Source organism: Macaca nemestrina, chromosome 13 (genome assembly GCF_043159975.1).
Source record: "Macaca nemestrina isolate mMacNem1 chromosome 13, mMacNem.hap1, whole genome shotgun sequence".
NCBI classification, from domain to species: domain Eukaryota; kingdom Metazoa; phylum Chordata; class Mammalia; order Primates; family Cercopithecidae; genus Macaca; species Macaca nemestrina.
In genome coordinates, this window is record NC_092137.1 from 31227655 (window position 1) to 31371833 (window position 144179).

The 144179-nt window shown below is 45.9% G+C and overlaps 2 protein-coding genes across 2 annotated transcripts; one reads left to right on the forward strand and one right to left on the reverse strand.

Annotated features, from left to right (window-relative positions):
* Positions 1-7362: 7362 nt before the first annotated feature.
* On the reverse strand, positions 7363-66257 carry LOC105479697 (calpain 14). The gene is made up of 23 exons (XM_071076464.1): positions 66073-66257; positions 37708-37984; positions 35557-35626; positions 34634-34752; positions 34362-34498; positions 32987-33161; positions 31998-32063; positions 29789-29874; positions 27064-27138; positions 25786-25949; positions 24501-24664; positions 23982-23990; positions 21858-22063; positions 20895-20931; positions 20335-20391; positions 18986-19043; positions 15230-15294; positions 12816-12884; positions 12060-12135; positions 11307-11423; positions 10868-10923; positions 8665-8999; positions 7363-7731 (listed from the first exon to the last, which is right to left on the reverse strand). The coding sequence occupies exons 2-22, from the start codon at positions 37930-37932 to the stop codon at positions 8973-8975; spliced, it is 2058 nt and encodes a 685-aa protein (XP_070932565.1). The 5' UTR covers positions 37933-37984; positions 66073-66257; the 3' UTR covers positions 7363-7731; positions 8665-8972.
* A 175-nt stretch (positions 66258-66432) lies between these two features.
* On the forward strand, positions 66433-99730 carry LOC105479698 (EH domain containing 3). The gene is made up of 6 exons (XM_011737833.2): positions 66433-67117; positions 77443-77619; positions 82516-82613; positions 93986-94398; positions 95048-95212; positions 97507-99730. The coding sequence occupies exons 1-6, from the start codon at positions 66891-66893 to the stop codon at positions 98032-98034; spliced, it is 1608 nt and encodes a 535-aa protein (XP_011736135.1). The 5' UTR covers positions 66433-66890; the 3' UTR covers positions 98035-99730.
* Positions 99731-144179: the final 44449 nt, after the last annotated feature.

Below are 144179 nucleotides of genomic sequence, written 5' to 3' on the forward strand. Positions count from 1 at the left end.
ATAGCTTGGCTGACTTCGACACTACAAGCTGCCCCTCTTCCCTTCACATTCTCTACCTGGGCTTCATCTGGGTCTCTGACGGCATAAGGTGTTGCAGCCATGAGGATGGATATTGATGGCAGACTTGATTGGAAAGACACCTCCCAGGGCCTTCTGGGATTCTGAGAAACCAGAGAAAGCCCAGGCAGAGTAGGTCATGAGGGCCTGTCACTGCACCTAGAGTAGGTCACTTATTAATACATTCTCTGAACTTCTTCCTATTTCTACTTGTGCCAACATTTCTTCTGCTAAACTACCAGCTCGACTTCTCCAAAATGCCCTATGTCCTATTACAACCACTTGTCTTACAACCACCTATCACTCTCCTGATGAGTTCTAGTGTAACGCTCTGTCCCTTTCCCACGCTGCTCCTCCTCCCTAGAGCATCCTCCTTTCCCTGGATACAGCTAAGCCTTCAGGTCCAGCACCACATCCTCTGGGAACTCTTCCAGGACTCTGAGGTTGATCTGAGCACCCCAGGTGTATTCCTCACACCATGAACTGGGCGCCCAGACTGCCATCTCCTTAAAGACAGGAAATGAACTTTCATCTCTATGCTAGGATCTAGCTCAGTGCCTCTGTGACTATATTTTTTAAAGGAAAAAGTACATAAATAAAAATAAAATAAAATAAAAAATAAAGGACTACTTGTCTTATCTGTGCTTGAAGTTGTTCAATGGATGGCTTCTGTTAATGGAGGTTGGCTAAATGGCATTAATACTAATGAAGAAACCAAGGCACAAAATGTTTAGGTGTCCTGCTTAAGTCACACAGCCAATAAGTGATTGAGGCTGGACTCTAACAGGTGGTTTCTCATGGATGACATTTGGAGGAGCTACAGGAGGGTGATGTTCTTGGAATATAGATTAGGCTGGCCAGGAGGGCATGAGAGTCTGTCAGGTGGTTGCTAAAATTACTTCACTGTCTGTCCTTTTAGGACTAGGGAGGGAAAGCCAGGGTCACTGGGAAACTGTCCTTGGCATGTGGTCGTAGGCATTGCTCAGTGTTCTCTTTGGAGGGTGGTCCATTGTGATGAGGGCTGGTGGGAAGGGGGACTAATGGACCTTATCAGAGGAACCAGCAGGGACCCCCTCCCCCTACACCCTCACACACCTGTAGACACAACACTCACATCTCAGAAGCCAAGGCAGACAATTGGAAGCAAACAGCTCTACTGCCCTGAGCTCCAGCTCCCAGGTTCTGGCCCCAAGTGTCATGAGGGGAAATGACCTTGCTGTAATGGTATCCTCCAAATCTACTACCAATGAGCTGTTCTGGTCACCAAACAGATGGGCTCAGAGACCAAAGGAGCTGAGATCACATGGGTGATAGGTCAATTTAAAACCATAGCAAGAAGCAAGGGGAGAGGGACAGGGTAAGACAACACACTTAGAACATTGTACTAGAGGACAGAAGGAAAACATATGTCACCTGAGTCATGCCGTGCTCACATGTCCTGAACTCCACCAGCACTTTCTGCTCATGGTGTAATTATAAGAGCCAGAGCTGAAGTCTGAGCAAGGGGCCCAAAAGACGGACAGTGCCTGGGGCCCAATCCCATCAGAGAGACATGGGACAAGTACGACTGGCCACAGATGTAACTTATCAATTCATCTGCTGAAAGCCATGGGTGTTTATCTGTATTTCTAGGGGTTCATGGCGTTGCCAATGGGTGGCTCACTGAATACTGAGTGCCTCATAGGTCTCGCATGTGGTTGATGTATCCTGAACACTTGGTGCTTCGCGTGCCTCATGTATATTTAGTGTATGTCATGAATATTCAGTGCCCACTCAGCTCCTTCATCTCTTCCTATCTGTGCATAAACACATGCGCGTCACATCCTTTATCTATGCCTAACATGGCTCACAAGCCATTTGCTTCTACTCTTAGTTTCAACTATCCCCTTGATTTTCTTTTTATTTACCAGAGCAGAATCCAACATTCTAAGCCCAGCCAATGCACATTACACCAGGTCTGTCTACTAGAATAATAACCCCCAATTCTGAACTCCACATTGCAATCTGCAAAGGTCTTTCACACTCACAATCTTGTTTCATCTTTGCCACTGTCCCATGAGGTAGGAGTTAACATCCCAATTCAGAAGATGAGCACACTAAAACTCAGAGGTTAAATAACTTTCCTCAGGCCACAAGCACACATCCATTTGGTGGCAGAGAGGACATGAGCCCCAGTCCTCTGGCCCCTGGTCAAGCATGTTTCCAGTTTTACCAGCCCACCCCTGGGTCATTTTCACTCCCTTAAGGACCCCCAACTCTTGTAGCAGAACTTGCAGAATTCTTTTGCTTCTGGCTCCTGAGCCTGGTAGAGTCTGATCTGAAGAAGCTTCACTTCTGGTATCCTGGGTATCAGACACACACACACACACACACACACACACACGCACGCATGCACACACACACATATCACAGATAAAGGAGCTGCAGCAATGAGCAGGCCTGAGCAGCAATCTCACAGGGCCTATTCCAGTCAATGCCTGCAGACCTCACTCCCATTATTCCACAAAGGGAGTCCCCAGGAGGCTTCCCTGCAGCCCAGTCCCTCCAGAAGCTTATCTGCTTAGGCAGAAGGGCAGCAGTTTGAGCAGAAGAGCATCTGCACCCTGAAAACCCCATAGTCCTCTCAGCATTAAACCCCAGGCCAAGGGCACTCTAACAATCTCTGAGTCCTCCCTGGTCAAGGAAGCCAAGGACCAGAGAAAGAATGTTCTGTATGAGTCAACCAGCAAAGCTGCACCCAGGGAACCCAAAGCCACTTGAAACAGCAGTACGTGTTTGTGCATGAGGCAGCCTTCTGCAGGGACTGACACGGGCCCACTTCTCCAAGGGTGTGCAATACTAAGGGTGAAGGAGTGTAGGGGACTGACCTGGGGTCCCGCAGCCTGGGTCACCAGGGCTGCTTGTGCGTGTGCTGCTGTAGCTGGCTGCACAGCCTCTGCAGAGCTGCCTCTTGCTGTTGCTGCCGATGACCCAAGGGGTCTCGATAGCCGGATGAGAGGAATATCACACTTGGTGAGGCTCCTCCTCAAGTGAGACTTGATGTGAGGCTAGCGGAAGTCAAACTAAAGACAAGGATCACTTTAATTATTTCATTTGGCCAAAAGATCCCTTCTGGGAAATGATTCCTTTGTGCAAAAGGCCTCAAATAGATGTTTCCAAGCAGAACTGAAGCTTGGATTTCAGGCACCAGAGGATGGTAGCCTCCGGTTTTCTCTGGTTCAGAAACCACTTGGCTTCTCCCCTGTTGAAGAAAGGTCCTCCCAGACCATTGCAGCGTGGAGGTGGGGCTCTCCTGTGGAGTTCACATGGCTGTGAAGGGTAACACTGAACCACACACTGAGGCCCGGCCTGATGCCAATCAGCTTATGTGTGTGATGGTACGAGATCCTCACGGGGGCCTCTGGACCATAGAGTCAAACACTGGTGACTCGCCAAAGGTAACTGACACAGCTGGACTTAAGTGGGCACCTTTGTAAAGGCCAGCCTGTGCTCTTGGCAAACTTGCTATCTCTGGCCAGATGCAGATTTAGAAGTTATAAGTCCAACCCCCTCTAATACCACACATTCATTTTTAAAATAGATGAATTCAGAAGTTAGGGAACTTGTTGAAGCCTCCAGGGACAGCTTTTAAGAACCACAAACACCCAGACCCCTCGTCAAGGTGAGGCCTGCCCTTTCCATCACCCCACCCTACCTGTCTTGAGCTACGCAGTTTCTGGCATAATTTTCTTCTGCAAGCAGGAGAAACTATGGAAGCCCAGACTTAAGGTGAAGATGAAGACAGGAGTCAGCATGGGGCTTAATAACCAGGGGCGTGGGTCTGGCCCAGGACCACCCACCTCCCACCACTCACTCTGTGTTTTGCGACCTGAAAGCAAAAGGTTCAGGAACTTGACCCAGTGGTTGATCTTCCCAGGAGAAGGAATTCTGAATGGGTAAGAGAAAGTGATGCCCTAGTATTTTGAATTTGAGGATACGAAGAACATGTTCAGACAGCATCTGTGATGGTTTGAACTACCATTTGGCATCAGAATGACTCTAAACTTCAGGCCACCAGAGACGGACCCTTTAGTGAGAAGTCACATGTCTCTTTAGGCAAACCTTATATATTGATATTTTCAGTTAGCAATTTGAGTAGAGACTGACTTTTTAAATGACAGGATTCACCTGAATTACTTTAAAGTCATTCATTCACTAAATTGGTAAATATTAAACATGAGTTATGTACTAAACCAGGCGCTGTGATGCCAGGATGTATGGGCTGGGTGCCGCTATATCCCTCAAGGAGATGCACTTAAGCTGAGTGCTTACATAAATGAAATAAATTTCAGAAACAAATGCAATGTATAAAATAGAGTACGGTACATACCTTAAACACTGGTCAGAATAAAGAGGCAAGGAGAGACAAGTGAATCCATGTGAGGCTGAAGCTGGCCTTTTGGGCTGAGTCAGGCTGGCAAGGTACTCCATTAGCCAGGGTTTCCCAGACTAGCTTGTGCTGAAACTCATCTGTGGTACTGCATCTGGAAGATGCCCTGGTGTGGGGATCGTGCACCACCTAGCGTTGGCATAAGCCACTGCACGTACCACAAAAGTGGGAAGGAAGGTGCCCTCCCCACAAAGAAATTTGTGGAGCTCACCGTTTTTAAGTGCACTGCCAAATGCCATAAATGCTCACATATGTTATCTCATCTAGCCTGCATTACAGCCTATGAGGTCGATATTGTCATCACCATGTGACTGATGAAGCTGCAGAGATTCAAAAAGGTTTAGCTATTTGATCAAGTTCCCCCGAACTAAGGGCCAATGCAGGGAATTGAACCTCCCTCCCCCGTACTCTGTTAACCTCCTAGCCTTTCTGGTGTAGAGGAAAAGATTGGACATCTCATGACCAGGCTTAGAATTCTTGGATGATGGTTCAACTTCTCAAGATGGGACCCGGACACCATGGCAGATCCTGCAGGGATCAGCCCTTGCCTGCCTGAGCAGCCTTGGTTCTCTTACAACAGAGATAAACTCCGGCTTCTCTGAACCTCTTGCTGTGTTCCGAGCACTCCACTTCATCCCTTGCTTTAGTGTCTTTTTTTTTTCCATGTGGAGTGCCCTCCATCTGAAACATCACTGTCCCTTTATTTTCCTATCTAGCGCCTCTTTCCCTTAAGATGGTTAAAGGGAAACCTGCCAGGACGCCTCCCCTGGCCCTCTCAGGTTGTGTTAGATGCCTCTCCTCTGTGTTTCCACAGCATTGTGTGCATTCCCAGGTCGCACTGCACCACAGACCACGCGTCAGTCATCTCCCACCCCCCAGGAGACTGTGAGCTCTGTGTCCCCAGCGCCTAGCAGATGCCTGACCCATTGCAGGAACTTGAGAAATGTCTTCAGGCAAATGAATGTTTGAATGGCTGGATGGAGGGGCAGAAGGATGAGACGAAAGCTTGCTGCCCAACTGGCCTCAGCATTCCAGGGTCTCATCAAGGGCCACGTGCTGGCCAGCCAAGTTCATCAGCAGAGCCAATCAGGATAGAACCCCAGCGGGACAGGATTCACCTAAATTACTTACAAGTCTAGTGGAGAAAGGTTGCGTTCTAGACTGCATTCTTACCCTGCCTTCTCACTGTTAGTGTCAGTTCACTTCTAGATCACAACCTAATTCCCAGCAGTTTCTGGAACAACTGCTGGTCAGTACTCAGTCTCTCAGGGTTGCTTGGTCAATGGTCCTGAAAACCCCTAGCTGGCAACCTGGAGCTCTGTTGAATCAACGGGCTGCTTCTGAGGTGACAGGGAAGCAGAGGACAGAGATGGCCACTTTCTCAGACGTCCCTGCCTCTGAGTCCCTGCATTGGAGACTGGAGTGGCCCTCCTGGTGCCCCACTTCAAGAAAGTGGTTTGATACATTCAGAAAGAGGATGTGGAAGAAGAAGAGGAAAAGAGAAATAGAGTATAAAACCGTGGGTGTTTCACTATGTCTTCTAAAAACCAAAATAAACATAAGTAATAGTAGCTGTAGAAATTATTCGTTCTATCTAAGGGGAAAAATTGGAGCTTCATTCATTGGATTGAAGCTCCAACAACCTGCTGGCATTATCTGATCTTCACAATGACCCAGGGATGAAGGCATTTGGGGCTCCATTTTACAAATGGATAAACTGAGGTCCAATGTCACACAGCTAGACTGTGTCTTCCCACCTCTCCTCTCTTTCATTTCTGTTGGATTTTGTAGACTCTCTGTCCTCAGGACACTGGAGAAAAGATGGTAACCCAGGACCTGAGACCAGTAACCCCAAAGGGCCATCTTTGCAGAGATCCCGAGAGCTCCTCCACGATACCCACTTTTACCTACTCATCACTCACAACACTCATTTCCTCCTTTCCTTCATTATAAATCTAAATACGTATACTTCATTGGGGAAACATCAGGTTGAAAATCCTGGAAGCCAAAATCATTTCTCTAACTCAATACAGCAACAGCAGGAAAGCAGTGCTATTTACAGTCAGTCATGGACTGCCTTGCTTCAGGCCCCATCTGCAATCTAAAAGGTTCTCTTTGGATAACTGAAGTTTTATACAAAACATGAAAGAAGAAACAAAACCAGGGATAAATAAATGGTAGTTATTTTCATCCCCTCTTGTCCAGGTAGAGTCCTGTTTTCCTGAGATCGTGACAGCCTGGAACAGGCCTCACTTTGATATGCCCTCCCTGCGTGGGCTGGACTTGATAACCCAACCTCTGGATTCCTTGACCTCACCCTCCTTGGCACTGGCAGGTGATTCCTCGCTCCTCCCTGGCTGCACTTTCCACTTGTTCTTATTCATGGCAGACTTTCTGCTTTCGATATTCCAGAACTGCTGATGCTCACCTCCCAGCCCTTCAGCTGACTTCACCCTGGTGCTTGCCCAGTTTCTCCTGCCCCAGATCTCTATTTCCTCCCCCTTTCCCTGGAGCGACAGAAGATGGGGAAGTGTGGTGGGAGTCGGGAGGTGGATCTGCCCCGTGGTCTTCAGTACTCAGTACTCAACTTTGGGGGTATAGGAGAGAATCTGCAGGAAGGGGCTCAGCAAAGACAGGTCATCTTTGAGTTGCCACAGTGCAGATAGGGACTCAGGAGAGTGAGGCTAACACCTGAGTGATGTAGGACCATTCAAATCACCCACTGAGAAGCCAGCAGAGAGGCTCTCAGGCTTAAACAATATGGAGATAGATCTATCTGCACTAACACAAGCAGCACACTGTAGTCTAAATGTTGTGAGCAAGTTCACGGTGTCACCCTCCCATCACCCAAAAATATCTCCAAAACTGTCTTCATGGGCCAAGACAAAATTGTTTTATTAAAACAGCTATTTACAATGGCAGATTTTAAAGACAAAGATACAAATAAGTAGATGGATATAAAAATCTGTAAAAGGTTACAAATACATGATCATCTTTTATAAAATCAACAATATTTCATGTATCTAGCACTTTATGGAAACCCGTTTTACCTTCTATCATTTGGAATAAATGACGAGTTTTTTCCCTAAATAAAATACTTTCCTACCTCTTAAACTGTGCTTTCAAAGTGCTCCCTTCTTCCAGTACAGTACCCATGCGACAGATGCTCAAATCTCCTTTAGTCCTTCTGCCAACGGACACACTTTTATCACTTCATTCAGCTTCCTTCCTGAGTCTGCTGTGGACTTGGAAATCAAACAGCCACGTTGGTTACAATTGTTTGTAAGTTAAGATTAAATAGAATACAGGTTGAGTATCTCTTAACTAAAATGCTTGGGACCAGAATTGTTTCAGATTTCAGGATATGCATTATAGATTTGTCAGCTGAACATCTCAAACCCAAAAATTCAAAATCCAAAATGCCCCAATTTCCTTTGAGTTTCATGTCTACTCTCAGAAATTTTAGATTTTGGAGTATTTCAGATTTGGGGTTTTCAGATCTGGGATGCTCAACCTGTGGTAATAAATGGCTCTGAGGTGCTAACTTATGAATAAATTGCATTGACTTTGGAAAAAGGCCATTGTTCTGGTTTTGCACCTGTATTCTGGGTTCGGAGGGATGAAACAAACAAAGTGTATCGTGGTAGTTCAAAAAATCAGATATACCAACCACCCGCTGATTGACTCTATAATTTAGCATGGGTTTGTTTTTGTTCTTTGAAGTAGATAGTCAGAGAATTTCTGGACGGATTTGAAATGGATCTGATAGTCTATAGGTCAAGTGAACAGACTGACAGCTGTCACAAGCAGGAAGCCCTTTGAGAACTCAGGTGTTCTAAACCTACTGGGTTCCCCCAAATCCAATCATATGGAGGTATTGTCGGCAGAAGACTACCCCATGATCTCAGATGCCAGAGCCAGCCCACCCCATCTGGACTCTGGCAATTCTCTTATTGTCTGTGTTTCTGAAAACCCACTATATCCCTAACTCCATCCCCAAACAGCTGAAACTTAGCCTATGTCTCTACTAATTTGCAAATGCTGGGACTAAATGTCTAAGGATATATCATTCCCTCTCCAGACCTTAAAACCTAGATGATTACCCCACATGTGAGAACATATGGCATGTCTAAAGTCACTTGAGTTTGCAGCCACAGAGGCAGTGTTGTATAGCATACCAGCTCTGGAGTCAGAATGCTTAGGCCATGTCAGGTAATATCTCTGCTTGTGACAATGTTGTGGCCTCAGGGAAGGATGGCTAGCTTTGACAAATCTGATGCAATCTTTACTTCCTCCCTTCCCTTTCTGCATGCTGGCCATGCAGGGGGAGGGCTGCAGAGGAGAAATATTCCCAGCTAAGGAGGTGACGACTGGTGAGGCAGTCCTGAAGATCAGTAAGTAGGGTGGGCACGGGTTGGTCTCAGCCAAAGGCTGCTCTTGGGCCACAAGCAGAGTCTTCAGTGAGGGCAGGCGAGACTCAGCCTTCTCAGGAATACAGTGCCATCATCATCCACTGGACATGTTGGGAAAGCAAATGATGGTCAGTTCAGACCCATTTCTCATCTGGGCCTCCCCACCCCACACTCCTGGGGAGCCGTGGAGACAGAACATTAATGGATGGTTTAGCTAGAGGGACCATACCATCCATTAGGAAGTATAAATCAACCTGAAATATAATCAACCTTGACTTCTCACTGTGCCTATGAATGATGACAGCCAAATACAGGCTGATTCTGTATTCAATTCTCAATGAATTTTTTTCCCATGAATTCAATTTGGCATGCTCGTGCCAGCTCTGGACAGGTGTGCAAACTGGCAGGGTAGCAGAAATCCATTAAAGCATATTCTACGTGTTTACATTTATGGGCCCCTTGGTCTGACAGCTTTATGTGGGTGTGATGAACAACCCCTCTAACTCATATAGAGGGGATCTCTGGGGAAACCACTCCCCAGGCCAATCCCTCAGAATGATAAAGCTGAGAATAGTGAAGTTACCAATGGTGTCAGAGAAAGCCTCAGCGTGAAATCCAACGAGGTGGCTACCATCCCCTACAGACCTTGGGTGGTCCTGATCCTCACTGAGCCAAAGATGGTCAGAACTGGAGGCAATCTCAGAGACCACCTAGTTCCACTCATTTCACCTGTGGGCAGCTGAGGCCCAGAGATTTAATGTGATTTGCCTAAGGTCCCGCAGCTAGTTACAAGAAGTGTTGTGGCTTCAACCCATTCTCAGACCCCAGTGCAGTTCTCTTCCTGTGATAGCTCTTTGTCCACTGGACCCTGCTCAGTTTTGGACTGTCCTATTTCGGGTGCCACACTTGTGTTGTCCTATTCTCCCAGACCGGAGCCTGCCACTATGGAAGGATTGCCTGGGATCAGGAGTTATGCCCCAGCACTCAAGTGTGGGGCTAAGCAGTTCAGGGATAGGCTCTGAAAATTCTGGCCGTTGGCCCTCCAGTAGAATCCCACTTCACACCGAATCTTGGAGGGATTGAGGGGTGACACAGGCTGCAGGTCCCTACAGCTTGGAAAGCAATTCCATAAAATGGACATTTGAGATCAAGAAAGACATTCCAGCTTTGACTGAATCATTTCTAAGCGGCCATATCAGAGGAAGGGTTGCAGAATAAAAGAGCAGAGGATTGAACTCCAGACTCCAATGTCCTTACAATGAACATTACCTAGCGCTACACCTGGCACCTAGCAGCTGCTCAATAAATCAGTGCATTTTGAATGATCAGGAAAGATAATCAGTTTCATACATGAATTTGTCTTCTCCTAGGCATATCACCTCATTCATTCAACACATCCTGCTGTGTCTGCAAAGTGATATGAAAGAGGAGGAAATGGCTTGGCCATGTGACTTGCTTTGGACAACAGAATGACTTGCAGGTGTGCCAGACTGGAGCCTTGGTTTCAGAGGCCTAGTGTGTTTAAGCTCTCTTTCTTGTGTTTCTCTCATTTCCCTGGAAAGAACAAACCTAGGCAGAGTTTCCTCAATTCAGGTACCCAGCAAAACCCTCAGCTAACCCACAGATACATGAGCAAGCCAGCTGAGATCCACTGACTCCCAGCCATGTGACTCAGAAGCTAAATAAGTGCTTATCATATATATGTTGCTTACGTTTTGTAAATTTGTCACATGGCATTATTGCAATCAGAGTTATCGGATACACCTTTCATATGTGCCTGGCACAAAGTGGGTGCTCAGAAAATATTTGATGGATGAATGAATGAATGAATGAATGAGTGCAATGAATGTAGTGCTCAATTTCAAATTCAGCAGAATAAAGGTCCCCAGAGCCCTTCTCCTTCACATGGTCCTGCAAGGGCCACCTCTACCTAAGATGACATGAGCCACCTCCTTGGGGCAAGTCTTACCTCTGGCTTCTGGAGGTATATCCCTTTGCCATCTTGGGTTAAGTTTTGAAAGACATCTGTGAAAATGCAGCAGAAAGGAACACAGTTAATGTGTGTATTGGAAACATTATGAATTCGTTCCTCCCACATATCTCACCTTAACCACATCCATTCTGAAAACATGAGGGAACCCAATGTCAGCCTACATGTGATCACACGCAGCCACACCTATGACAAGTGAGCCACTTCAAGCCTATGTCTCTGGAACAAGGCAGGGAACGAATGAGTTTGGGTATCTGCAGCCAGGGATCACAGGCACTTGGCTGGAGGTCCCCATAGCTTCCCTGGTCTGCCGTTTCTGGGATGGCAGCTGTCCTCCCTTGTGCTTAAACTAGGGACAGGTGGGAAGTCATGGGGCAGCAGAGGAAGACCTGGCCTCCCCAACTTCCTGCCAGCTCACCCTCCATGTTCTCTACACGCAGCATCAAGTGGACGAAGCTGACAAAGCCCATCTGGAGGCGGGGGCAGCCATAGCGGATGAGCATCAGCTGACAGACGTCATCACTGAGCACGATTCCTGCATTAAGCACAAGCTCCTGCTGTGGGTGCTGGGGGCTTACACCCAGCTCCCCTCCTGCCCAAGGCCCCTTCAATTGTCCTGAATTTTAGGGACCTGAATCCGGATAGCATGGAAATGCTGTGATAGGGACCTGAATCCGGATAGCATGGAAATCTTTTATAGGGTTCATTTTGAATTGTTTAATTGTTTAACCAATTTATTTTATTTAATCCCTACTCCTCACCCCTGCCTGTTAAGGCAATCAGCATGAGGCTCTTTTCATCAAGTATGTTACTGGCCTTCAAGGAAGAAGGCAGTCTGCTAAGTGCTCAGAAGTACCTGCTTTGGGGCCCGGTAGTCCTGGATTTAAACCCCAGGCAACTGAGCTTCAATTTTCTCCTCTGCGAAGTGAGGATTATAACAAGGTGGTGTTGAAGATTAAATGAGAAGTTGAATGTGCCAACCCTCCATCAATGTTGGCTAGGATCACAGTGACAATCATAAAAAATGTTGGTGTTGATTGCAGATCTACATCTTTGAGAGTCACACTGCGTATCAGAGTTACTTCAGCACGCCACGCATCTCCTCTCCTCTGCCTGGTGAGTGTGCACCCTGCCCGTGTGTGCCCACAGCTCCAGCTCTTCCTGTGCCTACCTGCCTCCTTCATGGCAGCACGCAGCTGTTTCCAGTTCAGGTATCCTGACCCATTGTCTTGCTTGTGGAAAACCTTCTGTAAAGAACCAAATAAGAGGTTCAGGAAGCCAGGCATTTCCAAGCACCATCTGAGAGCCCCTGTGTGTCCCCTGTCAGCAGTGCAGAGGGGCTGTTGGAGATATCTGAGGCTCCACATGCAGGGCCTGCTGCCAGGGTAAGAATATGGCAGAGTCCATGCTGGGATCCTACCACCTTATGTTTCCTACAGAGCAAGGGTTCTGAAAAACAGAAAAGTCTTTTTCTCATGGGGTATAGACAGTCTTGGTGTGGGTAAACGTGCTTAATGTAAGCACATTATCCACACTTTAAAGTGATTCCAGCTTTCTGACTTAGGAGACAAGTGGGAGGGTTGTGAGCAATGATTGGAAGAGCAAGAAGGAGCAAATTTATGAAAGACTTTAAATTCCAAGTGTGCCAAGGAGTTTGGACTTTCTCTGAAGTCCATGGGGAGTCTTAAAAAGCTTTTTGTAAGGAAGCAGCATGATTAGATATGTGTTTTGAAACTTCAGGAGACTACTGCAACCGGCTGTCTGAGCTTGGAAGAGAACAATGGAGGAAATGCTCACTGAAGGGAGAATAGAGGTTTGGTGAGTTGGATATAAAGGGCTGCATGGGAGAGAAGTATCTTCTACAGCTTTGTAGAACTGCCATTCCTACACCATCTTCCAAAGAGGTGTGGTTAAGATTTGTTCTTACCTGATAGAGCTTCAGCTGCTTCCACAGATCCCTGAATTCCTGGATGCTCATAGTACCCGATGCATTAAGCTGATTAATAGGTTAAGGTAAAAGCTGCCAGGGAGAGTTCCATCCATGCTTTGGAGGCAGTGATCAGCCCTCCACAAAGTGATGTGCAATTTGTGGATGGCCTCATTCAATGTCTGATCGTGTCTGATTTCGCTAGTTGGCCTCACCTCGCTGGCCAGTCCAGCCCAGGGCTCCCTCACTCTTGCTAGGAAAAGACAGAATGAGCCCAGAGCACAGCAGCACTGGGAGAAGTGATGATGATGGAGGTGATGATGGTGATGACCACAGCTAGCATTAAGTGAGGCAGAATTTTTTTTAATGCTATGAAATGTTATCTTTTGTTAGTAGAGTACCAGTAGTATTAATAGATAGTGATATAATTTTAATACACATGAAGTCTTTTATACCTAAACATAAACAAATTAAATATGACATATCCCACTGCCTCTTCTTTTCACTCCTACCTTTTTCTTCTTAGCATCCTTTATTGAGTTCTTTTTTTACATATATACTTTAAGTTCTAGGGTACATGTGCACAATGTGCAGGTTTGTTACATAGGTATACATGTGCCACGTTGGTTTGCTGCACCCATTAACTCGTTATTTACATTAGGTATTTCTCCTGTCACTATCCCTCCCCCTGCCTCCCACCCCCCAACAGGCCCCTGCGTGTGATGTTCCCTGCCCTGTGTCCAAGTATTCTCATTGTTCAGTTCCCACCTATGAGTGAGAACATGCGGTGTTTGGTTTTCTGTCCTTGCGATAGTTTGCTCAGAATGATGGTTTCCAGCTGCATCTATGTCCCTGCAAAGGACATGAACTCATCCTTTTATATGGCTGCATAGTATTCCATGGTGTATATATGTTACCATTTCTTAATCCAGTCTATCGTTGATGGACATTCGGGTTGGTTCCAAGTGTTTGCTATTGTGAATAGTGCCACAATAAACATACATGTGCATGTGTCTTTATAGCAGTATGATTTATAATCCTTTCGGTATATATCCAGTAATGGGATGGCTGGGCCAAATGGTATTTCTAGTTCTAGATCCTTGAGGAATCGCCACACTGTCTTCCACAATGGTTGAACTAGTTTATACTGCCACCAACAGTGTAAAGCATTCCTATTTATCCATATCCTCTCCAGCATCTGTTGTTTCCTGATATTTCAGTGACTGCCATTCTAACTGGTGTGAGATGGTATCTCACTGTGGTTTTGATTAGCATTTCTCTGATGACCAGTGATGGTGAGCATTTTTTCATGTGTCTGTTGGCTGCATAAATGTCTTCTTTTGAGAAGTGTCTGTTCGTATTGAGGCAGGATATTTTGACATGGCCAATTTGACGTGATTTAAATTTAAAAAATAGTAACCTTTTTTCATTATTGTTTTAAAAACCAGCTTATGGAAGGAGTCAGGCACAGCGTGGCTAAGGATGCCTTTTACATTTTTTTAAGTTTAATGGTTGGCTTTGTAGACCATGCCCAGATACCCCTAGCATCAGAGACATTGGGTCAAAGTACTACCACACCCCATCTCTGTTTGAGCCCTCACTATGAATCCATCACTGAGTTACACACTTCACCTGTAGCAGGTGAGGTCGGCATTAACTCCCCCATCTTCTAGTTGATGAAATGAGCACTTGGAGAGGGTCTGATCTTGTTCAAGTTCATACAGCTGGTGACAGAGCTGGGACCTGCCCCATGCCTGTACACTTAATCCTGCACTGTCTCTCAGTTTCTGCAGACTGTTTTTGTTTTTACAACCCCCCTTAGGCTATCTATTCAATATGCCTCTCCATAGTATGGATGATCAAACATTGATTACAATTATCCACTTAGAAAAGGAGTGCATTTACTAGAAAAATTGCAGGGCTGAGAAACAGGACAGCTGAGTTTGTGGCATGTTGTTTAACTTCCCTTAGTCCTGGTTTCCTGATCTGTGCATGGGGGCAGCCACCACCTAGTTATTAAATGGAAAACATAGGGCCCCAAGTCTTTTGCAAAGGCTCTTGTAAACCTGGAGAGCTGTTACTAACCACCACCTTCTAGCTGCCTCATCCTCATTCCCAGGAAATGACATTATTGTGATAGATGGCTAATATTGGTCACCTATTAGATGATAACTCTGACCCCAGCATTTTACCTGTATTATCTCATTTGCATTCCCACATTAATCCTACCAAGTAAGTTTCAACACTCTCTCCATGCTTCAGATGAGCATCTGGATGCATAATGAAGTTCAGTGACTTGTCCAGGATCCCACAATGAGCAAGGGTTGGGGTTGGGATTCAAATCCACTCTGTCTAGCTCCAGAGTGAAGCTCTCAACCGACAGTAAGCATCCACCCACAGACCTGAAAGGATACGTCCAGTAAGGCCAGGATACCCTGGCAGGCTTCCAGGCTGAAGAAGGGCTGTCTGCTCCCCAGATCTGTGAAGGAGCAGAAAGAGTTCACATGGGGGCTGGCCCCAGGTCTGCACACCCCTTTTCTGAGCAGGAGGAGGCAGTGCTGCGTGGGCCAGCTGTGGGGTCTGATGACCACAATGTACATGGGCTTGGAAGAGTGAGAACGGAAGGCAGTAGAGAGACAGGGGGTGATGGTCATTCCTACACCCATGGAGAAAGTCAAATGCTGTAGGGAACGCCTGGTATGGCTTGGGTTTGCTTACACAGAGGGCCAAGTGAGCATGCCCTTTGTACCTAGGGAGGGCCAGGATCACAGAGTCGAACTCCCAAATCTCAAAGAGATCCAAGAGGTCAACCTTTTCAAGCTCCCACCTGAATTGGGGGATTCTTTCCTCAGGTTTCCTTCTTTCCTTCTTTCCTTCTTTCCTTCCTTCCTTCCTTTCTTCCTTCCTTCCTTCCTTCCTTCCTTCCTTCCTTCCTTCCTGCCTTCCTGCCTTCCTGCCTTCCTGCCTTCCTGCCTTCCTGCCTTCCTGCCTTCCTGCCTTCCTTCCTTCCTTCTTTCGAGAGGGTCTGATCTTGTTCAAGTTCATACAGCTGGTGACAGAGCTGGGACCTGCCCCATGCCTGTACACCTAATCCTGCACTGTCTCTCAGTTTCTGCAGACAGTTTTTGTTTTTACAACCCCCCTTAGGCTATCTATTCAATATGCCTCTCCATAGTATGGATGATCAAACATTGATTACAATTATCCACTTAGAAAGGGAGTGCATTTGCTAGAAAAATTGCAGGGCTGAGAAACAGGACAGCTGAGTTTGTGGCATGTTGTTTAACTTCCCTTAGCCCTGGTTTCCTGATCTGTGCATGGGGGCAGCCACCACCTAGTTATTAAATGGAAAACATAGGGTCCCAAGGCTTTTGCAAAGGCTCTTGTAAACCTTTCTTTCTTTTCTTTTCCTTTCTTCTTTCTCCTTCCTTCCTTCCTTCCTTCCTTCCTTCCTTCCTTCCCTCCCTCCCTCCTTCTTTCTTTTTCCTTTCTCTTTCTTTCTCTTTCTTTCTTTCTTTCTTTCTTTCTTTCTTTCTTTCTTTCTTTCTTTCTTTCTTTCTCTTTCTTTCTCTCTTTCTTTCTCTCTCTTTCTCCTTCTCCTTCTCCTTCTTCTTCTTCTTCTTTCCTTCTCTCTCTCTCTGTCTCTTTCTTTTTTTTTTTTGTTTGGAGCCTCATTCTGTCGCCTAGGTTGGAGTGGCACAATCTTGGCTCACTGCAACCTCCGCCTCCCAGGTTCAAACAATTCTCCTGCCTCAGCCTCCTGAGTAGCTGGGATTACGGGAGCGCGTCACCATATTCGGCTAATTTTTTATATTTTTGGTAGAGACAGGGTTTTACCATGTTGGCCAGGCTGGTCTCAAACTCCTGACCTCAAGTAATCCGCCCATCTCAGCCTCCCAAAGTGCTGGGATAACAGGAGTGAGCCACAGCGCCCAGCCCTCCCCAGGTTTCTTGATGGATGGTCTGTCAGTTACGGGTGCTCACTTTTTCACATGGGTGAAGAGCTTCAGTTAGGAGAAACTTCCTTCATTAAGTCTAAAGGAACCTCCTATAATAGTGGCTCACTGGTCCTAGTTTCACCTCCAGAAAAGCATAAAAGGTATTTGTCTCTTCTTTGACTTCTGCTTTTGCTTCTAAACATCTGAATATTTCCCAAACTACTCCTCAGATGCAATGGTTTCCAAACCCTCGACACCCTTTTCTGAGCCCTATATTTTGCCAGTATCTCTTTGAAATATGGTACCAAGATTTGAACACAGTCTTCCAGATGCAATTTGATTGAACAGAATACAGTACACCTATCACTTCCAGTTTTCAGTCAGCATTTCCCAAATTATGTTTCAAAGGAGATTTTCTGCAGAGAAAGTTTTGTGGTCAAAGAAATGTGGGATACTTTGCATCTATTGATGCTTTTCTTCATTCGCCATGCACTTTACCGTATGTGAGGTACATATTGTACAATTGACCACAGAAGCTAACCCCTTTTATTTCATGGAACACTTACTAAACCTCTTGGTTTCTAACGTTTCCAGGAACACAATTTTAAAAACACTCATCTAAATGCTCCCATTAAATGCAGCCTGAATTTGTATGAGCTTATTTAGCAGCAACTTGAAACAATTAGTTCATGTTAGCTAGAGGTCAACTAAATTAACCAAATATCTTTCACATAAACTGCCACAAAAGTGAGGTCTCTTCTGTTAACTACTTGCGCTACCATTTTAAAATGGTCTACATCAAAATGGCAGTGGTTTATTATCTTCCTGACTGCATTTCATCTTTTTGGTTTGGGCACAGCTTGTTGAAAACATTCTGAATTTCAATTCTGCTATCTATTATATTAATGATTTCTCCCAGCTTTGTGCCATCTGCAGCTCCAATAAGCCTATATTCCATGTCTTCTTCCAAGACATTAATAAAAATTGGGGAAATGAACAGGACCAAGGGCAGATGGAATTTAAGAACTCTCATCCAAACATCTAAGCATATAGACTCTTGCCTGTAACTGGATAGAATTATCCCTCTAGTTTTATATTTGTATAACTCTTGAGAATGGTGATAAGATTTGTTGTAAATACATCTACTATTATTGTTTTCCAATTCACGTTTTATCATTTATCATGGGAGACTCACCAAATATCTTGCCAAAATCTACAGTATTTCTCTGATCTATCCATCTAGAACCCTCTCATATGACTAAATGAAAGCAATTTGTTCATAAATGCTTTGGAAAACCATTTTGTATATATGCAATCAAGGCCTTTAAAAACTTTTAAATGTGCACAAGCCATTTCTTCTAGGTAATTTCCCTAGAATGAACCTAGAATTTATTTTCAGCCGGGAGGGGGAGTCTTACGTTCTACAATTCCTAGAGTCTTCCCTCTGCCTGTTTTACTGATAACTGAATTTGGCTTTGAGAAGCCTTCTGCAAATTCTTTCAAACCCTGAATCACACAATAGCCAGGACTGTAATTTGTCTGGATTTGAAATCTTGGCTTCATAGAAAGAAGAAGCAATCATCTAACTTTGGTAGCAAATACTCTAGTTGTTTTACATTTTTTACTTTGAAGTTCATTCGTCTCCCTGGAGAAATCAGCCTATTTCTTCTGTGTTCTTCTCACTCCAAATATATGTACAAAATATTTTATATGGACTTTAAGCCTTTCTAATAATTTATCCCAGGCTTCATGTGAAAGCCTCCGCGCTACCCATTTGCAGTTCTTCTAGGTGGTGTGTGCTCTCCTTCCAGAGTTTTATAGCTTGATCAATTTAACATGAGTTCATCAGACAGTTCCCTGGGTAGGCTAGTTAATACTTAATATTTATATCCCAGGTTGAGGAAATGGGTGCAGTTCTTCCACATAGAACTGATATGCCAAGAAAGAGGTACTCAGTTATTCCTTTCTGACTAGCAAAATGGCAGGAATCTTCATTTTCACTGCCATATATCTCTATACCCAAAGTAAGCAAAATAATAATGATTTTCAAAGCTGCATAAATTTCCTTACTGCTTTTTCAGATCACATAATCCACCCTTGTGTAAAATATAGCCACAGTTAAGACCAGTGCTCAGTAATTCATACATCCTACCAAGGGAAAGAGAAACAAAGCCACAGTTTAGAAAAGTTGCATCCCCTCTGAGTCCTACAGAATGGCTCTAAAACACTTACGTGACCAGGTCATCTGGTTCAGGATGCTCTGCAATTGAACTGCATTAATTTCTGGATACTGAATAGAAAGCAGATTGGCAAGAAAAAATAACTGTTACTGAAGGCTCATTAGATGGCAGAAGGGTCATATGACTGGCCATGAAATTAAACTGGGATTTCCTAAGAACTTCACAATGCTTTTTAACTGGGTGCCAACCCCAGAGAACCCTGGCAGAGCATGACTTTTCGGTAGGTTTATAGAGAATAGTGATTCTCAAAGGTGCTATCCAGATGCTTCTGAAGTTTAGTCAACAATTTGGTTTGAATTTCATTCTCAATAAAACGTCATCAGTCAAAACTCCAGATTTTAACCTTAGAGTTTATTAAAAGAAACTCTTTATATGAACATTTGATTTTAAAATATATCAATGAAATATAAGTATCAAACATCTGAATTTTAAAAACTGAAGCATATTCATAATATGCAATTTTTAGTTATTTTATATATATTGGGATTCTCTATGTGACTTCGTTTGATAAAAGGATTGCAGCATCAAATGTCTGGAAACCACTGGTATGGAGGAAAACTTTAATAAACAATACATATAAGATTCTGATTTATCCTCTCCAGCTACATTAAACAAAATTCCAGATGGGCAAGGCAGGTAAATTGTGACTTTAAATCAGGAATGTCACTAACATAAGGGGCTCATGTTCTCTGTTTTAGTGACATTGCTCAAATATCAGACCCCAGATTTCCAGTATGTTTCTCACCCTATTCCTAAGTGTCCTGCAGGTTAGAACAGCGTGGCCTCCAGAGCCCTGCACTCATACTATCAGCCCTTGCTAGACTCACATCTGGGTCAGCCCAAGGGAAGAAGCCGCAGAGACCAAGTGTGTGTCCCAGGCCCTCCCCCTTCTTATCAGTCCCACCTCCTCTCCTGGTGACCACTCAAGGGCCCCTTCTCCATGGGCTCCCCTCCAATGGCCCTCCCCAAGGCCCCCAGGGCTTGTCATTGTCATGCTCTGCACCCTCCTCCCCCATCCTACTCCCAACTCTGACACTCTACTCTGCTATATCCCATGTTTTCAGGGATGAAAGATTACAGTTGCTTTCCCTACAACTAATCAATGCAGCTTCCAAGAACAGAGAATCATTTTGCAGGAGATTTCTAGACAATGGCTCTACTCATTTGTCTAAAAACTTGAGGACTTTAATAGAAAGTGGCAGTTTGGGGAATAGGTAGCCTTAAATCACAGTTTCTATGCAGCCTCAAGCAGATGCAAACCTATACTTCATAAAATTATATGCTCCACTTTGTCCCCTGCTCTTCCCAAACCCCTGCCCCCACCATACCTGTTCAACTAACCTTTTCAAAGAATTTGGTGAAGAATTCATCCTGCCCTTCATTTTGGTCTTCTATCTCCTATAGGAAGAGACACATAGAAAGACATAATTATTCACCTGTATAAATGGACTTTCGTGCACACCCTAATGTCTCATGGCTTCCAGGCTTCTGAAAACCATGAGCTTGACTTTGCATTGTCTTTAATTTTACACCATAGCATTTACAAACAGCTCTTGCTTCTCCAATTTTCCCTGACTTTGGGGAAATCACAAACAGTGAAATGGACAAAAGAAATACCAGATAAAGAGAAGCAGAAGAAAGTAGAGATGTAACTCATACAGCCGGGGCTCTGGACCCTCAGTGACAAGGACCTGATCAGAAGGGTAGTTCTCTACTCTTTGTTGGTGCAAAAACAGCAAAGCCCAGGTACTGTTAGGATATAACGGGTAATGTTTGCCATAGAACAGGGTCTGTAAGGATCTGCATATCTCCTCCCCTGACTCCTTAACTTGAAGGGAGAAACTCAACATCTTATCTTGGAAAGCAGTCCCAGCCACATGGAATTCCACCAGACTACTCACCTTCGAGAAGACGACACCAGAATTGCTGCCAATTTCACTGAGAACAAAAAAACAAAAAACCCAGAATTTCCTCTTGGGAATTTCTTGGCCAATCTTCCCCCTCTCCTGGGAGCTTGTCTTCCATGTTCCTTCACTGAGGCACCACAAGGGCCCACCCAGCTCTCACACCTCACCTCCTGCTTCCCCTTGAAGTGTACATTCCAGCCATGTGCACAGCACACTGCTTGTAATTCCCTGCACCCTCATCTAACTAGTCTTAACAGATGAGCATGAGACTTAGTGGTCTGACATGGCATGGGGGTCTGCCTGAGATCAAGTCAAACTACCTGCAGCCAAAACATAAAAAACAAACAAACAAACAAACAAAACCAAAAAACCACAAAACTGGCAGGTAAAACAATCGTAGGCAAAATAATATGTTTGGTTGGGATATGTGCACATTAATTCAACTGGATACAGTAGCAGAATGGAAGCCTGCTAGTTCATGATAGCCTCCCCTCATTTGAGCAACCCCTTATGCATCTTTTAATAGTCACCCCCTCCCTGAAGCCACTCCTGCTTCCCCCAGGACCATGGGAGTTGGTTCAAATTCTCCTCCTTGAGTATCTTGTAACAATAACACCCTGTGCATACAAAATGCTTACACTGGGTGCACTGGAAGATCAATAACTGCTCATATATCTGTGTTCTTTCCAGACCTTGAACTTCAGCGGGGCAGGAGCCATGTGTGTTTTATCTTTTTCCCTCTAACGTCTAGCATGGCATTAATTTGTGAGTGGAAAGAGGGTGGGAAGGAATGGGAGGGATGTTCTCCATACAGAAAGTCACCTGGTCTCCTGCTCTCCCCATCTCTCTTCTGTCTCAGCAGCAGAGACCCTGGTCTCTGCCATTTCCAACCTTGCCCCCCTTGCTTGTTCTCACCCAAGTGGTTCCCACCCTCTAGGAGAGACCTTGCGTCCTTACTAAAAGATGTGCTTCCTGGAGAAGACCCTGAGGATGAACTCTGACTTTTGGTTGGCCTCCGATGTGCAGGGCACGATGAGGTATGTCCCTGGTTCCAGACATAGCTCCTGACTCACTTCTTTCTCCTTGAGAAACCTATCAGGCTGGCTCAGAGGAGTGTTTCTCTGGAAGAACTCGGGGGGCAGTCTCCTCTGGTCGTCATGGTACTGTGGGTAGAGGACAGAAGAACAGCAGGGGAGGTGATGACCCAGGGCTGTGGCCAGGCCTGAGGCCCTCAAAGCTCTGAGCCAGGACTAAAGTGGCCCCTGCTCTGCCAAATCCAATGTGCCCCAGTGGAGGATGAAACAAGTGGGGAAGGAAGGAAAAACCAGAATATGTGTGTGGAGGGCTGCACCTCTGTTGGAACCTATCAGGGGTTACATAAACACATGTCAATTGATTTGACTTACCTTAAAAACAACACCAGCACTAAATGATGTGAGGAATGTCCCTGTGCCTGCCATTTCCATTTTACAGTTGAGGGCTCTGAGGCTTAGAGAGGTGAGATTATCTGCCCAGCGTCATCAGCTGGTTACAGTCCCAGCCTCATGGGAATTCAGGACAGCTGAGTTCCAACGCTCCTGTTCTTTACCCTTCCTGATGCTGCCTCCATGTATGTGATGTAGCATATGGTCAGATACAGATGGACCACCACCACCTCCCCACCTACAGCACACAGCTACACATAGATAAGCTGGCACTCTGCATCATCTCAGGGAAAACATCCTTGTAAAGGACAAAGAGAACTGGGCAAGAGCTCGGAAGACCCGAATCAGGGCTCTTGTTCCGACATTTCTTGGGTATCTGCTTTGTTTTATCTGATTCATATTCTCTCTCTCTCTCTCTCTCTCTCTCTCTGCCTCCTTTGTTTCTCCATCTCTCCCTATTTTTCTCTCGTGCTTCCTCTCCCCTTTGTTCTCACTCAGGGCTACAGAGGGAGAGGAGACCCACACCAGAATCCTCTCTCCAGTTTATATACAACTGCTAACAAAGACATCACCTACCCACATAAACAGATATATAGCAAATTCCTCAATGTTTGGGAAATAAAATACATATCCTGATGATGTAGGCATTCTTTTATGAGACAAGAGAACTAGGGAATCATCTAATTGCCCTCTTTGCCATGGGCTACTAGGAATCTCAGAGCTACATTGTACAATGATCCACAGTAGCTGTCCTGGGTTTAGTTTTCCTGGTAGAAGCAACTGCCTACCTAGCTCCCAGCTCTTTGTTATTTTTTAATGGCTTTTAAATTTTGTAACTGATTTGCAGGTTTCCTCTGTTCACACCTTTTTACTGTAGGTTGACCCAAATTCTATTTAGAAGTAGGCATGACATAAATAACTTTGTCTTTTGAAATTAATAGGCAAATTTAAGAGTACTCAGTGTTCCTGCGAGAAAAACAACAAAAAAAGACCCGGTGTAAAATGGTTTCTCTACAATAATCCTTTTACTCGATTCAATCCAACCTGAGAAAATTAAGCATTTTGCTCCTGTTTTCTCTGGGAAATAAAATAATAGCTGCCTCCCTCAGAAGCTGGGATTCCTTGGGCCTTCCTCCCTGACCCCTCCTGGCTGCCACAGCAGCTGAAGCACGGAGGTGTTCTTGTCCTTCTACTCACGCTCCTGCCACACGTCCCCAAGCCTTTGTCCCTTCTCCCTAGGGAGGTGGGCTGCATGGTCTTTGATGTCCTGTATGTTTTAAATCCATTTTATTTTGGGTTTCATAACCCAGTCAAGATTGTAATTTATCATCTTTCCTATGCTGTGGTGGCCTTCAATATTAGCCGTAGGTATTTGTGTAGGAATTCAATAAATTCTAAAATGTATTGGTTCTATGCTAGGCTCTGAGATTTTCCACAGATGCATGAGGATCTCTTGGGGGTCTTCAGATGAAAAAGATTAACAGATACACTTTACTTTCATATACACACAGGCCGTTGGCAGACATTCTCATTATCAGGCATTATCATAGCTTCTTACACAGTATAAGCCTGCTCCAGTCTAACTAAATCCCGTGGAGGCTTGGCCACATGTGATATCACCCCAAACTAGGGCCACCCGGTCAAGTGCAGAACTCACCTTGTTCACCTAAAAAACAAAAACAAAAATAAAAAGAGAGAGATCTCATTAGGCAGGGAATCTGGCTCCTTCATAAGCCGAAACCTGAATAGCAGCTGACATACAAGGCTCTACCCAGAAGCCCTGTCCCCTCCCACAAGACCTGCTCTTCTATCAGTGACATTTGAATCCATCACTGGAATTTCTGGAAAAGAGGGAGGGAAAGAATGCTTGGCTTTTGGGGAGAGAAAAAGGAAGCCAATATTGATTATACTATGTGCCAGGCACAATAGCAAGCACTACCACATAATCCTCTTTTATTCTCCCCTTTCCCTAAATGCCACTGTAGAAACTGATGGCCTAGTGCAAGAAGGTGACTTGTTCTAAATCACATGTTCCTAAAGGACAGAGCCTGGATTTGAAAACCCAGGTCTGTGAACAGAGACAGATGGTGAAGAAGACAAGAAACAGGAAGACATGGTAACTGTTGGTGACCCCCATGCTTGGTCCCGTGCCCCTGTGGTTCAGAGGTCCACCTACCCTATAAAGGTAGAAGCCAATGGCGAGGTGAGGCTTCCGCTTGCGGCACCTGTGCCTGGGCTTCTGGAGGAGGGACACCAGTACGCTGCAGGGCCTCAGGGATCTCCTGCCCTCCTCGGGCCGCCAAACAGACAGCAGGAACTGCGGGTTCTTCCAAAATGTGCCTGGGGCAGAACACAGCAAGGTGAGAATGGGCCCCGGATTCCCAAGCATCCTGCTCACCGAACCACTAAGAGGTGAACAGTCCGAGGGTGCCTCTGCCAAGATTGACACCCTGAGGCCCATTGGGACAGAGTCAGGGTCCCCTCAACCTTGACTCTATGTTCTCCCACCTTGCTCTTCCACCTGGAGGTCTTTTCCACCCTGAGGCCCATCGGGACAGGGTCGGGGTCCCTTCAGCGTTGGCTCTATGCCCCCCCACCTTGCTCTTCCATCTGGAGGTCTTCTCCAGATACACTGACTGGAGTTGTTCCCACCACTGTAGCCTCGTTGTCTTGCTCAGTGCCTGGCCCAGGTGTTATACCCCACAAGCATGTGCTACCTGAGTAAGCAATTGTATTCACTCCCTGGGGAGGTGACCATGATCCTAGGGGCTTTTGCATTTTAATCGAGGCAAAACCTTAGCTTAAGGTCAGCTTCAGATTTGGGGGGAAATACTGTGTCAAAAGGGGGACTCCAGAGCTAAGGCCACCCTGGCCTACTGAAGTCACACCCCACAGGACTTGCCTTCAAAAGGGATGGCTCACTATCTCCAAAGTGGAGGAAGGGACAGGGTCACCAAACCTGCCCCGTCTTGCAAGTCCACACAGGTTTGTCTCCCATATCTAGGGAGCCTGGGAAGCCCTGGGTTTGTGTTTCTCCCAGGCTCCAGGTGAGAAGGACCCGATACAATTTCTATTTCAATCCTGCCCAGCTAGGGGGTGGTTCCTTCAGTGTTTTCAGTGGCCTTGTCCAAAACTAAAGAAAGATTCTCCCCTGCCCCTGCTTTTACCACGCCTGTGTGCCTGTGATCCCCGGTGCTGAGGGACAGGGCAACCCTTCAGGAAGATGTAGCCCCACAGGCTGGCAGCTTGACTGAGAGGACTCTGCCTTGGTGCACATTGGGATCAAAGGTGCCCTGTCTTCCCTGTGGTCACAGCCCAGCGCCCCAGCACACACCGAGGCAAACAAAGCCTCCTCCCCACTCAGCCAGTGCAGAATTCACGCTGCACCCACCTATGCAGTCACCCTCACACCCCCGCCCACAACCTCACTCTGAGAGCCCTGCTCCTGTGCGCATGCTCACCCTGCAGCAATTGTCTCCGGCCACCAGCTGTGCTCCCCTTCTCCCATCTCCCCTCCCGCATGGTGTACGTCCACTTCTGGGCCGCCTCCTGGCTCAATAGGCCTGGGGTCAGTTTACAGATAACCAGGAGCACGAAATGTGTTTTAAAGTCCTGCAGCGTCATCCTGTGGAGAGGAAGAAGGAAAAGCACAAAGGATGGACCAGATAACGCCTAGTCATCAGGACCCATGGGGAGGGTGAGACGAAGCAGTGGGCATCCCAGCCATCTCATGGACAAAGACACCAGCTCTTGTGCAGAGCTGAGCCGGCCATGGACACATAAACAGGGGCTGGCTGGATCCCTGTGAGGGTCCATCGTGGGGAGTTGGAGCTACTGAGAAGCCCCACCCTCTGGCTGGAAGCAGCTGGCCACATAGCTGACTGGGGGAGATGTTCCTGTTTCTGGAATCATGGTGATAGCAGCTGAATTAAGGCAAAGCTAACTAGTCATTTGTTTTATCTATAAATGTTCAGTAAGAATTACATATCAGTTCTCAATCATTAATTAATGAAGATCTTTGTCCCTACTTGCTAACCTGTGGCCTGTAACACTCTGTTTAAGCTGTCTGATGCTCAGTTTACTTAACCATAAAGTGGAAAAAACAGGAATTTGCAGGGCTTGAATTCAGTGAAAGACCTTCCAAAGGGAGAGGGCTGCGGCAGGCTGTACTGGATGGTTAATGGGGAGAGTCCTTGGAACGAGGGTTGACATTCATAGTAACAGTGGTGAGCAAAAGCAAAGGAGAACTGATGGGGCCCATTTCAGACACCTAGAAGCAGCATCAGCTCAGGATGTCTTGGCGGCCTTTCAAAAAATGAGATGAGCAGCTCCAGAGTGGGTGGCAGTGTTACTCTGCTCCGGAGGGCACTGGTCGGGGGCCCATCCTACGGCAAGACTTTGCAGTCTCTTCCTACCTCACGGCCTTTTCAGGACAAAAAGGCAAAACCTGTTTTGAATATACTGAGCAAGAGAGCAGAGAGGAAGCCAGAGAGGAGGAAACAGGCTGGCTGAGCCCTCACTGAGCTCCACCCCAGTGGCCTCTACTCTCATCACAGAGACAGTGACCATTTATTTATAGTCGCTGTTTGTCCTGCTAGACCGTGAGCTCCTAAAGGGATGGTGCCTTACTGATCTCTGTACATGAGGTTCCTGACACCCATGAGGCATCCAGTAAATGTCTGCTGGATGGGTTTTCAAATGTAGGCCAGGACATTTGTCCAAGTCCCCAAGTCCAATACCAGAATTCTCCATCATTGTCTTTCCTCAGAAGCAGAATCTTCTCCTTGGGGCTCAGCAGCTCCCATTTACTTGAACTGAAAATGGAAAAGGGAACGAAAAGCTTGTGGGGGGCATGCTAGAAATTCTTTAGTAAAAGCTCTATAGTATCATTATTTCTTATTATTTTCATACTACTTCAGACAACTAAATTTCCCATTCCATATCATACAGTAGCATGAGCATTACTTGATAGCTTACTATGAGCCAAGTGCTGGGCTAGGTTATTGACATACATTATTTCATTCAAGGCTAACAACGACTTTGTTGTTCTCATTTTAGAGATTAGGAAATTGAAGTTAAGAGAGACTAGGTCATTTGCTTGAAGTTATAAATCTATTAAATGTCAGAGGTAACATTTGAAATTGTTTTCAGATATTGGACAGCAGGCAACGGGGATCCATGATCCTGGGAGGCTGGAAACAAATGAGGCAAGCCCTAACATCACCTAGGCTTTCTTTCTGAAGGTAATTTCCTGGCCAGTGCTACAGGGAGAGGAACTCAAAAAAGAACATATCGGTAGGGCTGAGTGGAGGAGACAGAATCTGGAGTTCAGGGAGATCAAGATAGCCAGAATTTGCTAGACAAAGTATCTGAAAGGAGGGGGCTACACGAAAAAAGGAGTTCCAGGAAACTTCATAGGGGTTCCCTTGCGTCTTTGGCTGAGCTTTAATCTGTGCTTTCTTAAAGTGAAACTCCCGAAGACTGGACCATAAGCAGGACACAGTGCTGGGAATCTCAGGCATTCCCACCAGACAGAGTTAAAAGACTTTATTTATTTACTTGTTTTTGAGACAGACTCTCACTCTGCCACGTAGGCTGGAGTGCAGTGGTGCGATTTCAGCTCACTGCAACCTCCACCTCCCGGGTTCAAGCAATTCTCCTGCCTCAGCCTCCCAAACAGCTGGGATTACAGGCACATGCCACCACACCTGGCTAATTTTTGTATTATTAGTAGAGACGTGGTTTCACCATGTCGGCCAGGCTGGTCTTGAACTCCTAACCTCAAATGATCTGCCTTCCTTGGCCTCCCAAAGTGCTGGGATTACAGGCGTGAGCCACCGTGTCCAGCCAAAAGACTTCATTGAATACATGGAATCTTTACTAGAGATCCCAGAGGGTCTACAATTTAGTAGTGGAATCAAATTATCCCTGACATAAAGGTTTGTCTTGACCTTCCCTAAAAGTGCTTAAAAACTTCAAAGTATCAAAACAATCCCTAAGCAATGTAACCACCTGCTTTAAAAAGAAAAGTCCAATACTCTTTAAAGAAATACGATAAAATTCAGTACTCTGAAGCTAAAATTTACAAGGTCCAGCATGCAATAAAAAGTTATTAGCCTATGAAGAAGCAGGAAATATGATCCGTGACCAGGAATAAAAAAATAGTCCATAGAAACCGCCATAGAAATGAGAGAGATGATGGAATTAGCAGACAAGGACATTAAAACAGCTATTACAAAAGTGCCCCATATTCTCAAGGATGTCAAGAGAAACATGGACATAAAAAAGGGAGAAATGGAAGATAATCTCAAGTGGAATTTCTAGAATTGAAAATATAATATTTAAAATGAAAAATATACTGGATAGGATTAACAGCAGATTAAACACTACAAAATAAAAGGTCATCATTTTGATATTCACTATACCTCTAGATCCAAGAAATTAAGAAGCTTGCCTGAACTAAGATCACACAGCTAGGCAATAACAACACTGTAATTTTACCCATCATCTATCTCTAATTTCAGTGCTTGTTCCTCTGTGAAAGAAACCGCCACCAGCAACAATATGATGCTAGATTTCTGAAACACTTGAAAATGTATGTATTTCTTAGATGACATTTTCCCACATAGATCCAGTTCCTCTAACAACTCTGTTTACTAATGTGTAACAAATAAAATGCAGCATATTTTATCAAGAGGAATATTCGACCTATGTTTCTAAGCCTTCATTTTTTCAATGTAAAAATGATTAAGTGATAATGTGTATATGGACATGTTTGTAGACTCTAAAGACCTGTAAAGGATTAAGTATTATAAATCTTCATAATGACAGAACAAAGGACTTTAGGACTTGACCTCCCTTTCTGCCTGTGCCCTACAGCCAGTGTCTAGCCTGCAAAACCCGCATCTCTTTAGGGCTGCCATTAGGCAGAAACAACCTAAATGTAGGTATCTAATCAGAATGCCCAGAGGCTACTATATGTAATCAGAGTGTAGAGTCCAATCCAAATCTGTCTACCTTTAACTCAGCAAACCCAGGAGTGTACTGAACCATGCCAGGGAAAGACACTGAACCCAGGCACCAAAGACCTTGGTTGAGTCATGCTGTATGACCTTAGGCAATTCAATTAATCCAAGTTTCTCTATTAGTAAAACGGGTATAAAACTATCTACTTTGTAATAGCGTTGTTTGGGGCATTAAATGAGATAATAAAAATTCAAAGGTTTACCACAGTGCTGGCAAGCCCTCAAATAAACATTAGCTTTAATTATTATAATGAAAGAGAAAGCAGTCTATATACCATAAAGCATCTTATAAATGTGAGGGATTGAGCCTCCCAGTCTGAAGGCTTCCTGATCCTGCCTAAGACCAAAGGAAGCACACATTTGAATCTGCGTGCGAATGGCAGCCTCCTTTGCCTACACCTACCCGTTCTCACCCCTCCAAGATGTCCCCAAAGTTCACCTGTCACTCCAGTCTCCTTTCCATTCCACCCGTCCCCACGGGTTCCGTAGCTTGACAAGATATTCAGGTCTGTGTTTGCAGGTCACCTGCATAAAACAAGAGGCAGTTTAGGTGGCCAGGCTGAGTGCAAGCATTTCAGAGAGCTGAGTGAGACTCGGGCCTGGAGCTGAGCACTTGCAGTGGAAAATCACAGACCCAGAGAGAGCTGGTAGAGGAGAAAGTGGCTCTGCTTCTTGTACTTACAAGCTGTGAGACCTAGGGCAAGTCACCTAACCTCTCTGTGTCTCTGTTTCCCGATCTGTGAAATAAGGTCAATAGTCATACCTACGATAGTGGGTTGAATGGTGATCTCCCCTCCCCAAAGAGGATACGTACACTCAGAACCTGTGAACGTGACCCTATTTGGAAAAAGGATCTTTGCAAATGTAATTAAATTAAGGACCTGGAGATGAGATAATTATGGATAAGGATGGGCCCTAAATCCAAAGACAAGTGTCAGAAGAGAAGGGGAGAGGACACAGAGAAGGCCACGTGAAGATGGAGGCAGAGACTGGAGTTATGCAGACCAAGTCAAGGAACACCTGGAGCCACTGGAAGGTGGAGGAGGCAAGAAGGGATTCGACTCTTCCCCAGAGCCTTCAGAGGGAGCATGCCCCTGCTCACACCTTGATTTCAGACTTCAGGCCTTTGGAACTGAGAAAATTAATTTCTGTTGTTTTCAAGTTCCCCTCCGCCAACATTTTATGGTAATTTGTTGTGGCAACCTTAGGAAACCAGTAGACCTTGTGAAAGGAAAATAAATCTTGGGACCCCAAAATCACTAATCTAAAGGGAAAAGTCAAGTTGGGAACTGCTTAGGGCAAACCTGCCTCTCATTCTACTCAAAGCCACCCCTCTGCTCACTGAGATAAATGCATAACTGGTTGCCTCCTTTGGAAAGACTAACAGAAACTTGAAAGAATGCAACCATTTGTCTCTTATCTACCTATGACCTGGGAGCCCCCTCCCTGCTTCCAGTTGTCCCACCTTTCCAGATGGAACCAATGTTCATCTCACATACGTTGATTGATGTCTCATGTTATAAAACCAAGCTGTTCTCTGACCACCTTGGGCACATGTCGTCAGGACCTCCTGAGGCTGTATTAAAGGCGTGCATCCTCAACCTTGGCACAATAAACTTTCTAAATTAACTGAGACCTGTCTCAGATACTTGGGGTTCACAACCTACTCAGAGTATTGCTATGAGGGTGAAATGAGTCCACATTTGTAAGGCAGTTAAACAGCATTTAGCACACAGTAAGTGTTGTATAAATTTTGTTAATAAATGTGGAAATAAATTAAAAGCTCTGGGCACACAGACCAACATAGTCGTTGGAGATCTAGAAGGAAGAATTTAAGTGTGAATTGAGTCCAAGAAATTTGAAACAGAGTTAAAGGAAATTGGAGGACTTGGGAGGAGTCGGGCCCTCTAGAGATTATCAGAGGTTCTTTAACTTAAACCTGCTGACTTCTTATCTCCATGCTTTGCTTACACTGCTCCCTCCACCAGAATGCCCTTCTTGCCCCATACAAATCTACCTATTTCAAGGACCAACTCAACGTCACCTCCCCTGTAAGAGACTCTTCTGACTTCTCCCCAACCCAACTCGATGGAGGTCTTTTCTCTTATCCATGAATTCCTAAAGTCTTTCATCTATACTTTCTTCTCTCAGTTTCAACTTTGCTTCCTCCTCATTTTCAGATATGGTTTGTGACCATACCTGACTGTAAGCCCTTTGTAGGCAGGTCCTGCCTGGTGCATCTTCCTCTCAATGTCTAGTAAAGCTCAAAAGATGGATAGCAGCGGAGACGGTCATAAAGAAGCACGTGAGAGAGGAGTAGAAATTTGGGAGGGAAGAACCAGATGAAATGGTTGTTCTTGGCATCCCAGAGTGAAGCAAAGTTCAAGGAAGGGTTGTGAGGTACAGCAGGGTGGGAGGATGGTTGGCTGAGGGCTGCCCCAGGGGATGAGATTGGGATGATGCACTGGCGTTGGCAAAGGCTGGACCCACCACTTCACCCCAGGAAATAGGTGCAGAGGCACAGGGACCCACCAAAGACTTTACTCACTCTCCAGATGGCGCAGAAACTAAATCCACCAAGATAAGCTAGGGCCCAGAGAGGGAAGGGCAAGGCTGAGAGGGAAACCAAGTGGCCGACCTCAACCCACCTTCCTGATTCCTGTGACAGTATAGGCATGGCCTTCCACCAGCCCATTCTCCAGAATCTTCTCCTTCTGCAGAGACAAGAGAGGTTCTGATCAGTCTTCTGTTATGTACAGCTTATTATTTGAGTAACGTATGAAAAACTCTTTGTTTGGCTGGAGCAGGGGTTTATGGAGAGAAGTGTGGGAGATAATCATGGTATGGTACATTGCAGTTTTCAAAGCTCTTTGGTATCCATAGTCTCATTCCACCCTCTCAATAAGTGAGCCATTCTGCAGTGATCATGTCATACCCTCCATTTTACAGAGGACAAACTCTATTTAGAGTTGTTGAGTAAATGTGTGAGGTGACACATTTGGCCATTAGTGAAGGCAGGGCTGAACTGAGGGCTTCCTACTCCTGTTCCATGGTTTTGGTTGTTATCAAATAGGACATGGAAAGTGCCTTGCATGTAGCTAGCACTTAATAATTGTTAGCTTCCTTCTCTGCACATCATCTTCTTTTTCCTAGTGTCTCGCCTGTCCTGAGGCCCCAACACTGCTGCTCCGGTTTTTTTGTTTTTCTTTTTTAAAACAGAATCTCTCTCTTGTTGCCCAGGCTGGAGTGCAAGGGTGCGATCTTGGTTTACTGCAAACTCCGCCTCCCGGGTTTTAGTGATTCTCCTGCCTCAGCCTCCCAAATAGCTGGGATTACAGGTGACCACCACCATGCCCGGCTAATTTTTGTATTTTCAGTAGAGATGGGGTTTCACCATATTGGCCAGGCTGATCTCGAACTCCTGACCCCAGGTGATCTGCCCGCCTCGGCCTCCCAGAGTGCTGGGATTACAGGCATGAGCCACTGCACCTGGCCTTGCTGCTCTGGCTTGAACACCAGGACCTCAGCAGTAGGAGCTGGGTGGAGGTCCTGAGCCCACACCCAGGTGAGGGCAGTGGTGGTTGATGGAGGGCGTGGGTGCAGGAGAAGAGGACTGCCAGTGGCAGCCCAGTCTCACCCCTGAGTGGGTCTGGCAGCCAATGAGGGTTCTGTTGTAGGTGGCTTTGGTGAGGATGTCCCAGAGGTTGCCATGGGCTTCTGCCAGGTTGATGGTCATTGTCACCCCTCCAGTGAAGTCTACAAGGGCTTCAGACACCTGTCCTGATTGCAAGTCTTCATAGGAACCAGAAAGCCTAGCCAGAGAAGAAATAAACATGAAAAGAAAAAGTATCATGAGTATTTATCATTTTTTGTGGCCTCAGCATCCATTTTTAAATAGGAGTTTAGTTTTCTCGTACCGAAAGCAGAGCTCAGGCAACCCTGACATAGTTTCCAATACCATACCTATCCTGAGTGGCTTCAGCAGATGGTCATAGATAAAACTTAGAGGCATCTCTCCTGCCTAGAAGACTGGGAACCCCTCTTTCCCACCACTTCCTTTAAATGGACCACTCAGATGTTTGCCTGAGAACTTAGTGACCACCTGTCAATCACAGCGAGATCTCCTGGAACTAGTGCCTGCTTGCTTTGAACCTATCAATTAAAGCTGCTCACGGGAAACCTGTTTGGACAACACCCCGGACTCAAGAAAAGGCATGGGTCCACCATGGGTCCATTTTCTCTCTTTCTGCCTGGCCTCCCTGACTTCCACGTGCATGCATGCATATATGTGTGTGTGCATGTGTGTGTTTGTGTGTGCATGTGTGTGTGTTTATGTGTGTGTATGTGTGTGCACATGTGTACATGCGTGTCTGTGTTTGTGTGTGTGTGCATTTGTGTGTGCATGTGTGTGTGTATGTGCCCTCCATGCATGCCAAGTACCCTCTAGGGTCTGTAGGTATGAAAAACTCTTAAACTTTCATGTCGCAGTTGTGTGGTTGAAGCTGTGCCCACAATCCGACCACTGATGATCAGGCTGCCCCACAGGGACCCAAGCAGGTGGATCCCCTGCTGCTGCTCCTTCATCCAGGCCTCTTAGCTGCTGGGGACAGCAGTGATCTCTAGGTTGAGAGAGTTTCATTCAAAACAAAAGGAAGGGGCATTTAAACTGTAGATTAGATGGTCCGAATGAGAAGTGAAACCTTTGCTTAGGTATTCTTTGGGTGTATCTTGCTACTCCTACCTTCCATCCCAGGAGCAAAGGAGAGAATAGACACTCAGAGCTCCTATCCCCCTTAATTCCATCCATTAGGGAAAGGCAAAACTCTTGAACGCAGGTTTAGAAGAGGCGACCCCTACCTAAAAGACTCTGAATATGTTGTCACTTCTATGTCGACTGAGACACGCCTCAGGACCTCATTTCATAAACTTTACCTGACTCCACTCCCCTCCTTCAACATTGAGAGAGAGAAAAAGAAGCGATAGGAAGGGGGATATTTCTGCTGGTTTCTTACTTGGCATAGGCCTTTTCCAGAAGTGCTCCCCAGAACAAGTTCTTGTAGGTGGAGGAGACAAAGAGCAGCTGGCCAGCCTCATTCACGGGCAGGCGGTCATCGATCACCACAGGAACCCACTTCCCGTAGTGCCAGAACTGGAGGGAGAGAGTGGTCCCGGGTGAATGAGGACTGCTGCAGGCGGTGATCAGCCCAGAAGGTGAAGACATGGTCCTCCAGGAACCCTCTTTCCTATGACTCCCTCCAGGCCGAGGGCCCGGGAAGACACTCACCCAGAACCGGAAGATGCCAGCATACTTCTCAGTGAAACTCTGATTCAGGGGAACAACCCTGCTCAGGATGTCCTGGTGCAAGGTCAGAGCTTGCAAAGCAGCCAAGAACCAGCAGTCTCCTAAGTCAGACAGCACACAGCATCTGCATGAATCTACTGGGGACTTCATGCCTGCAGGAAATGCCCGGTCCCTATGGCTACCCTCTCTGGGCTTGTAGCCTAGTTTCAGAGAAGGGAATTATATACTGGGAAGGCAGATGATGAGTGAGCAGAGCGGGAGGCTGGGAGCACTGGCTGAAATCCAACTTGACACCAAAACCAGAGCCATGTTCCTGGACCAGCTTTTAGATTCCTGAATGCCCTATCCTCAGGAATTTGGACCTGAACTCCATCCGCTTTTTCCAAATCTTGCCTCTGAAACTGATTTACGTTCTTCTGGGAAAGCCTCAACCCTTCAGGACCCTATGTCCCTGTCTGTGAAACGGATATCGCTGGACTTGGTTGGGCCTTCCCTGATGACCAATTTACTATTTTAAAAAGGTAGAGTTGAGGATAGATCTGCTTTGATCCTATTCTGGGGAGGCTAATGACTGCTGTCTTAAGAAGGTCCCACTGTGGGAGCTAAAATAGAGTGAGCATATTTTCCAAACTTAGAATTTAGACCTGTAAACTGGTAATGAAGATTATGTGAGGACTTAGGCAGGGTATGCATTCCCATGCATCCTCAGAGGACCAGCTTTTATAAACTTCACAGCAAAGAACAGAGCACATCCAGGTAGCCTTCAGGGTTTGCCAGTGAATAGCCACTTTGGGCCTCTCTCCAGTGGGGATCTCTGGATTCTCTTCTTCATCATCCACTCTGTCTTGGCCAGGCCTGGCCAGCAGGCAGCCTAGCGTCTGTCTCCCAGGGCTGTGCAAACTTACCTACCATGCCCTGGCACAGATCCAGCCTTTTGGTCTTGGCAAAATAAAACTGGGGATTGCTGTGCAGTTCCTGCCGGAGACAAACAGAATTGTCATTCTGACCTCGAACAAAAAAGCTCCTGGAGCTACAGTGACCATGTTTTCCCATACCCCCAAACTGGACTTATGGGGACAAAGATACAGAATATATGTGTAATCAGTGCTGTCCCAGAAGATCTGGGATACAGAATTCTGTCCTTTTTATTTCTCATTCCTTCTTACAGCTTGTGTAAGTCAGAGCCCTGGACTCTGTAGATATTGAGAAATAGCACTTATACCAAAAATGCCTTTTCTTAGAGTTTCTATTAAAAATGGAAACACTTTTATAGGAGGCATTTTCGGTTTTCCTAGAGATCTTTTCTTTCTCTTTACTCTCCCCTACTCCTCCTTCCTATTCCTGACCCCTAATAAGATGGTCTCTTTGGCTTTTCCTGCTGAGATGCAGCCTGGGCTGGGGTGCTAGGGGGGTGGTCTCTGCTCCGTGGCAAGATTTATATCCTTCAGTCTTTGCGTGGACACAGTTTCCCCAAGAGTCAGTTGTAGAACAGAGTCTCTATGTCAGCAGTTCCCAGGATTTTGAGAGAAGTGGGATCTGGCTGCCATGTAGTTTAGGAGGCTCACTGCAGATTTTACACACAGTAGGGGCTTCATAAGTCTGGGGCTGCAGTTATCGATGGTGATGGGTGAGTAGGGAAGAGAAAAGGAAAGTCTGTGGCACAGGCTTAACTTTACCCTATTCGCTAGCCATGTTCCTGAAATCTTGTATGTAAATGAAGTTTCAGGGAGATGGATTACATTTGAACACATTAAGAAGTTGCTTTTTAAAGGAATTGATGCATTTTATAGAGTGAAGAATATTTTTCTAAAGTGATTAATAGCTTCTTAATTTACATGTTTCATGAGCCTGTTTTTGGGGGAGGAGATTGGAGAGATGTTAAAATTTATCTCTCTGGCAGATGGTATTGGCTGTGACTCAGGAAGCCTTGCCATCTCAGATGAAGCTAAACAATACCTTGATATATTTCTGGCTATAGCTATTCTGCATATTTCTGGGCAGGACTGAGGGAGGGCTACATCTTAGACCACTCTCAAAATCACCCCTGGTTTTCTCCATCTGGAAAGTGAGAAGGTGGGAATGTACCCAGTTCCCTTCTCATGGAGATCAATGACAGTAAGACCTGGTGTGATATTGTGAAATATATATTTGGTCTTCATTTGCTCAGTTTTCTGACATTCAGCTCCTAAAACCTTGGGAACCTCTAGAGTGGTAAGAGTGTCCTTTGTATGCTAATGATTGACTGGTGACTGGTGGTCCCTAGGTAGCTTCAGGATAGGGTCTGGTCATTGGAAAGACCAAGGCAGGTTTAGAAGGTTGGGACTTTCAGCCCCACCCCCTGACCTCTGGGGAGGGGAGGGAAACTGAAGGCTAAGTTGATCACCAAAGGCCAATGATGTAATCAATCATACCTAGGTAATAAAGCCTCCATAAAAACCCAAAAGGACAGGGTGTAGGGAGCTCTGGATATCTGAACACATGGAGGTCCCTGGAGGGTGGCACACCCAGGGAGGGCATGAGAGCTCCACACCCCTTCCCCATGCCTTGCCCTATGCATCTCTTCCACCTAGCTGTCATCTGCATCCTTGTAATACCCTTTATAATAAATAACTAAATGTAAGCGAAGCATTTCCCTGAGTCCTGTGACCCTCTCTAGCAAATTAATCAAACCCAAGGAAGGGATCATGGGAACCACAGTCCTGATTTATGGCCGGTCATGAGAAGTACAGGTCACAACCTGGGACTTATGATTAGCATCTGAAGTGGAGACAGTCTTATGGGATGAACACTCAACCTGCGATATCTGACACTGTCTCTAGGTAGACAGTGTCGGAATTAAATTTCATTACAGAATACCCAGATGGTGGCCACCAGAGAATTGTTTGGCATATGGGGAAAACCTCCCACACATCTGGTGTTAGAAGAGTGTGTTGTGTTGAGTGGAGAGGAGAGAGTAGGAAAAAGCCTGTTTTTTTTTCTCCCATATAACTTAGGTGTAGTATCTGAAAGCCTAAACCCTGGGGCAGGAGGGTCTGGGCTGACACATTTTGGCTCACCGGGGGCCTCTTCCACTGCAGGCGGGGTGGCAGCTTCTCCAGCAGAGAGCCGCTGCCGATGGAGCTCAGGGTGGCCGGGAAGCTGGTGTCTTCAAAGAGGCAGCCATTCCTCAGGCACTCTGCCAGCAGGGCCTCAAAGTCCTGTTGGGGGAGCTGTGGAGAGGCCCTCCTAGAGTACCTTGGCCCCAGCTTCCATCCGCATCGGAAAGGTGGCCACAGAGACATGGCAGGCAGTGGGTACAGTCCTGTGAGTCTTCCTGAGGAGTCTCTGCTGCTCCTGAAATGGACAGAGGACAGTCAGTTTCCTCATTTCCTGCTTGTGCTTTGCCATTGCCACAGAGAGGAGGGGAAGGATGGAGAGAATGGGAGCGGAGAAGTCAGCTGGTGAGAAAGAGACAGAAGCAGGTGGTTCAATTTTGTCCCAGACAGTGGGGGTCCTTGAGCACTTGCTCAAGCGCTTGAGGACCTGGTGGGGGATCAGGGATCTTGTGGCAAAAGCCTACGGAAGGGAAAGTTCTCTCAAGCCTCAGGGCTGAGTCCTGGGCCCCTGACTGCCCCAATGTCACAGGGGTCCCTTCTGCTTAGTGGGGAGACAGGAGAAGAGAAGCAGGAAGCCGGAGCTCAGCCCCCTGGGCTGGAGGGTCCCGTGCCTGCCAAGGTAGTGGGGAGTAGTGGCTGTCTGCTCAGGGCCTCCACCAGGCCTGCCAACTCCTGCCTCCCAGCTACAGACACACAGCCTTCCTCCTGCTTCAATGTCCTCCTTATTCTTCCCCGCAAAACCTCCTCCTACATTATCTTTTTTTTTTTTTTTTTTTTTTAATTTTTAGTTTTTTGAGACAGAGTCTCATTCCGTTGCCCAGGCTGGAGTGCAGTGGCATGATCTCAGCTCAATGCACCCTCTGCCTCCCAGGTTCAAGCGATTCTCCTGCCTCAGCCTCCCGAGTAGCCGGGATTAGCAAGGCCGCAGGAGATGCTGGGGGCCAGCAGCCTCCGCGCGGGGGCCTCCCAAGGACGTCTCTCCCATCCCAGGAGCCCCTGGGTGCACTCCGGGTTGGGGGTAAAGCCCCAGGCTCCAGCACAGGGTGCGTTGGTCTCTCATGGAAGGCCCCCATGGGCAGTTGCGGGCCCTGGCAGGGCTGCAGGTTGGCATGGGCAGGCCAGCAGAGCACCAGATACAGACACCCGCCACCACACCCAGCTCATTTTTGTATTTTTAGTAGAGATGGGGTTTCGCCATGTTGGCCAGGCTCGTCTCGAACTCCTGACCTCAAGTGATTGGCCCGCCTTGGCCTCCAAAACTGTTGGGATTACAGGCATGAGCCACTATGCCCAGCCTACATTCTCTTTAAAAAGAAATCCTTCCTTGAAGACTTTCTTGCTAATGTAAAAGGGGGAAAGAAATCACAGACACATATTGTGACAAATACCAACAGTTGCCGGTACATGCCCATTCTCCCCTTTTCCTTGTTAACAGAATTTCCTGTTTTGATAACCTGGCTACAAAACTTGATTTCCTGGAGCTTCTTACAGGACAGGTTGGCTACACAATATAGTTTTTCATTTTACAGTTGCAAAACCATGAATCTTATCCAGCCCCACCCTCCACCCCCACCCCTCCATTTTTCAGGTGTTACAACTGAAACCTGTCCATTCATTCATCAAAAATTTTACTGGGAACTTACCATTTGTCAGGCTTGAGCTAGGCACTGCTCACCAAAGACAGTCCCTGCCCTCATGGCTCTTACAGACTAGAGGCTGCGAGGGCGGGAAGGGTTAAACGATCTTTCCGGTGCTATACAAGGAGATTTTATAAGGGCTGTATCCAGAACCCAGAGCCCTGACTTCCATAACAATATTCAGCTCTCAGTGCTACAAACTGCCTATTACACCCAGCACAGTGTTTGGGACAGAATGTACATGCACTAAAAGTAACTCGCAAACATGCTTATACTGAGTGTGAGTACTCTCTCATGGCTGTAGGAGTGACCTGGGGTCCTCTCCATTTGTCAAGGTCCTGCCCATCCCCCAAAGTCTAACTTGAGTCCTTTCCCCAGGAAGCCCTCCTTGAGTGCCTGGCATTCGCTGAGACCCCCTCTGTCTATTGACCCACTGTCTACCCCATTGGGCACCCTACTGTCTTGGTGCTTCTCAAATTATCACTAGTGAAGGGCCTATGTTCTTTTATTTCCAATTTGTCATAGAAATTTAATGAAAATGAATAAATAGAAACATACAATTTCAAAAGATATATAAAATCAAGCCCCCCTTTAAAATTTTTTCAGGTCAGGTGCAAGGGCTCACATCTATAATCCTAGCACTTTGGGAAGCCAAGGTGGCAAATCACTTGAGCCCAGAAGTTCGATACCAGCTGGGGCAACATGGCAAAGCTTCGTCCATGTAAAAATACAAAAATTAGCTGGGCATGGTGGTGCATGACTGTGGTCCTAGCTACTTGGGAGGCTGAGACAGGAGGATCACTTGAGCCAGGAAGTAGAGGTTGCAGTGAACAGAGATGGAGGCACTGCACTCCAGCCTGGGCAACAGAGCAAGACTCTGTTTCAAAAAAAAGAAAAAATTAGAGCCAACAAAAATTAAATTAAATGTAAATTATTTGATCAATTGCTATAAAAGTTTCTAAACACTTGCTGTCAGTTTTGTAGGTGGCTCACCAAGCACTGCTGGTGACCGGTTGGTGGAGTGGCCCCACTGTGGTTCTGCTCTGAGTGATGCATGCATAGAAGCCTCTTCTGCCTAATACTGGCTTTTGAATCCCCTGCAGGATTAGCACTGCTGGAATGTTGTTTGTCTCACACCCTTACCTCTGAGACCTGAGGGCAGTCCATTCCTGGCTCTTCTTATTTGTCACGGGTGCCTGTGTACTTCCTGGGGGAAGACCCAGCCCCCTTCTAACCCAGGCCACAGAGACTCAAAAGCTGTTACTCAGGTCTTGTGTTTTACCCTGGAGTTTCTTTTTTTTCCTAATGTGGATGAGTAGGCAAAGCTTCCCCCAGGCTTACCCCATTTTCTTCCCAAAAAGTTTCTTCTACCACCGTACATTTATAAACAAACTTGAGGCCTCACAAAGGCAAGGACTCCCTTTTTATCCCTTCAAGCCTTTACAACAATCCTTTACTGCCTGTCCTGTGAAAAATGATAGAGGGTCCCCCGGCTTCAGAACCTCACTCAGGCTCATGCCCTCCTTACCCAGTGCTGGGTCATACTTGGATTAAATACTACATCTCATGACAAGCACAGTACATCATGGGCTCAGGAGACAAAGGTTCTTCTCACCCTCCAAAGTTTAGAAAGAGGCCACACATGTGCACGCACACACATACACACACACACATCTTATTTTTAAATAAATATTTCTAAGTCACCTTAAGGAGAATATAGGCCCAGATGAAACCAGTTGGCAGTTCTTGCATGTTTCCTATATATTACAAACCATGGATGAAATGGGCTCATTTTCAGATTGGCACAGCTCTCTGCAAAGGGCCAGATGGGTCCAGGTCACATTTGGAAATTCATTTTGACTACTGTAAGTGAGCAGCGTTGGAGCAGGTCCACAAAATAAGACTATGCAAATAGATAGGTGAAGGCCAATGGGGCTCAAGCTATTTAAGAATGTGCAGCCTAAAAGCATCCTCCTTGGGCCTCAGAGTTCTTTCCTTGGCTCCCCATAAGCTGCTAGGCTGTTCTGCAGTGTTTTGCATGTCAGGATTATTATTTTTTTTTTAATTAGAGACAGGGTCTCACTCTGTCACCCAAACTGGAGTGCAAGGACATGATCATAGCTTACTACAGCCTTGAATTCCTGGGCTTAAAGGATCCTTCTGCCTCAGCCTCTTATGTAGTTAGGACTACAGGTTCAGGTTCATGCCACCATGCCCAGCTAACCTTTTTTTTTTTTTTTTTTTTTTTTTTGTAGAGATGAGGTCTTGCTATGTTGCCCAGGCTAGTCTCTAACTCCTGGTCTCAAGTGATCCTTCCACCTCAGCCTCCCAAAGTGCTGGCATTACAGGCATGAGCCACCGTGCCTGTCCAAAATTTATTTATACTCAGGAAGTAAATAGAGAGTCAGGCTTCGATCTCCACTTCTTCCATGCTGGCTATTCTCCCCTTATCTATAGATGCTGGGTGCTAGGGAGGGCATTATGATGGTGAGAGGTATCAAATAACCTGGTGCTCAGATCACCTAAGTGTCTTGATCCAGAGGAGGAGGCCTTTGAACGCTAACTGGCTCATGAACATCAGGAGCATCACCAGACAAGACACCTGGGGATACGCCAGCCAGCAGTGCAAACTCCAAACGCCAATCCCTGTGTGCAGGCAGGGTTTCCTCATCTCTCCTGATAACCCTCTGCCTATTTAACATGTTAGTGTTTATTAAAAGGTGCATGGGAACATTTTAAATGTGGGAGAAGGAACAGACTCTAGATACACCTTGTGTCAAAATTTACTCCTTCAGGTGGGTCTCAGTGGTATTTCAGTAGCCAGTGTGAGCAAGATGACAGGCGCCAGCTGTGTACATCTCTTCCCAAGTCTATATTCCATCATGCCATGTTAGTACCTTGTAATTGGCCATCGTGAGAGTGTCCATACCATGGAACTGGTAAATGCTACAAATCAGAGCTTCTTGGCCTTTAAAAAAAAAATTGAGAGCTAGTTGTTGAATATTACCAGCACAGCACTGGTCAACCTTAAGACAGCAGATTGCCTAGTCCTATGGGATTGTCCACTTGGAAGTTTCCCTGTTGTCCAGGAATATAGAGAGTCCATAGGCACAGGTGAGAATCTGTGAAGGCTTTACAAAGGGTGGTGTTACAACTTATTTGGAAAGAGAGGTTGATATCAGTGAAAACATTGACTCTGACAAACTGGAGAGAAATTAATACTATATCCCTGCTATTAAATGTTCAGTCAGACTGCAGGTTTTTATATGTTTGTTCTAATCACTTTAAAGTCAGAAGAATTAGTTTTCACTTAGCTATGAGTTGACTTATTTTCATTTTAAAATCCAAATAACATATATTGATTGTGGAAAAATCAAGGGAAAGAAAGGAAATATAAATTACCCACATTCCCACTACTCAATGATAGCCATAGTTAAAATTTTAATGTATACTTTTAGAGAAAATTTTCTATGCTTAATTATTTTCTAATGAAAGTAATATAATATTATACATTGTGTTTTACACTTTTACTTGACAATATCTAATGAATACTTGTCTTTGCCAATAAGTTGAATATACAAGAACACATTTAATTATTGCAAAGTATGCCAAATCATACGTCAACCAAAATTTATTTTTAAAATCTATTGTTTCTGGAATTTCATGTAATTTCTTCTTTTTAACTAAACAGTGATGGTATTACTAGAGTTTATGTCTTTGAGCACATCCTAATTATTTTCCTAGGATAAATTAGGGCTAGAATGAAATTTATTTAACCTAAGAAAAGATATTTACTAAAAAAATCTAGAGGAACACCATACTTTCTGAGGAAAGATAAAAGATATTTCCTTAAAATAAACAGAAGATAAGAATGCTGATTACTACCATTCTTAATCACTTTTCATTGTAATTCCTAGTTAAGCCAATAAAACGAAAGAAAGAAAGAAAGAAAGAAAGAAAGAAAGAAAGAAAGAAAGAAAGAAAGAAAGAAAGAAAGAAAGAAAGAAAGAAAGAAAAGAAAGAAAGAAGGAAAGAAAGAAAGAAAGAAAGAAGGAAAGAAAGAAAGAAAGAAAGAAAGAAAAGAAAGAAAGAAAGAAAGAAAGAGGGAGGGAGGGAGGGAGGAATGGAGGAAGGAAGGAAGGAGCACAAAAATCAGAAAGCAAAAAAAAATGACTTATTCACAGAAGAGATTATTTTACGTGTAGAATATCTAAGAAATTTTTTTTTAAACTATAGGAAATAAAAGAATTCAAGAAGGTCAATGAATAAAAGTTAAATACACTATACAGAAACTCAGTGGTGTTCTTTTTATAACAGCAACAACTAACTAGAAAATGTATTAGGAAACAAAGATCTATTCTTCATAGCAACTCAGGTTACCAGTATGAGTAACCTGGTGCCATTAATCAAACACAGAAGTCAATTAGAGGTTCTGTGAGCAAAATGATTTTAGATACAATCATCATAGGCACATACGCAATCACCAATGAAGTTGTGTATAGATCATGGCCCCAATATTATTAAACACATGCACGTACGCGCGCGCGCGCACACACACACGATGGGAAGAAAATACATATAAATAAGAATATGAACTATCTCTGGATAATGTGACTAAGACTTTTATTTTACTTTGTTAAACTTTTCTATATTTTCTGGACTCCTCGATTAGTATGTATTACTTTTATCATGGAAAAAAAATATGTTTCATAAAAATACAACATAAAAAAAAGCAAGTCAGTGGTTACCTGGGACTGGGAGAAGGAATTGCCTGGGAAGGAGTGCAAAATAACTTTTGGGGTAATGGAAATGTTCTATATCGACTGTGGTGGTTGCATCTGTATATTTTTTCATCAAAACTCAATGAACTGTGCACAACACACTTAAAAACATGTCCAGACACAGTGGCTCACGTCTGTAATCCCAGCACCTTGGAAGCCCAAGGTGGGCAGATCACTTGAGGTCAAGAGTTCAAGACCAGCTTGGCCAACATGGCAAAACCCCATCTCCACTAAAACTACAAGAATTAGCTGGGCGCTGTGGCAGGCGCCTGTAATCCCAGCTACTCAGGAGGCTGAAGCAGGAGAATTGCTTGAACCCAGGAGGTGGAGGTTGCAGTGAGCTGAGATCCCGCCACTGCACTCCAGCCTGGGTGACAGAGTAAGACTCTGTCTCCAAAAAAAAAAAAAAAGGTACATGTTTATTATATATAGTTGTTTCAAATTAAAATTTTAAGTTTATATAGAAAAACCAGGGAATCAGCCTGACTCCTGTCCCACTGGCATCATCATGCTGAACTATTGCCTTGATTTGGAATAATAATATCTGCCCAAATCCTGGCTTTCCTTGGTGGTGGCTACCTTTTCAACCACCTCTGAAGCAGTTGAGGATTGTGGGCTCCATTTTAAAGTGGGAAAAACTGAGACTCTAAGACATAGAAAGGAGCTTCCCAGTAATTTCACCAGAATACAAAAATAGGAACTAATTCCCAGGGGTCCATACAGTGTCTTGAGTCCTTGCCCTGATGTTCAGTTCACATGTTTGCTGAACACCTACTATGTGCTAGACAGTATGTCTCAGGCTGGGAACATAACACCTGGCCTTTGATCAACCTATAGGGGTAGAGTCAGGTCTCTGGAAAGGAAGCTAAAGAAATAAGTACCATGCCCTCACTCACATGAACCTGTAGAATCCTCCTGGGGGATGATGGATTTCCAGAGAACTCTGGCATCTTGCCACAACGCACTAAGTTGTCTCAGGCAAAATTGGAGTCGAAACCTAGGCTCTTTGTACAAGACTCTGTCTACATGATAAAAAGCACCAGATTGAAAAACAATCAATTCCTTGTTCTCGACAGTCGGAACAAAAGAACAAGACTAACTATAGGCTTTGCTAGATTTATCGTGAGCAGGGATTGTACTTCTTTTGTGTAATAGGCGGTGTGCAGTGGCCATGGAGTGCTAGGTTTGGAATTAGAAAACCCAGAAGGCAAGTGGGTTTGCTGCCTCTTCCCGGATGCCCGTGTGCTGACTCCTTTACCCTCTCTGAGCTGGCTTCCTCACCCTCAACACAGAATGACGTGTACTGTGCCTATTCTCAGAACTCAAAAGACATAACCGTGTGAAAAGACTTGACGGAAGTCTAAAGTAGGAGTTGGCAAACTACAGCCTGGATAAATAAAGTTTTACTGAAACTACAGCCATGCTTATCTGTCTGGTATTGTCTGTGGCTGCTTTTGCATTACAACAGTGGAGTTGAGTCATTGACACAGAGTTCTTAGGGGCCACAAGCCTACAATATTTACTATGCCATCCTTTACAGGCAAAGTTTGCTGAGCACTGCTCTAAAGCACTATTGAACCAGGTAGATTGCTGCTGCAGGGCTAAGGACAGGGGTAAGCTCCAAGTAGGAACTCACAGATTAAAATGTGGTTGGTTGAATCCATCATTAAGAATTTATCTTAATGCAACAGTTTTATCTCTAATTGATTCGTTGACTTTTTAATAGACCCTTAACATTTACACTTGCATTCATGTCTCAAAACACTTGCAAATGTGGCCTGCAGTTTCTCTCTGCTAAAGTTTCGTGTCTAATCCCTTATTTAGATGTGATAACATCAGGCATTCCTGGGCAGTTTTCAGGTGGTTCTGTGGTTACTGATTATGAACAGGAAAACCAGCATCTCTATGTATACATCATGACCTGTTCATAAAAGATGAAATGATTTTGTAACATTAATGGTTTGAAAGACTTTAAAATTTTTTTTTTTTTTTTTTTTACTGTTTAGACATCTGTCTGCATTTAGATCAAGTTTCTAACAGAAAACGTCAAGCATGATTCTTCATTTATTAGAGCAGACATTTGCCTTTCAGGAAACAATGATGAATGTGGCCCAACTATGAGTTCTTGAAGGCAAGAATGGTATAGGCTTTTTTTTTTTTTTTTAATCTCTAGTCACATAATGCCATGAATAAACAGATGCTTGATAAATGCTGGCCAATTGACTCACCGATGGAAGGGATGGATGTTTCTTCACTTGGAAAATGTAAGGAACAATAAAGCATGCCCTCCCCTCCCCTCTTATGAAGCTGAACTGAGATAAAGGAAGTTAAAGACTTCCTGTGAACTGTCAATCACTTTGCTGCTCCTCTGGAGTCTGATCACATTGCTGGGGCCTGATTTAGGTAGAGGGAGCCTCTTGAACATCCTTCCCTTCCGAAATGTTCATCCAGGCTTGCCTGAGGGCTCCTTTCCTGGGTGGTATGTGGGATCCACATCAAAGCAACCCGGGGAAGTAAAACCAAGGTCAGACCTAAAAGAAAAAGGAGTCTCCAAAGGGAACATGCACCTTGGGAGAAGGTGGGGGAGAAGAGGCAGGAAGTCCCTTAACTGGCAATCCCAGGGTAGGCATCCCCTGGGCTGACTGCATGCCTCTATGGAGGTCTAAGAACTTGACTGGTGCAGCTCCCTACTCACCCACAGCCACCCCACTTCCATTTGACTTTATGAGACACGGCATAGCCACAAATCTTTGCAGAGAAGAAGACTCCCTGGAGCACGAGTTGCCATGACCTGGACACAGTTTTCCCTGAGCACAGGAAGTGGATACTTGGCCTGTGTGGAAGTTGCACCCTGGCATCGCTCACTGCAGCTGAATCAAATATGAGGCTAGAAGGAACTTAGTGGTCATCCCATTCAGTGCCCCCATGTACAGAAAGGACCTCGGAGCAGTTCCAGGGAGGCATGGCCTGCTCGGCCTGACTGTGGGGGGAGCCCTGGGGCATCTCTCCTCTCCAGCACAGGCACATCCTCTTTGTACAGTCTCCTCCTAAACTATGACTTCAGTGGGGTCACTCTGTTCCCCTCGAGCTGCCCTGCTCTAACACTTTCCACCCCAAGAGGTAGTGGGACCCTAGCCTGAGAGCCATCCCCTACTCTTTTTCTATCCATTCCCACACTTTCAAAGAGCCAACCCTTCCGATTTTCAAAACAAAATATCAAATGATTCTGAACATTTGACAACACATTTGGACAGGAAAGAGTTTTAAAGCAGATGTAAATTCATTCCTTTTATTTTTTTGCAGGGGCATTTGCATCTTCAGAGAGTCACGGAATTTGAGCTAGATGAGCGGTCAGACTGAGGTAGCTCTTCTCCTCCTCTGATCCTGCATTTGCCATATGACTGGCCATTTCACATCATACCCTCAAAACCACACAGCTCATGGCGTCAAGTCCAAATGGCCAGGCTCTTGGTGTGTTAGTTCCTTTCTGTCTACACAAACCCCCACCACAAACCCTCTGCTCTGTTCAAACTTACAAAGGAGATGTCGCTTCCTCCTGACCCCTTCTGCCTCAGATCTCCCTCATCCTTCAAAGCTCAGGGCAAATGTCCCCTCCTCTCCAGAGCCTTCTCTGGAAACCTCTTGTCTTCTTCTTGTGGGGCTTTCCTGCCCTTCACTCACACTCATGAACTGGGGAGAGGATGCTGGTTAACAGCCCCCTCTTCTAGCAAGCCCACTCCCTGCCTGGAAGACTCGGCCAGTCATTTCAGGCTCTGATTAACGCTACTCCAGAAAATCAAGGTATGCAGTTAAAAACCCAGGAAAACTTTTGGAAAAAGTAAGCCAATTAGAAATATCTTAAAAAACAAAAAAAGAAAAGAAACTATTTGACAGTAAATACTATAGCTAAACACCTACAAATTATATGATACAATTCCATTCCTGGTTATTACCCAACAGAAATGCTTAAATTTATGCACCAAAAGACATGTGCAAGAATACTCACAAGAGAAATATGCAAAATATCCCCAAATGAAAACTACCCAAATGTCCATGAACATGGAGAAATATTAATAATATCCATATAAATGGATATCACATCCATTTATACAATGAAATACTTCACAGCTCTGAACAAACAAGAATTACATACTGCAATATGAATGAGATTCACAAACAATACTGAGTAGAAAAAATTCAGACACAAAAACTCTTTGATTCCATTTACATAACTTTCTAAAGTGATGAAACCAATGTATATGTTATAAATTAGCTTAGTGGCTACCCTTGAGGTCGAGCGATCTATCACCAAACCAATTATACCACTGATAGTTACATCAATTCCATTCCTTTTCTACTGCCTGTTTTGATGGTCAGGAGAGAGATTTACAAGGGAGTTTGAAAAGTGGGAGAATCAATTCATTTCAACAAGGCTTTATTGCACTGCATGCTTCCCCATGGGCCAGGCATTGTCCTAGATGGTAGGGGTACAGGATGGATTAGACAGAATTTCTGCCCCCGAGGAAGTCACAGTCCAACAACCAGGCTCACACTCTAGAAAGGGCCTTCACTCTTCAGGATGAGGTGCCTACTCTGTGAAATGGCCAGTACCTAACTCATCCAAGAATTCTCCCCCTAGAAAATCAAAGGTACCCCTCACTCTATCAGGCTTGAAAGATGTACCCAGGCTGAAAAACCTAGGTACCACCCACCAAAACATTATCATATTGTGCCTCCACAGAAGAGGGTTATAAGCGGAACTGAGAGCTGACTGCCTCACTCCGGAGTCCTCCAGAGCCTTGATGAGTGATTTCCAGTGCCCATAGGCCAGCAGACCACCTAGACAAGGGCAATTTTGAGATTTCTAGTCTAGGCAAGGGCCGTGCCAAGCACCACACTGACAGCTATCATTTGAGGCACAATTCCACTCTTACAGTGTGGTCACGGTCCCAGTGTGTTCTTCACATCTAATTTCATAGAGGAAGTCAGCCCAGCCCCACTGCTTATTAGAACCAGAGAGCAGTCGGCCTCCTTGACTCTGAGGATCCCATAAGGCCTCAGTGAGGAACTGGCTGCCTCCAGATTCCTTCTCACCAGGAGGCTCAGGAGACCACTGGGATGGCCTGTGTTCTGGGAAATGACAGCACCTAGCCGCATCAATAACTCTACTAAATGACTTTGAGAGAAACCAGAGCTGGAGGGACCTCAGAAATTACCCAGGCCCAAACATACTCCCATCTTTTTTTTTTTTTTTTTTAATGAGGAGATTGGGGCCAAAGGGCTGAAGTCTATTCCTCAAGGTCACACTAATAAGTGATGGCAAAACTGAGGACAAAATTGAAATCTCCAGACTCCAGGGCTTTTTCTGTATATACTCACCTACAAAGCTCAAACCAGGAGAAGCAAATACCTTCCTCTCACCTTCTAAACCCAGACCCTGTAGAGTCTCATAGGGCCTTTGGGCTAACTTGGACCCACCCTTGGAACTAAAGAAACTTACCTGCTCAGGAGATTTTGCTTCTTTAAGCACCTGGGTAGGCTCTAATCCTGGTGCAGTCAGAAGCCAATAGCCTGAGACCACCTCTTATATATGGGTCCTTTCTACACATGGTGTTTGGCCAAGAATTTGCAACCCCACCTCCCAGGACCTTGGCTCCTCCCCAGTGTGTGTTCTCTGGAAGGGAGTGGAGTACCCAGGGCTTTGTGACTGGATTACACAAATCCAATTATTTCTTTAGAACACCATACAGAGAGAACCTGTTCCAGTAATGCCTTGATGAGGGAGTTAGTCATCTTCTCACTTTCAACCCTGGGGAGGGTATTTTCAGGTGAGACATAGAAAAGCATTTCACTGCAGGAGCACATGACCCCACTTGCTCACCTCCCCACCACTCCCAGGACACCAAAGAACCAAGACAGAGATTCCTCTACATCCCTATGTTTAAACTAACATTGACAGAAGCCTAGAAAGTATTTTCAGGAGGTGGCTGTGGGTTTTCTTTTATGATTGTCAGAGTCTCAGGGATGTCTCCTGCTAAGGAGGAAATCTGTGATTCATTTGTGCTATTGAGATAGCTCCCTCTTCCTTCCCAACCTACTTTCCACATCCCCCATTTTGGCCATCTGGGACTCAGAACATTGGCCTCCCATTGGTTGTCTCCTCACAGTTCACCCTGGGTCCCATTGCTCCAAATCTGGTTGTTCTTCCCTTAAAGTTTTTCCTGGCCCTCCTGTGGTTGCTCTAGACTTCTTCACTCCCCTCCCCCCACCACTCCCAAATCCTTCTCCTAGGCTTCCGCCACCACTTGCACAGATTTCATCATAGCAGCTTAGTCGGTTCCAGCTTGCCGGCCTCCACGCTTGCACACCTAGGATCCCCATACCTAGTACCCAGGAGGTGCTCAATATGTGTCAGTGAAATCAGAGTCCCTTCCCTGTGGAAATCCTCTGTCCTCTTCCTCCCCACCTGCTTCTTGGCATTTGCCTTGACTCTAATCTCTGCAACTCAATCATTTTGTGTGATTATCACTCTACCTATTTTATTAGTACTGATAAATTAACTAATATTGATAATAATAGCCAACATGTTTTGAGCACTTATGACATGCCAAGCACAATGCTAAGCACATTGCATGCAGAATCTCATGGAATCTTCACAACTTTGTGAGGCAGTGCTATTATTATCCACATTCTACAAAAAGAAGACGGAGGCACAGCACGGCAACTCGCCCAAGATAACCATAGCCGGTAAACAGCAGAGATGGGGCTAAAGTCCCAGGGAGTCAGGTTGCACTAACTTTTTCTCATCTTTGTCAAGGAATTGTCTCCCCGCCACTGTCAAATCAAATCCAAAGCTTTCTTCCTGAGTGCAACACTTTTTGGAGCCTTCCCCCGCCTCATGCACCAAATAGCCACCCTTCCTCGCACAGGTCTGAAGGTGTTATGCGGATAGTAGAAGCAGTGGATTTAGGAAGACCATTATTATTATTGATCTGTCTCCCAGATATATAACCTTTTCATTTTCATCTCCTCATCGTGGCCCTTAGTTATCTTCCCCCTTCTATTCATCATCTTTTCAGGGACTCCAGGTGAGGGGCTTCAGTTCATCCCTTGGGACAGCACCCTGCACCTGGCACAGGGCTAGGCTCACTGTATGTCTGAGTTGTTGCTATGGTCACCACTGGGCTTATTATAAATTGTGTTGTGGATTCACAGAGCCATCCAGACGCAGAGGGTAAGGCCCAAGGGCCATTTCCTCCCGTGACAACTCTTGAAAGTTATTGTCCTGGGTGACAGGAAACAGATGGCCAGGGAGGCTCACTAGCCTTGCACAGCAGCACTGTGGCCTTTTGACATCTCAGAAGTCATACATCCCTTCCCCAGGCTTCCGATTGTCACCCAGGACAGACTAGTATGCCTGAGAAAAAGGCAGTGAACTCGAGTGCATCTGGTGATGAGCCTTCTGTCTCTGCAAGGCACATGCAGTCCTGACCCACAGTGGGCTGTGGACCAGAAGTGGGTTGGCAAGTTTGTGATTTATGACCAGAAATTTACTTTCCTGTGGAAACAAGATTTTAGGAGTTGTGAATTTCCCAGAAAGGCTTTGGTGGGCTTCACAGGCTCAGGAGCAGTAGAACCGGAGCACTTGCTGGAGTTCTAAGTCCTGGAGGCAAAGCAGAGGGAAACGTGTTCCTTGGCTGGTGTCGCAGTGGAGTACTGGAAAACGAGGGTTAGCTTGAGAGTCAGAAACACAGATGCAGGTTCACTAACTTTGTGAAGCTGGGCAAGCCATTTCCTCTTCCTGGGACTCAATCACATGAAACACAATTGTGCTCGTCCTCTCTCTACTTTCTGTTACAACATGTATGATTCTGTTTGGGACCAGCCTTGAGCAAACATTCAAAGGAGGTCAAATGCGTCTGTGGCACCTTCTAATGCCCTACTTTCCATTTCTTCTAGAAGAGTCCAAGCGCCCTAAATAATCTGCCTCTCCCACAAACCTAATTGCTCTCTAAAGTTTCTCCTTCCTTTCCCTCTAATCAAAATTCTCATTCCTTCAGGGCATGGGAAAGCAATAGAATTGAATTCCTGATGTCTCACTACTGTGAGAATAGCTTACACGTCCTTAACCTCACCATAATATTTGCATTTTTTAAAATAGAAAACTCCTTTTCCAAATGAATCCCTGACTGTTGGAATTTGGGGCACTGAAATAAGAAGTAAAAAAATCCAGTTGAGGAATAAAATAGAGTACCTGAGACAGTAAATAGTGACTGCTCCAAGGTGACCTTTCATGGGCACACAGGTTATTTATGGGGCTTCATTAGACTCACATTAAGGAACAAGTAAAACTGTTTTGTATCCAACACAACTGTAAACAAGAAAAACTACTGAAACGCCTATGGCTAAGCTCTAACCATTGATTCTCTGTTTTGCCAACATAAGAGTAAAGCGAGAAAGTCATGGGGTATCATTACCCTGGCCAGGGTTACTTCTGGCAGCCCCACAGACAAGGGATGTCAGGCTGTGGTGGCTGCAGCAGCACCAAAGCTTCATAAAACTAACTGACGGCCGGGTGCGGTGGCTCACGCCTGTAATCCCAACACTTTGGGAGGCTGAGGCAGGTGGATCACGAGGTCAGGAGTTCGAGACCAGGCTGACCAACATGGTGAAATCCCTACTCTACCAAAACTACAAAAATTAGCTGGGCATGGTGGCATGCATCTGTAATCCCAGCTACTCAGGCTGCTGAGGCAGGAGAATCACTGGAACCAGGGAGGCAGAGGTTGCAGTGAGCCAAGATCATGCCACTAACCGACAAGTCATGCTATTCCTTGATGTTTTTTTCCACCTGATTTTTGTTCATTTGATTGTACATTTTCAAAACCAGGATCCAACAAGGAAAAGAGAAGGGCTTTGATTTGTGAGTGGGAGAAAGGGCAATAACAAGTTCAGAAGAATGAAAGGAAAAATTGATGATTCCGTATATAACTTTCAAGCATTAGAAATCTATCCAAGAACCAAGATAATAAAAAGAGGCTTTGTGGGGTATCTCATAAATGAAAAGTCATGGCCAAGGTTTCAAAGTAAATTCCAAGACCTAAGTTATTAAATCCTTCACATTCACAATCTTTTTAGAATGTCATAGAAAATATTCTTTAAGAAATTCATTGTGAAGTTTGAAAATAAACACAAACAAGCTATTTTCTCAACAGCAGGGTGTTTTCCTAAGTTCTCAGAGAACTAATTAAAATTTCAATAACATTTATTCATAACAAATAATTTGAGTGAACTCTGATTGACAAGGACTGCTCTGTCTGGGGAGGGCTTGGGGACAGCGCTGTGAGCCATGCCCATCAGGGAGGCAAGGCAGGTACAGTGCACGTTTTTTATTTTCTGCCTCTATTTCAATTGTGTACTTGGCATTGTTTAATGGGTCCAAATCAATACACTACTAAGGAACATATTTCTAGCCATTCTCTTCTTGACCCTTTCTTTGTTCCTGATACCATTTTCTCCAAGTGTCTCACAGTTTTACCTTTGTTTATCTGCCTTTTTGGGGTTTGGTTTTTTCGGTTTATTTTTGGCTTTGTTTTCCTTTTGACCTGTAAACTACCTATCTTTCTTGGCAGAAAAGTATTTCTATTTGCCATTATGATGCTCATGAGAGGGAAATCTGATTGCCAGGGAGAACAGCGTGGTTTCTGCATTTCCTCCCGAGAGATGGTTGCAAGGTTTCTGTTTCATGTCATTGGGGTATAGTTGGAAAGAAGCCCTGATGGTAAATAAACCATGACTAATTTCAAGGATACAAAAGTGAATAAGACATTGCAACTGATGCCCAGAAGATGCAAGAAAAGAGGTACAAAGGGCCTTGAAGTCAGCAGCACCCCAGCCAGAGTGAGGACTCTAGCACAGTTGCCAACGTAGCAGCCCCAATTCCTAGGAGTTTTTCACACATAACCCTCTGAAGCAATGTATCTAGCATGGAGGCATCAGGTCTGTCAGTCAAAGGAATTTCTTACCTTAACAACTATGTCAAATAGCCATCCTAAGGCTTGCATTATCTTAAAATAGAGGGATTCTCTATATACAGAAAATAACACACTTTTATGGAGTTGAGTGGGCAAAACTTTTCAATAGAACATGGAAGAGACTTATGTTGAAATGCATTTTCCTCCTATGGTTCCATGGAAAGGTTTATCTGTGCCTTTCCACGCATAAAAGACCAAACTTCCCCTCAACTGAAAAGCATGATATCTGGTAAGTCTTTGAGTCTGGGCTTTTTTGAAAGAGGAAGCAGCTCTGAAAACATCAGTCGCCTAGGTGGCCTTCATACCTGCGCCTCCCGAACACATAGCACCCTCCACTTTGACCTGGCCTCTCTGGAATTATGTGGAGTTTGCATCCTAGAAAGACCTTATGTTTGGAGCCAGATCAACCTGCGGTTTGACCCCGACGCTACTCCTTACTAGTCGGATAGCCTCAAGATAGCAACTCACCTCTAAGAGCCTCAGTGTTGTCATCCACAAAATGGGAATGATAGATACTTTACATGATTAGTGGAAAAATTCAATTGTTTGTATTGTAATGAATATAAAACATTTAATCCAGGGGCTAGACTAAATGGGTACTTAATATGCACTCAGTACACTTTTTGAAAATCATGATTGTGATTATTCATTAATGATTGGATTTGGTGCTTACTGAGAGGTTTCTGAGAACCTTTTAACCCCTTGGACTAAGTGTGATTGGTCTATAGGATATCCAGGTGAAAGTGTCAGAAATAGATCTGGAGTTCAAAGTGTTACGGAGTGAATGTCTGCATCCTCCCAAAATTCATAGGTGGAAATCCTAACCTCCAATGTGATCATATTAGTAGGTGGATGTTTGTGGAGGTACTTAGGTCATGAGGGTGGAGCAATGAATGGGAGCTATGAATGGGAGTTATGAATGGGAGTTATGAATGGGAGTTATGAATGGGATTAGGGCTCTTATAAAAGGGACCCCAGAGAGCTCTCCTGCCAACTTTCCACCATGTGAGGACACAACAAGAAGTTGACAACATGCAACCTGGAAGAACCTGGTTCACCAGAACCCAGCTATGCTGGTGCCCTGATCTCGGGCTTCCAACCTCCAGAGCAGTGAGAAATAAATGTCTATTGTTTGTAAGCCACCCAATCTACAGCATTTTGTTATAACAGCCTAAACTGACTAAGACAAAAGGAGAAGTGTAAACGGGAGACAGGAATGTTTAAGGTTATCAGCATGCAGATGCAGAGAGAAGCGGAAATCTTGCAAGTGGGTGATATTACGGTAGTAAATTGATTACCTTTGGCTCACCCTCTGTCCAGAGTTTTCACCAGCCCATGTGACCTGCCCTTTAAATATAACTTTAAAATTTTTAGCTCCTTAAATTATTCACACAACACAGTTTAGTGTGACCAGTTCCCTCACTGTTAAATATGTCCCATCAGACCACATCTGGAGCACGTAAGTCAGTTCAACATCCAACCCTTCAGAAAGACAATGACACCTCCTCTACTCTGCCTCATTCCAAGTACTAAGCTTCTGTTTCTTTTCCTTTCTTTTTTTTTTTTAATGGAGTCTTGCTCTGTTGCCCAGGTTGGAGTGCAGTGGGGCAATCTCGGCTTACTGCAACCTCTGCCTCCCGGGTTGAAGTGATTCTCCTGCTTCAGCCTCCCAGGTAGCTGGGACTACAGGCACCCACCACCACACGTAGCTGATTTTTTGTATTTTTAGTAGAGATGAGGTTTCACTATGTTGGCCAGGCTGGTCTCAAACTCCTGACCTCGTGATCCACCTGCCTTGGCCACCCAAAGAACTGAGATTACAGGCATGAGCCACCATGCCTGGCCACTTCTGTTTCTTTCTCTGGGAGAATAATGACATTTTGAGCTGTCATTGTGCAAATGAAATGAAGTCATCTATTTAAGAACACTGAGCGTAACACCTGACATATAACAGGCTCTCCATCAATGTTGATAGTCTTTTTTTTCCTATATTTGTTTTCATACAGCCTGAATCTCATCATCATTTTTCACAACTACATCTCAGTATTGATCCACATTGAGTGTGTCATCAGTTAAATATCTTGTCTGTTTAACATGCGAATTTTGTCCCATCCTGTAAAGGAAAAGCCTTTTGAGAAGAGCCTGGGGCACTGCTTTAGTATCCTTGTGGCTATCAGTAGAGAACTCCTCAAACTGACTGCTTGCTCCTGAGACTCTTCTATGGTCTTCCATTGATGGCACCACCATCTACCCAGGCTCCCAGGAAAGAACACTCAGTACACAACACACATACACATTCACGTATGAAGGCTTCCATATACACACAAATACATATGCCTGTTAAAGCTGAGAGGATACTACATACCAGATGCTTTGCTTTAGTAGAATGTTTTTTTATCCAGCCAAAAGGAAAAAATAAGTGTTGAAAGAGATCATCATACCCAAGCCAAGGGGTGGGGAAGTTGAGGTGAGGAGAGAAGAAAGAATCCAGACAGGTACCAGGATGTCATTGAAATCATGAACAAAACAAGAAAGCTGACATCTTTGTTATTTTCAACATTGTTCTGAAAATTCTAGCCAAAATACGAAATATACATTACAAACCAACATAGTATTAATAAAAAAGAAAAGCACTAGTTGATAATCTTTATATAAGTTGAAAAACAAAGAATAAACTAAAATCAAATTAATAAGTAGTAAATAAAATAACTATATACATTGTTTAAATTAATGGGATTCCTATATATAACAATAAGCCGTTAGAAGTTACCATAATAGAAATATCTCATTTGCAATAATAATAAACTACAAAATATCTGAGAACAATCAAGGAAGGTTTTTGACTATTTGAGGAGAACTATAAAAAGTTTATAGAGATATAAAAGATTGGTGAATAAATAGACAGTCATATCATATTCCTGGAGGGAAAGATTAAGTATTAAAAGGATGTCATTCCTAAAATTAATTCCCAGTTTTAATGAGATTCTGATTAAGAGATTCCAATGATTCTGTTTTGTAAGACAGAGAAGAGACAAGGACAAGGTAATTGGCAAAACATTAAAATTAACTTGGATTAGACACAGACAAAAGATTAATCATATCCTTACTGTAAAACTTAAAAACTCTTTCAAAACAATAAGAAAAACACTAAATGCTTTTAGAAAAATGAGGGAAAAAATAGACAATCAGAAAAATATACATGGTTAATAAACAATTTCAAAAGTTTTTCATAGTAAAATACATACTGATTTTTAAAAGTCTATCATTTCTCATTTCCCAAATTGATGGATATTTTAAAATAATAAGGTTTAGATTATTAAATGAGAGATAACTACATTTTAATAAAATGAAAATATTTTAAAATAGTAACACACAGGGCTGGAGAGACAGAAAAAATGTAGGAACTCTGATATCATTGTGGTAAGTGTATAAATTGATGTGCCTCTTTTGGAAAGCAATTTGGTGATAAGTATCAAAAGCATTAGTAATATTTTCAGTAGTTTCATTTATTAAATATGTACACAGAAAATAAAACCATGGATGAATGTTTACATACAAAAATGTTCATCTTTCAATGATGATCACAGAAACAGGATAGATAACTCTGAAATAGAGCTTTTATTATTGTTGACAATAATTTTGCAAATGACTTATCTGTCCATCATTGAATATAGTTAATTAGATTACAGAATTTCCATATAGCTGAATATTAGCATTCATTTCAATTTAATTACTGGAATATTTTTCAGGATATGTAAAAATACTGGTGGTATGGTGTTGACTGGGGGAAAATATCAGACAGCAAGTTAAATATATGTGCACAAAAGAAAAGACTGAAGTAAAATTACCCCCAAATTTTTGTAATTACTTTTCAATTTCAATTGGAAAAAACAAAAGACAGAAAGAGGGAGAGGAGGAGGAAGACAATGACGAAAACAAGAAGAAAGTGAGAATATCTAAGAAATTTTAAAAATATACTAGTAAGGGAGGGTGACTATTCATACCAGATATTAAAATTTAACAAAAGTTGCTGTAATTTAAATGACATAATTCTAATTTAGGCAAATAACTCATGGAAACAAAATAGATAACTCTAAAATAAGGATTATGTTACCCAATAATTTATAATAATTTATCTTTAAGAAGACGTGACAAATCAAAAGAGAACAGAAGATCATTGAACCGAAAGAACTAGTAAAGAATGTGGAAATAATTCCTGATGGATTATCACCCCAAACTTTAATACCCCACTTTGTCTGCCTGTGTATTTTTAAATAACCCACACTCATAGCTTCTGCCTTTATCAGGTTCTCTGTGCTCACAGACATTTTTGTAGTCATAGACTTATCTGTTATAACATATAAGGTTACAATAATTGGCCAACTACAGGTAATTCACATTTCTAATCCTTCTGTTTGCTTGTCAAAAGCACATCAGGAATGAGTCAACGTCAGTGCCTGCACCAGCCCTGTGCAGGGTTAAAAGAGAGCTTTTCTGCTCAAGGCACTTCCTCTATCTCCCCTGGCAAACAGACAGACACATAAACAACACTTACAGCCCAGGAAAGATGCTCAGGAACTGGTCTTGGTCCTGGGGTCCTTCGGCACTGGATTTTTCTGCTTTGGGTGTTTCTCTTACTCAAGCAAGGCTGTTGTGTGGGATGGTGCAATCAAGATCCTGCTGGCAGGGACACACTGATATATTTGGGTTTGGAACTAAAAACTTGTTTCTGTTTTTGCTTTGATCAAGCAGCTCAGAGCCCAATGTGATGGCTGCTCACCTCTGGAGGCCTCTTGCTCACCTCTCTCTGATATTTCTGTACCACCCACCTGCCCATTCCCCTCATATCAGCTGCCTCAAGGGTTCATTTATTTTTTAGAATTCAAGAGATTTCGGTCAGCTGCCTCCCACTTTTTGTGGACTGACGGGCAAGTGAGTAGGATGATTGATAGCTCAATCAAGGATGCCTGTGTGGGCAGTTTCCTGCCTCTCTGCACCTGGGTTTCCCTCTGGGAAACATCCCTATCCTCCTCTTCAGGATTGCCGTGAGGACCAGATGCCCACGCTCTGGAAACACATGTGCTACAAAAGCAGACACTGACCATAATTGGGAGATTTTCTAATTATAGCTCACATCTTGCAGGTAGCAAATGTCTTGCCTTTGGAAGTTGAGGTTCTTAGAAACTGAGCTGTGGAGGTTCATCAAGCAGGCAGCTTATTAAAACCAGACACACACCACTGCCTCTCATGGTGTGGGCTTTCCTCTGTGTAATGTTGGATTTCTCAGGTTAGCTCTGTTCCTGCTGCACCTAGGGATGAAACTGACTTTCTGCCGAGGAGAGCTGCTATGTATGAGAGAGCCGCATCCCAGCAATTGGTACCGATGGTAATGAAGGGGGAGTGTTATTCCTGGACAAACCATTAACTAGACTCAGCCAGACCCTCTTTCTTCACCTCTTTTTTGGCTTATAAACTTCCTGAGCACAGTTCCCTCACCTGTGTATTTTTATTCCAGACTTTCCTTTCCTTGTGCACGTTCAGTACTCGTTCATCCAAGGGGAAAGGGAACTATTTATTGAGCACTTACTATAGACTTATAAAAAACGTATCAAGTCCTTGACCTACATTGTTTCATTTTATCCCCACAACAACATTGTGAAGTGTCACTGACACTTTTCTGCCTTTGGTGTTTCTCTTACCCTGGTTTCACCAATGAGGACCTTATCATAAACAGAGGTTTGGACTCGGCCTGATCTCAGCAGTAGGAATTGGCTGAGCTGATGCACTTTCGCCTCCAACTGAAGTAAACGGAACGAGTACAACACAGCACCAGGCTGAAGACGTGCCCTGTCTAGTTGAGAGGCAAACAATTTAAACACGTAATTACAGTAAAATATGATGAATGCAGTAACAGAGGTTTACGTGGGGTAGCTTGGAAGTGGAGAGAGGGGCGCAGCCTTCTTATGGGAAAGTTGCTGACTCAGCTCTTCAGAGGCTGGACCATCGCCCTGAGCCCTAAGGGATGAGTGGGTGCCTACCAGGCAGAGGGTGGGGAAGGGAAGACTGAGGCTGAGGACAGGGTGTGCAAAGGAGCCCACGTGATGAGGAGTGGGAAGCACCTGTGAAGGCATGGATGCCTGCGTGGTTGCAGGCAGGTCACTTGGATGCAATCAAAGTTGGGCCAGGTTGAAAGAGGCCATAGATTCCTAGGACTGTGGACACTTGGCCCCACTTCCTGATTCTACTAACTCCCCTAGCCAGGGCTCAAACTTGTATTCCAGGTTGCTGCTACAGTTTCCATCTTCTCCCTTTACTTCTGGCCAGACTCTGGGGTTGTGGATGAGAAAGGGAAGTATCTGTATCCATACCACCCTGAGTGCACCCGATCTCATCTAATCTTGGAAGCTAAGGAGGGTTTGGCCTGGGTTAGTACCTGAGTGGGAGAAATGGAAGAGATGGAAAAGTCTTCTGTTTCATAGTGTCATCCCCAAGAACCCATAGCAAATGCCACAGACATCACTACTAACAATTATATTCCTTTGAGTTAATGAGCCATCCTCAGTTAAGACACAAATGAACTGAAAGAAGTTGCTCACTAACTTATTAGGTGCTAGCTTATTAAATAGATTATTAAATATTACAGCTATTAAATACTAAGCTTATTAAATAGTTTATTCAACAGCTTGTTAAATAGGATGTAAGGCAGTGCCATGTAGTAGATACAAGTAATAATGATTATAATATTAAGAGCTAATATATACTGAACACTCTCAATGGACCAGGCCCTGCGCTAAGCACTTTACACGCATTGTCCCTTTAATCCTGAAAAAAAAGTTATTGCCATCTTTATTTCAGAGACCAGGGTGCTGAGGCTTGAGAGTGAAGCCACTTTCCCCAAGCTCACACAGCAAAGACATGGGGACACCGGGACTCCATCCACTGCAGGTTGTCTGACTGGGAACCCCCATGCACCTGGCAGGTGACAGAAATAGGAGGCATGTGCTGGGTTTGGAAGAGACACCTGGTGGGAGAGAGCCCTGTGGAGCCAGATGGGGCTGAAAACAAATGTTGAATGGGAGAAAAGTCGAGTTCCAGAGACACTACATGTAGCAGGATATGCTTTTTATAAAAAGTCCAAAAACACTAAACCTCAACAATATGTTCTTTCGGTTTGCATTTGTGTGTAACAGTAATTAAGAAGCAAGGTAACAATACACAGTAGATTCAGGATAGCAGGCTCCTCTAGAAAGAAGGAGAAGGGGCAGGAGACAGGATGGGGAGGAGCACATAAGTAGATGTAAATTACTGCTAATTTTTCTAGTCCTCGGTTTGAATGATGGGTTCATCAAGGGTCCATTACATAAATATGTGTTAAGTTTTTAAAAAATATAATAAAAGAGCCAGGTATAGTTTGTCTTGAACCACAATTATGAAAAAAAATCCAACTTTGTGCATCCAAGGATCAGATTTTTTTTAAATAAAGGATAAAAGGAATAAGAAATGAATAGCCAAGTACTCACTATCAAATTTGAGAGATAATCGCCTGGCCAACATGGTGAAACCCCATCTCTACTAAAAATACAAAAATTAGCCAGGCGTGGTGGCTCATGCCTGTAGTCCCAGCTACTTTGGAGGCTGAGGCAGGCGGAGAAACTCTCGAATCCAGGAGGTAGAGGTTGCAGTAGGCCGAGATGGCACCACTGCACTCCAGCCTGGGCGACAGAGGAAAACCCTGTCTCAAAAAAAAAAAAAAAAAAAGAAAAGAAAAGAAAAAGAAAGAAAACAGTGTATATATAGTTGAAGCTCCTTGTGTTTTGTGTACCCATCCCCAATGCCATTTCCCTTTTTAGTCCCCAGAGAACACCTCATTCCTGACTAGTGTTTTATGTTCCTTTGCTTCTCTTTTAAAAATTTTCAATGCACACATATGCATCCATGAACAACAGATAGTGGTTTTTGCATGACTGAAAACATTAATGAAATTGTATGATTCTATGCATAATAGCCTACTTCTGGCTTTATTCACTCAACACTATATTTTGGCATCGGTAGCACCACTTTCCTCATTTTTCTCATCTGTAGAGTATGTATTTTTTGTAACTTTTATTTCAGGTTCAGGTTCAGGTTTGTTATATAGGTAAACCTGTGTCATGGCGGTCTGCTGTACAGATTATTTCATCACCCAGGTGTTAAGTCTGGTACCCAATAGGTCTTGCTTTTTGTTCCTCTCCCTCCTCCCATCCTCCACCCTCAACTAGACCCCAGTGTGCTATATATTTCACATGAATGTGGTACAATTCATCCATTTACTCGGTGAAGGACATTTAGTTGTTTATATATTTTTTTGCTGCTACAAATAATGCTACCATCAACATTCTTAGACTTATCTCCCTATGCACATGTGCAAAGTTTCTCTAGATCATGCCTTGAAATAGAATGGCAGGTCATGCACATCTTCAGCTTCACGAAGCAATGCCACATTGTTTCCCAAAGTGTTTGTGCCAGCCTGCACACCCACCAGCATTTTATGAGAGCTCCCATGGCTCTACATCCTCACCAACCTTGGTATCATCCAACTATTTCATTCTTGCCATTTTGGTGGGTATGGAGTGTTAGTGTGGTTTGGCATTTCTCTAATTACTAATGAGATGCAACATCTTTTCTTGTGTTTATAGGACATTCATGTAGCCTCTTGTAAAAGACATTTTTGTGGCTCTTGCCAAGTTTTTGTCTATTGGAATGTTTGTCTTTTTTTATCAATGTACAGGCATTAATTCTATATTCTGGATATGCTTTTGTGGGTTTTTGTGTATGGGAAATATCTTTTCACTCACTTTTTTATTTTTAGTTGAACGACAGTTTAAAATTTTGCTAGTGCTAAACTTAGTTTTTTTCATTTTCAGTTTGTACTTCTGATATCTTGTTTAAAGAATTCTTCCTGACTTTGTGGTGATATATATGCAATCTCTAAAGCAACTTCTGTAGATATCAGGTTTCCAAATTTCCTGGCTATTTACTGTGTCGTTATTCTATTGGTCTCTGTGCCAAAACCATCTTAACCACTGCAACTTTATAATAATGTCCACTAGGGCAAGTTCTCTTCACTTAGTTGTTGACATTGCTATGTTACTGTTGTCTTCTTCTCTTCCCTGTTCTCCTTTTTCTTCCCTCCTTCCCCTTCCACCTCTCCCTCTCCTCCTCCTCCTCCTCCTCCTTCTCCCTGTTCCTCTTATCTTCTTTCTTCTCCTGGAATATCTAAGCTATATTTTACTATTGCTCTATATGCTATACATTTTAGAATCACCTTGTCAATTTCCATGGAAAACCTTATTTAGATTTTGATTTCAATCATATCTCTCAACTATTGAATTTATCAATTATGTTGTAAAAATTCACATGTTTGTGACACGGAATCTTTCCACGATGGAACATGACATGTCTCTCCCATTTATTTAGAACTTCTTTAACATCTTTCTATAAAGTTTTATCATTTTTCACATAAATATCTTGCACATCTTTTGTTAGATTTATCCCTAGGTTTTCGTTCTTTTGAAAATGGTATCTTTTTTGAATATTATCTTTTATGACTTTTTATTGCTAGTCTACAGAAATGCTCCATTAGTTCCTTTTTTAAACAGATAGATTTCAACTACTCAAGACTCAGACGGGAGTAGATGTGTCAACAGGCACTCAGCAAATTAGATATTCAGAACAGACATTCAGCAGACAATGGCATGGTTGTACTGATTACAAAATTCTTGAAATATTTCCATAATGGGGCCCCTTGATTTCTTTCCTGTCACGCTGGCCATCCTGTCCTCTCCCCGGGGACAGGCCCAGACCTCTCCAAGGTCCAGACACCACTGTATTAACACCAGGTATGGCACAGGGCTCAAGTCTTGTTCCACTGGGAAGGCCAGTGTCTGTTCTGGGTGTTTGATTCTCATACCTTGTGAGTTGTTAAATATCTTTAATATTATTTCTTAGGTTTGTATGCTGGTAGTAACTAAATACCAAGGGTGAAATATTAATCTGAGTGAATTCTCAACAAGAGGTGATCAGTTTTGGGTTTCAAGGACAGAGTCGGGAGATCTGAGATGTAACTAAGGAGATTCTATTCAGCACTGGCCTCTGATCAATCCGCCCTCCTCTGAAATCCCTGCAGCTTCACCATACTCTTCTTGAAGCTCCTGCAGGCACTTCAAATGCAACATGTTTTAGTTTAAATACATTATATCTGTCTGCTAAATCAGCTCTCTCTGTGCCTCCCCTAATTAGTGGAAGAGCTTCTCCGACGATCTTATCCCCTATGGTAGAAAATTCAAAATCATCCTAGACTGTGCCTCACCCTGATGTCCTCTTTTTTATCACGTACCAAGATCTGACAATTCTATTCCATGAAAAAATCTTTTGAGTCTGACCTCTTCTACAATCCCATTGCTGCTGTCAAGTTTTGGAATCGTTTCCTAAATGGTCTCTTGGCCTCTGTATTAGTCTGTTTTCACACAGCTATGAAGAAATACCCAAGACTGGGTAATTTATAAAGGAAAAAGGTTTAATTAACTCACAGCTCTGCATGGCTAGGGAGGCCTCAGGAAACTTACAATCATGGTGAAAGGGGAAGCAAACACGTCCTTCACAAGGTGGCAGGAGAAAGAAGTGTGAGGAGCGAAGCGGGAAGAGCCCCTATAAAACCATCAGCTCTCACGAGAACTCACTCAGTATCATGAGAACAGCATGAAGGAAACTGTTCCCATGATCCAATCTCCTCCCACCAGCTCTGTCCCTAGACACGTGGGGATTACGGGGATTACAATTAGAGATGAGATTTATGTGGGGACACAGAGCAAAACCATATCAATCTCCAACCTCTTGCTCCTCCAGTCCCTGCCCCCGACACTGCTCTTGGCATTCCAGTCCCTGCCTGGTCCATAACCTCCTCCTTCTTCATCTGTGAAAGGGAGGGTAGTGGGAGCCATCAGCCTGGGCAGGGAAGAGTGTTTTCTCACTATACTGTTTAGAATGGTGCCAATACAAAGCACGTCAACTTTCAGCCAGTTTATTATTGGGTTTAAATTCTCTACACACAATGCACTGCTTTTGCCTACACCTGAACGGTGTTCCCACTCACTCTCCTTGGTGTGATGCTGGAGATAATATGATCTGCCATGAAGGTTAAATAAAGCAATGTTCACTGAGAACTCAGCCCAGGCCCCTGTACATGCTGAGCATTTTGTTAATGTAACAATGATTAGTAATAGCATTGTTATTGGTTCCTCATCTCTGGCAAAGCCTTCCATGCTTGGCCTCCCTCACTCTCTTCCACCTTCCTAAACCCTACACTCCAGCTATGCCAAACAGTTTACTCTGCCTTAGACACACCAAGTTCTCCCATGTTCCTCAAGCCTTTGCAAATGCTCCTTATGCTGCTAGAATAATGAATGTCAATTCATCATTTAGGATCCAGCTTACAGTCATGCTTTCCGTGAAGCCTTCCTCAAATTAGCCACACAAAAGGAGTGAATCCTCCCTGTATTCCCATGGCCCTCTGCTCATGCCTCCTCTTTAAAGCCTGCCTTCACTGGAGTTCCTGGAAGGAAGAGTCTGTTCAGCACTCATCTCTGTATCCACAGTCACCAAAATTGTATCTGCCCCATAATAAATGCCCAATACTTGCAGGGATTTTGCTTGTTGGCTTGTTTTGTTTTGCTGGAATGAACGAATAAATAAAAGGGAACGATTATGACTTCACCCTAAGCCTAGCTAAAAGTTTGGGTAGTGACAGTTTTGGTCATTTTGTGGAACCTGATAGCGGATCCTTCTTTCTATGCCAAAAAAAAAAAAAAAAAAAAAAAATCCCAAATAGTAGAGTACCTGTTTTCCTAGGGGATTGACCTCAGCAACCGAAGGAGAGGCGATTCAATGCAGGGAGGGTGATGAACAGGTCAACTCTGTCCTCGCAGCCGTCCCTGAGAGGGCGCTGTTCCCAAATCGAAGCCCCAGAGGCGGAGACTGAGACATCGGCGCTCTCCCCCGGGACTGGGTCAGCATCCCTCTACCCGCGCGGCCGCAGGTCTGGAGCAGAGCGCCTGCCCACAAACATGGCGGCGCCCTGCGCGGCTTCCCGTCGCCGGGACCGTGGGGCCGGCCCTGCCTTGCCAGTACTCGGGGACTTCCTCCGCGCTCCGGCTTCCTGCCCAGCTGGCATTTAAACCAGCGCCTGGGGCTGCAGGATGCTGCTGCGGATGCGGAGCTGTCCGCGGGCTGGGCAGTGTCGCCGCCTCCCCTGAGCCGCCTCGGTCCGGCAGGAGCGGAGCCGAAGCATCCCTTGCTGCACGCAGGGCAGAGCAGGCAAGGGCTGGGGGCCGATCGGGGACCCCGGCATCTGGCAGTTTCCTTGCAGGTTCGACTTTAATTTCCAAGATTGCACCCCTCCTCCTCTAGCCCAGATCATTAATCCTCCCTCCGGCCTGGGCTGCTGGATGCAGCGGCGGCCGGACTTGGTCCCAGGAGCAGGGAGAGTGCGCTCCCGGCCCTCCTAGCCGCGTGCCCGGGCCATGGTGCGGCTGAGCTCCGCGCTTGGGTGAGGCGGCGGCGCGGCTCGGAGCCCGGTAGACCGGTCCTACGGGACATCTTTCCCTGAGGAGGAGTCTTCCCCTGGGGCTGCGTGCCGGGGACGAGCGGCGGCCGCGATGTTCAGCTGGCTGGGTACGGACGACCGCCGGAGGAAGGACCCCGAGGTTTTCCAGACGGTGAATGAGGGGCTCAAGAAACTCTACAAGAGCAAGCTGCTGCCCTTGGAAGAGCATTACCGCTTCCACGAGTTCCACTCGCCCGCCCTGGAGGATGCCGACTTCGACAACAAGCCCATGGTTCTGCTGGTGGGCCAGTACTCCACTGGGAAGACCACCTTCATCAGGTGAGCCGGCCCAGGGTCCCGGCAGCCCACCCCGGAGCCCAGCACCTAGTCCCTCCGGTCACTCCTGGTGCTCCACTCCTGACAGGGGACCAATGGGAAGCCTTCAGTTGAGGGCTCTGAAGATATATGTGTGTGTGCAGGCGTCAAAATCTTACCCCATAATTTTTGCTGGTCCCCCTTCCCATGCTACCCAATACCTGTACACTCTACTTGGCCCTTGGCTCTAGTGGTCAACCTGAAGTATTCAAGTGTAAAGCCATTCCTGGTCTCCCCATCTTATGGATGATGAAATCGAGCCCCAGGAGGCACAATGGAAGAGCTCCTGGTCTCTGGAGCACCTCATGCTGGTGGGGATGTCTTGCATCTTCACTTTTTAGAAACACATCATTTCGGGCAAAACCTCTTCCCTTGCTTTTCAAGGGGCTTGGCACTCACTTGGGGGCCTCACAGTTGCAGCTGAGTTCTGATGGGTGCAGGCCTGGGGACGGAGGTGGCCTGGGGATGCTACTTGTCCTCCTTTTATCATTTCCTTCTCTAAAGCAGAGCTCCTGTGTATATATGTATCTTGGAGACTCGACAGAGTCCAGAAGCAGAATGTTTTTTTTTTTTCTTTTCTCTTATTTGATCTTAATGGCTCGATAATAATATTAAAGACTCTTAGAAGTGGAAGGGATATTGGCATTGTCTCATCCAGTTCCTGACTTTGCAGGTGAGATAACTGAGGCACAGAGAAGTTAAATGAATTGTGCAGAGCCATCTAAAGAGTGGGCAGCAGACCTGGGATCTAAGTCCTAGATGCATGTGAGGAGATGGTTGGCTAAACGCCTGTAACTCTGAGAGTGAGTCATCCATTCCCTTCAATTACAGAATCCATGGGCTGGAGAGAAGCTCAAGAAGTCAATTTGTTCACCCTGCATTCAGAGAGGTCCACCAGAGGCCCTTCCTATCTTTAGATAACAGGCTTCTCTCCAGTCGTCAATCCTCCCAACTTCAAGGCCGGCCATTTTTCTTGGCCTCTTTTACAGCCATTCCAAACTGTTGAGAATGCTGTGGCCCTCTGTCTTAAGAGTCAGGCTCCCACAGACTGAGAATGGAGTTTGGTGGACCCCCAAAGTCAAGTGTGCTCATCTCCTGCAGAGGGTTTGGAAAGCAGGGGTACCCGTGTTCCTATTCCTTGGCTGTCTGAGCATCCACAGCATGTGAAATGCTGTGCTTTGTTTGGTGAGGAGAGCAGAAAAGTTAACAGTCTAGTTACTAATTTTCTAGGTACTAATTTTCTCTAACATCGACCTTGTAACGCAAGCCTTCTGGAAGTAGCACCATGCTAATAGGTGATGTCTAAACACAACACCACATTGAGTTTGTCCTTGTGGAGTACACAGCCTAGGGCTCAGCAGCTTTAAGAGGCCAAGTGATTTCTGAAGGAGTTTGGGAGATGGGCCTGTTGGCTCTTGTATGTTTTGTATTGATAGAACTGCAAGAGGCCTTTGAGATTAATCTAATCCATTGCTTCTTAACTTTCTATCTTTAGAAAAATGTACATGCATCCCAAATTTGCATATAATGTTGGGAGTGCAAGGGCCATCTTTGGACTTTAGGGTGGGAACCCCTGATCTAAGCCATGCCCCTTGTTTTATTAAGCACCCATTGCTGCCAAAGGCACTTCAGAGCTGCCTGGGTTGTGTGCAGGGTTTCCTTTGTGAGCCCTGGCCTCCACTTGGCCCATTCATGCCTCAAGGGAAATACAGGCCATTTGCAGATGGCCCTTGCCCTCTCAGCCTTCCCTGGCTCTCTGCACATATGGTATTTATAACCTTCCCTACATTATTTGTAGCTTCTCCTTCCTGGAGTACGATCACTGACAAGACAACATCCATGCCTTAGCATCTCCGGGGCCTCTTCCTGGGTCTCAGCTATAGGAGGTTCCCAGCAGACATTTTGCAGAATGGAAGGGAAGATGGGGAGAGGCGAGGATCCCCAAGCAGCAGACAGGTTTAAGTGCCTTTTGTCTGAGACACTCTCCCGGCTTTGCCTGAGTCATCGCTGGCTGTTAACTGGGTCTGAGAAAGTGGCAGAGTCAAATTGCCATAGATGATTCCTTATCTGAGGGAGACAGCAAGACTGGGAGAGACAGATCTCTCTTCTTTCTTATCCTCCATGTGCAATAGTTCCCTCTCCCCACTCATGTCAGCAACTGAATTTAGCTCATGCGTCAAAAGCTGTCTCCCCTTGGGCGAGTGTCAGCCAGCACTGTAGGAGGGGTCATACCACAGGGAACCCTCCAGAACCAAATCGTGTACTTTTCTTCTTTCTCATAAAATCCAATAAACAGTTGTTTTTAATTGGAAAATATAGAAAAGAATAAATTTAAAGAAGAAAGAAAGTCACCCATAATCCCATGACTTAGGAGAAGCTATTTTAATTTACATATAAAACATTTATATATAAAGCATATAATTTATATATAAAATATATTTCCAGTATTTGTAGCTATTTTATAGCACAGTTGAGATCATGCTGTACATGTAATTTTGTGTGCTGGCTTGTTTGTTTTTGTTTTTTTTTTTTTTTGAGATGGAGTCTCACTGTGTCACCCAGGCTGGAGTACAATGGCACAATCTCGGCTCACTGCAACCTCCGCCTCCTGTGTTCAAGCAACTCTCCTGCCTCAGCCTCCCAAGTAGCTGGGGTTACAGGCGCCCGCTACCACGCCTGGCTAATTTTTGTATTTTAAGTAGAGATGGGGTTTCGCCATGTTAGGCAGACTGGTCTCGAACTCCTGACCTCAGGGTGTCCACCCACCTCAGCCTCCCAAAGTGCTGGGGATTACAGACGTGAGCTACTGCATCTGACCAGTTTTTCTTACTTATAGCGTGAATATTTCCCATGTTATAAGCATTATTTGTAAGCATTATTTTTAACAACTGCATACTATTTCACTGTTTGTATATACAATTATTCATTTAACTAATGAGTAATAACTAATGAATAGCATTGTTTTTAACAGCTACATACTATTTCATTGTGTGTATATACGAGTCTTCATTTGCTTAATCTACTTCTTTTGGATGTTTTAGGCTATTTCTAATTTTTTGTTATTGTAGAATAATTCTGAATATCTCTGTGTATAATATTTTTTCCTATATTGTGTGTGTGGTTTTTTTGGTTTTTGTTTTTGTTTTTTGTTTTTTGTTTTTTTTTTGAGATTCCCAGAAGTGGAATTGCTAGGCCAAAGGTTGGGCAGAGTTTTGTTTAAATTATTTTTTAACTTTAAAATTTTTGTATTAAGAGTCATATTTGGCAGTTGTTTTCCAAGAGGGTGAGTTGACACTGCATCCCTTCCCCAGAGCGAGTGAGGCTGCTCTGGGGTGGATAAATGCGTCCATGCCTAGGTCTCAGAAGGTCTCCTCCCCTCCCTTCTCCCATCCCTGCTTCTCGCCTTGATTCTCGTCTCCATCCCAGGCCTGAACCTGTGAGGGGCCTTTTCCTCAGAAACAAAGACTTGCCTCTTCATTCCCCCAGTTCTTGGCGTTTTGCCCCTGAGGGTCCATCTACTTTGTTATATGTGCTTGCCACGGGGTCTATTTCTTGTCTCAGGAAGAACACACAGAAAAGGACATTCTTCTAATAACTAATTAATGTGCTGTGATCTTTGCCTGAAATAACTTCCCTGGCCTAAGGCCCGGCAACACGGAGTAATAAAATAAACAGTAAATTGGCTTGGCGGCTGCCCTCTCCAACACAGGCTGCCTCTTTGGAGTACAGTAGCTCTGTGTCCTCTGGCCCTGGCAGCCTTTCCTCCTGCCTCTGCTATTCTTCTCCGTTTGCTATTTCTCTGCCTGGCATGCAGCCTTGAATCCCTCCTTCCTTAGACCATCTGGCCCCTGGTCACTCTTTCTTGCTGCCTACTTCTGTGGCCCCTTATTCTGCAGGTAGTGGAGGTGAGTAGCTGGCTGCTCCAGGGGCCGAGAAAGGCCTGAGTACTTCCGTGGGCCATGAGGGAGGCCTCCCGGGACCTTGGCAGAGCTGAGATAGGGGCTCTAGCGGGTTGGCTGTGGGGCCTGGGGCTGCAGAGCTAGGCTGCCCTGGGCTCCACAGGGAGGCTGGGCTGGTCTCGAGGGTTGCACGGACCTTCTATCATGTGACTTGGACTCTGAGGCATGAGCACACGGTGGGGCTGCTGGGAGTCCACCCTGAGGGCCACTGAGCTGGCCCTTTCAGCTTCTCCCACTTCAGGAGACTGCGACCTCCCACCCCAAAGGCGACCTGGCATTTGCTGTGGCTGCACCAGCTCTCATCACCACCCTGACATCCCCACCCCAGACATTACAGCGCCACCGCGCCGGGAAAGATGGTTCTCCAGAAAGCCAAAGGGATAAAGTAAGAGGACCACCACCCCAGTGGACCCACTCACTGCAAAGTCCATCCTGCCAGGCACAGCCCCTGCATCGCCTTCAGCCCTGTCCACCCACCGAGGCCAGGGGATGTCCTTAGTCTGTCAGGGTTCTGATCTGCTGGCTCTCTAAAGGGGCCTGGGTGAAAATCCACCTGCTTCTTACAAGGCCTGAGTGTTACACAAGGGAGCAGAAGGCCTTAAGCCAGAGAAACTGTGTCTACGTGCCTCAGCCTGGCTTAGGGGCTGCCTTGTAAGTCAGGTGCCTGGAAGTCATCAGGAAAAACATTTACTGGGAGGAGAAAGACCTCTGGGGAAAGGTCTCCCTCCCATTCCCATTGACAGTGGGACGAAGGCCATGGAACACAGTCCAAGTCAGCAGAATCCAGCTCCACCACTTCCTGCCCGGAGACCTGGTTAGGAAGGTCTGACAGAGGTCAGGCCACCTCCCCTTTCTGACCCGCAGTTTCCTTATCCATAAGATGCGAATAGTAATAACTGCCTCACAGCATTACTGACCGGATTCAGGGGGAGGCAGAACCAGTTTAGCACCAGCTGTGCTCCAGGCCCCGCGCATGGGGCTTTATCATTTCCTCTCCTCTCTTGAGCTGACTCTGATATGAGCTTAGAGGCAGGCTCTCAGGAAGGTGCGGGAAGGCCCTTCTCCAGCACGAAGGGGAGGGCTGGAGAAGAGGCATGTCGCTGAGCTCTGGGGATGGTGCCGAGTAGTGCCCTGGGCGGGCTGGCCTGTCGCAAGGAGGCTGGACTGTCTGGCCACCAGATTCTCCTTCGTGCTGGAATCCCTTCATCACGTGGCTGAGGGTGCTTTCGACAGGGCCAGTTATAGCTGCTCCAGGGAACACGGAGCTGACTCATGCCTCAACTTGGCTGTGGAGTCTCCCATCCACTTCCTCGCTTGTGTCTATGGGGTGTGTTACAGTCTCCCTCAAACCCACGAGGCCAACAGGGCGAGTATTATCATCCTGGACTCAGTCTGTCCTGTCTCCCCTCATTCTCGTGTGTCCCTGTCTCCGCTGTTCCCACCCTGGCCTGAATTAACTTTTCTTTTTTTACACGGCTGTGGGAACGTTTTCTCCTGGCAACAGAGGCAATCTGTATCGCTCCCCATAAAGAATCAGTGCATGAGATTCCTCAATAGATTTTTCCTTTCTGGACACAGTGGTGGCTTTGTTACAGGGGCACCCGCTGCTGTAAGCCATACCCAAATGTCCCTGAGAATTTACCCCACCCGACTGTGCTGCCTGGACTTGCTGGTGGCCTCGTTAGACTCAGTGTTTCCCCAGACCCATGTGTGGCCAGCAAGTTTTGGGTCATGTGGGTTTAGCAGGACAAACCCCAGGCCCTTGCCTGACCACCTCAGGCTGCGGTCCTGTAACTTCTCCGGAAGCCACCCTGTTAGGCTGGGAAGCCTTCGCTCATCTGCTGAGAACACCACGTCCCTCTCAGGGGTGGAATTTGAGATGCCTGTGTGAGGACGATCCTTCATCACTGCTGTTTGGCCCTGTTCATTCTGGGCGTTTTTGAGGCTGCCTCAGAATGGTTCTTTTCAGCCCTCTCTGTTTCAGCTGTCCCTGGAGCCTTTGTTGATCCCTACTTCCCGCAATCCACTGTTGCTGCTCCCTTGCAGAGCCCTGCTTAGGGCTTCTCATCCACACACTCACTAGGTCAGCTGCCCGGGCAAGCAAAGATAAATGGGGTTTCCCAATCAGGGTGGAATCTTTCTCATGAAGGATAATCTTGCCCGACTGTTTGTAAATCCAAAAGTGTCCTTTTAGAGCCCTTGGGGCCAGGGACCTGCTCTGATCACGTGATAGCAGCACCTTTGGGATGCCACACCCCAGTCACTGAGGCCAAGCAGGGAACCCCACAGCTGATATTTATAGAGATGAGTACACTCCTGCGTTTGCAGGCCTCAAAGCCTCACCTCCCCTCCAAGGCCTGGCCCTGCCTGCCTCCTGCCAAACCATATTTCTTTGTGGCCTTCTTGTCCCATTCATTGTTCTAAAATGGAGCTCAACCCTTTTGGCCTGTCCCTAAAGATGGCTGCATTTCCTGGTCAAGGCAGGAAAGGTGAGTGAAGTGGTTAGGAGCATGAACGCAAATCCAAGTGCCAGGTTCAAATCCTAGCCCTGTTACTATTTACTGAGTGCATCACCTGGGGCACATCATTAAACCTTTATCTCCTCCTTCTTCAAATGGAATGATAATCTAGGTAATTTAAGGTACTGGTTAAAAGCTTAACTTCTGCAATGCATTTAATCCTCAGAACACCCTGTGAGATAGGTTTTCTTATTAGGTCCATTTGATGAGGAAGAGCATAGTGCTGACATCATAGTATATGGGAAGGTGAAATGAGATAATCCATGGAAAATTTAGAATAACATCCAGCACATCGCAGGTGCTCAGTCAGTTTGAACGATTACCCGCCATGTTATGGAAGGAGGTACTGAGGTTCCCTGAGTTAAGTACCCCCTGAAGAGCATAGCCCTCAAGGTTAGAGGAAGCAGGTTGACTGGCCCCAGGCCACTGAGATTCCCAGCTTCTCCCAGGAGGCCCTGAAGGAGAAGGTATTCTGAGAGGGCAGGAAGTGCTAGCCAAGGGTACAGCTGTTAGGATTCACTCTCATCACAACCTCGGTGCCAGCTTTCAGAAGGATCCTCTGACCAGAGGAAATCCTGCCCTCACCCTCCGATCACTGAGCTGGGATCTGGAGGAATGAGGGGCTTCCCAAGACAACCTGAAAGCCATCTGTGCCCTGTGTGGCAGATGGCCTTTGGACAGGAGGGCTCCAACTCTCAGCGGATCAGCAGCTCCCTCCAGGGCTGGCTGCCGAGGCTCCCCCTTGGGGACGGAGCCCATAGCAACCTGACTTTAACTACCGTGGAACCGCAGAGTGAATTCACAGCTCAGAACGCTGCTCAGAGGCACAAATGGGATGTTGATGAGTGGGAGGAAGCCCTGGCGAGCCTCCCTGGCCACCACCCCTCTGTGCAGACCGGGCCTGCTGCTGCAGTCCACCTGCGCTGGCCCGCCTTAGGGAGTCACAGGATGGGCAGAGAGCGAGGGCATGGGCCCTGGAGATGTGGCCTCTGGTACTAGCTCTGCCCTGTCGGCCTGTGGGACCTTATCAGCTCGCTGGGCAGTGGTTTCCTCAGGGTGGAAGACAGTTGAAGAATGAAGGATTTGGTCAGACTGATGTGCATGTGGATTCCAGCTCTGTTACTAGCTGTTTAACTTTAAGAAGCCATATAACCCTTCTAATCCTCAGTTTCCTCAGTGCCTGCCTATCTATAGGGCTCCTGTGAGAACCAAAGGAGATGCTGTTGTCAAAACATTTAGCATAATGTGTGACACGTGGAAAGGCTATGGAACGTCAGCAGTTATTTCAGTCAAATGAAAGGCTGGGTCCAGAGCAGGTTACCAACACTGGCTGGACCTAGAATCAGCTGGGTAGCTTGGAGAAGTAGCAGTGTCCAGGGCCCTACTCCTGATAGAGAGAGAGGGGACTTTGGGCTCTCACCGCATAGGCTCGGAGAAGAGCAGAGAGTCACCTACCTTCCCGGGCCACAGCCAGAAGCTCAGAGGAATAGTCCGCTCACCATCCCCCTGTCCTTTCAGGAGTGGCCACCAACGAGGGGCAGAGCTGTGTGGGTGTGAATGACACAGATGGGCGCCACCCAGAAATGCATCCTTCAGGCAGCAGATCAGGGACAGACTTTTAGAACAGGAGGCACCTGTTCTATCACCTTGTTTAGCCTCTTAAAGGGAATGGAGGATGGGGCCCAGAGAGGGAAGGGGGCCTGCCTGAGGCTGCACAGTGAGTGAACGGGACCAGATCTTGGACCTCTGGCCCCCTCCTGGCCCACACTAAAGGACAGAAAGAGAACATGTTAAAAACCATTCCATAAAAATAAACAAACCCCCTTCCTCTTCTTCGCCTGTCTGGTTGGGATAGTGTGTAAACTCCCCTACTGCCATTTGTCTTCCATCTAGGAAGAATTGAAACAGTTGAAAGTTATTTGTAAAATTGTAAGTGGTCAGCAATGTGGCCGTTAAATTAGCCAGTAGTAACCCATATAATGGAATTCTACGTTGTCATTAGGAGGAATAGAATAGATCTGTCCTGCTATGTCCTAAACATATTAAGCATAAAAAGAAACACGTGCATTGATAATATCCATGTCATCATCACAGGATCTGTACATTCCTGCTTGTGCACATTACAACACCCTTCATGGTTACAAAGCATGCACGCGTTGTGGGGAGGGGTGTGTGTGTGGGTGTTGGGTGCGGAAGGAAGGCATTGACAGATAAAAGGTAACTTTTTGACACCTATTTAGGTAGTGCAGGTAAAAAACCAAACACATGTTTTAAAACATAGCACAATTATAATCTCTGTCTGGGAATCCCACCATATACTATACTTTTGTAATGAAATTGCCTAATACCCAAGGGCACAAGGGAGGACTCATTTGTTGAACATATCTGTTTTTGCCAGGTGCTATACAAGGCATTTTGAATGTAGTCTCTTCTTTGAAAGTTGGAATTAAATGGATAATGACGAGAAAAATAGAATGAAAGGTGTGCAGGTTGCTTCTATGCTAAAAAATAAGATCAGGTGGCTAGGCGCAGTGGCTCATGCCTGTAATCCCAGTACTTTGGGATAGGCCAAAGCAGGTGGATCACCTGAGGTCAGAAGTTCAGGACCAGCCTGGCCAACATGGGGAAACCCCATCTCTACTAAAAATACAAAAAAATTAGCCAAGCATGGTGGCAGGCACCTGTAATTCTAGCTACTCCGGAGGCTGAGGCAGGTGACTCATTTGAACCTGGGAGGTGGAGGTTGTAGTGAGCTGAGAACACGCCACTGCACTCCAGCCTGGGCAACAGAGTAACACTCCATCTCAACAAAATAAATAAATAAGATCATAAATGTGTAGATCTGTGTGAACACTTAATAACATAGTACTTGTGAGCATGGGACATTTCTGGAAGGATACAGGATACAAAATACAGATACTAGAGGTGTAGGATAGGATGGAGATTCATTATTCTTTCTTTTCCTTTCTTTCTTTCTTTTTTTTTTTTTTTTTTTTTTTTTTTTTTTTTTGAGATAGAGTTTCACTCTTGTTGCCCAGGCTGTAGTGCAATGGCATGATCTTGGCTCACTGCAACTTCTGCCTCCTGGGTTCAAATGATTCTCCTGCCTCAGCTTCCCTAGTAGCTGGGATTACAAGCTCCTGCCACCATGCCCAGCTAATTTTTGTATTTTTAGTAGAGACAGGGTTTCACCATGTTGGCCAGGCTGGTCTTGAACTCCTGACCTTATGATCCGCCTGCCTCGGCCTCCCAAAGTGCTGAGATTATAGGCGTGAGCCACCATGCCTAGCCAGAGATTCATTTTTCATAGTATACCTTTTATATTGTTTGTGTTTTGTATCACATATGAGCTATTTTTATATTAAAGAACTAACCAGTTAAATAAAGACCTATGAAAAGCCAGCAGAGTCTATGGAAAGTTTAGTTCTAACCATGCCTTTGTGTGGGTACTTCAGCAGGTTACCTTCAGTTATGGAGTCTGTAATACTCTGTGTAAGAATCATTTCAATCTATGCTTTGTTTCTGAGCCTAAACCTTGCTCCTTCCACGCCCGCCCACGAGCCCCCAACTGATTGAGAAAGGGAAAAAGATAAGGACCAAAAAACAGAATATTTTAAGTTCACCTGAAATTCCACCTGCTCTACAAAGTTCTTTGGACTCATTATCTAACAGGCATTTCTCCCAGCCACGAGATCTTGCTGCTGTGGCTCTGCCCTCCCCTCTGACTCGCATGTTGTCTGCCTTATAGTAGACATGCCGTGTTGATCTTTGAGCAAAATGCCTGCATTAGGACTGTGCTCCTTCTTGCTAGGTACCTGCTGGAACAGGACTTCCCAGGCATGAGGATTGGGCCCGAGCCCACCACAGACTCCTTCATTGCGGTGATGCAGGGAGACATGGAGGGGATCATCCCTGGGAACGCCCTGGTGGTGGATCCCAAGAAACCCTTCAGGAAACTCAACGCCTTTGGCAACGCCTTCTTGAACAGGTGAGTGTGGAGGGGAACACAGCACTTTCAGGTGCTCTCTTTTCTTCTTCTTGGAGTAATGGGGGGTGAAAGAACAATAGGCAGTGTCTTGGGAGGCTTGGTGCCTAGAGTCTCCTGTCAATCTTTCCATACCTAGATTGTCCCTTGCTTGCTGAGAGTGTAACTGAGTCAGTTGTGAGATGCAGCAGCTGCAAATGCTGGGCTGATTCCTCCTTCTCAGGGAGCAAGGAAGGATACAGCATTGACTTAGGTCACATTCCCCTACCCTGCACTTACCCCTGGTAAAAGTGGAGGAGGATGCTCCATGTAGTTCCCAGCATTTGCCTAAACGTGCAGTGGCTGGGATTTGCATCCAACTGGAAGGAGGCAGACGAAGGTTCTCTTCTGTTCACGGATATTGTTTCTACCTGGTGGGAAGAACCCCGGACTTCAGAGGGAAGCCTTGGGTTTGAGCACTGACTCTTCTACTAAATTAAATGAGCTTGCACAGGTCACCTCTCTTGCCCCAGGACAAGTTCAGCCTTGCAGATACCAAGATCATCATGATGATTTGAACGGAGAAAACTCTAGGAATGCTTGGCAAACTAATCTGGGCCTTCGCATTAATTGTTCTGTTTAACCAGAATGCAGGCTGATCCCCTGCTCACGCTTATTACACTTATAAATCCAGTTTCACATGTGCATGGTAAACACTTTGAAAATAATTTTAAAACTCCTTTTTCTACTTGGAGGTGTTTAGAGTAGAGGTAATGAATATGGGCTTTGCCTTCAGATAGACCTGGGTTCAAATCCTGCCTAACACTGTGGCTCTTGAACAAGTTACAAACCTTCTTTGTTTCTTATCTTTCCCATCTGTAAAATAGGATAATAGGAGTTAAAGGAGAAATAAGTGGGACAGTGAACAGAAAACACTTCGTGCCTGGCACATAGTAACCAACAGGTTAGTTAGTGATAGTGTTATGTCTTGTTTCATTTGATTCCTTAATTGTTTAGTGAATGGAATAGGCATCTGCTGTGGCCATTTTTCAGTTGTGGAAGGTGAGGCTCATTGCCCAAAGGATTCTCGATGTCTCTTATTCCAAATATATATATATATATATTTTTTGGTGGGACGGAGTTTCACTCTTGTTGCCCAGGCTGGAGTGCAATGGCGTGATCTCGGCTCATCGCAACCTCTGCCTCCCAGGTTCAAGCAATTCTGCTGCCTCAGCCTCCCGAGCAGCTGGGATTACAGGCATGTGCCACCACGCCTGACTAATTTTGTATTTTTTTTTTTTTTTTAGTAGAGACAGAGTTTCTCCATGTTGGTCAGGCTGGTCTCAAACTCCCAACCTCAGGTGATCCACCTGCCTTGGCCTCCCAAAGTGCTGGGATTACAGGCATGAGCCACCGTGCCCAGCCCCCAATAATATTTTTTATAAACCTATGAACTTGTTTCTGACCTTTCTTACAGTGGCAGGGAGTCAATAACAGTCTGAGACAGGGACAGGGAAACAACCACATGAATGAAATGTGAAATTGTGAGTGGCCAAGGTGTGCACCCAGAGTAGGGAGCAGAGGAAGGGCCATGCTGAGAAATCTCGGGAACTTGGCCTGGCAGAGAGGCCCAGGCATGGGGTTTGGTTTATGTCGGGAATGAAGCTAAGGTCCATTTAGGAAGAATGAGGAGGTCGTGGTGGTAAGGTGTAATGGGGCAGGCGTCCTGGAATCCAGGGGTGTCTCTGATACCTTGGAATGAAGCTGAGGTCAGTTTAGGAAGAATGAGGAGGTCGTGGTGGTAAGGTGTAGTGGGGCAGGTGTCCTGGAATCCAGGGGTGTCTCTCATACCTGGAACTGAGTAAGGAGGTCCTGGATGCCCAAAATGCTAAAATGCAGAAATGGAGGGGGTGGGATGAGCATGATTCAGGAGAATGAATTGCCAGAGCTGAAGAGAAACAGGGATATCTGAGCAAGGGGGTAGGCGATGAATTTGATTTTGGACAGGTTGAGTTTGCAATGCTGGTGAGTCAGCTGAGGAGCATCGTCCTATCTGAAGGCAGAGAGGAGGAGCTAGACCCCAGGGGAGAGGAGGGAAAAGCCGGGGAGAGACAAGAGGAAACTGGGCTCATCACAAGAGAGGAGTACAGGTTTAGTGAATAATGCCATTTTGGGATAATTGTGCTTATAATGATATAGCGTACTGTATTATATGTAATAGCGTGTAGCCTATTATGATAACAGAATTTAAGAGATTGCCATCATATGCTGGGTGTATTCCTGAAAGCTGAGCGCCCTTATGTCATTAATCAAACCCAGCAAGTCTCATTAACTCCATTGTTAAATTTATTGAAACCAGGAGGTGTGGGTGAGGTTGGGTGGGGGTGGTTTACTTTAAGTAAAGACACCTCTTTCAATATTATTATCTTCATCTAGAAAGTGATAAAATGTAAATTGCCATAATCTAATCCTGCAAATGTTGTGTGAAGAAAATTTGAGAAAGGAAAAAATATATAATTCTTTACAGTGGTTACTTTTTTTTTTTTTTCTGTCGCCCAGGCTGAAGTGCAGTGGCGTGATCTCAGCTCACTGTAGCCTCCGCCTCCTGGGTTCAAGCAATTTGCCCACCTCAGCCTCCTGAATAGCTGGGGTTACAGGCATGTGCCACCACGCCCGGCTAATTTTTGTACTTTTAATAGAGACAGGGTTTCACCATGTTGGCCAGGCTGGTCACGAACTCCTGGCCTCAAGTGATCCACCCACCTTGGCCTCCCAAAGTGCTGGGTTTACAGGTGTGAGCCTGTAACCGGCTTACAGTGGTTCCATTTAGGGAGTGGAATTGAGCAGGGCAGAAAGGTGGAGAAGAGGAACACCTTCCTATTTCATTTTATGCCTTGCTGGACCATGTTTGGTTGGTTTTTTTGTTTGTTTGTTTGTTTGTTTTTTACCATGTGCATGTATGTTACAAAAAAAGTATAAAGAAAATATGTAGGAAGGTGTTGTGAAACAAATAACATGCACATAAAAGGTGATACTATTAAGGGGTCAGGAATCTCTCTATATATTTGTGATTTCAGTGAATAAAATGAAGGTGACTCAGGCAAGATCCTGCATTTCCAGAGTGACCTCGTGTCTGGCCTGGAGAGCAGACATTGACAAGGAAAGAAATGTGGCCGCAGGAGGGGCTGTGTCTCCTGCCTCCCTCCCAGGTGCCTTGCTAAGGGATAGAATTCATGTTTTATTTCAACAGACACCAGGCCCCTAGCGGCCTTGGGCTCTGTTTTGTGGGGGAATGTAAGGCTGATCCAGTTCAGTGGACACAGGCTTGGAGAGAGCCAGTGAAACCTAGGCAAGAGGAAGAGCAGGGCTGACAAGGCCTTTGTGGGAAAGTTGCCATTTGACCCTGACGTTAATGGGTGAAGTGACACCAAAAATGTAAAAAAAAAGAGGACATTTCCAGCAGAAAATACTGAAGAGAGAAAGAGAGAGAAAATATGCATCACCAGAGAAGAATGATGAAAGAATGTGGCTTCTTGCAGGCACCTGTGAAATCGTGAGGTTCTGAGATTTTCTCCAGGAGCACGCAGCAGCTAAAGTGGTGGATGTTTAGGTTGGCTGGGGGTCTGCCAGGCATGTCCATTGAAACGACAGCAGGGATGATGGGAGCCCTCTTGCACGTGCCACCGGCTTCACTGCAGTCCGCACAAGGTGCTGCATGTTTTAGATTTCCAGGTTCCTGTCTCTGCGCTGCTGAGTGGTCTTATTTCACACTCCTTGTTTGCTCCCCTTCCCTCGCTTCTCTTGAATGACACTTGACTGCTATCCTAATAGAGATGTTTGGCCTTTAGATGTCCAGATAAATGTTCCTGGGTGGTTCCCATTCTTCAAGGCCAGCTCTAGTGCCTACTCCTCCAGGAAGCCCTCCCTGGAAGCCATTTCTCTGCCTTGAATTTTCCAAACACTTCATCTGACTTCTCTCAGGGTGCTGGTCCCATTGCACTGTGTGTTCTGGTTGTCCATGTATAGGCCTCCTGTCCTGCACCAGGCTGTGCTCCTTGGAGACAGGGATCGAGTTTTGGACATCTTAGTGTCCCCCACAGCAGGACTTGGCAAGCATGACCCATGGCTGCTTCACAATCATCCAGGGAGCTTCCTCAAAGCATAGATCCTGAGTGAGATCTACTTTTGGGGCTGGGATTCTCGCCTGCCTCCTGGGAGTCTGCATTTTAAGCCAGCCAGGCTTGTCATCCTCTGGCCATGGCACCCAGCCTGCTATCTTGCACAGAGTAGGGCTTCAGTTACTGTTGAATGATACTCTATGTACAAATGAGGACATATACAGGGAAGCACAGCCACTTTGCCCACGAGGATCAAATCAGAAGGAGGATCCTCAGACCCTGACTCTGTGCAGTGATGGCTTGGGACAGATCCGTGAAGTCCCTCCTGCCCCGCTAGTCCCTTGGGGCTCATATGAAGACCAGGCAGGGTGTCTTCTCATTGTTTATCTAAAAAAGCTGAGGTTCCTAGAAAGGGCCAAGCTAAGTGGAGTTACTCAAGGCAGGGAGATAGCTGACCAAGGACAAACTAAGGACTTGGGGCCATAAGAATTAGACCCAGGCTTTGATCACACATGAAGATGGGATGTCGCTATGGAATAGCCCTGCTGGTCACAAAGCATTTTACCAAACACACCCGGGTGCAGGGCACTCTAACACTGGATGTGGGGAGAGGCAGGAGAACTGGGGTTCAGCCCTGGATCAGCTGTCAGCCACGCCCTGAGCTGGGCAAGCCCATGGTGAACTGAACGTTTCAGGATGCACCTGCAGCTCACCTGAGAGAGACAAGACAGGTGGTTGGAGTCATGGGGCTGGGTCACAAAAGGCGGGCAAGTACTCACCCAGGTTTCCTCTGCCCATGCAGGTTCGTGTGTGCCCAGCTACCCAACCCTGTGCTGGAGAGCATCAGCGTCATCGACACACCAGGGATCCTCTCCGGGGAGAAGCAGAGGATCAGCCGGGGTAAGCGGCCTGCCTGAGGGGTGTTGGCTATGGGCTCCATGGTTCTGACATGTTCACTCTCTTACATACCAGAAGAGAAGCACCCAGGGCTGTGCTGTACCTTGGCGAGCCGGCACTTCTCCTGTGCTGTATGGGATCATTTTACCTGGGGCAGTCCTAGGCAGGGGTTGGGAGAGGAATTCAGGTCCGCTGTAGCTCAGGAGACAGCTGGCCTCAGTCTTCTCATCTGTAAAATGAAGACATCAATATCAGCCTCACCTCATTGGGTTTATTCATGCTACAAGAGGCACCTTCTATGGCCCTGACCCTGGCTTGCTTCTTAAGTTCCTGGGGACCTTGCAGCTCTGCAGGGCAGCCAAAGGCATACAGAGAAATTCAGCTCAATGATGTCAGTGCTCTGGGTCAGAAGAGGAGGGAATCAGGTAGCGAAAGCACTTCGAAAACTGTTCACTCCAGAAAAACACGGGGTAATTGCTCATTAAAGGAGGTTGCCTGGTGTGGTGGTTAGAAGACAGAACTCTGGAGTCAGGCTGGCAGGGTTCTAAGCCTGCCTCTGCCACTTCCTGGCACAGTGATCCTCGGCAGGTTTCTTTATTTCAGTTACTTTATCAGAAAAATGGTGTGGGGTGGTGGGGGCGGGTGGGGTGGGAATAGTACTATCCATCTTATGGAGTTGTTTGAAGATTAAAGAAATGCTTTGGATGAAAAGCCTTTTCTGGCTGGCACATAGCAAGCACCTAGTAACCATGAGGTATTATAGATCATCATCATCATCATCGTTGTTTTCTTTTCTTTTTTTTTTTGAAACGGAGTCTCACTCTGTTGTCAGGCTGGAGTGCAGTGGCGCGATCTCGGCTCACCGTAACCTCTGCCTCCTGGGTTCAAGCGATTCTCCTGTCTCAGCCTCCCAAGTAGCTGGGATTACAGGCATGCGCCACCACACCCAGCTAATTTTTTGTATTTTTAGTAGAGATGGAATTTTACCATGTTGGCCAGAATGGTCTCGATCTGACCTTGTGATCCGCCCACCTTGGCCTCCCAAAGTGCTGGGATTACAGTCAGGAACCACCGCACCCGGCCTGTTTTCTTTTTTCTAACTCTAAAATGCTACACAGATGCTGTCAAAAGCTAAAAACAACTGCTCTGGGCTGCCACCCCCAGCCTGTCCTGCCACAGTTTGCTGAGTGTCCTGCATAGCCCCCTACCCTTTCTGTGCCATGTGTTGTATCTCTGACAAGAAAATCAGATGATGCCACGTCCACCCCAGTATTGGAGCTAGTTGCCAGGGCTGGAGCCACATCAGTACTCGGAAGTCAGACTCTGGGTAAGGGAGGGGTTTGAACCGCTGGGGATCTCTGGGAAGCAGCTAGAATTCTTGCCTGAATGGACCTAGGTAGGTGACTGACTGCATGTGCCTTTACCCTCTGTGCTTTGTGGCTCCGGCTGGGACACAGATCCACCCTGCCCATGTCGGTGCCACCATAGTGGGTCCCAGAAACCTTTGCTCTTTCTGCAAGAGCATGGCCTGCCCAGGCCAGCACTGCTCACCCCAGACTCCTCAGAGGAGAGGTCACAGCCTCATGGTGTGACAGGCCAGTGCTCCTGCAGCTGTGTATTGACGAGACCCAAGTGATGCAGGCCCTTGGCCCAGGTGCAGGCCACTAGTGCCAGACCTGGGCTTCTGTCCAGTGCCCTTGTGAGCTGCCTTGGTGTCCTCTCTGCAGAGAGCAGCTCTTTTCTGATGAGGGCAGGCACGTGATGCAGGGCCAGGCTCGGCTCTTTGGGGCTACACTATGGCTGTGTGTGAGCTACCAAGCCTGCCCTGGCTGGGAGTGCAGAGGGAAGACAGTGAGAGAGGCTGTCCAGGTCAGCAGCCTGCTCAAGGGCCAGGTTAACCCCAGTCAGGCCTCCAGGGAAGACACAGCCTGGAGTCCTCATCCTGTCGCAGGTGGGAGGGAGAGGGGAGGCTGAACATCCTGAGCAGGAGAGCCCTGCCCTGCCTCCTCACCACCTCTTGCTTTGCTTAGGAGGTGAGACCTAGGAAGAAGAGGGGAAATGAAGCAGCTGAGTCAGGAGGGACTTGGGAAACTGTATTAGCAGTTCCTGTAATTGGTGGCCTGTGAATTCTGGGACATCACAGTGTACCCTGGGAAGGGGGTCTTGGAAGACTTGATCCCCTGGCTCCCTGTCTTTGGGCTGTATGGTGGAGGTGATAGGGAGCTGGAACCCCTGGCCTGGGAAAATAGGAATGTCTGAGCCTCCCTCCTTCCAGCCCCCATGCACGCTGTAAGCACCTGGCTCCCTGTTCAGGGCCCTGTGGAGGGCAGCACGGGTGGTTTCTCTGTCTTGCTTTGGTTTTGTTTCCCTGAGCACCCCCCTTCCCCTAATCTACCTATTCCCATCCCCAAGTGGTTCATCTGGGGTTCACCCTGCACTTAGGACTGAAAGGGATTTGCTGTTTCACTCAGGCAGCTCAGGACTCCTCCAGGAAGGCTGAGGAAAGCCATCCCTTCCCAGGGTGAACTCCCTGGGGGATGTGCACATGTACACCTGCAAGGCCGGTGCAGCCTGACCAGCAGGTCCAGAGAGGACTCCAGCCTCTGCGGTTTCCAAGGACACTGTACTAGGAGTTCAGAGTTCTGCGCTTTAGAACCTTTGTGTGTCTCAACAGGTCACATTTTCAGGGTCCCCATGTGTAACAAGGGGTAATGATATGCATCCCACAGCCTTCTTGTGAGGTCCATAGACCATATGAAAACACGGGCCATAGCCCTGGGTCTGGATCACCATGAGCTACCTTCCTTCCTCCCTCCTTGTCAGTTGGCCCTACCTATCATACAATCCCAGAGTAATCTGTGTGAATGGTTCCCCTTGCAGTTGTGCAGTGCACAGCCTGTACACTTGTTTGTGGCAGGCTGGTTCCCAGGGACTCCTGCCTTCCTCAGTTCTTATCCTATTCCCTTCTTTTCCTATTTCTGTTTTTTTGTGTTTTTTGTTTGTTTGTTTGTTTTTGTTTTTTTGACTGTCTCCAGGCTGGAGTGCAGTGGAGCAATCTCGGCTCACTGCAACCTCCGCCTCCCGAGTTCAAGCGATTCTCCTGCCTCAGCCTCCTGAGTAGCTGGGACTACAGGTGTGCGCCACCACACCCAGCTAATTTTTGTATTTTTAGTAGAGACGGGGTTTCACTACCTCTCTTCCTGCCTTTGTCTTTGGATCTCAGTGACTGCCTTAAGCAAATTAGGTCCCTGGTGTTCTTGCCTGCACTTCCTGATGCCTCCCACCCCACATTGACTAAGCGCCAGGTCCCCCTACCTCTGGGAGAAGTGATGGGCCCAGGAGTGGCTTTGCAGGCCAGTTTGTTTTCTGCTTTCCTGCGTCCAGACTGTAAATGCAGCTGCTGCCAAAAGCAGCCTGTGTTAAAAACAAGAACTAGGAACTGGGCTGCTGGTGCCTGGGGCCGTGCTGACCTCAGCACCCTGAGGAGACCAGGACAGTTGGGGGAAGGGCGTCAGACACCCTCAGTTATCTGTGGTACCCCAAACGAGGAAAGTTTCCAGGGTGCAGAGCCCCACCCCTTTCTTTCTCACAATTGGCCTTAGAACACGTGGTTCCAGTTTAAACTGACACACATAGACCCTCCCCTGCCCAGACCTCCATTTACACACACACCCACACTCACACATGCACACACACTCCTCACACATACCCCACACATATACACAACTCCCGTCTTCCCCACAGCACCCCCTTGCAACGCACATGCACACACACACACACACACACACACACACAAATGTGTGCATAGAACCAAAGTTGCTTTCTCATGCCTTCTTGCCTGGGGCTCCAAGAGCTCTGGGTTTGGCCACAGAGCAAACTGGGTGCTTCTCGTCTTACTCCAGCCAGCCCAGGCTAGGACCAGACACCCTTGCTCCCTGGGATAGTCCTGCCAACTATGTCCTGCATGAGGGCGTCTAGAGCCTGAACTTCAGCCCACCTTCTGCTCACTGAGCCTCATACCTGGCGCAGGGCTGTGTCTCAGCAGATAAAAAGGGGCATGGTTGGCCGGGCGCGGTGGCTCAAGCCTGTAATCCCAGTACTTTGGGAGGCCGAGGCGGGTGGATCACGAAGTCAGGAGATCGAGACCATCCTGGCTAACATGGTGAAACCCCGTCTCTACTAAAAATACAAAAAACTAGCCGGGCGTGGTGGCGGGCGCCTGTAGTCCCAGCTACTCGGAGGCTGAGGCAGGAGAATGGCGTAAACCCGGGAGGCGGAGCTTGCAGTGAGCCGAGATCGCGCCACTGCACTCCAGCCTGGGTGACACAGCGAGACTCCGTCTCAAAAAAAAAAAAAAAAAAAAAAAAAAAAAAAAAAGGGGCATGGTTATCAAGTCCGCACAGAGGCCCCGACTGGCCACATTAGACTGCCTGTTCTGTGAAGTGAGCTGCTTCTAAGGGCTCCAAGACCTCAGGCTTCACAGGAAGGAGCATTCGGGCCCCAGGCTGGACTAGGGTGGCAAAGGGTCGTTGTTGCTCAGGGTGTGGACCCTCTACTGGGCCTGGGGCGCAGTGTGTCTTGTAGGAAGAAGGGTGGGGTGCCGGGAAGCTGATTCTAGGAGGTCCTGGGCCAGCACTTGTCTCTGGGTGCAGATGCGTTGGGGTGGGCAGGGGAGGCAGGCAGGGAGGTGGTTCCTGGAAGTGGCAGGATGTGCCCCGGCCTGGCTCATTACTGGGAAGAAGTGAGGATGCGGCAGGAGTGGGAGGGCTCCAGAAGGCTGAGTGTCTTCAGCATAGGAACCACATTTCCTGGCTGCTTCCCAGCTAGAAATCCCCACAGGCGCCACCTTAGGAAAGCAGGGCGGGGCTTTGTGCTCACATCACAGTCTGCACAGCTTGAACCTCCTCCTCACGGGCCCCTTCCCGCACAGGTGAGCTCAGTAGGGCCAGAGCAGCTTGAAAATTTGCCCAGATCACACACCTAGATTGGGAACTCTGATCTCCCTATTCCTGGTCCAGCGGCTTCTCAGCACATTATCATCACCTGTCCAGGAAGAGCGCAGCGGGTAGGAATGAGGGCAAACCTCTCATCTCCAAGTTTCCTCTAGGGGTCTTTAGGGCTCAGACCTTGGCAGATCTGGGCTCATCCTTGCAGCCTCACATTCCTAGCCCATCCAGGGCACCCTCACTGGAGTAGAGCCTGCACTGAAAGGCCTCTGGGTCCTCCCAGACTACGTGCCGGTACGGGCACACCTGTGTGGGCGCTCCCGTGCCTGGGCAGAGCGGCCGAGTCCTGACGCCCTTCAAACGGCCTTGCCGACCATCTGCTTGGGCCGCTCTTCGCTGTTCCTTCTGGGAAACATCTAATGTGGCATTTCTTCCCCATTGTCAGCCAAACTCTTCCCACATTTTGGAAATTGATGCCTTGTTATTCCTCTTTTGCTCAAATGTCTTTAAATCTTGACAGAGATTTTTGGGGGGAAGGATGGGGTTTTTGTATGTACCCACCACAAGTAAGTGCCCGGTTTGAGGGCTCGGCCTCTGAGCTTCAGGCTCACATGGCTGTGAGCTATTATAGAAAGAGAACGTGGGCTGCAAGTCGAGGAGCTGGGTTCTAGACCTGAGTTTGCCACCACCTGGCTGTGTGAGCTTGGGCAAGCCCCTTAATCTCTTTGTGTCCAGATTCCCTGTCCTGTAAGATGTGTATGCCCTACTTACCTCCTGGAATACAGAGAATTACGAAGAGCAAATGAGGCCATTTGGCTGGAAACCCAAAGAAGTGTGCTGCCCTGTGAGGGCCCCGGCACTGCATGTCAGACCACGAAGGAAGCCAGTGGGTGATGAAGGGGTGGCTTTCTTTACTGCGTTTGTCTGATCGATTTCCTCCTGCCTGGCATTACTTCAAAGTGCTTTCTTTCCAGTCCTCTGGAGCCTCGGGTTGGAGGAGACCACAGATCCCTGCAGGCTGCCCAGTCTCCAGGCCCAGAGCTGGCTGACTAGACCTCTTAGAGCCAGCAGACTTGTGCTATGAAGTCCAGGAAGGGCAGCTTCTCTGCTCTCTCAGTGCTTGAATCTCCCCCGACTCACTAGTCCATATTTCATGAACCCTTGGGCTGCCGCAGGTGCTCAAGAGCTACTGTTGTAGGTCTCAGAGCCATTGCTGGGACCAGAGAGGGGAAGGGGGCCTGTCACTGGCCATGGCACTCACCACAGCTGCTGAGGCAGAGTCTCTGCTGTCACATCATGTTGCCACGGCTCTACCACAGAGCCCTGATTCAGCTCTGCCACAGACCTGTCATTCAGTCATTTGTTATCCCCATTTTGCAGCTGAGAAAACTGAGGTTCAGATTTGCCAAATAAATGAGAAAGCTAATCCTCTACCGTACCCTTTTTCTTACTGGGTCCAGTCCATACCTTTGAGTTACCACCATTCCTAGATCTTCTCCTAAGTCCAGGCCAAGTGAATAACTAAATATCCACCCTACAGGTGATACAGTCTCAGGGGTAGCCAGGAGCAGGGAGGTTGAGCTTCAGAGGAACCCATGGAGTCATTCGTTGCTTGATGGTCATGGTCTTCACCGCCGCACCTGGCTGGAAGCTTCTGGCATTACTGAGTCTGTAATTGGATAGCAGCTTGCCAGAGCAAGTAGGAGGCCTCTGCTTATAAAAATCATAGAAAGAGTTCCCAGAAGCCCTTGGCCTGTCCTCAGGCAGAGGCAGACTTCACACAGGCATGCCCGAGGACTATAAGACAGCAGTCTGCAGCTTCTTTCTCTTGCAAAGGGTTCCTTGTATCTAATCTCCATGCATCCTACTGTACTCCGCACCCTCACACCTCTGGTCTCAGATGCAGAGCATTGGGAACCGAGAAAGGAAGCTCGGAGGTTGTCCAGCTCAATCCCCTGATTTGACAGGCAAAGAGACACAAGGCTAGAGAGGGGAGATTGCTTGCCCAAGGACACACAGTAAGTTAGTGGCTAAGCAGAAACGAGAGGTGGGCTCACCCAGGCCAGTGCTCCTCTGGTGACCCCTGCAGAGCACATCCCATCTCATAGAAACTAGGGCTTAGAAGGAGTGCTTTATAAAAAACAGCAGGGCAGTAAGAACAGCCAAGGTCACAGCTCAGCAGTTTCACCTGCATCCTCTGATTTGTTTAGATCCTCACAATAACCCTACGACTGAGTCACTGATTCCTCAAGCATAAAATTGAGGCCCAGAGATTACTCATTTACTGTCTCCCAGATGCAAAACGTGGAACAGGGCTCCCATTTCAGTTCCGTTCGGCAAATACTGATAGTGCACCTGCTGTGTGGCACACACCGTGCTGGGTGCAGGGGAAGCCCAGAAGGGTGAGGTGCTGCCCTTGCCCTGCCCAGCTCCCGGTGCAGTGAGGATGATTTCAGTGAGCTGAAGAGCAGAACAGGAGCATGCATGATGCCAAAAGACCACCAAGGGCAGGGACAGGAGTGGGCAGGGGTCTATCCTGTTCTGGCAGCATGGACATGTTGCTGCCCCTCAACCTTTGCAGACACAGCCTTCTCTTACATCGCTGGTGTCACCAGGGATTACAGCAAAGTTGCAGGGACAGAGCCTCTTCTCTTCTCTGCAGCTTCTCTGGTGCCTTTGTTTACCCCAGCCTGGTGCAGGCATGACTACAGTGCAAGAGTTGAATTTGGAGTTCAGGTCTTGGCTCTGACCCCCAGCATTGCATGGCCTTGGGCCTGCCTCTCACCCTCTATAAACCTCCATTACCTTGTCAGCATAGGACTCAACACTGGCTGCCCTGGCTGCCTTAGCTTGTTCTGAGCCATTGAGCCAATGCGTTGGGGCTGAGATTTGCTGGACAGGTGAGATGGAGCTGCAGCTCAGTCTTAGTCCTCCCAGCAGCCCCTCCTTCGGCCTGCACTGCCACAGCTGGAATCCAGATTGAGGAATAAGGAGCAGCAGAAGGCCAGAGGCCTGGCAGGGAGTTGTGGAGGGGCCCCGCTGCCCTCCTGCGGTGAGCTGTTTGCAGAGGTGGGGGTTGGGGCAGGGGGCTCAGGCTGCCCTGATTTTCTTAGCCCTCTTGCCCCTCCCCACCCACAGCTCTGAGGGACTGCCTTTGGGAGGTGACAGCAGCCTTGCCATGGGCTGTGCTGAAGGGAAGATAAAAATAGGCTGGAGCCATCCCTGGGGAGGGGAGGAGGGACAGAGGGATGTAGGAAAGAGGGGAGTAGTGCAGTGCAGGCTGCAGGCTTCACCTGGAGTGGGAATGCTAAGGCCTCCCAGGCTCCAGTGAGGAGCTGGTTGGGCCTGTGTGCCAGGGAGGGAAGGAGAGAGGGAGGCAGGGAGCGGCCAGGTGCAGAATGGCAGGATGGCTGACAGCTGGGTCATCTGGCCTCACCACTCGCCAGCTGTTTGACTCTCTCCTCTCAGAACATCAGTTTCCTACCCTGGAAGTGAGAGCGATACTCCTTGCGCTGCCTGCCTCAGAGCATGTCATGAGGGTGAAATGAGATAATGACATGAACATCTTGCCGTCCGCAGCAAGCACTGAACTTGGAGTTGGAGAGCTAGGGGTCGTGTCTCACGGGTGGTGTTGGCTGAGTCACTTAACCTCAGAGAGTTTGCGTGAACATCTTTGAGGGAGGGTTGATGGTCCCCCTGCCTACTGGGCAGAGCAGCCTCTGAAGCACTTTCCTGGGCCTTGCCTCGGAGCCGAGACAGGGCACCTGTCTTTGAAAGAGAAGGCAACATCTAGTTCACACCAAGCCCTCAATGATGCACCAAGCAGGGACTGTCCTCAGGTTGGAACCTGGAGATACTGGGCCAGCTCTGCCCCTTCCTGAGCCTCAGTTTCCCTATCTGTAAATCAGGGAGTTGGACCATTGATTGCTAAGCTCCTCGTAGCCTCATCTACCCCCACAGGAGGAGGGGAAGAAGACTTGTGTGTTAGTTGAGATGTATATTAATTGAGCAGCTGACAGATCTTGGAGAAAATCACATGGGAATGGGAATGCTTAGAAGCACTTCATTTCCCAAAGACAGAGGAGTTGAACATGGAGTAGTGCCGGCATCTGGGTAGTCAAAGGAGGGTTTGACCTTCCTTTGTTAGAATTCTCTTACAGACCCCAGAAAAACATTACAGGGGTCCTCCAGGAAGCTTTAGGGCAGCAAGTTTTCCTGACCATGCTGATGCCATCCCCCTAACCCCTGTGGCAGTGCCTCCACATGTCCTAAATATGTACCCCACTGGGGCATTCACTAGATGCCACAGGGTGGGGGAAAGGCTTTTTAAACCTAGCTCTGTTGGCTCCATTCATTCTCATCCCCCACCCCATCGATGCCTGCTACTTAGTCTGAAATGACAGCCTTTGAAAACCAACTCAGTCAGTGGTTCATAGCACTGACTCCAGGGCCGTCTTCCTGGACTTGAGTCTCCAGCCCATTGCTTACCAGCTGGGTGACCTTAGACAAGTTCCTTTATCCATTTGTATCTCTGGTTACTCCTCAGAGAAGTGGGGCTGATATTAGCATCTAATGACCCTGTATAGAGTCGTCGTGAGGATTAAAGGAATTAATGATTATAAAGTACTTAGGTCAGTGCTGAACACCTTTTGAATGCTATTGTTATTTTTATGGACCAGTGGTATTCAAAGTGTGGCCCTTGGACCAACAGCATCAGAATCTCCTGGGAGCTTGTTAGAAATGCTCTGCGCCAGACCTACTGAATCAGAAACTTTGGGGATGGAGTCCAACCATCGGGGTTTTAAGAAGCCCTGTGGGGGATTCTGATGCAGGCTAAGTTAGGACCCCTGTTACAGACAATCAGAGCTTCTTAAGTCTGACTCACTTACAAGGCAGTTGCCTGATGATCTTGCCTGGTCTCTAGCCTCTGTAAGGCAGGACAGGCTTTGTCCTAATGATTTGGCTTCCCATTTGATGGTGACAATGAGCTTTGGGTCCCCAGTGTGTGTCGCCTTGGAACCCTTGTGCTATGGGGAGCCAAGGTGGTTGATCACTTTAGTGCCCAAGAAAGGGCTCCTACCTCAGTGCCAGAGGTGTGCCATGGGGGAGTAGCAGGAGGAGAGGCTGAGAACCCTGCTCGGACTCAGAATGGGAAAGCCTCACACCTCCATCCTCAGGCCACTGCTGCTGCTCATGGGCTGTGTGCCCTCAGACAAATCACTTGACTTCTCTGAGCCCACTTCCTTATCTCTTGTCTTCCTATTTTATGTGAGAGGAGCCTGAGACACAGAGGTAAGACCTACTGGGGCTCTGGGAGTCAGTGAATGGACAGACTGTTGGTCTACCCTCCTGCTTCAGCCCCTACTGAATGCACAGCTACTTCGGATGGAGCAGAACAACTTCTCTGGGGCTCCTGGAACCAGTCTGACCTAAAGCAGCTTAGTGCTAGATAACCAAGGTGCGGGTGGCCAGAGTTCCACTCACATCCTAAGGAAGAAACCCCTTGTGGTTTCAAGAGTTGGGCATTTTGTGCTGCAGCTGATTACAAAGGAAAGAGCCTGAGTGAGAAGAAGATGTTTTTATGACAAGAATTGCAGATTTCTTCCAGACCAGTGATAGGCATGGTCTGAACCATCATCAGTATCTACTTTTTACTGTTTCATTGTTTCCAAACCTTAGAAAGAATTTCTGAGTCTCTGTGTCAGATTAGGTGTCCAGACTTTCTTTTCCAGCAGGCTGCTAAATACAGAAGCGTGGATAGGGGAGCTGGATAATGGCTGTGTCCTATGGAAATAATGAGGTTAATAAGAGTTACTAGGCCAGGCACAGTAGCTGGCTGGGGGCGGCGGCTCACACCTGTAATCCCAGCACTTTGGGAGGCCAAGGCAGGCGGATCACCTGAGGTCGGGAATTCAAGACTCAGCCTGGCTAACATGGTTAAACCCATCTCTACTAAAAATACAAACATTAGCCGGGCGTGGTGGCGCATTCCTGTAATCCCAGCTACTCAGGAGGCCGAGGCAGAAAAATCGCTTGAACCCGTGAGGCAGAGGTTGCAGTGAGCAGAGACGGTGCCACTGCACTCCAGCCTGGGTGACAGAGTGAGACTCCGTCTCAAAAAAAAAAAAAAGTGACTAGCATTTACTGAGCACCTACTAAGTGCTGGATTCTAAGAGGATTTAACCTTTATAGTTCTATTAATTAGGTATTTATATTATTTTAGGATTTAATAGTATTTTTAGATGAAAAAATTTCTATGAGATATTGGGTAATTTGCTGGAGTCCAAACAGTTAAAATGTGGAGGAGCCAGGATTTAAACTCAGATCTGACTCCCAAGACTGTGTTATTTCTACCACACCCGACTGCTTCTCCAAACCCCTACCCTATACCCCGAAGGCCCCAGCCCCTGATTGTCCCTCTGCCGGCAGGGTATGACTTTGCAGCTGTCCTTGAGTGGTTTGCCGAGCGGGTTGACCGCATCATTCTGCTCTTCGATGCCCACAAACTGGACATCTCTGATGAGTTCTCAGAAGTCATCAAAGCCCTCAAGAACCATGAGGACAAGATGCGGGTGGTGCTGAACAAAGCTGACCAGATCGAGACGCAGCAGCTGATGCGGGTGTACGGGGCCCTCATGTGGTCCTTGGGGAAGATCGTGAACACCCCAGAGGTGATCCGGGTCTACATCGGCTCCTTCTGGTCCCACCCGCTCCTCATCCCTGACAACCGGAAGCTCTTTGAGGCTGAGGAACAGGACCTATTCAGGGACATCCAGAGTCTGCCCCGAAATGCTGCCCTGCGCAAGCTCAATGACCTCATCAAAAGGGCCAGGCTGGCCAAGGTGAGGCAGCCCCCTGGGAGGTGGGCAACTTGGGCAGGGTCTGAGAGTTCGGGGTCAGCTGCAGGAGTTGAGGGTTGCTGCCTTCAGCAGCTGGGCTGGAGAGTGTCCTGCAGTCACTGCATCATATGTGTGACACCAAGGGGCAGGACAGTGCGGGAGCCATGGTTACAAGCTCTGAGGTCAGATGGCCAGATTGGAACTAACTCCATTGTTTACTGTCTGTGGGATTCCCAGCCTTGGCAAGGCCTTTAGTCTCTCTGTACCTCTGTCTGCATCTGTAAAATGAAGGGGTTGTTAGAGGATAAAGTGAAATAAAGAGTCTCAAAGCTCTCATCACAATGTCTGGCACCTTCAGAGAGGCTCAGCAAATGTCAGCTCTTGGTATTGTCCTCAGCAGCAGCAACATGACCACCTCACCCTGCCTTGACTGTAGCTCCCCACTGCCTCACCTTGCCCGTGTAACATGGAAAAACAGCCCAGCCCTACAAGCCACGTGGAGGCGTGAGGGTAGAGGTAGAAAGTATTTCAGAAGTAAGAGCAGGAGGAGGCAGGAGGGATGCAGGGGAACAAATGGTATGAGAGCCATCCTAGAAGGAAGGGACCATCCAGGGTCTTGACGTGAAGGCTTCTCTCTGGTCCTGTTTGTCAGGTCCACGCCTACATCATCAGCTCTCTGAAGAAGGAGATGCCCTCGGTGTTCGGGAAGGACAACAAGAAGAAGGAGCTGGTGAACAACCTAGCCGAAATCTATGGCCAGATCGAGCGGGAGCACCAGATCTCACCTGGGGACTTCCCCAACCTGAAGAGGATGCAGGTAGCGAGGGTTGGGGGCTCTAAGACAAGGGACAGTGTCCTGAGAGCTGGCTGAGCAGTCTGAGTATGGAGGAGGGCACTCTTGGAGCCCCCCCAAGGAGAACCCAGCCCAGAATCTGTAGGCAAGGCGGTGGCCCTGGATCTTCTCTCCCTGCTGGACTGTCACTGGCCCAACAGGGGCCATGTCTGGGCCTGGGGAGAAACACAGAGCCCACCACCCCAGTGAGGCAGGTGTGTTAGTTGATGTTGGGGAGCTGACACCTCCAATTAATGACCTTCTCTAGTCACGGCCACCACAGGCTTGACATCCCCACTATCTCTGGTGCAGGGGGATGGGTCACCTGACCAAGGTTCTCCAGGCTCTTAAAGTGCTTGAGTTTACATTCGAGGTCCCCCTTATGAGCAACTTGGGACACAAGCTTCAGGGAGGCAGAAGTGCACACGGGAGCTCGTCATCTTTGGGTCACATTGCAGGTGCCTGTCTTGGGCCAGTGGCCATCACACATGCTTTCTTACGGTTTTCCCCAAAGCGCTCCTCAGAGGGAAGCATTTTGCATCTGCCTTTTTACAGAAGAAACTGAGGTCTCAGTGTTTTCTGAGTGTAGCATTCACATAGGCCACAAGAAGAAAAGCCAGGAGCTGTGCCCAAAAGTCCAAGCAGGAAACCACACCACCACATTGACTGGATCCTCTGTGAGCCTCCATCTCCTCATCTGTAAACTGAAGCTACAAAATCACACCTTATACAGGTGTTGTGAGCATCACTGAGATAATATTTGCAAAGCCCTTAGCACAAAGCCAGACAGACTATGCCCTTAATACACAGTAGCAATCATTAGGTGGGCAGAGGGAGGTGGGTGCTGAGCACAAAGCACTTACCCTCTGTACAATGTTTGCAACTTCTGGGAAGTTTGTACAATGTTTGCAAAGTGCTGGGATTACAGGCATGAGCCACTGTGCCCGGCCTACAAACTTTTTTACTTTTGTAGTAACAATTAGCTTAAAACATATGTTATATACACAAATATTTTCTTTATATACTTCTTCTATAAGTTTTTTCTATTTAAAAAAAAATATTTTTTACTTTTTTATTTTTGCGTATGCTAAAAACTAAGACACAAACACCCACGCTAGCCTAGGCCTACACAGGGTCAACATCATCAGTTTCACTGTGTTCGCCTCCACATCTTGTCCCACTGGAAGGTCTTCAGAGACAGTAACACACATGGAGCTGTCATCTCTATAATAACAATGCCTTCTTCTGGAATTCCTCCTGAAGGGCCTGCCTGGGATTGTTTTACTGTTACCATTTTTTTAAATAAGTAGAAAGAATACACTCTAAAATAACAATACAAAGTACAGTATAGTAAATATTTACATAAACTGGTAACATAGTCGTTATCATTATCTGGTATTATGTACTCTATGTAAATGCGTGTGCTAGATTTTTATACCACTGGCAGCGCGGTGGGTTTGTTTACACCAGCATCACCACAAACACATAATGCGTTGTGTTATGTACAGTGGCTGCCATGTCACTAGGCAACAGGAATTTCCCAGCTCCCTTATTATCTTCTGGGACCCTCGTCGTATGTGTGGTCCCTCATTGACCGAAACATCGTAATGCAGCGCATGACTGTATGTTGAAAACTATCTTCAGGTGACTCCGATGAGCATCCTGATTAAGAACCATAATTTGGGGATGACCTTTGGCTTCTGTTATGATTTGGTTTTAGTAGCCTGTGTCCTGTTTTGTTTTTGTTTTTGTTTTCACTAAGTGGGGATAGAATGTGATTTTCCTACCTCAGAAGGGCGCTGGGGGAGTGAGCAAGGTAATGTAGTGCAGGCGTTTGCAGTGATTTTCAAGTACACTGTAACCCTTATTAAAGTAGGGGCCCACATGACCCAGTCTCAGAGGTACAGCATTCAAGAGACAGATTCAATAGCCAAAACTGACTTAAAGAGAAATGTAATGATTTCCTCTCTGGAATGACATTAAAGGGGATTGAAATAAATAGATCATGCCAATACTTGTTAAATTTCCCTTTCTTCCCCAGCCCCTACAACTCTTCTGCTCCCTCCTGAAAAATCCCATCATCAGCCCAGTGGGCCTTTATTCCCCTCCTCTCTCATACCTTCAATACCTGATGTCCATCAGCTGAGCCTCTAGGTCACACGTCTTTCATTGTAGAAAGGGATCAACTGAACATTCTGGTGTTCACAGGAGGCACGTGACAAGTAGAGGGCTCTCCTTTCATTGTATCCTATCTTCATCTTCTCTCCTCCTCTTCCCAGGACCAGCTGCAGGCCCAGGACTTTAGCAAGTTCCAGCCACTGAAGAGCAAGCTGCTGGAGGTAGTGGATGACATGCTGGCCCACGACATTGCCCAGCTCATGGTGCTAGTGCGCCAGGAGGAGTCACAGCGGCCCATCCAGATGGTGAAGGGTGGAGCGTTCGAGGGCACCCTGCACGGTCCCTTTGGGCATGGCTATGGGGAGGGGGCTGGAGAAGGTATCGATGATGCTGAGTGGGTGGTGGCCAGGGACAAGCCCATGTATGACGAGATCTTCTACACCCTGTCGCCGGTGGATGGCAAGATCACAGGCGCTAATGCCAAGAAGGAGATGGTGCGCTCCAAGCTGCCCAACAGTGTGCTGGGCAAGATCTGGAAGCTGGCCGACATTGACAAGGATGGCATGCTGGATGATGAGGAGTTTGCACTGGCCAACCACCTCATCAAAGTCAAGCTGGAGGGGCACGAGCTGCCCAACGAGCTGCCTGCCCACCTCCTGCCCCCGTCCAAGAGGAAACTTGCCGAGTGATGGGGGCGGGGGGACATTCAGATGGGCAAGTGTTAGAGGAGGAGATGGGAGCAGTGACTACACACACACACACACATGCACACACACGAACACACATGCACACACGCGCAGATCTTGACATTGCTCTGTAGGTGAGAGAGGACCATGATGCCCACGTTTGCAGCTGATACTTGTTTGGGCACACCTCCAAGTTCTCGAGATTAGTAGAAGGGCAAGAGCACTCCCAGGCCCCAGAGTCTAAGCCTGAGTCTTCATCCCTCTTCCCCCTTCATCAGCCACTCCCCAGAGATGAGACCTGAGGCAATTCACTTGCCCGTGCAGATGGCCCACCCACCTCCAGATTCCCCAGTGCCTCCACATGTGGGCTCTGAGCAGATGGAAAAGACTTTTCGTTTAGCAGACAATTCACTTCTTTTTCTGTGCTTCCCATACCTGCTTTGGCTTCCTAATAAGAAATCCATTCAGGAGCCAGGAGATCTGAGGGCATGGGTGCAGCTGCAGGGAGGAGAGGTGAAAGAGGAAGCGTCTTCTAGAGACACTGGCCCAGAAGCTCTGTTCTTTCCTAATCTAAGCCTCTGTCTTCTTTGGCAAACCCTGCTTTGAACTCTGCCAGTATTTCATTTTAAAGAATCCCAGAGCAGGAGAGAAAAGAGAAAAAATTTGATAGAAAGAGTGAGGAAACTGTCCTATAGTCTCCTGGAAACCAGTCAAGGTGGTTTTAGTCCATAGATTTTGTTAGATGTTCTTTCCACCTGGCCTGTGATGTTTAGATGTTCATACTTGACTCACATTTCCCCAGCCCCTCCTGCGTGCCAGGAGCTATGTTAGGCACTTTATATACATTATTCTATGTGGCCCTCACTGATGTCCCAGATAAGTATGCATTAGCCTTCCCAGTTTGCAGATGAAGAGGCTGAGTAGCCTCAGAAGGGTTTAGGCAACCTACTGAAACTCACAGAAGTCACATGTGATGGAGAGAGGATTTAAAGCCAGGGCCTCAGACCCTCACATGCTTCTCTGTGCTATGATGTATGCAGGATCCCAGCACTGATACCCAGTGACAAACTATGGAGAACAACAAAGCATGCAGGACCCCGGCAGCCTCCCAGGACAGGCTGGCAAGGGAGGAGGGCCGGCCAGCACTTGGTAGGCCATCAGTCTGGCCATCTGTCGTGTCACAGAAGCAAACCGTGCCTTCTGGCTCTGCGCCCCATATTCCCAGCATCATAGACATCCAACAGCACCAGCAGGAGAGTGGGCTGGCCTGCTGGATGCTGTTCGTGCCTGTCCCTGCTCTGCCTCCCACCCAGTTGCCTGAATCATCCCAGCTCAGATGCAGCCACTGTCTCTTGTCAAGTGGGACCTCATGCTAATTCTCAGAAGGCTAACTTGAGAGGTCTGGGGCCTTGTTCCCTAGAGGGTCCCCAGGGACTCTGCAGTGTCCTTCGCAAATCCCCACTGTACTCAATGCCCTACATCCTGCTCTATGGTCTCTCCCCTGGCTTGCTTCATGGCCACTGAACCAGTCACTTTGTATGCTATCTTCCTACTGTGATGGAAAACTAAATGACTATAACTTATTTTATATCCATATTCAGATTATATAGAGAATATTCTATGTATCTATGATGTGCTTACTACTGCAGTGCATTTGTCATTAGTCTTCAGGTTAATACAGTACATTTATTCTTTGGTACCTGCCTGGCCACAAAGCATCATTCAATGGAGGCTGAGGGAGAGGGCCTGGGTTCTTACTTGGGGTTCCTGGTGGAATCTTTGGCCGGAAAGGGCTCACTGGTGCCACCCAATGGCCAGCATCTACAACCAGCTTCCCAGTGGGCTGGAGTTTCTCTAGGCCCAGTGACCAACCCAGGCGAAACTGGTGGAGCCACAGCTCCCTGACCCTCTGGAGTGAAGATGTTCCCCTCGCCCCTGGGCTTCCTTCTGCAAGCACACATTTCTCTTTCACATGAAATGAAGGACAGACAAAGGCAAGGCAAAGAGGTCCCTCCTGCTCTGGAGAAAACCCTTGAGTGCCAAGTGCAGGTTAGGGACCATTTCTCAGCTCCACACCTTTCTCTGAGCTGAAGGAGAAATGGGAAGGAAATAGCAAAGGTAGGTGGAGTTCCTGTCTTTTTATTTTATAGGAAAGGGAGATGTCTGTTATCCCCTTTCTTCACCGCCACTTGGACACACGTGTCACTTTCCTGCCCTTCTCCATACACTGCCTCTCTTCCCTCTCTTCTTCTTGAAGTCTCCACCCAGGAGAGATCTGCGAGGTGTGGGAATTCCATGTTTGCACAACTCCCATCTCCCTGGAAAGAGGAACTGATGTTTCAGGGGACAGATGTGGGTCACTTTCCCTGGCAGTGCCCTCTGGCCTTGCTGCCTCGGCTTCCTGACCCCTTTCAGGTTTCAGGGGCCTGGGAGATCTCATGCCTCAGCCCGGGAAACATTTAATAGGAGAGCAGAGACATGCCATGTCAGCCCCGCAGACAGGAATTTCTAGAGCACTTGTCCTGTTGTTCCTTGCCCCCACCTTACTCAGTCTGGGCTATGGAATCCATCCAATAAACACAGCAACACCCTATGCTACTGACCAAGCAAAGCCTGCCCCTGGTGCCAGAGAGCTAAATCATGACCAAAGTGTGACACGAATGTAACCGAAACGTGGGTTAGTTGCTGAATGTATGCAAAGTCCCATGGACAAGAGTGAGGTCTGATACCAATAAAGTGAATGTGTTCCGAAACTAGCTTGGAGGAGGCGCACACAACGTCCTGCCTTTCAATGTGCCACTTCCCCTTTGGGGCAGAAAGCAGACACTTTTATAAGGTAAGGGAGCAAGTGAGCAAGGGTCCGCCTGATAGCATGGTACCTTATCGACTGGACAGCTGAGTCGGGCCTCCCTGGGCAAAAATAAATTGTAAAAGTGGCCAAGTAGGCATACTTTAGATATACCCTCCTGGCGAATGAAAGTCCTGAGGCAGCCCCTGGAGGTGGGAATTCCAAGGTAACCCCTGGAGGTGAAAGCTTGAGAAGGGCATGCTTTCATCTACAAATTGGCAGTCAATTCTGGAGGACTATTTTGGAGCAGAGAGATGAACTTGCCCTATAGGGAATGTCTAATGAAGGGGAGATGAAAGGTTGTATTTGCATTTCCCTTTTTTTGAGACAGAGTCTCACTCTGTCGTGCAGGCTGGAGTGCAGTGGTACGATCTCGGCTCACTGCCACCTCTGCCCCCCAGGTTCACACCATTCTGCCTCATCCTCTCAAGTAGCTGGGACTACAGGTATCCACCACCACGCCTGGCTAATTTTTTTGTTTGTTTGTTTACTTTTAGTAAAAACAGGGTTTCACCATGTTGGCCAGGCTAGTCTTGAACTCCTGACCTCAAGTAATCTGCTCACTTCAGCCTCCCAAAGCACTTGGATTACAGGCCTAGGCGAGAGCCACTGCACCAGGCCTATATTTGCATTTCTAAAGGGCTACATAGGAAGTTGGGAATCCAGGAAATGGAGAAAAGAAGAGAGGGGGAAAAAGAAAACACCTCTCAGAAAAATGGGGCACTCATTTACATTAATATTTCCAGACAACACCACTGAACCATAGCAGGGCATGGGCCTTAGCTTGCAGAGTGATGAGAGGCTGCCCTGAGTCATCCCCACTTCCATTTGGTTCTAAAACCTGTATTTATGAGTTAACTCATCGGAATCTGCTGAATGACCTGAAGAGAATAGGCTTGTTTATTCTCCCTATGCGATGCTGACTGGAGTCTATACATCCCCAATCCTTTATTTAATTTGTCCATCCATTCATCCGTCCATCTTTTTTTCACTCAAAAGATGCTGAGCACCTCTTACAGAAAACATCCTGAGGGAGAATATAGAGATTCATTGCTTGAGTCATTCAAAAACAATCAAGTCCACCTGAGAGTAGAGACTATTCTATATGGATCAAAGAGCTCAGAGCCTAGTAGGGGGGATGAGGCATTTATGCAAACATTGATAATATGGTGAGGGAACATGAAAGGGGTGCTCAAGAAAGTCAAAAATGGCTTCAAACTGGGGAGAAGGTGGTCAGAGAAAGCATGTGGCAGGGTGGACACTGGAACTGAGAAACCATCTGGGGCCAACCTCTTGGGCCTGTTTTCTTCCTTCCTAATCTAAGGAAGACAGGCAGAATTTTTACATAAAACACAGAACATTCTCAGCCCACTAAATCATGACAGACTGAGAACCACTGAAGTATTTGTGGAAAAGCACAATTAGAATTTTGCCTCTGGGGACTATGCTGTTTTTTCATAAGCCATTTTCAAGTGAAAATTATATCAGTATCTTTAAAGTTGAAATGTTAAGTTCCTGGAGGGAAAGAAAAATGGTGATGGAAGAACGTCAGTTATCCCGGCCGAGTGATGAGGACACTGGGGGCACGTCACGGGCACAGACTCCTAATTAGTGCTGTTTACCACAGGTCGGTTCTCCTGTCCTCTGGCTCATGGGAGGACTGTGCTTTTCTCCCTTTGAAGTAAGTGAGCTGTGTGACTTGCTTTAGCTCATGAAGTAGGTGTGTGAGCAACATGTCTCTTCCTTGCAGAGACAAATGTGCAATTTGCCACATTCTACTTTTCCTGCCTCTCCAGGAATGTGTGTGGGAGTGAGTGTGAAAATGGAGCCTAAGTCCTGGGTCATGCTAAAACCCCTTCCCAACCTACACTGGACAGATGCCTTGAATAAGACATAAACTCCATCATTTCACTGTTAAACCATTGATAGTCATGGAGCTGTTACCTAACATAGTCTATACCAGCAGACCTGGTAAGTCTTTCAATAGTTTAGCCCATGGAGCAAGTGAAAAGGAAAGAAAGTTCTTTGGAAATCAAGTTCCTGCCTTCTTAAGAACTGAGGGTGGCCAGGTGCGGTGGCTCACTCCTGTAATCCCAGCACTTTCAGAGGCCGAGGTGGGCGGACCACGAGGTCAGGAACTCAAGACCGGTCTGGCCAATATGGTGAAACCCCGTCTTTACTAAAAATACAAAAATTAGCCAGGCATGGTGGTGCATGCCTGTAGTCCCAGCTCCTCGGGAGTTTGAGGCAGAAGAATCGCTTGAACCTGGAAGGTGGAGGTTGCAGTGAGCCAAGATTGCACCACTGCACTCCAGCCTGGGAGACAGAGCAAAACTCCATCTAAAAAAAAAAAAAAAAAAAAAAAAAAAAAAAAAAAAAAAAAAAAAAAACTGAGGTCACTGGAAGCTGAAGGGGTGGATGATTCACATAAAGCCCTTCAGTGTCTGAGTTTTATTCTGCCATATCCTAGCCCCACCCTTCAATGTGACTTTTTACGTTAGAGTACTTTCCACTTACACTGTCAAATGCTAATAGGACTTGCCTTCTCTCTGCAGGAATGCAGGTACTGGGGATTGACTGGGTATTTGTCTGCCTAGGGTTACACAGGGAGGTATCCAGGTTGGAAAGAGGAAAACTACAATTCCCAGACTCCCTTGCAGCCAGGTTCAGGATGTGATTTTAGGTACTGCCAACCAGATACACTTGTGGGAGAATGTGCTGTAGCAGATCATGCCAGAGGTGGACCCAGCAGCGATACAGCTGTAACAGCAGCTCCCTGGCTCCACAGCTTCTTATACTTGCTTAAGAAACTGGAAGTCTTGTGAGGTCGGAGAAACAATGGCAACACTGGCAGACAGCACCATAAGCAACCATCCACCACTCTGTGCTCACCTACCTATGGTGCCTGAGCACTGCTGCTATGTACAGATTGCAGACAGGGGACCTCGGCTGCAGCGGGAGAGGCTTCATGGAGGGTGGTGTGTGTGTGTGTGTGTGTGTGTGTGTGTGTGTGTGTGTGTGTGTATCTCTATGTGTGTTTGGTCAGGTTGGGATGCTACACAGAGGTGGTTTTTGCAAGATAATTGAAGACAGGAGAGGATGTGGCAGGGTTTCTCAGAAAGAATGCAGCAGGGGAATTTTCTTTTTTTTTTTTTTGAGGCAGAGTCTTGCTCTGTCGCCCGGGCTGGAGTGCAGTGGCCGGATCTCAGCTCACTGCAAACTCCGTCTCCCAGGTTTACGCCATTCTCCTGCCTCAGCCTCCCGAGTAGCTGAGACTACAGGCGCCCGCCACCTCGCCCGGCCAGTTTTTTGTATTTTTTAGTAGAGACGGGGTTTCACCGTGTTAGCCAGGATGGTCTCGATCTCCTGACCTCGTAGAGATGGGGTTTCACCGTGTTAGCCAGGGTGGTCTCGATCTCCTGACCTCGTGATCCGCCCATCTTGGCCTCCCAAAGTGCTGGGATTACAGGCTTGAGCCACCGCGCCCGGCCAGGATTTTCAAAGCAAGAATCCCTTCCTAAGGATTAATTGGGATGAATATGTGCATGTAAGACAGTTGAGGCTATAGAATAAGGACATGTCAGAAGCAGCAGTTCTGTCCTTACCTTAGAATTTCATGAAGTGTAGGGTACCTTTCCCCACCCCAGGGCGCGTCACTGAAGTGCAGTGGTGGCAGCCATGGCCTGAAGGCAGGTCAGCACAGACAAACTCCACACAGAGAGACCGGTGCAGCAGGGGCACGGGCATCTGGTGACTGAGTTCCTCCATCAGAACAAGCCATGGGGCCTCTCTGTGCCTCTGTTTATTCTCTCCCCAAGTGGGGTCACTTCAGACATTTGGAGATACGAGGCAAATAGGAGATGGGAAAGTTCACCAACAATGTAAACACTGTACATGAGAGAGTTTTGCTGCCATGTGCTAGAAGAGGCATGCTTCAGGGAAGAGGTGAGGATCCTATACATGGGAAGGAAGGAAAGAATCAAGCCCTGTAAAAGCACAGAGGAAAAAGAGACTAGAAGAGATGTGGAGTTGGGGGATCCTGCCAAGGATCTGGGTGCAGCAGTGTTTACAGTGTTGAATACTTGAAAGGTGCCCAGGGGCCTGGAGATGACCTGTGGGGAACCTGCAGCCCTAGCCTATTGTGGCCACTGCCACCTAGGTAAATGCATATCCCAAAGTCCCTGCCTGGCTTCCCAGCCATCATGATCTGGTGCTGACAGGGGCCACGGACACTCAAGGGGCACTCACCGGGGTGGGTTTAGGTATAACCTGGCATGACGGTCTGGTTACAGTGCAGACCACCTGAGAACTCCAAGGCTGATAGCAGATCCTCCAGTGTGTTGAACGCATGACTCTAAATGCAAATGTTTCTCTTCATTTGCAAAGTGTCAGGATCACACTATGTTGTAGTTCCTTTTCTGACAGCCAGTGCTTTTTTATAGCATTTCTTAAACCTCCTTGAAGAAAAGGAGCTAAGGCAGTGGCAAATGCAAGATCACTATGGAAAGGAGGGGACCCATCACTGCATCTCAGTCCCATCACAGGCCAGAACTAGGATTTGGTTCACCTTTGAAAGAATCTCAAGCTTAGTGGCATCGTGATAACATTGGTGAAATCTGACTTCAGTCCAGGTTTCCTTTCTCACAGGCCACCCCCTCCTGTTCTCCTGCCCATCCAGGCCCAGCTCAGGATGCCAGAGGATCACCCCTCCCCCCGACTGGGCATTCTGTCCTCTTTAGGCCACTAATGCATGCATACGTGCACGTGCGCGCGTGTGCGCAGGCACACACACACACAGTCTCTCTCTCTCTTTCTGTCTCTGTCTCTGTCTCTCCCTCTCTCACACACACTCTCTCCATTCCCATCATCCATGTCTGCTCCATCCTACAGGGCTGAGTTTTGCTATGGAACAGCTGGCTAATCTGAGGAATCAAGAGGCTGTGTGTGTAACCATGGGGTCAGATGCTGCAGCCCTGACTCTGGTCACAGATATGAGTCTAACAGGAACCTCCTAAGCCCAGTGAGAGGAGTTCCTGTTAGTCTGGCAAGGAAAGCAGCAAGAGAGGAGTGTCAGGCAGGTGTACGGACCTGACACCATGTGGGCACCTGCTTATATGCGGAATTCCCCTCTGGATCATCTCTGCTTCCTAAATGTCTCCACAGCTTTCTTGGCCATACAAGGTAATTCCCCTCATTCCAGAAAAGCCTAGCCTTCAGGAATATGCAATGGAATGAAAAGATATAACTCACTGAAAGGAACTCAGCTGGTGTTTTTTGCCCTGCGCGGGGTAACCATTCCAGCCTCAAGCAGCTGCAGCTTATCCTCTCGATACCCTGGTGCGTCCAAGAGCCACAGGAACTGAGGCCCGAGATAATGATAGCCTTGAACTCTTCAGCGACATTTCCTGGAATTTCTTGAGATGAAGAGAAAACAAGAAAACTAACGCTGAGCTATACAGCTCTTGACCAGATGTTACTCCTCAGCCCGGGGATTTACTTAATGTCTACTTTGGAATCCTGGTTTAGTGGTCTGTGTAAAAGAAGTTCTCTTTATGCACCAAGGGTTTCAATCAGGCTAATGACTAGAAAATGACAAAAATCCTCAAGCTAGGATTCTCCAAAACCCAGTGCAAATATCTCCTTCAAGCAAATGTGACACCCCACTCCCACCATCCCTGCCATCTGCAAACCCCTAGAGCTTTGGAAATGCCACCTGCCTGATGCCACCTTATAGCACTGTCACTTGCACACTTGTTTAATTCCACCTATCTAGATAATTAGCTGTTATGGGCACAAAATATGCTTTGCACAGAGCAGTACATACCTTACTACTTCCCCAGGTCCCCTATCAGGAGTAAAGGACTTATTTATCCAGCTGCTCCACTTCAAGCTGTCTCCAGAAATGTCCCTCACCTGCAAAGATCTGCCTCCCCACTGCTTATGTCACACCCCCTTCCCAGGGGCAGCTGTACCCAATGACTGGTCAATGAGGGCATATGAAGGTCTGGTCCCCTTGTCCCAACCTGGAACCATTCTGAAGGGGCATCCCAGCTTCAGAACTCCTTATGGGATCAGCTGAGCCTTTGTGACTGCAGTAGAGCCCAGCTGCTCCCTCTGCCCAATCTTGCTTCTCTTCCTTCCCCTTTCCAAGTATAAAACCAAAGGCACTCTCTAGTAAACGTTTTGCATGATGAACTCCATCTCAGAGTCTGCTTCCCAGGGAACATGACCTACAACAGTGTCTATGCTCAATAAATACTTGTGGGCATTAATGAACAATCAATTGCTCAATGACGAATCCAATCAGAGGATGGCCTGCTGGGGATTACTTAGCTGGCCATGTGAAAAGGTGCAGTGGCCTTGCTAGAAAATACGTACCACATGGCACCAGATCCTTGGCAGGCCACTTTGAATCACTGGGAGAAGATGGAGCCATGGAATGTGCAGGACTTCTCCTGTGAACGTGGCCCCAAAGTTACCCCTTGGACAGCCCCAGCCAGAGGGTCATTCTTACAGAATGATGAGAAGGACCACAAGGCTCATTCTGTGCAGAATGATACCATTGCTCAGACTGTTCCATCTGTAGTTTCTTATTTTCTTAGAAAAGCAAATCTCTCCTGTTATAGGACATGCCACAGCTCAGAGAGACAGAAGCATCCTTTCCTGGAGTGCAGCTCCAGCCCCAGCTTTACATAAAGTGAGCATTCAAGGGAGGGACTTCCTTAGAAATGAAATTGATGAAAATACTGCCCTTAAGCAGCAGCCCAGAACAACTGCATATAAAAACTGAGACTTTCTAACATTCAATCTAAAAGCCCCAATGATAAGGATGAGATATTTTCAATTAGAGACTTGTAGGACACAAAAGATCAGTGGATGACAAAGAACGATGACAACAACAGACCTGAGGGGGTCAGGATACCCACAGCTGGTTTCAAAATCAAAGCGACCATGGATTGGCAGCAGGCCTGGAACACTGCTGGTGATAGGAGTCAGAGAGCAGTGCGGTTTCCATGACCAGTTGTCAGTGTCTTTCCTGGCACAGACCCCGGGAACTGAGGCGCATTCACCTTAAGATTACGGTTTCACCAGTTCCTCAGCGAAGAGGAGTCAAATTTAATATCAAGCCTATATTGTGTCTTATATCTAGTTTGTTACATAATAAATACATGCTGTAAATTGTTAATAGTTTAGTAAACCACGAAGATCTTATTCCATATTCTCAATCATCTTTACCATCTTTGAAAGGTCTTGGGAAAAAGAATTATCTGAAGATACTTTTAAACGAATAACAACCTGGCCATAGTGAATTCCAATTGGTCTTCGTGGTGAGGATCCTAGTGGTCGGAGTTTGTAAGCAACACCCCTCATAGAATATGCCTTTGGAAGTCTGTTCCTGATTGTGTATGGCCTAGGCTACAAGACCTCAAGATCTGGGGGCTGAACATGTCCCCCCAAATCTCAGACACTCACTGATGAAGTTCGGTCTCCTTGTGACTGTCCCTGGCCACTCACATGTTTGGACCAATTACTTCTGGATGCAGTATCTTCCAGCAGTGACTGTCTAGTCATTCTAATACTATGCCTTTGAAACGTGCACAAAGAATTGCACCTGAAAAGCAGTTAGAGTCATCATTATTTGTCAAAACCCATAGAATGTACAACACTAAGAGTGAACCCCAGTGTAAACTATGGCTTCGGGTGACAATGATGTGTCAGTGTAGATTCTATTGTAACAAATGTACTTTCTGGAGCGGGATGTTGATAATGAGGAAAGTTGTGTGGGGCAGGGTACAAGGGATATATGGGAACTCCCTGTACTTTCTGTTCAACTTTGCTGTGAACCTAAAATTGCTTTAAAAATTAATGTTTCTTGGCCAGGCACGGTGGTTCACGCCTGTAATCCCAGCGCTTTGGGAGGCCGAGGCAAGTGGATCACATGAGGTCAGGAATTCCAGACCAGCCTGGCCAACACGGTGAAACCCCATCTCCACTAAAAATGCAAAAAATTAGCCAGGCATGGTGACATGCTGTAATCTCAGCTACTCGGGAGGCTGGGGCAGGAGAATTGCTGGAACCCAGCAGGCATAGGTTGCAGTGAGCTGAAATCATGCCATTGCACTCCAGCCTAGGCCAACAACAGCAAGACTCAGTCTCCAAAAAAAACTTTTTAAAATTATGTTTATTAATTTAAAAAAGAAAGATATCATGGTCTTCTCTGTCTGTACAGGCAGACTTCAATATCTATATGTAGCAGTAAAGGAAATACAGTCTGGTGTGAGCTCTGGGTCACTGGAGTTGGGTACTCTGGCTCCTTCTTTCCCATCAAAATAAAATTTAAAAATAACAAAATCAATGACTGCTGGATATTATGGTGAGAGTTTTGTTTTTTGAGCTGGGATTTGGGGCATGATTATTTGATTAATTATCTGCTCATCTGGGGAGCACTTGGTTTCCTTGTCCTGTGAGCCCCTTCTCGCACCCCATGTCAGTTCTCTTGTTGAGAACTACCTTCCATCATGGGTAAGTTTTGAGATTATCATTTCCCTTTGTTGTTGGTCTCATTCAATCCATAAATGGAAAAAAAATAACCCAGGATGACTTATTGTGGAAAGAAAGGGAGATAAGTCACGAGAAGGGAAAGATTTTTTTTTCTTCGAAGTTCAGGAAATGCAACTCTTTAGATAAGTTTTTTGTTGCTGTTGTTTTTGCTTTTTTAATGAACACCTTAATTTTCTTCCAATGCAAAAATAAAATTTCCCTTGAAAGCCAAATGTATCATCTATGTGGCCCAAACCACAGTCACTTTTTTTTAAGATAAAAAGGGCATATTTGTGATGAGGGAAAGATGATTAGTTTCAGTGCACCCTCCCATCAGTGTGAGCATTAATTAAGCAAGGATAAAAAGCAAAATAATCTCTCCAGTGTCCTTCCTCTGACTCTTCCCGCTGCCTGCAATGGTTTCATACACAGTTATTTCAGTGATTGTAGTTTCTGGCCCTAATCCAGCTTTTTTTTTTTTTTTTTTTTTTTTTTTTTGGCCAAAGTATTGGGAACACTGTAGTGTCTACAGGGCTTCAGCATCCACAAGCATGTGTGTGTGTGTGCGTGAGAGAGACAGAGAGAGAGAGAGAGAGAGAGAAGCTATGTGCCTTTGTGTGTGTGCTTGCTTATGTGTTAACTGTTTTTGTCCCATTTCTTTAGCAGTGCAACAGTTTTAAAGAGCATCTGAGAACGACTTTGCAAATCACACCTTACCACAACCTTCCTATCCTGTTTCTAGTAAGCAATTCCAGCTTTGGAAAGAACACATTGAAAAGTGCCTCTATAGGAGCAATTCAAAGATTCTGGACAATGTTTGCATATTACTAAGCAGTCCTCTCTCAAGGCCACCAAGCCCATTACCAGTGCCTCTGCAGCATATCACCTGGGCAGGTTATTGAACCATTCGTTGAACTACATCTGTAAAATACAGGCAGTTAAACCCACTGTCACAGGGTTCACATGAGAATAAAGTGAAACAATGTGTGTAATGGACCTAGCATAGACGAGCTGCTCAATACATTACGATTGCCTTCCTCCCTTTCACCCCTTTGCAGTGCTTGGGTGAAGGCATGGCACTATCCCCTTTCCTCCTGATGCTGCCTGCCAACAACCTCCAGCAGAAGGTAGGCAGGACACGAGCCCACTCTGATTGGTAGCACATTCCCCTCTTTTCAGCCCTGTCACAAGTCCACAGTGACCTCTCCCTTTCCTGAACTTGATAGTACCCACCAATGCAACACCAAATAACATGCAACTGAGCGCTTATTAAAGGTTCAAGTGTCTTTCTTTCGTCTGCCAACAAGGCTGTAAGCTAACAGAGGGCAACCTTATGTTTCCTATTCCTGTCGTTTCCTCCCAACTGCCTAGACTAATCATAAGCCATCTGCTGGTGTTTGGCACTGGATGTGTCAGCACAGGCCCAGCAAGTGGAGTCCTAACGGCAGTAACTTAAGAAGCCTCCAGCCTTGCCTGGCTGTGCTGGTCACACGCCAGAGCTGATGAGTCTGAGATTTGGCCTTGCAACCACGGGAGAGTCCTCCAACCTTCCCAACATGTCAAGTTCCCAAGTTTCTGTCCCCTCTGCTTGCTGAAGCTGAGTCATGCAAATGGCAACAAAGACAACCCTTGAAAGGCAAGAGTGTGCCTGATGTCAACAGTTCATATGGGGCTCCCCTATGCTTAATGGACACCCAGAGACCTCACAAAACCTCAACTTCTGTTACCATCGCTTACTCCAGAGCATGGTGAAATGTACCTCTTTGAATACTGAAACCTTCTATTTTGCTTTCCTGAACTCTTGGTATTACTGGGACAACATTACACCATCAATTTCAGAGGTTTCTTTCAACACGTTCCAGCTACCCAGGAGGGTGAGGTGAGAGAATTGTTTGAGCCCAGTTCCAGCCACATGGGAGGGTGAGATGAGAGATTGTTTGAGCCCAGAAGTCTGAGGTTACAGTGTGCTGTAGTCATGCCACTGCACTCTAGCCTGGGCAACAGCGTGAGGCCCTCCGAGTTAACAATGAGTTAACATAAATATTTGTTGGATGGATGAATAAATGAATGAATGAATATGGGATTGCTCAGATCAGCCAGACCCGTGGAGAACCTTAACATCCGTCAGTGCTAACAATGTGGTTATAAAAACCAGGCCAAGCAGTCACAAGATCAAGAGCCCATGGTGGTGGAAATTTGAAGTGACTCAGTCAGTGGGCACGAAGAGAGGCAAAGTGTTGGGGCACCAGGTATGAAGCACCAGCCATAGAGTGTGCTTGACAATGGAGAAAACACCATCACCAGTGAGAAACCTCGTGTCCGGAGGTACAATCATCCAGAAGAAAATGCTTATTTTATAAAGTCAGTAGGCCTAATTTGGAAGCCCAAATCTACCATGTAGTAGCCTTGGTTTATTAAATATCAGGTATTTTTTAGCCTATAAAATAAAGGTATTATCACCAGAATTTGCATGAGTATTAAAGTTACTAATGATTGCTATCATGTGTTAAGTACTTAATATATAGCAGGTGAAGTCCTTCACATGCACTTCATTTGGACATCGGAACAACCCTCTAAAGTCAGCACTATTATTATAACTCCCATTTTACAGAAAAGAAACTTAAAGGGTAAAGTTGAGATGAGGTGCAAGAGATGAAGTTACTTGCCCAAAGTTGCCATCCAGTAAATGGCAGATCTAGGATTAGCAATAAGAAGTCTTTTCGAGAGTCGTTGCTCTTGTGTATATCTTGTTCTTTCATCTCTAATGAAGACTTTTTAAGGATAGGGATGTATGTTTTACTGACTTTGTATTCAACTCTAAAGCCTATAAAACATGCCTCAAAAAAATGCTAAAGAAGGGAAGGAAGAAATTGTTTTTTTTTTTGTTTTTGTCTTTGTTTTTGTTTTTTTGAGATGGAGTTTCACTCTTGTTGCCCAGGCTGGAGTGCAGTGGTGCAATCTTGGCTCACTGCAACCTCTGCCTCCCGGGTTCAAGTGATTCTCCTGCCTTGGCCTCCCAAATAGCTGGAATTACAGGCATGCACCCCCAGGCCTAGCTAATTTTCTATTTTTAGTAGAGATGGGGCTTCTCCATATTGGTCAGGCTGGTCTCGAACTCCTGACCTCAGGTGATCCACCCGAGAAATTTGTTTTAAAAAAAGGGGCCAAGGGCACAAAATCTTTAGGGAAATAATAAAAATTTGGAATATATAAAATATGAGATTTTTTACATGCAACTCCACCAGAGACCAGAAGAATAAACAAATTATTCTTCACAGTCCTTTCTAGACATGTGACACTGAATACTAAAAACAGCTTAAATATTCAAGCTGTTGACCTTGTTTGTGTCTGAAATTATGTATGATCTATCTGTTCATTAGTTGCTTGTCATCATGGGCTCACTATCATGCCACACTCTGCCCCTTAATTGCAGTGGAAAGATGAATGAATCTGTGATGAGTGAAAAGATTTTCATCAGCTAGAAGATTTTTTTTTCCCCCACATTAATGATGTTGCCAGGACTTTACTAGTTGGTTCTTATCTGTTCCCATCAAGGTCATAACTGCTCTGTGATGACCTGTGTGGTTAGGAACTTGTTGATCACCTGCTGGGGGATAAAGGTCACACAAAATCAGGTGAGGAGAAGACCCTTCTCAACCCAGCGTAAGGCCAAGAAGACTTCTCCCAAGTCAAAAATTGGATATTTCCAAGAGTTGAATAGTGAATTCTTGTGTAAGGTATAGCCAGATTTACCACTGTGCCCTTCAGTGGAAATACTCCTTTCCCAGGTTAGATCATGTGTCCTCCTGAAAATTTACTTCTGATTCCAGCTATACCTCAAAAGTTGTGCACTCAAACCAAGGGTGGCCAACTCTTTTAAAAACCTGTTAACGTAAAACCTCTTTAGTTGGAGCACATGCTATCTGGTTCACTCCATCTCTATTCCAGCTGCCTAACAGGATGCATTGCCACCTGACTCTTATAGGCTTTTGCTACGGGAAAAAATCAGTGAAAGCACAGGCCCAAGACCTGGACCTTGAGGGGTATCCCAAATGGACAGAGATAGCACAGGCAGGTTTACTCCCTAGATCTGAGACAGAGAAATAGCAGCTTTAGAGATGGAAGGAGAAAATGTGGTCCCAGAACCCAGTGGTGCTAAATGCAATGGAACCATTATCAAGATTGAGGGCAAGAGAAGTTTGATAGGAGAAGGTTCAGGAGTCCTCTAGAAAGTGAAGGACATAGTGAGAGCATGGACTGTATTTGGAAGAAGTTTAGGAGTCCATAGATGAAAAAGAATGACGAGGAGCTCAAGGGAAGCAGAATTGGTTAACAAAGAGGTGACATGGGAATGTTCACAGGTTAAGAAGGAGTGGTGGAGGAAAAGACCTTTAAGGTGACCAGCTGTCCTAGTTTGCTTATATTGGGGGTTTCCTGGGTCATGAGACTTTCAGTGCTTGTGTCAGAGGCGTGTGAACCAGAGCAACTCCATGTTAAATAGGAGCTGGGTAAAATCAGGCTGAAACCTACTGGGCTACATTCCCAGACAGTGAAGGCATTCTAAGTCACAGGATGAGACAGAAGGTCAGCACAAAATACAGGTCATAAAGACCTTGCTGATAAAACAGCTTGCAGTAAAGGAGCCAGCCAAAACCCACCAAAACCAAGATGGCGATCAGAGTGACCTCTGGTCGTCCTCACTGCTACACTCCTGCCAGTGTCATGACAGTTCACAAATGCCATGGCGACGTCAGTAAGTTGTCCTATGTGGTCTAAAAAGGGGAAGCATGAATAATCCACCCATTGTTTAGCATATCATCAAAAAATAACTGTGAAAATGAGCAACCAGCAGCCCTCGGTCCTGCTCTGTCTATGGAGTAGTCATTCTTTTATTCCTTTAATTTCTTAATAAACTCGCTTTCACTTTGCACTGAGGACTTGCCCTGAATTCTTTCTTGCACGAGATCCAAGAACCCTCTCTTGGGGTCTGGATCGGAACCCCTTTCTGGCGACACTTAAACCAGTAAAGTCCCAGGCAAACTGCAATGAGTGAGTCATTCCTACAAAACATAAAGGGGACAGGGAGAGGATGGAGTGAGATAATTACAGGATCCTGGAGAAGGTAGAAAGGTTAACCTGGGAAAGGAAGACAGATATTTTTATACACCAATTTTTATGACACTGAGAAGTAGTATCTTGGCACACAAAGGACAGATAGGTTTATAAATCACAGAAACACACTCTCAGTAGCTCAATTAGCTTGGTGCAAGATTAAACTCTTGGTCTCTCTCTGCTGTGTAGAGCCTTCTGATCACTGACCTTCAGCTCTCTGTCCTCCAGCTTAGGTCAGGCTATCACTCTGTTGGACCTCAGTCCTGACAAATAGTTTGTAAAGCCAAAGCCACAGGCTGGTCTTCTGCTTTGGCTCAAAACACTTTCCCAGATGCTACAAAATCCCCTAGAGCCTACTCACAGAAATTCCCAGAACTTGCCTCTCCTCCAAGGTCCTCCCAAGCATCTTCTGACTGTGTTTCTTACTCTTCCTAACAGGTAACAGTGTTAGTACATTCATTACCACCAATTCACAGTTGGCTGCCAGCTCCTGACAATGCCCTTTTCTGAAACCTCAAGCCCTGAAGAGGGCTCCCCAGGCCTTGGGAGGAAGCACTCACGTCTGCAGTACGTGCCATTGTGTGCCCCATCTTTCTCCCTGTTAGATATGAGTTCTAAATTTATTTTCAAAGAATCAATATGTCAGTATGTTTAATTCTTTGCCTTCTACTTTTAAACTTAACTTCCTTGTAAAGCAGCCTTTTTCGATTACCTGCTGCACCCTGACTCATTCCGATTACCTGCTCCACCCTGACTCATTCCGATTACCTGCTCCACCCTGACTTATTCTGATTACCTGCTCTGTCATAACCATTTTTCCTGCCAAACCACTCACCCCGTCACTGTCTTTAAATTAGCCAATCAGAATTAGTTTAGCCTGTGTGGTCTAACCCAAGCCAATAGGGGAAAGACACAGCAACAGGGGCCACGTGTGTCAGGGATAAGAACCCCTTCCCCTCCCTTGTCCAAGTGTGCACTCACCATTGCTTCATCTGTAAGGGTGCATCCTTCTATCGGAGTAAGTTGCCTTGCTGAGAATTAAAAAGAGAATTTTGTATTTGAGTGCTATTTCTTTTGTGGCACCAAAACTTTATTTATAACATCCCCTCCCACCCAGCCGCTTCCCAGTAGAGCCCACATTCTCAAATCCCTTTGACGCCTCATCCTACCCAGCCTCTCCCCATCCTGGAGCCACTTTTTGTAACAGTGATTTCTCAGGAGAAGTGTTGAGGCACACAATTTCTTTTTAGTACATCTTTTCTCAGAGTTTAGGAAATTCTCCAAACCTGAAATGCCTCTCCCCTTTCAGTAAGGAGGTAGAAACAAACAGGCATCTTGAAAAGATAAAATCAGAGGATCAGTGGATGGCTCCTGGCACTGCTGCTATTAGCCCCGTGACTCTGAGTAGGTAACTGGAGAACTCTGAATCTCCATTCCCTCATCTATAAAACAGGCATTGTTGCGATCTGATTGTTTGTGTCCCCCCAGAATTTATATGTTGAAACCTAACCACCAATGTGATGGTATTAGGAGGTGGGGCCTTTGGGAGGTGATTAGGCCATGAGGGTGGAGCCCTCACTAATGGGATTGGTGTTCTTATAACAGAGGCCCAGAGAGCTGCCTGGCGCCTTCCACCATGTGAGGACTATGAGCCAGGACATGAGTCTTCACCAGGCACTGAATATGCCAATGCCTTGGACTGTCTCCGACTACCTAGTCTCCAGAAATGTGAGAAATAAATTTATGTTATTTATAAGCCATCCAGTCTATGGTATTTTGTTATAGCAAGCCAAATGGACTACTGAGAGACAGGACTAGCTGGTTTTCCTAGGCTGACTAAGAATTCCTAAGCCTAGCTGGGGAAGGTGACCACACCCACCTTTAAATACGGGGCTTGTAACTCAGCTCACACCCGGCCAATCAGGTAGCAAAGAGAGCTCACTAAAATACCAGTTAAGCTAAAAGCAGGTGGTAAAGAAATAGTCAATCATCTATCGCCTGAGAGCACAGCGGGAGGGACAATGATCAGGATGTATAAACCCAGGCATTCGAGCCGGTGGTGGCAACCCCCTTTGGGTCCTCTCCCGTTGTATGAGAACTCTGTTTTTACTCTGTTAAATCTTGCAGCTGCACACTATTCTGGTCCGTGTTTGTTCCGGCTCAAGCTGAGCTTTCGATCGCCGTCCACCACTGCAGATGGCCACCCTCGCAGACCCGCCGCTAACTTCCACCCCTCCAGATCCAGCAGGGTGTCCGCTGTGCTTCTGATCCAGCAGGGCACCCATTGCCGCTCCTGATCAGGCTAGAGGCTCGCCATTGTTCCTGTGCGGTAAGTGCCCAGGTTTGTCCTAATCGAGCTGAACACTAGTCTCTGGGTTCCACAGTTCTCTTCCGTGACCCACGGCTTCTAATAGAGCTATAACACTCACTGCATGGCCCAAAGTTCCATTCCTTGGAACCCGTGAGGCCAAGAACCCCAGGTCAGAGAACAAAAGGCTTGCTGCCATCTTGGGAGCTCTAAGAACAAAGACCCACCGGTAACATTATGACGGATATATAATGTGTATCTCCAAGTGTTAGCCTACTTATCAAATTAGAAGGGATAAATAAAAACAGACTGTCAATTCTCAGGCCCATTCTAAGAATTCTTATGTCCATTCTATAAGTAAGTTAGCAGCACCAAAAGTAACAATGAGGTGGGGTAAAGTGGCTCACAACTAGCACTTTGGGAGGCCAAGGTGGGAGGACAGCTTGAGGCCAGGAGTTTGAGACTAGCCTAGACAACATAGCAAGATCCTATCTTTACAAAATTTTAAAAAATAGCTAGGCATGGTGGTGCACACCTGCATTTCCAGCTACACAGGAGGGTGAGGTGAGAGGAGGGTTTGAGCCCAGCAGTCTGAGGTTACAGTGTGCTGTGGTCATGCCACTGCACTCCAGCCTGGGCAACAGCATGAGGCCCTACAAGTTAATAATGAGTTAACATAAATATTTGTTGGATGGATGAATAAATGAATGAATGAATACGGAATTGCTCAGATCAGTCAGACCCATGGAGAACCTTAACATCAGTCAGTGCTAACAATGTGGTTATAAAAACCAGGCCAAGCAGTCACAAGTTCAAGAGCCCATGGTGTGGAAATTTGAAGTGACTCAGTCAGTGGACACGAAGAGAGGCAACGTGTCAGGTCACCAGGTAGGAAGCATCAGCCATAGGGGGTGCTTGACAATGGAGAAAACACTGACGCCAGTGACAAACCTCTTGAATAGGAAGCAAAGGCCAGGGTAAAGGGGCATGGTAAGCATCCTAGAATCACATACACAGGGGTTGTTGGCACCAGAAGAGGACACATGAACCATTTTGTCTGAAGATTCAAACTCAAATGGAAACATGTGAAGTAGATGGCTCTAAGCCAATGAGCCACGCTGGACTAGTAGTGAGCAGGAGATCGCTTGCCCTGGTAGATAAAGGCATTCAAAAATCAGCTACAGACAAAATCTTTTGCCAGCCAAACAAAATAAAGATGATGAAACCGGTTCAGAAGTACAAGTGCCTGCCAGTTAATGACAGCCCTGTTACTGGAACCTAGGTCTTCCGACTCCTAAGCAAGACATTGTCAAGACAATGAGGGAGGAAGGAGGGTTTGTGGAGGAGCCAGCTCCAACACAGATCGGCCCTTGAGCCTCAGCTGCAGGTGAGCTTCTGAGCACTTTCAGAACCAGCTTTGTTCTAATGCAGATTCCGAAAGAAGGAACCTTTTTTTTTTTTTTTTTGAGATGGAGTTTCACTCTTGTTACCCAGGCTGGAGTGCAATGGTGCTAGCTCAGCTCACTGCGACCTCCGCCTCCAGGGTTCAAGTGATTCTCCTGCCTCAGCCTCCCTAGTAGTTGGGATTACAGCTATTTTTTTTTTTTTTTTTTTGTATTTTTAGTAGAGACGGGGTTTCACTATGTTGGCCAGGCTGGTCTCGAACTCCTGACCTCAGGTAATCCACCCGCCTCGGCCTCCCAAAGTGCTGAGATTACAGACGTGAGCCACTGCGCCCGGCTAGGAATCTTATAAAAAGGAATAGGAGATGAAAGCCCAAAGTCGTGGAACCAGTAGAAGGATGTAACTCTCAATAGATAATTAGAAAGAGAGAGACAGAGAGAAAGACAGAGATTAGCTCTCAGGGACACCCAACAATCAGTCTCTCAGCATTTTTGTGAAATTTGTCATCTCCGGTGTGGTGAACACTAGAAATAATCAGAAGACCGCGTGGGAACAGGAACAAGGAGGCCTAGCCACAGGACACTGCAGCCAACAGATCCCACACCTTCATCCTTTCATCCAGAGTCTGTTTCTCAAGTGCCTGCTATATTCCACGCACTCTGCCGGGTGTTGGGGACACAGTGGGGAGCAAAGCTGGCCTGGCCTGGGCCTCAGGGTCACTCAGAGTCTATTGAAAACACATTTCCTAAATACAAACCTGCACGTTGTGCACATGTACCCTAGAACATAAAATATAATTTAAAAAAACAAAAAAACACATTTCCTCTCGGCTCCACCCTTTAGTCCTTATGTGACTTAGACCTGGTTGCTTAACTTCAGTGAACTTCAGTTTCCACATTTGTGAGATGGAGAAAATAATATCTGTAGTGAGAGAACGTAACACGACCTACATAAAGTGTCTATCACAACAGCTTCTCCTCTACGTTCTGTTACCTAGGATTTCACATAAATTAATGCATTCTAAAGAATGAAGCTTTTCAAACCTGAAATGGAGCATCTTAACTTCGCCTGAATTTGCTACTCCTTATTCCAGGACAAGACAAAAACAGGACCATAACTTATGAGTGGAGACAATGAATATGTTATCAATAGAAATGTACATTTCAAGATAATGCAAATCCTGCTTCCCAGGGTCCAGCATATACCTCCCTTTCTCACCCCGTGGGCCAAGGAAGGGCTGGCGCCATCTTGGACCATAAATCATTGCAAAACAGTTCCTGGAGGGCACAAACCCCCAGGGCAGAACCTTCCACACAGCTAAAGAATTTCCTGCCAAAACAGATAAGAATTTCCTGTTTTGCTTTTCATTATTACTTTAAATAATCCCATTCAGAGTCTTGAAGGAGGATGGTGAGCAACAGGGGCTGGAAGGCATGTCAACATCTTTTCTAGATAAACTCAGGATGATAGTAGTGGCTTTGGAAATAGCTAGTTGAGACCTGGTCAGAATACACAAAATGACTGGTGGAAACTGAGTCTTCTCCAGAAGGAACAGTTGATGTCAGCCTCGTTATTCTATAGACCCTGAACCTCAGGATCGGGGATTTCCATCTCTGTCCAGTGGAGACAGGGGCTTCTTCAGTCACCCACCCACAGCAAGCACTTGGAGTCAGAGCTGATAAGTCCATCACCTCCTTTTGGCTCTTCTCCCCGTCTCTCAGAAGCCATCAGCTCAGCATGGAGAACAGGTGACTCGAAAATGACCCTTTAGAGAGATGAACAGCTGATGAGCCAGGTCTCCTTTGGCACTGGACTTTACCCATGCCTTTCACCATGATCCCAGGCCAGAGTGTCCTCTTGTCATGGCCTTTGAGTTCAGGAGGGAGCACCACAGGCTCTCCGTCTACTAAAGGGGCAGAGATACCGTTTCCTTTCCCAAGAAAGCCCCCTTAGAAAAACGTATGTCAAGGCAGTTCTAGGCAACTCCCAAAAAAATCACCCCTGCTTCTTTGGGATGCTAAGACCACTGCATGTATCTGTGCGTGCTCAGAAAACATAGGCTGGACAACTCAAAGATCCTCTCATAGTCTTGTTCCTGGACCAAACTGAGAGTCTGGCTGCTTATTCTAATAAGCTGCTTATTCGTTATCATTCTAATAACAATGAGATACAGATGAACTGGGAGAAAAAGTTTTTATTTCTGTAACTGGTTATAGGAAGAAGGCTGGAAATTCTCCTTAGACCAACTCAAAATTAAAAGTTTTCCAGAGCTTATATACCTTCTAAGTTACATATCTACATGTAAGTGTGCATTCATCTAAACACATAAGTGATTAAATTTTTTTAATATATAACTGAGGTCTGAGTCTTGAAGACCTTTCTCTGGAGCCTCAGTAAATGTACTTAATCTAAATAGGTCCAGGACTTGTCTCCTGCTAAATCATGCATGTTTGGGGAGTTCCTTCTGACTCCCCATAAATGTGTTTGTGGAGGCCTGGGGAGTTTCTTCAGACCCCCAATAAAACTTGTTTAATCCTAAGAGGGTCCTGTTAAGAATTCCTTCATTATCTTGTCATCCTTCAAGGCCCAGGAAAGGCCTAGGCAAAATTCTTGATGGGCTTTTGTTACATTCTAGCCTGTGTAATAGGGCACTGACTCTTTCAGATTTTAATATCTAACTTCACCACTCAGTCAGTGCTGAAACAGTTGTGATGGAGGCCTGCCTTAGTGAGACCTGGCCTGCCACAGTCTGCCTAGTGGTCTGGGGGACACTGGCTTGAATTTCATATCCAGAAGGACTGCTTCAACCCAACTGCACACTCCAGCAACCCGTTCTCCTCTTCTCCACATTCCCATGAAGAGAGGAGGGAATGAAGAGACTCACTGGTCACCTTGAGAACTTGGCACTTCTCACCACACCCCTCATCCCAAACCAGCTCCCCATCCTGACTCCCTGCTTTCTGCAGATGACACTCCTTTTTTCCAGGCATGGGGACTCAAATCTTCCAGCTTGTCTTCATTCTTCCCTCTTCCTCTTTAGATAACATCAACTGGTCACCAAATTGAGGCCACATGTCAATGGTGCCAAGACCTGTGCTAGGTTCTTTCCCATGTAATTACTCTTGCATTTGTTCTATTTCCCCTGCTGCACCTGTCCTAAAATAAAGCATCAGGGCTTAGGGCCTTGTCACCTCTCCCCAAAGGATAGCAGTGGCCTCCTGGTCTGCCTACTCCTTTGTACTCTTCTCACCTCTTCTCTAGAGCTGCTGGTGCCATCCCACACTCTGCTTGATAAGCTCACAAACCAGCTCAGAAATTTCAGGGCCTGGTCAGGCACGGTGGCTCACGCTTGTAATCCCAGCGTTTTGGGGGGCTGAGGCGGGCGGATCACTTGAGCTCAGAAATTTGAGACAAGCCTGGGCGACATGGTGAAACCCCATCTCTACTAAAAGTACAAAAATTAGCCAAGCATGGTGGTGCACATCTGTAGTTCCAGCTACTTGGGAGGCTGAGGCAGGAGAATTACTTGAACCTGGGAGGCAGAGGTTACAGTGAGCCGAGATCAGTTATTGCACTCCAGCCTGGGTGACAGAGGCAGACTCCGTCTCAGAAAAAAAGAAAAAAAAAAATTCAGGGCCTAGCAAATGCAAATAAGGCACACACCCCTTCAAGGCCCTTGATTGTCTTTAAGGCTCTGCATGACTTGGTATCAGATTTCTCGCTTCTTATTCTCCCTTATACTTCAGTGCATATAGGCACTAGGCAGTTCCCCATTAAGTTTGAATTCTTGACCTTTGCAGCACCTCTGCTTCTGCTCCTGCCACCCCTTCTAGATTCAGTGCTTTCTAATCTCCACCTCTCAGAGTGGAGCCTCTTTATGAAGTCTTTCCATGAAGTCCACTGGGGCAAGTGTCTCCCCGACCCCCACCCCCACCCTCACTGATCCACATAGCTCTTTATGCCATATAGGAGGCAGGATTGTTGTCAATTATTTCCAGGGTCTTCTTCTGGGTGCATGGTAGATGACCTTGTGACTTCCTTTGGTCAACAAACGATATGTGGAAGTGACACATGTCATTTCTGGCCAAAAGCTTTAAAGGCGAGTATACACTTTATTATATTTTCTTCCCCATGAAGCATGTGATGGAAGCTGAGCTTCCATCAGCCTGGGTCCTGCCAATCCACCAGGATCATAGGATGTGAATGAAAAAGAGGCCTTTGCCCTGTTGGCTGGAACCACCTTCTTCCAGTAATTTGCCAAAATGATGAACACAAAGGGAAAGAGGAGAGGTACCTGACACATGTTCTCTAGGTCTTTTAGAAAACAGAGTTGTTGGCTGGGTGTGGTGGCTCACGCCTGTAATTCCAGCACTTTGGGAGGCTGAGGTAGGTGGATCACCTGAGGTGGAGAGTTTGAGACCAGCCTGACCAACATGGAGAAACCCCATCTGTACTAAAAATACACAATTAGCTGGGCATGGTGGTGCATGCCTGTGATCCCAGCTACTCAGGAGGCTAAGGCAGGAAAATCACTTGAACCTGGGAGGCGGAGGTTGCAGTGAGCCGAGATCATGCCACTGCACTCCAGCCTGGGCAACAAGAGGAAAACTCCGTTTCAAAAAGAGTTGTTGTTCTTTTGGCCACGTACATGCAAATCTATAAGAAAGGCCAAACTGCAGACATCAAGGAAATGGGCAGTATTCAGAAAGGAAGGCCCCACAAGTGTTATCACGGCAATACTGGAAGAGCCTACAATGCCACCCAGCATGTTGTTGGCATTGCTGTAAACAAACAAGGGCAAGATTCTTGCCAAGAGAACTAATGTGCATATTGAGCACATTAAGCACTCTGAGAGCCAAGAGAGTTTCTTGAAGCACACTTGAAGGAAAATGATCAGAAAAACAAGGAAGCCAAAGAGAAAGTTACTGGGATTCAGCTGAAGCGCCAGCCTGCTCCAACAGAGAAGCACACTTTGTGAGAACCAATGAGAAGGAGCCTGAACTGTTAGAACCTCTTCTTTATGGATTCATGGCATAATAGGGCAAAAAAAAAAAACCCCTCTGGACTGTAAAAATGTTTCTCTTCATTGAGTAGAAGTATGGTGTCCCCTCCCCCAAAGAAATGTTTAAAGCAAATTTTAATTGTGTCCTAATTCATTGTATAATTTTTTTTTTATTTTTTTGAGACAGGGTCTTGCTCTGTCACCCTGGCTGGAGTACAGTGGTACAATCACGGTTCACTGCAGCCTTGACCTCCCAGGTTCAAGTGATCCTCCTACTCAGCCTCCCTAGTTACTGGGACTACAGGTGTGCACCATCATGCCTGGCTAAATTTTTATTTTTCTGTAGAGATGGGATCACTCCATCTTGCCCAGGCTGGTCTCGAACTCCTGAGCTCAAGTGATCTGCCCACCTTGGCCTCCCAAAGTGTTGGCATTACGGACATGAGCCATCGCATTCAGCCTTATAATGTCTTTACTATTCAAATTCAATGCTTTTCTTGCTGAAAGATGTAAGGCAGCTTATTGTGCAACAAATTCCTCAATTGGTTAGAAAATGGCCAGATATTATTTGTGAAATATTTGTACTGATTTGAAGACAGTCCTTCTAATCATCATAAAATACATAATTTACAAAAATAAAAATTTTAAAAAAGGCTTTGCCTCTTAAGCCACTGAGATTTGGGGGTTCTTTGTTATCACAGCAAAATCTAGCTTATCCTGACTATTGAAACATGAGACCAAAGAGACCATCTAGTCCCATCCCCTGTTATACAGATGGGAAAACTGAGTCTTAAAGGAGGTGAAATGAAGTCCCCAAGTAAGTAAGTAGCTGACCCAATTCTAGAATCAGGTTCTCCTAACATTCAGGCCCACACCTCTTTTATGATACCATTGTAACTGCCCAATGGGTTCACCTTGCCTGTTGCCTAGATAGAGCTGGTTTATCAAGACAGGGGAATTACAATGATGAAAGAGTAATGCACGGAGAGCCAGCTGTGCAGGAGACTGGATTTTTATTATTACTCAAATCAGTCTCCCCGAGCATTTGGGGATCAGAGTTTTTAAGGATAATTTTGTTGGTATGATCTTGGAAAGTAGGGAGTGCTGATTGGTCGGGCTTAAGATAAAATCACAAGGGGTCGAAGTGACTTCTTGCTGATTTCTGAGTGGGATCACAGAGCTGGTTGAGCCAGGTTACTGGTCTGGGTGGTGTCAGCTGATCCATCAAGTGCAGGGTCTGCAGAATATCTCAAGCACTGATCTTAGGTTTTACAATGGGGGTAAAGTGATGTTACCCCCAGAAGCAACTTAGAGAGGTTCAGACTCTTGGAGCCAGAGGCTGCATGACTCCTAAATTGTAATTTCTAATCTTGTAGCTAATTTGTTAGTCCAGCAAAGGCAGAGTGGACCCCAGACAAGAAGGGGGTCTTTTTGGGAAAGGGCTGTTATCAATTCTATTTCAGAGTCAAACCAATAACTGAATTCCTTCCCAAAGTTTGTTCAGCCTACATCTAGGAATGAACAAGGACAGCTTAAGGATTAGAAGCAAGATAGAGTCAGTTAGCTCTGATTTCTTTCACTGTCATGATTTCCTTAGTTATAATTTTGCAAAGGCAGTTTCACCATTTTGTAGGATTGTTGAGACAAGAACCTAACCACAAGAGCCCTGGATCCTGGCCCTGCCCACCACTGCTTAGCTATGTGATCCTGAGTAAGTCACTCCTGCTCTCAGGTCTCAGTTTCCTCACTTCTATAAAATGAGAATGTGGGACAAAAATCTCTTCTAGGCTGTCTTGCTATGCACCCATTTCTGCACATGATCTTCCCCCCAGTACTCATTATGGTGCCTTGCGCTGACCAGGCACTTATGGTGTGTTGATGATCAACTAGCAGTCTTATAGGCATACTGTAACCACCTGATGGGTTCTTCCTTTCTGCTACACAAAATAGACCATGGCATTGCAGTAGAGAAAGAGCTTAATTGTTGCAAGACCAGCCATGTTATGCAGGAGATGGAGTTATTATTCAAATCAATCTCATCAAAGGCTCCTAGGTTAGGGGTTTTTCAAAGACAGTTTGGGGGAAGGGCTGGGGGTGGTTAGGGAATGGTGTTTGCTGCTGATCAGTTGGGGTGCAATCATAGGGGTGTGGAAAATGGTCCTTTTGTGTGCTGATTCACTTCTACATGGTGCCTCAGGAGCCATTGATCAGTGGGTCCAGGTGGAGCAATGGATGTGAGACATGCAAAACACCTGAAAACATATCTTGAAAGGCCAATCTTAGGTTCCACAATAGAGATGTCATCTGTAGGAGTAATTTGTAAAGTGGCATATCTTGTAACCTGTTAAATAATGGCTGGCAATTGTTTATGTCTATACCTTAGCAAAATTCAGGCTCCTCTCTTCCTCTTAGCCTAGTGGTCTCTCATTAGCTTTACTAAGGCAGTTGAGGTTTGTGGAAGGGCTATTATCATTTAAACTACAACCTAAATGTCTCCCAAAGCTAGCTTGGCAGCTGGAAGGCTAAAGGCAAGAAGAGGATTGGCTAGATCAGATCTCCCCTACTGCTGTAATTTTCTGTTATAATTCTTGCAAAGGAGGTTTCAATATCCCATCTTTCTCATGGGAATAACTAATACTGCCTTCTACAGGGGAGGTAAAGGCCAGATTGAGTACACTGACCCACGCTTGAACCAACTTTCATACCTCCAAAGTTCCTCCTTCTGTTGCCCTTAGGCGTCTGAGTTCATACTTGACTCATCTATTCAGGCCCTGTCTTTAGCTGTTATCCATGCAATTAGTATTCAGAGTCCTTAACTGGCTCCACAAGTACCTTGCCTTTGGCAATACAGTACCCCTACAATGAGAAGTGTCAGCTTGTTTGAGAGTATGTTTGCTTTTTGGTTTTTATCTGGCCCCAATTCTTGAATATTCTGAGAGCTGTCAGCCTTTCGACCTGAGTCACTGGGTTTCTGTCTATGACATGTTCCAATTCCTTTTTTGTCTTTTGATCTCCTTTCTTTATACTGTTTCTGCATGAATAGACCAATTCTTCAGAAGTTAAGAAATACATCAAAGTTTTAAAATGTGACAGGCTGTCTCTCACTCCTGGACATGGCGCCAAAAGTTGAAGCTGCCTCTCAGCTATTAGCCAAATACCTGGCTTCCTTAAAGGGATGATCAACCCCACAGCAGGAAGAATCTCAGAAGGTGGGCACCCTCTTCCTTTTATTGGTGGTAGAGAAGTCAGGGATCTGTGACATTTATAACAGGTGCTGTTATGCACTAAATGTGTCTCCAAAAAAATCTTATGTTGAAATTCTAATCCCCAGTATGATAGTATTTGGAGGTAGGGCCTTTGGGAGGTAATTAGGTCATGAGGGCAGAGTCCTCATGAATGAGATTAATGTCCTTATAAAAGGGAACCCAGAGAGATCTCTAGCCCCACTTTTTGCCATATGAGAACTCAGCTTGTTATTAGTACAGATGAGAAAACTGAGGCCCTGAGATGAGAAGTTAATTTCATAAAGTCTCAGCTTCAGAGCCAGGGTTAAAGCCCAGATATCCTGCAATACTCTTTTAGTTGCACCATTAAAACAAAACAAACAATACAAAACACTCAGTAAGTAAATAAGGTGCTGGTGATATGGACAGGAGACAGGGAAATACTGGGTAGAAGAGCGTCAAAGTCCCCAACCTCAAGCCTGGATATCCATGGCCCTAAATGGAAACAGGCATTCCTGTTTTTGCACCCAAAAAGTTGCCTTTTGGCCTGCCAAGCCCCCTATCCTGTACCCATATAAACCCCAGACCCCAGGCTCCAGAAGCAGATAAGCTGACAAGCAGATGAACAGAACAGCAGAAGAGCAGTGGAGAAGGACAGAAGAGAAGGAACGTCAGGAGGAGTTCTGCTAAGGATGGTCGGAGAATCAGCTGCTGGATGGCCAAACTCCAGGGGAAGATCATCTTCCCACTCTGTTGTACCCAGACCGTCTGTTCCCCGAAGAAGACCACCAGAGTCCAGAGTCAAAGCCAAGCAGCAAGGATCTTTTACAAGTTCAAACTTGGTCCCTCCATTCCACAGCATACAAGAGGGCCTCGAACAATGCGAGTGCTTGCTTTTTATAGCCCGACATAAATAGGATATGTAAAGTTACAGAGGAACAAGGGAATTCTTTTGGTTACAGCATTACAATTGGTTTACATTTTAAGTTATATATTTAGCAGTTTTTCTATTGGTTCCCGCGCTTTCAGTAAAACCACAAACGGCTGTGTCCTTATCGGGGACTTTCCAGGTGGGATGTGTTTGTACTGGGCTCAGGAAGTTGAGAGATATATGGTGGGATGTGTTTGTACCGGGCCTGTTTGTGTTGAGCCCGGGGCTGAGGAATGTGCCTGATTCCTTTCAACTCCATCCCCTTTTCAGCTCCCCATCCATCCTGCTGACATCCACCTCCACCACCCAATAAAGCCCCTGCATTCACTATCCCTCAAGTCCATGTGTAACCTGATTATTCTGGGATGCTGGACAAGAGCTTGGGATATGGAAAGCTGTCACACTGGCCCTCTGCCCTTGCGAAAAAACAGAGGGTCCAGTGAGCTGGTCAACACTTAAGCCATCCACAGATGGGAAGGCTGAAAGAGCATACTGTAACACATGCCCACTTGGGCTCTGGGAGTCACAGGCTCCCATCCCTGGACACTGCCATGGGGCCAGAGCCTAGCACCCTGGCTCCTGCACCTGTCCATCTGTGTGCTCCCCTTCCCATAAGGAGTTTGAGCAGAGGTGGTAACAGATGAGCCACACCCCTGTCACACATCCTGCAAGGGAGGTCAGATAACTCTCCTATTTCAGTGGTTTAGGCACATCTCAGAAAAGAAGCTAAGGGTATATTAGCAGGGTTACAAGAAAGAGTCATACAACTTGCAAGTTAAGCAAACCGGGCATTGAGGAATTTCTTATAGCTCTCTAAATAGGGTAGTTATTTGAGCTATGGTTACAGCCCTCTGAAAGCAGCTGCCCTTCTGGATAGATGCGTCTTACAGGAGAAAGGATTCCTGGAGGCTGCCAGTCATTCAGCTGGTAGTGCCTACATTAGTGGCTGCTGAATTCATTAGCTTTGCTCCTGATCTGCCTCAAGATGTTGAAAAAAAAAATTCTGATGGTAAAGAGAAAAGAGCATTAGCTCTGGAATCAAGTTGACCCAGTTCTAATTCTAATCCCAGATACCTTCCTCAGCCTGTGCTTTCTCCTCTGTAAACTGGAAAGATGCAGCAGCTGCTGCTGTTACTTCTATTTGGGGGCTGCTGGAAAGATTGAATGGCCTGGCCCATGCTAGTAAGTACTTCGCACACAGTCGGGCCTCAGTAAACTTTGCTTCACTCCTCTTGCTTGCTTTTGAAATGAAGTCACTCAACTTAAGCACCATTATTAGCCAGGGCCTTTAGTGAGTGTTATAGTGCTGCTAACCTGAGCTGTCTCTGTTTCTTAGTGAATGCCTCTGGAGCCACCATCTAGGCTCAACTATGACTTGCCATGGAGCATTCTACAAGTACCGTAAATAATCTCCACAGCAACACTGTGACCTGGGGTTAGGAAAAAAAAACCAAGTTGGGATGTCAAAGCTCTTTGTCTCTCCTGCCATCTGGTGCCAGTCTCGGAGGGAGAGAACCCTGGGAGCAACCATTTGGAAGGAGAACTCCTCAGGTGGGTGATAAATTTAGTGCAAGGTTTGGATACAAGAGAATCTCTCTCCCTGTGATATTTTTAATTCTAACATCAAGTAAAAATAGAATTTCCTGTTGATCTGATAAGAAATTCCTGTTTTCCAGGGAGCAGGGCAGCCTACACCCAGGGGGAATGGGCAGCAGGAGTTACCAACTATTTCCGAGATGGATAGTTAAAGAAAGGAGGGGTTGGATGGGCCACAGTTCATATTTATTTATTTTTAAAGCATAAAGCCAGCTCATACCAAGAAGAATCACAGGGCATGATTAATAATTTCCTACATACATTGAAGGCCTCAGCTGGCTTTGGAAAAGCTCTCTCTGCTGCCTCCCTGGAGCCTGGATATTTTTAGCAGCCAGATGCAGTTTGGTTCAGATTTCTCAAGCCTGAGCTCTTGGACTGCACACATTGTGCATGGTGTTTAAGGGAAGCACCTTGCACAGACACGCAGGTAGCAGTCTCCAAACTGTATCCCAAATCCCTGGTTATTCCAAGTTGCGCTCAGCTCTAGGGTAGCCCCAGAGCCATTGGCTCGGGAGTCCCAGTCTGTGCTTGCTTCCGCATGAGCAGCTCGAAGAGTATATTTTTGGTGGACAGTTTGGGGGCCCCCCAGAATCTTTTCCCCCTTTCTCCTGTTAATAGCTCCCTGATTTTTAATTGGAGAATCACCTCTTTCCCTATGGTGCAGCCTGGTGGAATTGTCAGTCAAGGACTTTTGCCCTCCCCTAGTCAAGCGGTTCATCAATCAGACCCTTTCCTGGGATTTTGAACATCGATTGCAGCAAAGCAAAGACAGAAAAATGGCCACCCCTCATTCACCCCAACGGTCAGCCCCTGCTCTCCGAAGGCCCAGACCTTGTCTGGTTCCTGCCCTTTGGGGCCTGATTATTCATTTCTCCTGCAATTCTATGGGCGACACAGTAGCCTTCTGATGGGTCTCCATTTTTTAAATCTTGCAAGTAATGCACTGTGACTAATGCAAAGTCTACTGATGGTGAGTCACAAGTGTCACCCTGCATGTCTTCTAACAGGGGAGTAATAGTCATAGCACAAATGTGTGATCCTTGACTGTTTAAGATTCACACCCCCATATGACAACTCCTTCAGCCTTTTAACAACTCAATGAGAAAGGCAAGCAGCAATCACAGCACCTCTTGAAAAATGAGGAAGCTGGGGTTCAGAGCTACTCAGCTGCTACACAGCCTGGGAGTGGCAGAGCCATCTCTTAAACCTCTGTCTGTCTTCTGACTCCAGCCACGGATGTTCGCCACCAGACCACACTGCCTCTCACAGGTCTCTTGAGCTGAATTGGAGCTACTTTCAAGGAGGAAGGTGATCCAATCTTTATCCTCTTGCCTATGGATGTCTATGGGTCACCAGGAAGCAAAATTGAGACTCTAACTTTTTAAGTGTTATGTCAGAAAGTTTGGTTGGCCCTGGCATCCAAGTAAAGGATGCATGAAGACATTTAAAGCCACTTAAAGTCATCTTTAAGAGGTCATCAGGACCTTCAGCTGGATCCTGGCAGCCTCCAGGAATTCTTTCCCCTGGAAGAAACATCTATCTGCTTAGGAGGGTAATTGCTTTTGCAGGGTGTAACCATAGCAAAAATAACCATCCCACTCAGAGAACCATAAGAAATTCCTCCATGATATACAGACTTGTTCTTACTGACTATGGGCAATAGCCAAAATGTGAAAACAGTTCAAATATCCATCAACAGATAAACAAAACGTGGTACATCCACACAACAGAATATTATTCAGCCATAAAAAGTAATGAAGTACAGATGCCTGCTACAATGTGGATGGACCTCAAAAACATCATGCTAAGTGAAAGAAGCCAGATACAAAAGGTCACATGTCATATGATTCCTTTTGTATGCAATATCCAGAATAGATAAGTCCATACAGACAGAGGACAAATTGGTGGTGTCTCGGGGGCTGGAGGGAGATTGGATGATGGGGAGGGGACTGCTTAGTGAGTAGAGGTTTTGCTGACTGATGACAATGTTTTGAACTAGATAAAGGTGGTGGCCAAATAACATTATGAATGTATTAAAGGCCACTGAATTGTGAATGTCATCTCAAATTTCATAAGAAACTGACATTGATAAGTAATAAAAGCAATTTGAACAAAACAAAACAAAGTTGTCATCAGGACGTAGCCCTTCATTTTTTTTCTGGATTAGTCTTCTTGACCCCTTCCCTTCCTCATTTAAACACTCACAATCGCCTATCACTACAGGGCTCCCTTTGTGTCATTTTTAATCACGATGTTTGTTCTCTCAACAATGCCCAATGTCACCCCAATGACTATAGATGAAGGCTCAGTTTGATGTTCAAATTCTTTCAACTTCTACATGGAAACTGCCAGGCTTGGCCTCTGCTGTGGCCAGGCTCCTCTCTCACTGTCGCTGGAGCAGATAGGCTCTTCCTGACCCCAGCCTTCAGAAAAGAGGTGATGTTCATGAACGCTTGTCCTCTGTGATGGGGGATGACGATGATGATAACGATGTTACCAAACCCCTGCTCCTACTACTAGTAACTTCTATTTGTCAAGAACCTTATTTGTCTCAGTTCTATTAGGTGTTTTATACTGAGGTAAGGATGTTTCCCATCAGAATTCAGATGACTTTCCTGAGCACTCTGCTTAGAGAGTGGGCTCTGGTGTTAACTCTGTTTCAGTGACTATTTCTTCCACTTTTCCTTTGCATTAAATAGCATGCAGCCTTCTCTCACTCTGTGTTTCTACCAGTGATAACCTCTGCTCCCTTTTGTTTTACAATTTCCCCTTCACCTCTCCCGTCATTGACATGTAGGATTTATATGGTTTTAGTATCTGCGTGACCTGTTGAGGCTGCACAATGCCATCGGAGCCAAGATATCAGAACAATCATCATCCATCAGGAAGTCATCCATGGGGTGGTTCTGTGTGCTATAGCAGGCCAAGAGGTCCTAAGAAGAAGATAAAATGACATCTCCTAAGAACAAACATCTCTGACTTGGGGGTAAAGGTCCCACGGGCAGGCTTGCTTCCTCTCTCTGCAGCTGGATGGAGGGTCAGCTTAATTAGAACAACGAAAGTGGCTGAATGGAAAGAGTTGTCAAGTGTTGCCGTGGGTGAAGAGGGTTATTTGTTTGGGGTTCTGGCTAGTTGAATAATTAATTGTTTTTCCTCCTGATTTCTATACCTTTGTCAAACATACACCTTTGAGCTTGGCTGTAAACTGCCCAGTTCAAGGTCAACAGGCATCATGGAATCAACAAAAACTGTTTCTGAGAGTCAAATTGCAGGGTCTACAGCTACCAAAAAAGAATGAATGTTGTGTTAACACTTTACATTTTAAAAAATATTTACAATGATCATAGCTAGAGAGAGCTATAACTGTCTCCATGTTTGAAATGGGAAAACTGAAGCTCAGAAGGGTTATCCAAATTGCCCATACCTCATAGTATATGTGGAGATCAGACCACAAAGTCCCTATTTCTCCCTCCACTCCATCTTCAATTTCCTCTCTCTTCTCCTTCCTTATCCATTCCTTGGGTTCTTCTCTCTAAGAATTAGCTGGCCTTAGACTAGCTCCCTGACATTTGGTTTCCCTTTTCTGAACTCCTATGGTGCATACCAGCTCAGTTACTCACTCGAACATTAATTTCATAATCTTCTAATATATTCTAATCAATCTGATCTAATCTTCTAACATATCACTACTTGTTTCAAGCATGCATATCTTGTATCCTTAATGAAAGTCCATATTCCTTGAGGGAGGACAACTGCTCTGCTCCCTTTTCCCTGGCCCAGCCTAGCAACGTGCCAATCAAGCAGGAAGTAAGAGGATCACCACCTTTCCTGAGATCTTGAAATTGAGATGGTCCTTAAAGATTTTTTCACCGAGGTCCAGACCCCCTACAGAAATCCCTCAGTGATCACATGAGCAAGTGAACAAGGAGATATATTTTTCCAGCTGACTCCATTACCTCTTGTTCTTTCTGCCCTTAAGCAGCAGCCTGCAGTTTCTTATAGGAGAGAAGGGAGTTAATTCTATTCCTTCCAGGGTTTTGGCTCTCGCAATTCCAGAGTTGACAGTCACTGCTACTGTAACTCCATCAGGGGACTTACTGGCTCTACTCTCAAAAGTGATACAGGTTCACAGTCTCTTATTGGGCATTCACTCTTGGAATCAGGTGTGTTTTGGCATTCAGAGTTCTTCAGATTTCAGAAAGGTCACAGGGTACACATACAGTATGTCATATAATAACCCTAGGAGGGTCCAGAGTGGCACCTTATTAGTATTTCCTCAGTGAAGCATATGCATATTTATACTAAGTGGGATAAATAAAACCTAGATATAGTTGTACGACACTTCAGGACAGGTTTTACTTCCAACTGCACAATTTTCAGAGCTTTTTGTGACTTCAGCATTATAGGTAATGGGCTGTGGGCCTGTAATAGACAATAGTTACTGAGTGTTTATTTTGTGTCAGACATTCTCATAAATGCCTACTGTGAGTTACCTCATGTAATTCACTAACAGCTCTCTAACGAAGGCTCTCATTTTACCTGTTTCACAGATAAGGAACTGAGGCTTAAGAAGGTTAATAAGTTGCTCAAGATCACACAGAAGGTAAGCACTAGAGCAAGATTCTATGGGCTTCTATAGCCTCACCTCCTCTTTCATCTCCATGGTCCCCTCTGGGGGCATATAACATGGTGGACCAGAGAGGCTAGTGATTCCCCAATGACTCTGATGGGACCTCTGAGCTATAGGACTAGGTAGATCCCACCCTTGGACGTGGGGAAGCCAAGCCTTTGGCTAAGAGCAGTAGCACTGACCATGAGGGGTCAAATCAGCTAGGGATGCTGGGCAAACTTCCTTCCTTGCCAGGCTTCATTCCCCTCTTCTGTAAAATGTGATTGCCTGATGCTTCTTCACAAGACTATTTGAAGATTAAATAAGACAATTCACATAAACACAGTGCCTGATGGAGTAAGCCTTCAATATTAGCTTTCAATAAAGGCACGTCATGAAGGAAAACAGGATAGTAAACTGAGATAACCAACGAGGAAAGGAATGGAAAGTCTGATCCTTCAGCATTCAAGCGCCCAGTCTGAATCCTTTTGCTGTAAAAAGCGCCGTCTTTTCAGTCTGGTCTAGCTTAGCCTCAGCCAAACTACACGAACGGCTTTAGGAGCTCCTCTGTGAGGAAAGAGAAGCAGCACCATGGCCGTGAAGGATGTTGGGTGGGACTGCATGCATTGGCTGGGTGGAAGGTGGAGGTGGGAGAGCTGTGTAGCTGGAGCAGGGTGGGCCAGGTGAGCCTCTGCAAAGAACTTGGACTTGGGCTGCAGACTCAACAGCTCACATCCACATAGAAAGGTTGCTACTCTTGTTAGCTCATCCTCACCACCAAACTCTCTGGGAAATGATCCCATGCTTTTCCTCCCATGCCCCTGAGAGGGTCTGAAGTCATGGACAGTCCTTACAGGTGCATGGTCTGCCTTTCCCCTGCTAAACACAGGACATCAGAAAATCCCACCTGGGACAGCCAAGATTGCCTGAGAAGATGCTCGCAGGACCGCACCTCTTCACTGGGGTCTTCCAGGTCCATCTCTGGAGCCTCCTTGGGCCTGGGTTCAAATTCTACACAATGCTCAAGGAGACACAGTGGCTATAAAGTCTTCTTCTGCTCCATAAACTCAGGGGCAGGCACAAGCCCCTGCTGAAGGGTAACAGGACAAAAGTTCTGTGAAGTTCTGTGGGCGTTTGACCAATTCTTCCTGTGTCCCCAGGGGAGGAACAATAGGCAAACAATAAGTGCTTACTAAATGTTTGTGGAGTGAATGAATAATAAATGTTTGTTGCATGAATAAATAAAAAGGACACGCACTTTTTGGCCATTGCGATGCACAGCTCAGCTTCCCTTGAAGGGATGCCCAGTTGTGTCCTACTCTGATTATTGCTTCAGGCTCCTCAGGGCCAGCAGTGGAGCTCTTCTGAGTTCTAGCCGCAACTCTGCAGAAGGAAAGAAAAGGAAGCCAAATCCAGTGGATTCTGCCCCGACTGGTTGGTTCCTGTCAGCCTCAGCCTGTCAGCCTCCTTTGTAAAGCTCACAGCGTCTACTCTTGTTCCAGGGACAGGCTTGCCATTAGGAGCTTTCCAGATCCAATCCTGGCTGCTCTGAGAGCAAAAATTAAATCAGCAGACACTGATGTCTGCTTTCTGTTCTTTTCACACCTGTCTGCCAGCAGCAGGATTACTGGCACAGCTCTCGGCTGTGCCCAGACTGGTAAGCACCCTGCAAAAGCACCCCACAGGCCCGGGGCGGGAGGAGGTCAGTCATGTGCAGCCCAGCTTCTAAGGCCCACACAGCTGCTCCCTGACATTTCTCTGGGGGCCACTGGGCTGTAGCTGGGGCTGGAAGGAAAAGAAAAACACACACACAGAGTCAGCCACAGGCCATCCACATCAGCCAGGAGTTATTGTTTACTTGATGGGTATTTGCTGGGTGATCCCACGTGGCAGGGGCTGTGGTGGCACCTCTGTCTCTCAGTTCCCTCCTTCTGTAGCCCCGGGCTTAGCAGTTTCCCAGGCTGAAGAAGGCATAGATGTGCCACAAGGGACATTTTGGGCATACTTGCAGGAGTGGGGTGACCCCTCCAGGTTAGAAGCCAGTGCTTGCCAGGCTCTGCCGCCACGTCCTCTCTTCTTTGCACAGCTCAGTGATCCCCCCAGAAGGTGTCCTGGGTACAGGGCAACAGTCTGGGAGGAGCAGAAAGGAAAAGCCTCTGGGCCCCCAGGGAAGGTCAGTGTGTCACTGTCTTCTCCGAATCCACTAGGCTCTTCCATAAATATACACAACCTGGAACCCCTGCCCAACAGATGATGCAGGAAAAGAAAAAAATTCACCACAGAGCTGCGTGCCCTGTTCCAGGTCCCATAAACACACAGTGATTAAAAATACCTGGAGCCTTAAAAGTGCACCTTCCCCACCAGAGCCCAGTGCAGAGGGCCACAGCTCAGAGACAGAAGGAGCAGCCTCTCAGAAGAGAAAGCCGAGGCTGAGGTCATCTCCCTCTGGGGCCTGGGAGGCCTCTGCTCCATGGGGCTTTGGCAAAAAAAAAAAAAAAAAAAAAAAAAAAGCTGGAAGCAGAGAAGCCGAGGCATCGCTGGAGCCTGTAAAGCCCTGGAAGAAAATTACATAGGAGGCCTGTTAATTCTACTCTGAATGAGACTCAGCTAAGGCCTGTTGTGTTTTTCCTTGTAGCTGAGACATCTCATAAAATAGAAAGCTGAAAATCTTGTTGTCACCACGTGGGAGAGCTGTGTTTTCTTCTCCAATGGCTTTCTCAAGACTCTCATGGCCAGCCCCTTCCTTGCTTTCTCAACACCCTAAGGAATGGCCTGGGTTTGCTCAGGGTAGAGCAACCCCTGGAGAGGGGCTGGGGCTCAAACGGAAGTCTCAACCCTAGGTAGCAGGCTGGGGTCAAATTCTACTCCATTGCTAGTGTGTGTGCATGAGCATGTGCATGCGTGTGTGTGTGTGTGTGTGTGTGTGTGAAAGAGAGGGAGTGAGTCTGTATAATAGGAAGCCATAGAAGTATGTAGAAAAAGTGTGAACCATGGAGAAGCTTGCAGCTCAGTGTCACCCGAGCAGGGAGCACACCTGCCCGTTTTCAGAATACAAGATGACTTCAGAGTCCTACTTCGGAGACTCTATTGTGCTCCCAGAGGAACCTGTCCCAAAAGTGTTGTGATACACATGAAATGACATTGGTTAAACTATTGCCGCTCCAGTCTTGAATTATGTGTGCAGAATCTCATCTGTGCATCGCAGGTTCCCCTTTGAAGGGGCTGCATCTCCCGTGGGTAGAATATGTGTGTCTAGAAAGCTCCACTTACCATCACTCTCAGTGACCTTCTTGGGGAGTTCTTGCTTCCATTTCTGAAGCACTGAGCTCTGTGTGTTTAGAAGTCCTCCCAGAGATCACAGAGAGTCCCATTGAATTCTAAGTTGCAGCTGCCACCAGGGCACTTTGGGTTTTTTGTGCCAAGGGGCCAGAAATCAAGAAGTGACTCACTACCCTGGCAGGGGTAAGTGACCCTAATTAGCAGGGAGGAAGTAGGGCTGCTGTCAGTCAGGGGCAGGGAGGAGTATCTTTGGCACCAGGTAATTCACTTGGGTGTCCCTTGGTACCCATTTAATCAATTTTGACAGTAAATGGAAAATGAAGCAGTCATGGGGAGAAGCTGCTTCCAGAACCCATAAGAAGTGGATTTGAGTGGCACAAAAGATGAACCATTGTAGATTCTATGATGAGCTGCCCAGATCCCCCTTCAGGACTGAAGGACTTATCCTCTCAGCTACTGTAAGTGCTGCCCACTGATAGCCCTTCTGTTGTTGTTGTTGTTTTTAATCTTATTTCCATAGGTTTTTGGGGACAGGTGGTATTTGGTTACATGAGTAAGTTCTTTAGTAGTAATTTGTGAGATTTTGGTGCACCCCTTAGCCAAGCAGTATATATTGAAACCAATTTGTAGTCTTTTATCCCTCACTCCCTTTCTATCTTTTCCCCCATGAGTCCCCAAAGTCCATTGTGTCATTCTCATGCCTTCACATCCTCATAGCTTAGCTCCCACCATTTACGAGTGAAAACATATGATGTTCCGTTTTCCATTCCTGAGTTACTTCACTTAGAGTAATAGCCTCCAATCCCATCCAGGTTGCTGCACATGCCATTATTGCATTCCTTTTTATGGCTGAGTAGTATTCCATCATATACATACACATACACACACATCATATATACATCATATACATACACACACATATATATGTGTATGTATACATATATGTATATGTGTGTGTATATATATACCACAGTTTCTTTATCCACTCATTGATTGATGTGATACATATATATACACATATATCACATACATATATATACACCACAGTTTCTTTAACCACTCATTGATTGATGGGAATTTGGATTAGTTCCATGTTTTTGCAATTGTGAATTGTGCTGCTATAAACATGTGTGTGCAAATATCTTTTTTATATAATGACTATCTCTGAGTATGTAGCCAGTAGTGGGATTGCTGGATCAAATGGTAGTTCTACTTTCAGTTCTTTAAGGAATCTCCACTGTTTTCCATAGTGTTTGTTCTAGTTTACATTCCCACCAACAGTATGGAAGTGTTCCCTTTTCACCACATCCACACCAATATCTATTATTTTTTGATTTTTTTATTATGGCCATTCTTGCAGGGGTGAGGTGGTATCACATTGTGGTTTTGATTTGCATTTCCCTGATCATTAGTGATGTTGAGTATTTTTTCTTAAGCTTATTGACCATTTCCATATCTTTTTTTGAGAATTGTCCTTTAGCCAACTTTTTGATGGGATTTTTTTGTTTTCTTGCTAATTTGTTGAGTTCCTTGTAGATTCTGGATATTAGTCCTTTGTCAGATGTATAGATTGTGAAGATTTCCTCCCACTCTATGGGTTGTCTGTTTACTTTGATGACTGTTCCTTTTGCAATGCAAAAGCTCTTTAGTTTAATTAAATTCTGCCTATTTATCTTTGTTTTTATTGCATTTGCTTTTAGGCTCTTGGTCATAAATCCTTGCCTAAGCAGGTGTCTCGAAGGGTTTTTCCAATGTGATCTTCTAGAATTTATAAAACTATAACGTTTCAGGTCTTAGATTTAAGCCTTGTTCCATCTTGAGTTGATTTTTGTATGAAGTAAGAGATGACGATCTAGTTTCATTCTCCTACATGTGACTAGCCAATTATTCCAGCACCATTTGTTGAATAGGGTGTCCTTTACCCACTTTAAGTTTTTTTGTTTGTTTTGTTGAAGATCAGTTGGCTGTAAGAGTTTGGGTTTATTTCTGTGTTCTCAATTCTGTTCCATTGGTCTATGTGCTTATTTTCATATCAGTACCATGCTGTTTTGGTGATGATGGCCTTATAGTATACTTTGAAATCAGTTAATGTGATGCCTCCAGATTTGTTCTTTTTGCTTACTCTTGCCGTGGCTATTCAGGCTCTTTTTTTGTTTCATACAAATTTTAGGATTGTTCTTTCTAGTTCTGTGAAGAATGATGGTGGTACTTTGATGGGAATTGCATTGAATTTGTAGATTGCTTTTGGCAGTATGGTCATTTTCACAATATTGATTCTACCCATTCAAGAGCATGGGATGTGTTTCCATTTGTTTGTGTCATCTATTATTTCCTTCAACAGTGTTTTGCAGTTTTCCTTGTAGAGGTCTTTCACCTCCTTGGTTAGGTATATTCCTAAGTATTTTTTTTTTTCAGCTATTGTAAAAGGGGTTCAGTTCTTGATTTGATTCTCAGCATGGTTTCTGTTGGTGTATAGAAGAGTTACTGATTTGGGTACATTAAGTTTGTATCCTGAAACTTTGCTGAATTCACTTATCAGTTCTAGGAGCTTTTTGGAGGGGTCTTTAGGATTTTCTAGGTATACAATCATATTATCAGCAAACAGCAACAGTTTGACTTCCTCCTTCCTGATTTGGATGCCTTTTATTTCTTTCTCTTGTCTGATTGCTCTGGCTAGGACTTCCAATACTATGTTCAATAGAAGTGGTGAGGGTGGGCATCCTTGTCATGTTCCAGTTCTCAGAGGGAATGCTTTCAACTTTTCCCCATTTAGTATTATGTTGGCTGTGGGTTTGTCATAGATGGCTTTTATTACATTAAGGTATGTCCCTTGTATGCCAATTTTGCTGAGAGTTTCAATCATAAAGCATTGCTGGATTTTGTCAAATGCTTTTTATGTGGCTATTGAGATAATCATGAGATTTTTGTTTTTAATTCTGTTTATGTGATGTATCACATTTATTGACTTACGTATGTTAAAGCATCCCTGGTATGAAACCCACTTGATCATGGTGGATTATCTTTTTGATATGTTGTTGGATTCATTAGCTAATATTTTGTTAAGGATTTTTGCATCTATGTTCATCAGGAGTATTGGTCTGTAATTTTCTTTTTTTGTTATGTCCTTTCCTGGTTTTGGTATTAGGGTGATACTGGCTTCATAGAATGATTTAGGGAGGATTCCCTCTTTATCTTGTGGAATAGTGTCAATAGGATTGGTACCAATTCTTCTTTGAATCTCTGGTAGAATTCAACTGAGAATCAGTCTGGTCCTGGACTTTTTTGTTGGTAATTTTTTAAATTACATTTCAATCTTGTTGCTTTTTATTGATCTGCTCAGGATATCTAATTCTTACTGATGTAAGTTAGGAAGGTTGCATCTTCCCAGGAATTTATCCATTTCCTCTGGGTTTTCTAGTTTATGCATGTAAAGGTGTTCATAGTAGCCTGGAATGATCTCTTGTATTTCTGTGGTATCAGTTATAGTATCTCCCCTTTTGAGCTTATTTGCATTTTCTCTCTTCTTTTCTTGGTTAATCTTGTTAATGGTCTGTCAATTTTATTTATCTTTTCAAAGAATCAGCTTTTTTTTCCCATTTGTCTTTTGTATTGTTTTTTGTTTGTTTCAGTTTCATTCAGTTTTGCTCTGACCTTGGTTATTTCCTTTCTTCTTTTGGGTTTGGGTTTGGTTTGTTCTTGTTTCTCTAGTTCCTCGAGGTGTGATCTCAGATTGTCTATTCGTGCTCTTTCAGACTTTTTGAGGTAGGCATTTAGGGCTATGAACTTTTCTCTTAGCACTGCCTTTGCTGTATCCCAGAGGTTTTGATAAATTGTGTCACTATTATTGTTCAGTTTGAAGAATTTTAAAATTTCCATCTTGATTTCATTGTTGACCTAATGATCATTCAGGAGCAGGTTATTTAATTTCCATGTATTTGCATGGTTTTGAATGTTCCTTTAGAGTTGATTTCCAGTTTTATTCCACTGTGGTCTAAGAGAGTACTTGATATAATTTCTATTTTCTTAAATTTATTAAGACTTGTTTCGTGGCCTATCATACGGTCTATCTTGGAGAAAGTTCCATGAGCTGATGAATAGAACGTACTATCAGCGGTTGTTCAGTAGAATATTCTGTAAATGTCTGTTAAGTCCATTTGTTCCAGGGTATAGTTTAAATCCATTGTTTCCGTGTTGACTTTCTGTCTTGTTGACCTTTCTAGTGCTGTCAGTGGAGTATTGCAGTCCCTCACTATTATTATATTGCTGTCTGTCTCAACTCTTAGATCTAGTAGTAATTTCATAAATCTGAGTGCTCCAGTGTTAGGTGCATATACATCTAGGGTTGGGATATTTTCCTGTTGGACAAGGCCTTTTATCATTATATAATGTCCTTCTTTGTCTTTTTTAACTATTGTTCCTTTAAAGTTTGTTTTGCCTGATATAAGAATAGCTATTCCTGCTTACTTTTGGTGTCCATTTGCATAGGATGTCTTTTTCCATCCCTTTATCTTAAGTTTATGTGAGTCCATATGTATTAGGTGAGTCTCCTGAAGGCAGCAGAGAGTTGGTTGGAATTCTTAACCATTCTGCAATTCTGTATCTTTTAAGTGGAGCATTTAGGCCATTTACATTCAGCATTAGAACTGAGATGCAAGGTATTATTCCATTCATCATGCTATTTGTTGCCTGTATACCTTGTTTTTTTAAATGGTTCCTTTCTTTCTTTTTTTTTTTTTTGTATTTTGTTTTATAGGTCCTGTGTGATTTATGCTTTAAAGAGATTCTGTTTTGATGTGTTTCCAGGATTTGTTTCAAGATTTATAACTCCTTTTAACAGTTCTTGTAGTGCTGGCTTGGTAGTGGTGAATTCTCTCCGCATTTGTTTGTCTGAAAAAGATTGTATCTTTCCTTCATCTATGAAGCTTAGTTTTGCTGGATACAAAATTCTTGACTGCTAATTGTTTTGTTTAAGGAGGCTGAAGACAGGGCCCCAATCCATTCTAGCTTGTAGGGTTTCTGGTGATAAATCTGCTGTTGATCTGACAGGTTTTCCTTTACGGGTTACCTGGTGCTTTTGCCTCACAGCTTTTAAGATTCTTTCCTTTGTCTTGACTTTAGATAACGTGATGACAATGTCCCTAGGTGATAATCTTGTTGTAATGAATTTCCCAGGTGTTATATGAGCTTCTTGTATTTGGATGTCTAGGTCTCTAGTAAGGCTAAATAAATTTTTCTCAATTATTTCCCCAAATATGTTTTCCAAACTTTTAGATTTCTCTTCTTTCTCAGGAATCTCAGTTATTCTTAAGTTTGGTTGCTTAACATAATCCCAAACTTCTTGGAGGGTTTGTTCATTTTTTCTTATGCATTTTCTTTGTCTATGTTTGGGTTAATTTGAAAACGTTGTTCAAGCTCTGAAGTTCTTTCTTCTTGTTTGATTCCATTGCTGAGGCTTTCCAAGACATTTTGCATTTACTAAGTGCATCCTTTATTTCCTGAAGTTGTGATTGTTTTTTATTTATGCTATTTATTTCACTGAAGATTTCTCCCCTCATTTCTTGTATCTTTTTTTTTTAAATTTCCTTAAATTGGACTTCACCTTTCTCTGGTGCATTTTTGATTAGCTTAAGACTGACCTTCTAAATTCTCTTTCAGATAAATCGGGGATTTCTTCTTGGTTTGGATCCATTGTTGGTGAGCTAGTGTGATTTTGGCAGGGGCAGGGGGTGGCTGTTAGAGAACCTTGTTTTGTCACATTACCAGAATTGATTTCTGGTTCCTTCTCATTTAGGTATGCTATGTCAGAGGGAAGATTTAGGGCTCAAGGCTGCTGTTCAGATTATTTTGTTCCACAGGGTGTTCCCTTGATGTAGTACTCTCCCCCTTTTCCTAGGGATGTGGCTTTCTGGGAGCCGAGCTGTAGCAATTGTTATCTCTCTTCTGGATCTAGCCACCCAGCAAGTCTACCAGGCTTCAGGCTGATACTACAGGTTGTCTGCACTGAGTCCTGTGATGTGAACTGTCTTTGGGTCTCTCAGCTGTGGGTACCAGCACCTGCTCCGGTGGAGGTGGCAGGGGGGTGAATTGGACTCTGTGAGGGTCCATGGTTTTGGTTGTTTAATGCACTGTTTTTGTGCTGGTTGGCCTCCTGCCAGGAGGTGTTGCTTTCAAGAGAGCATCAGCTGTGGTAGTATAGGGAGGATCAGGTGGTGGGTGGGGGGCCCTTGAACACCCAAGAGTATATGCCCTTTGTCTTCAGCTACCAGGGTGGATAGGGCCATCAGGTGGGGGCAGGGCTCGACATGTCTGAGCTCAGACTCTCCTTGGGTGGGACTTGCTGCAGCTGCTGTGGGGGTTGGGGTGTGATTCCAAGGTCATTAGAATTGTTTCCAGGAGGATTATGGCTGCTTCTGCTGTGTCATGCAGGTCATCAAGGAAGTGGGAGAAATCCAGAAGTCACACTCCTCAACCAGCTTCCACACCACCCAAAAGGCGGGTCTCACTCCCACCGTGCCCCACCCAGCCCCATCAGCAGCAGGCGAACAGGGCTGAGAACTTGCCCCAGGCTGCAAGCCTCCCAGCTGCAAAAGCAAGTAGGGCTTCCGTGCTTCCCCACCTGTGGATTCTGCACAACAGATTCATGCCCTCCCCTGAGTTCTGGCCAGGAAACTTTGTGTTTGGTTGGAATTTTTACAAAGTTCAGCTGGAGAGTTCCTTCTCCCTGTGGTCTTTTCTTAGTTCCTCCCCTCCCCAAGAACCCCTGTAAGACAAGTCTGAAATAGCTTCCCAGGGGACTCAGAGAGCCCACAGGGCTTTTGCCGCTGCTTCTTCTACCACTGTAATTTGCTTGGCTCTCTAAATTGACTTAGCTCCAGGTAAGGTTAGAATCTTCTCCCAAAATCTAGACCTTCAGGTTCCCCAGTGAGGGTACGTGTTTGGGGGCAGATGATCCCCCTTTCCCACCTCCACAGCTTGGGCACTCACAGTATTTGGGCTGTCTCCCGGGTTTTGCAGGGGCAATCCACTTCCTTCAGAGGATCTGTGGGTTCTCTTGGCTTTCCTGGTTTATTTCTGCAGTAGTTCTGGAGTGGTTGGTTAACACTGTGGTTTAAAACCCTACACTTTTGCCAAAACTCAAAGAAAACATGGGCAGCTCCCTCCATCTCCTCCTTTCCTAGGAAAGAATAAGGAAAGGCATGTGGCCCAAAAGCAAAAGGAAGAAAGAGGGCCAGAGGAGAGAGGAGACCAGCATGTGCCCAGGATTAAAATCAGGCAAGTTCTCCACTTACAAGGG

What these genes read in the sequence shown, in the direction of transcription:
- LOC105479697 (XM_071076464.1), bottom strand. Translation starts at nt 37,932, where the DNA reads ATGTCTCTGTGGCCACCTTTCCGATGCGGATGGAAGCTGGGGCCAAGG. An exon ending in TCCAGGAAGCACATCTTTTA is followed by an intron (nt 20,932 to 21,857) that starts GTAAGGACGCAA and finishes TTTTGTTCTCAG; the next exon opens with TGAAATTGGCAGCAATTCTG. An exon ending in TCACCAAATTCTTTGAAAAG is followed by an intron (nt 19,044 to 20,334) that starts GTTAGTTGAACA and finishes CTTTCTATTCAG; the next exon opens with TATCCAGAAATTAATGCAGT.
- LOC105479698 (XM_011737833.2), top strand. Translation starts at nt 66,891, where the DNA reads ATGTTCAGCTGGCTGGGTACGGACGACCGCCGGAGGAAGGACCCCGAG. An exon ending in GGCAACGCCTTCTTGAACAG is followed by an intron (nt 77,620 to 82,515) that starts GTGAGTGTGGAG and finishes CTGCCCATGCAG; the next exon opens with GTTCGTGTGTGCCCAGCTAC. An exon ending in GAAGCAGAGGATCAGCCGGG is followed by an intron (nt 82,614 to 93,985) that starts GTAAGCGGCCTG and finishes CTCTGCCGGCAG; the next exon opens with GGTATGACTTTGCAGCTGTC.